General features: G+C 41.4%; 1 protein-coding gene across 2 annotated transcripts; it reads left to right on the top strand.

Moving 5' to 3' along the window:
- Nucleotides 1-29,744: 29,744 nt before the first annotated feature.
- On the top strand, nt 29,745-100,424 carry LRIG2 (leucine rich repeats and immunoglobulin like domains 2). 2 transcript variants are annotated; one of them, XM_061631980.1, is made up of 18 exons: nt 29,745-30,136; nt 56,612-56,677; nt 58,980-59,054; nt 62,297-62,431; nt 63,448-63,591; nt 66,914-67,057; nt 67,886-68,029; nt 68,246-68,389; nt 75,948-76,028; nt 77,480-77,551; nt 77,668-77,736; nt 83,327-83,490; nt 85,220-85,540; nt 86,473-86,754; nt 88,551-89,009; nt 92,773-92,922; nt 94,265-94,549; nt 95,182-100,424. In XM_061631980.1, exons 1-18 carry the CDS (start codon nt 29,892-29,894, stop codon nt 95,409-95,411), a joined length of 3,210 nt encoding a protein of 1,069 aa, XP_061487964.1. In that variant the 5' UTR covers nt 29,745-29,891; the 3' UTR covers nt 95,412-100,424. The 2 variants fall into 2 exon arrangements, with proteins under 2 accessions (XP_061487964.1, XP_061487965.1); XM_061631981.1 differs by lacking the exon at nt 29,745-30,136 and adding an exon at nt 57,901-58,000 and having other exon boundaries at nt 56,649-56,677.
- The last annotated feature ends 43,755 nt before the right edge of the window (nt 100,425-144,179 follow it).

The raw sequence follows: 144,179 nt of genomic DNA, 5'->3' as shown, positions 1-144,179 counted from the left end.
CGATCCCTTGTGTGTCATGTTTTTTACATTGTAAGCCTGTGGGCAGAGCTTGTCTTGTTTTAATTGATTGTATGTAAGTTGCTTGGGGAGCCTTTTTGGCTGATGAGAGGAATATAAATGCTCTAACTAAATAAATAGATGAAAATGAAATGAAATGGACTGCCTTCAAGTCAATTCCGACTTATAGCAACCATACGAATAGGGTTTCCATGGTAAGCGGTATTCAGAGGGGGTTTACCATTGCCTTCCTCTGAGGCTGAGAGGCAGTGACTGGCCCAAGGTCACCCAGTGAGCTTCATGGCTGTGTGGGGATTGGAATCCTGGTCTCCCAGGTTGTAGTCCAACACACTAACCACTACACCACACTGGCTCTCAATAAATAGATAGATGGACAGATATAACTGACAAGGCATTTTCCCCCCTTAGGATCTATTTTAATTTTTCTCCTTTGACGTGACACTGGCTGTTCTAAGTGTTCTGTTCAGCAGAAGGCACCAAAACGAAGAAAGCAAACAAACAGCTGTAACTTCAAGGTCCCTGAGCTAAAGATCACAGGTGCAGGCAGCATGCAAATGTGAAGGACGCTGTCAGTTTGCTATGAATGATCAGTCAGAAAGTAACTCATAGACCAGAGAAAGAAAGAAAAATGTTTTGCCAGCCCAAACTATGGCTGGGCTTGTGTCCATATCAGCAAGCAGCTTGCTAGGGCTGGACTATGACACTTGCCTTATTCTCAGCCTTGGAATTGCTGCAAATGATAGTACCCAAGGACAAAATACCAAATAATCCAAAGTCCATCCCCCATCATTGTTGTCTTAATGTAATTTCAGTAGTGTAGTGGCAAATTCAGAAGTGCGAGGTCCCTTCATGATGGTCACAGCCATGCCCCTTCACAGCCACACCCCTTTGTGAGGATATACAACCTTCTTAAATTACAGAATAATTTTACCCAGCTTGAATACTGCTTTCTCTATCACTGTCACCATTTGACTGTCCTTCCTCACCATCAGAGATATTGCTTGAATTATTGAATTCACTGTCTACATGTTTATCTACTTGCTGCTATAGTCTTCTCAGTGGCTGACTTACCTCCTTTCTCTCTGATTGGCTCTAATCAGCAGGAAAGGAAAAGGAAGCAAGTTAGAAGACTCTTCTCAGTGGTTAATACTCCCCTTTCATGCTGATTGGCTCACAGAAAGCTGGAGACAGAAGGTCCTGCTGGGACCTGGCTCCCAAAAAAGTAAGGGGAGTAGACCCCCTGAGACACCGGACGACTACACCGCTGTGAGAGATGGTGTGTTTTTCTTAACAGTAAAAGAGTTTGAGGCTAAGTCTACATGTATGGCTATACTGGAAACTAAACGAGCTGAAATCCTAATACACACACTTACTTGGGTAGTAAGTTCCATTGAAGTGGGATTTACTTCCAAATAAACATGCATAGGATCAAGCTTTGCATGTCAAGGTGTCAGAGGCAGCTGAGTTCAGCAGCAATATAGATGTACATGCTCAGCAATGAATCTGCTGTTGGCATCAGGAATAAAAGCAAGCTCTATGAGGCCATGATTTTTTCCACAGCCTACACTGCTCCCACAACTATTTGGGGAAGGGCTGTAGCTCAGTGGCAGAGCATCTCCGTTACATGTGAAAGATCTCGGATTCAGTCCCCAGCACCTCCTAGTAGAGCTGAGAAAGATTCCCTGTCTGAAACCCTGGAGAGCTGCTGCCAGTCAGTGTAGACAACATTTTGATAGATGGGACCAATAATCTGACTCTGTATAAGGCACATTCCTTTTAGGCTTTTATTTACTACTAGCCCTCACTGTTCACAGTCTTTTGCTTTTTAGACACAGTATGTGTATATAGACATTTGGATGATCTGGGCGTGCTTTTAAAAATTTAAATAACAGCTGCTGGAGGGATCAGAATCAGGACACAGTATACAGGAAGGAAGGGTAAATCTTTTTCTTAGTCCTAATGAAAATGCACCCTCCCAAGCTGTTTTTGCCCAGGAAGAAAGCTTCCATTGGATCAATAGAAGCTCCTCTATGGGGGCAGATAACAGTTGGGATGGGGTGATTTTCAGCATGGGAGGAAAGAGTTTAAAAACTCTCCCCACACAGCAAGGTCTGATTCCTAATTCCCTCCCCTCCCACAAGTAGTTGCTATTGAACTTTTAAAAACTCAGACATGAAATGCATTGTACAGTTGCTCTTAATGTAAACCACCTTGGCAAAGTTATAATCTTGAAAGGCAGTTTAGCAATATTTGAAAAAATACATAAATAAAACCTGCTGACTGAGGTTAACACTTCATCTGTCTGATAGTATGGACTCTAGTACTGTACATGAAAGCTTATGCCAGCCTTTCCCAACCAGTGTGCCTCCAGATGTTGTTGGACCACAGTTCCCATCTTTCCTGGCCACTGGCAATGCTGGCTGAGGCTGATAGGAGTTGTGGTCCAACAGCATCTGGAGGCACACTGGTTGGGAAAGGCTGGCTTATGTTATAACAGGTCTGTTAGATTTTCAGGTGCCACAAGACTCTTTGTCATTATTGCCAGACTAGATCAACATAGCTATCCCTCTGGAATATTATACAGCGTGTAGTTTGCCCCAGAGCTGGAGCAAAAACTGGAATGCTCATGCCATCTAGTGGAAGTTTAACCAAAGATCTGACATGAGACTTTAAAAAAGAATGTTTGCTTCCATAAAATGATCTAAGAACATACTGAGTTGCATATTTGTTGGGTATTGGCAATATTGGGTAGAAAGGATTTGCCAGCTATTATCAATACAAAGAGATTCAGAAATGAACTAGGCATCTCAAAGCATAAACTAGAATAGGTAAGACAGACCATTCTGGCAGTTGCCATTAAAATGAGAAAAATAAACCTGACATCTGTCTGGCACAGACAGAAGGATGCTATCTTCTAGATCATTCTGTGCTTTTGTCACATGGGACTGAAGTTAGGGAGCTCCTCCAGACAACCTGTTTATTGTGCATTCAATCCTGATTTACTTGCATAGTGCTTATGCAGTGGTTAGACTATGGACTATGGCTGATATTTGCATTCATTCTGATTTCTTTGTGGAGAGGTTATATCATTAGTATTTATACTGAATTCATCTTGATTTGCTTGTGTGGTATTTATGATTAATCACTGATTCATTCCACAGTTTTCAATGCATTTCCCTGTCACTTTCCTAACCACAAAAGTCTGAGGGTTTTTTTTTTTTAAAGTAGTTTTGTTGCACCAGGGGCTGGGCAACCCACTTCAATTGTGCAAACCCAAATTTACAGTATGCGTTTCAATCCCTCCCACAAAATATTGACAGTTTGGAGTCTGACTTCTAGGCAAGCAGTTCCTTTGTTGCCAAGATGTGGCAATGGAATGAGAAGGGAAGGGGAATCTCTGCAAAGGAGTATAAAATAGCTCCAACATTTTGTTTTCAGGAATAACAAGTACAGTCAGAACAGGCCAAGGGGTGACAGGAGTAGCAAAATTGCAATGGAATTGTGGGGTTTGATAAATGCAATACAAGCAAAATAGCTCATCCATGGAGTAAAATGTTAGATATTTCCTTCGATATGCACTCCTGAAAATAATCTTCCACTCTGCTATCATCAGCGAAAAGGCCATTTCTGCATATGTGAATGAGGACAATCTGCATACGTCAAGGCATTTGGAGGCCTTCTTTCTTACTCACACCAGTTATTTAGGGCTCCTCCAGACCTATTTATTGAGCAATCAACCTGATTTGTTTGCACAAAGCTTACACAGAGGTTAGATTGTATCCAGTCTGTATAGAGCATTCAACCTGACTTGTTTGCAGGGAGATAATACAACAATGAGCATTCATCTTGATTTGATTGCACAGTGTTTACATGTCTTCCCATTAATAATTTGTTCATGCCACACTTTGAAGTGCATTTCCCTGTACCTTTCCTAACCATAAAGAGTCTGCTTTGTTGTTTTTTTAAAGTGGATTTGTTGCACCAGGGCAACAGAGCACTTTAATTGTGCAAACTTAAATTTCTCTATTTGCATCCTTGCCACAAAATACTGTTTGGAGGTAACCTCACTTGCCTGCATTCATTTAGTGAAATCAACTGCATACCACAGGAGCTTTAATGAAATAAATGTGGTGCTGTGTAGTCCAGAGTGTGTTAAACTAGGAATAAACTAGAGTCCTCTTCAAGTATTAAGATGTCCGGGGAATTTGCCACATGAAAGGGTCAGTAGGGACATGTACGCTATCTCTGCCCACCCAAATCACTGTTTTAGTTGCCTTCCAACTTGTGGAAATGATTGCAGAGGCAGTTTGCTTCTGAATACCAGTTGCTGGAAACCGCAGGAGGCAAGAATGCTCTTGCACTCAGGAGCTGCTCGTGGGCTTCCCATAGGTATCCAGTTGGCCACTGTGAGAACAGGATACTGGACTAGATAGGCCACTGGCCTGATCCAGCAGGCTCTTCTTATGTGAAGCATAGAACCTTTGGCATCCATTAAGACTGTCTGTGGAAAATCAGGATTCTATAATTCTATAATGAAAAGGGGGACTCCATAAATTGGAAGTGACTGAAATGGCAATGGAGGGTCATAAGTATTTTGTGCTGCCTCCAACCTTCTTGGGTGCCCTATGCTGTGATAAGAGCCAAAGTTACCCCATATTTCTGAGACCATGTGATTGATAGACATAGGCTCGAGACTAGCAAGAGACGTACACACAGTTAAATCTGCCCAGTGACTTCAGGAGAAACAGAGCACCACATCATGTTCTTTCAGCTTATTTTATATAGCATCCTGTTATTAACCACAAAGTTTGTTCCAGTCTGTTTCAGCCTGCTTTGTCCTAGACAGAGTGCCTCTGTGGTTATGCAGAGTATATTTGCCATGCTTGTTTGTACCATATAGCCTGTGTGGTTAGCAAAGTGCTAAGTTCTTATCTATGCAAAGAACTGTTTCCATGGATACCATGTAACATGTCTATGATGCAGAAACTGCTATGAAAATGTATAAAAGTAACTTGTACCTTTTGTTCGGGGCTCCAGTCAAATTGCAACTGGGGTCTTGGCTCTGAGCTAATAAATCAATTCAAATTGCTGCTACTTTACACCTTGTCGAATGGCTGTTATTTGCAGTACCTAGAAAGGATCCCAAAGGGAATATTTTCTCTTACGTCAGTGCAAAGTGGGAAGGTTCTACAGGAGTGGTAAATTGTTTGCTGGCCTTAGGATCCTCGGGAGCTGCCCTCTGGACAAAAATGTTTTGTTGGTGGTATCGTTGTCTGCTCTGTTTTAAATCATCCTGAACAATTTATAGGGTTTTTTGTTTTGATTTTTACCATCTGACTACATTTTTTTTTCTTTTGGCCCAACCTCAATGCTTAGCAAAGGAACTTTAAGGATGCCAGACTTACCAGGGAGTAAAGCCCCTTTAATAATTTATTTCTGGGTAAATATGCTCTGGATTGTGCTGAATATTTGCATATGTTTAAGTCAGAGGTGGGGGATGTATGACTCCTCCAGATGTTGCTGGACAACAATTCCCATCATCCCTGACCGTTAGCCATGCTGCCTGGGTCTGATAGGAGTTGGAGTTAAACAACTGGAGGGCCATAGGTTCCCCATCCCTGGTTCAAATGAATACTTAGGATTCCCCCCTCTCTCTTTCAACTCTCAAGATACTGAGACAGGATATAACCATTGTGCCTTTAACTCCACTTATCCTGTTCACCCTCTTCTGTGCCTCTTTTGGGTATGGCTGGTGCGAGCTGTCACATAGCCCTCACCAACATGTCCTCTGGTGGGGTCCCTGACACCAGTGAGACCCTCCTGATGGACTTACTAGAAGTGATGGTGGTATTGCTATTATATGCAGCAGGTGGTTGTGAGCTGTCTGCCATTACCCACAATTCCCCATTAAAGTGGTGTTATGGGTAATTCAAAATGGTGGTTTCCCAGCCACCTACACCACTCAGTAAGCTCAGCCAGACCTTAGATGATGGGAGGAAAGAAGATGTTAGCACTACTGGGATGCTGAGGCCCCAGCAGTTACCCTCAGCTGTGTCTGGCTGAGGGAAGAAATTAAAACAAGTGGAGAATGAATGTGAGTATGATGAAGAAGCACAGCAACTGCAGCCTCATTGTCCACATCCAGGCAATAACCTGGCAAATCTATGGATGTATGTATCCAAATGGACAATTTAGACACAGGGATTAATTCCCTTGTCCAAGAAAAGGAGGCAATCGCTGTGTGCAGTTTTGGGCAGTTCCAGTCATAGGCAAGCCAACAGGACACTCTGAACAAATCATGAGACTGTGGCTTGTGGGCATTGCACTCACTAGATGGCAGTGTAGGTACAGGTATCTGTCACAGGTAGGCAACATCTAATTCCAACTGAATACTTCTCCATACTAAAAAGGTGTTATTCAGTACAGCTCAGCAATTCAGGTAGTCAGAACAAGGTGGATTCTCACCCTGATAGGATTTTCTTTTGTGAGGTCAGTAGCACTCTTATTAAGTCTGGATCTGAACAACAGGTGCATCCCCTGAGAAGCACCCTTTTGCAACTATTTCTTGGATTGCAAAAGATAATATCCCGTGCATATGACTTGCAATATTGGTCACATTGAGGTGACCAATTTAATTCCTCCAACTACTTTTTTCATCAGGTCTCAACTAGCCTCCTTCCAAAGTGAACTAACCAGAAGCCATTTTCAAAAACCATATAGGAAATACTGGGGTGGAGTGTCTCCCAGTCTGCCAAAAGTGCTGCATGTATGCAAGTATGCAAGTATCACGCTCTGGTAACTTCAAGATTGGATTACTGTAATGCGCTCTACGTAGGGCTGCCCTTGAAGACAGTTCGGAAGCTTCAGCTGGTGCAGAACGCAGCTGCCAGATTATTGACGAGGACCAGTTGGTCTTCGCATATAACACCTGTCCTGGCGCGTCTGCACTGGCTTCCTATTTGCTTCCGGGCGAGATTCAAGGTGCTGGTTTTGACCTATAAAGCCTTACATGGCGTGGGACCTCAATACCTTGTGGAACGCCTCTCTCGCTATGAACCTACCCGTTCACTTCGTTCAGAATCTAAGGCCCTCCTCCGGGTACCAACCCATCGGGAAGCCTGGAGGGTGGTTACGAGATCTAGGGCCTTTTCTGTGGTGGCCCCTGAGTTGTGGAACAGCCTCCCCGAAGAGGTACGCCTGGCGCCTACACTTCCATCTTTTCGGCGCCAGGTAAAGACCTTTTTATGCTCCCAGGCATTTTAATCTTCTTAACTTTTTAAATCTTTTAATCTGTATTTTAATTTTTGTAGTATTTATTTTGTTTTTGCTGTGCTTTTCGTTGTTTGTTTGTATATGTTTTTGTATTTTTATTATGATATATTGTATTTTATTTTGTTTGTTCACCGCCCTGAGAGCTATTTCGCTAAGGGCGGTATATAAATTGAAATAATAAATAAATAAAATAAATAAATATGTGTTTGGGTGGGTAGGTGCATGCTGTATGTGTGGCGTGTGCATGTGAGAAAGCATGTGAAATGGCCATATCCACTCTTGTTTTGGCCTTGCCCAATGCTGGCGTGACCAAAAGGAATGTGACCCTCAGACTAAAGAGCACCTGGAATGACCCAACCACATAAAAGCAACTTTATGGGGAAAACACATGCATTTGAACCCTGCCCATGTGGTTGGGTAATTTAAATGTGTGGGTATACAGAGGGTAAGTGAACACAATTGGCAAGAGTCTGCCTTCCTGGCAATGCCACACACACACACATGCCCATCACATGTTCAGTGAATGCTCGGAGCCCCAGCTACATTTCTGAAAGGGGTTCAAATGTCTCTTCTTTCTTGAAATTTTCATCATGTGGGGAGTAGCTCAACATCACCCTCTGATTCTAAGACTTCAGAAATTAGCCCACATTTTATGGCTGAGAAACACAGATACTTATTTAAAGAATTTATAAGCTATCCACCATTCAAAAATATTGTGGCGGTGTACAAAAAATGAAATAGATGCAAAATACAGTGTTGACACAATAAGCACATATTCAGTTCATCTGTAACAGAACCAACAGAAACAATATCCAGCATTGCTATCCTGAAAAAGCTTGGTTGAATGAACGAGTCTTAAGGAGGCACCTAAAAGAACAAACTTCTAGCACCATCTTAATTTCCAGGGGAAGCATGTTCCAAAGTGTGGTTGCCACTAAATGCAGGAGACAGAAACGTGAAGCTTGTGTCCTCCTTTCTCTTTTCTTCTCTGGTGGCTTCCTGAGAAACAGAGGACACTTCCAGATGACCTGTTTGTTGAGCTTTTATCCTGATTTGTTTTCGTAAAAGTTTGCACGGAGGTTATACAGTGTCCTCTGTTTATTGAGGAATATGCATCAAGTGATTGTTATCTTGTGCTTTCCAGCGCATTTCCTTGTCATTCTTACAGCAAGAAGTCTGATATTTATCTTTTGAAAGTGGGTTTGTTGCACAAAAATGCCAAACACACTGTAACTGTAAAAGCTAGATTTGTTTGTATATGATTGAATCCCACCTGCAAAATAGTGACAACCTGAAGCAGCCTTAGGCTGGAAGGAGGTGTTTGGTTTTTTTAAAAGGAGTTTTAACTGTTTTTAGAGGGTTGTTCTTAATAGTTTTTAGAAACTGTAATTGCATTGCTTTTGTATTGATACATTTGCTGCCCTGGGCTCCTTTGGAGGAAGGTGTGGGATATAAATTTAATAAAATAATAAAATCATCAGCAGCATCTTCCAAACCCCCTTTGTGCCAGAATGGGGGGGGGATGAGGGGATTTTGCTACCACATATCTCCCTGCACAACCTTCTGCACATGCTGGTGGGCAGAAGTGCCACAAGTGGGATCCCTTCTGGCAGCAGCCTGCATAAATGGAGTGTTCCAGAGGAGAGACTGAACCAGCCTGGAATCTGCTGGAATGCTGAGCTGGCTCCACTACCATCACTTAGTAGCACTGGGCCTGATTTGGACCTGATCACTGAGTCCAGCTCCAGGCAGGCACAGCAATTTGCCTGCCCCTGCCTTTAGGTCTAGCAGGCACAGTAGCAAGGCTGTGGATGTAGCAGTGGCCCCACCATTCCATTACACTGAGCCTGTTATTATGTATTGTATTTGGAGATGGGGGAGTGTCAATTCTTATTCCAGCAACAGATATTTTAGGTTAGGATTCTGTTCTGGTTCACTTTGTGACTCGCACACACGCACGCACACACACACACAAATCCCTACTACATTTGGATTCAGCTGCAGGATGACACAGGATGTGCAATGACTGAGTGTGGGAGCAGAAAGAAAGGAGACTGAACCCTGGCTATTGGCCATGTTTGCTGGGGCTAATAGGAGTTGTAGTTCAGCAGCATCTGGAGGGCCAAAGGTTACCCATCCCTGCTTTACAGACATTCCACTGAACACACAGCCATTGGGGACATGATGGCACTGGCAAGCAGGGGTGCAGTCATCCAGGGTCTTGTGGGGTCTTAGACCCTTTAGTTTTTTGGGAGCAGGGTCCCTATGTTTCCAGCATCCTACAAGTCAATCAGCATGAAAGGGGAGTATGCTGGTCACTGAGAAGAATCCTCTAAGATGCTTCCTTGTCGTTTCCTGCTGATTGGAGCTGATCAGAGTGAAAGGAGGTGTCAGCCACTGAGAAGATTCTTTTCAGTAGCTAACCCTCCCCCCTTTCATGCTGATTGGCTCCTAGGGACGTCTGCTGTTGTGGGAGAATGCTACAACTCAGCAGCCAAAAAGGGTGTGTGTGGCTGTGACTATCATGAAGGTACCCTGCAATTCTAAATTTGCTACTACACTACTGCTGGCAAGGCAAGCAGGCAGAGTTCTGCTCCGTATAGGCATGGAGGGATCTTCTGAAAAGCGATTTAGTCATGCATCAAGAGTGGTTTCCACTGCAACCGACACATCCTACAAGACACTGCACAACTAGGAATAGCCAAAATGGGGCCTTCTAGTTGTTGTAGACTACAGTTGCCATCAGCCCAGTAAGCATGGTCAGTGGCCATGAATGATGGGGAGTTGTAGCCCAACAAGTCTGGAGGCACCATGCTGGATACCCTTGCCGTACATTATCTCAGGACCAGCTCGTTTCTGGATTAACAGCAGGACAACAAAAGTGGGACTTGGTCTTGGTGAGCCCTTATGATGGACTTACACGTTGAGCCTGGAAGGATAAATACCCATTGTCTATTACACAATGAACTGAGGACCTTACTGCCCTGGCTACATTATAACACATTTCATGTAGATGTCAATTTGAAGTGGATACCTATTTGGACATCTGGAGGGCTTGTACTTGTATGCGTAACTCAAGATGCATGTAGGGATGGCTATTGTGTCTGTAATGTGAACTGCTGGTGTTAGAAGTATTCAAATATTCTTTTTCTTTTCTTTTTTGTATCTTTGATGTTTTTATTTCATTGTGACTTTTTCTTCCCACCTTTTCATTGTTAAATTTGCAAGTAAAATAAATAAATAAATAACCAACCAACCAACCAGCTGGTTTCTAAGTCATTGTGAAGTCACCACAGGGTTAGACTCCCCCTAAAGGGCCAGGTTCATAGTTTCAGGGTGCTCACTGATCTATCTTTGTCACTAGAAGCAAAAGTGGCTTCTGTGCCTGGGAGTGCCTTCTACCAATTTAGGTTGGTATGTCAGCTACTGGGCAGAGATAACCTGGCTACTACAACGTGTTGTACATAGGGCTGCTTTTGAAAATTGTTGAGAAGCTTCAGTTGGTACAGGCCATGGCCGAATGAAAGCTAACTGGAATTGGGCATTATGAACAAAGTATGACAGGACATTGTCATCTTCAGTGGCTCCCAATCCATTTCTGGGCCCAATTTAAAGTGCTGATTTTAAACTTTAAATTTAAAGCCCTTCACAATTTGGGATTTTAGTATTTAATATTCCCACATGACCTACCTGCGACTTAAGGTTATTGGCTGAAACCCTTCTCTGAGTGCTCTCACCAAATGAAATATAGTGGGTAGTCATGAAACAAGGGCTTGTCAATAGTAGCCCTTTGGGTATGGAACGCTCTGCCTCAACAGGCTAGCTTGGCACCTATCCTAATGTCTTTTTAGCACCAGGAAAAGACCTTCTTAGTTTTCCTAGGCCTTTAAAATCTTGAGTACGCTGGGGTTTAACATTACATTTGCTCTGTAATACGTTTTACTTCTCTGCTCTCTGTTTTAATCGTTGTCGTGCTGCAGTGTTTTTTCTTCTCTTGCTTTAAAATGACTTAATTTTACATCTGTGCTTTTGCTTGCATTGAAATTGTATTTTACGTAACTATGATGTTTAGCATTCTCATTGTGTTACCTTGTATACCACTTGGAGAACTATTGTTTTAGGGCACCACATGAACTAAACAAATAATTCAAACAATAACAGGTGATAAAATAAAGAGGACTAATGGCCAACCCACTAGTGTGTACTGCACCAAGGCTCTAATCCTATATACACACTCACCTGGGAGTGGGTCCCACTGAACTAAGTGGGAAGTACTTGAAACATGCCCTTACAGCCCCTGCTAGCGGTAAGCTGCAATCACTACCCACTTCGCAAGAACTGAGAGTGGAAGACTAATCTACGGCCATTGGATGAGAAAGGGGAAAGATGAGCTATCACACCAAGAGGGATTGCTGCTTATTTATTTATTATTACATTTATACCCAGCCTTTTTTTTCATGATACAAACCATAGGCGGCTTACATATGGCTCCCAGGCGGTCTCCCATCCAGGCATTGATCAGACCTGACCCTGCTTAGCTTCAGCAGAGAGCTGGCCTCATGTGCTTTCAGACCATAGCCTGGGACCTGCTTGAAATTTCCATTCCCTCGATACTGGTTGGAAGAGAAGAAATCCCAAGGCAGTGCTGGAAATGGAACGTTTGCTTCTGCATATCTGCATGCACATTGGGAGGAAGCAAGTTAGCAAGGGAACTGGTTGGACCATGTCCTTTTAGACAGCGATACAGGTACTCCAACATGCAATCACTCTTCATGACAACTGCCCCAAGATACGCTTCTTCTAAGATTATACAGCAAAAAGGATTTTTGTAACCGATACAGACATTTTGTTTTCAGTAGCAAGCCAGCTTTTTTCTCTCACCCTCCTTCCACCTTGCTTAACATCCAGCCTGATGGGGAGCTCTGATAAACCCAGTGGAGGCTGGTCCGTTAGGGTGAATGTGGTGGTGGCCCACCAACCTCAGCTGGCCCTCATCTTTCCTGCCTTCTTACTTGCATCCAGTCCAGGGGATGACCCTGCCTGTCAGCTTCATCCTCCTTAGTCTTGCAAAACTTACCAGTAAGGAAGATGGGGACAAAAGTAGGATTGTCTCTGCCTTTTAATGGCCGTGGCTCCACCTACTGTTGGTCTCCCTGCATTCTAGGTAGACTCAAAATCTTGCTCACTATTTTGTGGCATTTTGGCTGGGCATAATAAAGGGACTTTACAATTTGTCATAATAAAATTGGAAATTTAACCCTTAGCCATGCAGACTACTGAAACATACCTCTTCCTCTGCTTAGCTTTTTTTGGTGGGTAAAGCTTAATGATTCGGCATGCAGAGGATTGGTAAGTAGCACCCCCAGAGATTATCATTGTTCCTGCTGATAAGAGGTGGTGCTTCATTCCACTGAACCATTTCTGTCCCACTGAACCATTGCTATGATACACCAAAAAAGATAAAACAGGTTTATCACAGCCAGTAAGCACACCAACACCATACATACAACCCTCAAACAAACTTTCCACTTCATAGCCTGACAAACTGATGGACTATCTCTGGGGCAAGTCACTGACATCAAAATGATTCAGTAGACACACTGGATATTATGCACGAGTTCAGTGAAAAGTTTTAACTTAAATTCCACAATCAGGAGGTAGGCACACACTAGAACCACTAGTTAGAAACCACAGCCAGTGGGGCAAAGTGGTTAGTGATGGACTACCTAGGAGACCAGGGTTCAAAGCCCCACTTGGCCCTGAAGCTTACTGGGTGGTCTTGGGCCACTGCCTCTCAGCCTAACCTACTTCACAGGGTTGTTGCAAGGATAAAATGGAGAGGTGGAGAGAACCACCGAGCTTCTCGGTGGAAAGGTGGGCTATAAATGCAATAATAAATAAATATAAAACCATCCATTCTCAAAAAGACGTACAGTGGTAATGCATTTTGCTACCTCGGTGATTCAGGAACTAAAAGGTTTGAAGAAGTCTTTATCAGGGCTTGAAAAAAGATGCCTCACTGGGGGAGGATTATGATGGAAAACTGAGCTTGACCTCCTTCCCCAAAATAAGATATCAGGTGGAAGAAATGTATTTGTTCTACACAAAAAACTGTCATTGGAGCGAAGCATAATCATACTGGAGGCAGAGGATCAAACAGAGGGCGTTGTCACATCCTGGGTGGGTTGTCCGCACCCCTCGCAAGGACCTGAGGGGGGGTTTAGCCTTTTCCTGTGTTTTGGCAACACCTGTTTAGCTGGTCCTGCCAATAAACACTTGTAGGAAACAGAATGGAATGTTGCCTGGGCGGTTCTTGATAGGGCTTGAACAACAGGAAGTATCCTATAATGATGACTAACTCTTCCATTCTACCTGCAGGCAATAGGGAGTACTCATCAGCAAACCTCACTCACATAGGATACTTAACAGCTGCAACACCAGACTTTACTCTTTCATCTCCGCTTTGTTTGTCTTGCATAGGTCAAGTGGCCACCAAGATAGAACCTCCAGACTTTAGCATGCCCCTAAATCTTCACTTTTGGCAGACTGCCATTGGATCCAATCACAAATCAGCACAGCTAACAGTGTAGCTAGGTACTTCCTGTACAGCTCTTCATTTAACAGCAATGTATGTTCTACACATGTGACTGAATTACAAAAAAATGAAAGAGTTGTATAGCATTTGAAAGCATCTTAGCAACTGGAAGAGAAGAGAAGGACTGTAGCTTAGCGTTGAAGAATTTACTTTGCATGCAGAAGGTCCCAGTTTCAATCCCTGGCATCACATTTCCAGGGTAGGGCTGGAGACTGAAACCCTGGAGAGCTATTGCCAGTTCGGGTAGACAATACTGAGCTAGAGGTTTGACTCATTGTAAAGCAGTGTTTGATTTTCCTCTCTCTTAAATATATGAAGTTCTACTAGAATTTCATTGTGGAGAGAAGCAAGTTAAAAGATACACGATTAATTATCAGGTCCTGCTTTGGGGCTTCCCAGAGGCATCTGGTTGGGCATTGTGAGAACAGGATGCTGCACTAGATGGGCTATTGGCCTGATCCACAGGCTTTTTTATTTTCTTATGTTCTTAATTAGGAGCAAGATTTGGGGGAAATCTGCGCACTTAATTTTTTTTTTCTGTTTGCGAAGCCTAGTCTATGGCTTTCCCCCCTAAAATAAGGCAGGTGTCAACTCAAGTTGAGTTTTCGGTGCCTCCTTAAACCACATTTACTCACACAGGTTACTGAAATCAGACCTTGAGAGACTATCTGACTACTGTGATTATTGTTGTATTTTAGAATCATAGAATAGTAAAGTTGGAAGGGGCCCATAAGGCCATCAAGTCCAACCCCCTGTGCAATGCAGGAATCCAAATCAAAGCATTCCCCACAGATTGCTGTCCAGCTGCCTCTTGAATGCCTCCAGTGTCGGAGAGCCCACTACCTCTCTAGGTAATTGATTCCATTGTCGTATGGCTCTAACAGTTAGGAAGTTTCTTCTGATGTCCAGTCGAAATCTGGCTTCCTGCAACTTGAGCCCATTATTCCATGTCCTGCACTCTGGGACGATCGAGAAGAGATCCCATCCCTCCTCTATGTGACAACCTTTCATGTACTTGAAGAGTGCTATCATATCTCCCCTCAGTTTTCTCTTCTCCAGGCTAAACATGCCCAGTTCTTTAGTCTGTTTACTTATCATTATGCACTGTTACTTATCTTGTTTTAATGTATTGTTTTCATGAGTTGTTCTTTACTGTTGTGAGCATGCTTGTGATTTGTATGAAGGGCCATATAAAAATATTTTACATACAATAAATACGGGATTCTATTTGGAAATGTAGTAACTACTTTTTGCTATATACTATACTAACCTTTAAAGTAGATTTGTAGTATTGCCCCCAAGTTGCAAATGCATAACTGAGGCCAAGATATAGTGATCTGATAGTAAATTCATTCCAAGGCACAGTTTCAAACAGGGATTTTGTAGTTAACAATTTATCATTTTCTGCACAGCCATTCTTAGTTGGTGGCATAGTTGACCTGCCAAAAAGGTGGTTTATACTCTTTTGCCTTTCCTCAACTCTTGAGCAAATGCTTAGATCTACTAGCTTGGCCCCTCTGTAACTCCCACTGAGTTCAACAGGATTTACTCCCAAGCAAGTGTGCATACAATTGTAACCCTAAACATCTAAGTTAATTATTCCTATAGGTTTAGTAAGAAAGTATTCAAAAATAAGCAATGGGTGCATTTTAAGAAGGCTACTTTCCATATTATGCACCTCTTCATGCTGGCCTTTGACACTTGAGATAAACGTTTTTAGGACCCTCTCTAGTTGTTAATGTAATTTGTTTTCAATTGTCTTTACTATTATATTTGATATTGTTGTGACATACCCTGGGACCTTCTGGTGAAGGGCAGGTAATAAATGTAACAATATATTCTAAGCATATGTGGGTGTTCACATTAAGTTGTTCCTCTGTCTTTAAAATGTATAATGGAAAGAACACATGTAATTGGATCAGTGAAAGGCAGAAAATGGGTACTTTCACAGTGCCATGCCACATCTTTCTCTACCTAGTCAACTGCATCCATTCTAGGGAGGGACCCTGGCTCAGTCATCTGTATCCATTCTCTCCATGTACGGACTTTTAAGGCAGCAAAAAGGAAATGTTTGCAAGAGGTAGTAACACCAATACCTGTGCTCCCTTTCTTTTTGCAAGTTTGCTTTTTTGACTCAATATAGACATGGCCTTTGATTTCCTAACCATGGCAACCTCAAACACTTACTCTTTCCTCTGTGTCCTCTTCATTCCATGATTTGCTTGAGGTTAAGCATAACCCTGGTTTGCAAACTCTGGTTAAAGCTAACCACAGAAAGGAGGATGGAATTCTCAAGGGAGAGAGGAGGAAAGAGTGTGAAAATGTGCAGCATATGCTCTATCGCTTAACCATGGTTAAGAGATTTGGAACATTATGTCAGAGCTGAGCCCAAGTGATTAATGCAGCCTAACTTCAGGCAGCTATTTTTCACGTTATAGAATTCCCATTATTTGGTTGGTTCAGTGTTTTTGATTCTGTATTGAACATATATCGGATACCTGACACGAGCAATAACCAATTTCCAGATTAAATGATCCATTGCATTAATTATCAAGTCTCCGAGGGAAATGGATTATGATTCTCGTTCGGCTGTTGCTCTGAATTGCTTAATTGCAAATCACCCAGTTGTGAGGTATCTTGGTGAAAAAGCCATTCTTCTTTAATGTAAACTGACAGTAAACACCAAACATTCAGATTCAGGGCAGATGGCAAGCTTCTTCCATAAAAAAAAAAAAAAAAAGCTACAACATGCCTTGTATTCCTTTGTTAGCAAACAAGTCTCTTGCAGATTTAACACAGGAAATCACAATAGGCCCTCTTTGATTGTAATTAACTTGTAATACAATTAAGAAGTAAGGGGAGAAAAAACAGAAACTTGACTAATGTGTTTGTCATATGCGGTGAGAAATAGCTGGTATAGTTGCAATGTAACTGTTAAGGGGACCAAAGCTGCCAAAAAAACACTTGTCCAAACTGACAGCTATGTACCTGCTAACAATAATTTCCATACAAAGAGTAAAATGGAATGTATCATAGCTCAGTGGAAATATGAAGCCAAGAGCAGCTTCTGCTGAGAAGTAGAACAATCTTAACAGGGAGAATTTGCTATGACTGCAAAAAAAGAGCCCAGGTTTAAAAAACCCATACCACATGATATAACAGCAGCTCCTTCTATATCAATAATAGAGGGCATGATCTGCCCAAAGTTGAATACCTTCAGATTCCTAATTTCAATGAGAAGAATGTGTTTAATTTTACACCATTCAATAAGATGCAGAAGTGCTCAATTCTGACTGGATCATTATTGAGTTCTGCTCTGTTTTGCCGTGACCATCTTTTCTGGCAGGTACCCTGTGCCTTCCTTCAACAAGCACACCTCAAGCATACAACAACCGCACATCAGACATAAATTCAACAAAGTCATTTCAACCATGGAGATGCTGTGATTGAGACAGAAGGTCAATTGCTAAATTTGTAGCTCCCCTGCAAATACTTTAAGGTACATGAGCCCTGAGAGTCATAAGCACTGGTTGCATTTGACTTGTGGAAAACCTGAAGAGAGTAACCCCACTATCCCCATATCACTTAATTAATTTAATTTAATTTAATTTATTGGATTTCTTAGTCACCCATCTGGCTGGCCATCCAGCCACTCTGGGTGATGTACAAAATGAACAAAATAACACAAAATGACACACCAAACAATAACATTAAAATCTAAAAGCGATAATGGTAAAATCAAGCCCACCCCAAAGGCCTGCCTGAAGAGCCAGGTCTTCACGGCCAGGCGGAAACTCATTGTAGAGGGGGCCTGGTGGAGATCATTTGGAAGGGAGTTCCATAGGGTGGGGCCACAACTGAAAAAGCCCTCTCTCTGGTCCTCACCAGTCTAGCTGTTTTGACTGGTGGGATAGAGAGAAGATCTTTTGAGGCCGATCTTGTTAGGCGGCATAGCTGATGATGCTGGAGGCGCTCCTTCAGATAGACTGGGCCAAAACCTTGTAGGGATTTAAAGGTCAAAACCAACACCTTGAATTGGGCCCGGCAAGCAACTGGTAGCCAGTGCAACTCTTTGAGCACTGGAGTTATGTGATCTCGCCGGCGGCTGCCTTTAATCAGGCGCGCCGCTGCGTTCTGAACCAGTTGCAGCTTCCAGACCATTTTCAAGGGTAATCCAGATCCAGATATATCCTAAAGCCTACTTCCAGAGGGGCAGCTGTGTTGCAACAAAAGCAACGAAGAGAGACCTTAAAGACTAAAAAATATATTTTAAAAAACACAGATAAGCTCTTATGGTCTACAGTTCACTTCATCACTTGACCTGCTTACAATCCAGCACCATCACCATGTGCACAGCTTAGGATAACATTTTATGCATCTGATGAAAGCTCATTAAAGCTTATATTATAATAAACTTGTTAGTCTTTTAAGATGCCACAGACTCTTTATTGTTCATGTTGTGCTGTATTGCAGTGGCATCAAACCAAGATCAAACAGTTATCAGTTGTCCAAGTGTCTTAGTTCAGTTTGCCTTTATTATTGGAACAGGCATACGTGCACGCCACTGAACTTTTAAGAAGATCTCACCCTTCACGTAACTTTCACAAGCTGGTGTACTCCATCGCGATTTGGATCACTTCTTGTGGTTGAGGCTGATCCAACAGGTCCACTTGGCAACATTCTCTTTTCCTGATTCAGTGCCAAATATGTTATGCTGTCTGATGTTTCTGCCCTTTTAGTTTCTAGAACTAGTTACCATTTTAACTTGACACTTTCCCAAGACATCTCCTCTAACTTTGTAGCACCGTAAGATATTTTTTGCAGGGTTAATTGTCTTCACAGCCAAGACAAAAGTTGTTGGCCTTCTATATAAAGAAAAATGAAAAAATGTAAGTCGGTTTGAGTCTGACAGAACTCATGAAGCACATCCCTTTCTTAGAATTCCATCTCACTTGGGTCAAAAGGTGGACTGAGATGTCCCATAACATTTTGGTGCTAGAGGCAGAAAATCCAAATGGTGCTTTTGCTGTGGAAAAATATGACAATAAGCTCAATAATTGGAAAATTGATGCTTTTCAATGGCACCCAACCTGTACTGCCCAAGGCAAATCACCTCGCTCTGCCTAATGGTAAGAGCATGAAGGAAATAGTTTTTCCAAGAAGGCAGCCCTACTCAAGTTATTTTAGAGCTAGACCAATAAAGGAAAATGCACAGAAGTGGTGCTGGCTGGTGGTTGTCTCTGAGGGAGCTCTGCCTCAGAGGAAGCTTTTTTCAGGTTAAAAGTCAGCCAAGAGGAATCTTGGACTGGCTTAAATGTTCTCCAAGGTACAGGAGAACCGATCAGATCTTCCACAAGACTTCGTTGAGCTGTCGGCGGCTGGAATTGATCAGGAAATTCCTGAGATAAGAAGGCAAGCCGATCGGCTGAAGACGGAGTCAGGATTTTCACGCAAGCTGGACTGGAATGAAGCGAAGCGTTTTTTCTTTTCTTAAAAAAAAACGTTCTTAACCAGCGAGCCCACTTCTGCCTAAACCTTATCATTTGGCTTAAATTACTGCAATAAAAGGGATTTGTTTATGAATCAGCAATTGAGAAACCTGGGTGAGTCATACTTTTTCTCTTTTAAATATAATTAAGGAAGAAAGAAAATATAAACAACTTATTTACTTTTCTACGACAAAAAGCTGGCTTGAATTTGGACTTTTAAAGTTTAAAAACGGATGAGAGGTAATTATTATATTTTGGACTATTTTTCTCTTTGGACTATTTCTTGTTGGATGAATCCGCTGCTCGTATATGCTACTAATTGTTTAGTCTTGGCAACCAGAATTGTTTTGCATTCTTGGATGCAGATAAGGACTGTGTTGTGCTGGCTGGATTCCAATTACAGGCCTGGAATATTAACTCTTCTTTTTGGTGGAGGGAAAAAAAGAAGAAATAGACTGCCCTTAGGTTCTGAAACAGTGATTAATTTTAGAAATTAAAGGCCTCTTTTTGAAAATGACAACTAAAAAAACAACTAAGGCCCAGGGGCGAAGAGGTTCTATTGATACACAGGAAGAGGATATACCCCCAGAAATGTTTCAAAAAATAATGGAAGGGATTAATGCTATAAAACAGGAAATTAAACAGGAAATGAAAATTGAATTGACAGATATAAAAGACTATATTAAAACACAAGTGGATGAGATTAAAGGGACAATTGGGCAAATAAAGGAGGATGCAAAAAATACTAAAGAAAAGGTACAAACCTTGGAGAATAGAACAGATATACTAAATCTGGAACTAGAAAAAAATTTGGACTATTTAGCTATGACTGAAATGAGAAATAAAGAGCATTGTTTGAGATTCCGTGCAATCCCTGAGGAAACAGGTGAAGACATTAGAGACAAAATTGTTAATGCTTTAGTAAAATTTCTGGACTTGAATGAAGATAGGATGGAATTTGAAATAGACAAAGTTTATAGAATTAACTCCAGATATGCAACAATGAAAAAAATTCCAAGAGATGTGCTTGTTCACTTCGTAAAGAAAACGACCAGAGATATGGTTTTACAGCAACACTTTAAATATACCTTTAAAATTGACGGTAAGGAAATACTGGTGATGAAGGAAATTCCTATTAGACTTTTACGTAAGAGAAAAGAATATGCTTTCCTTACAGAAAAACTTAAGCAATGCAAAATTCAATTTAGGTGGGACGTTCCAGAAGGAGTGATTTTTACATTCAGACAACAGAAATATAGATTGAATACTGTTCAAAAAGCAAGGGACTTCTTGAGAAAAGCTTCAAAAGATATGGAAGAAGATAAACTCAAAGATATGGATACAGTTCCTGGGAAACAAAGTCAACAAGGATACGCAGAGGAGGGGAAGGAAGATGATGGATCAAAAGGAGCATCAGGCAAATTTTAAAATACACGCTTAACGATGGATTATAAATACCTAATTTGGAATATAAATGGAGCCAACACGGCGCAGAAGAGAAAGAAAGTGTTTCATTATTTGAAAAAATTAAAATTGGATATAATTTGTCTACAAGAAACTCATATTCAGAAGAAAGATTCTAAATATTTGATTTGTAAAAATTTGGGTGAAGAATTTATTTCAGCTAGACCAAAAAAAAAAAATGGAGTTGTTCTCTATATTAACCCACAATTGCTTCCTAAATTGGTATTATTGGACGATAGTGGTAGATTTGTGGGGGTTGAAATTACTTTACAAGGTACAAACATTTTGATAGTGGGTATTTATGCCCCCAATGAAGATAAAACAAGGTTTTATACAGGACTTATGGAAAAATTGTCAGAGTTTTCATATGAGCATTGGTGTGTCATGGGTGACTGGAATGGGGTAATCTCACCAAAAATTGATAGGCTTTCTGAAAAAAATATCAAAGAGACACAAGGTAAATTACCGAAGATTTGTTTTGAACTCATGGAACATCTAGAATTGGTGGATACCTGGAGATATATAAATGATAATGCAAAGGAATTTACTTATTTTTCAGAAAGACATAAAACATTTTCGAGGATTGATATGATTTGGATGTCAAAAATTTTAGCGAAGGATATTTTTAAAATGGATATATTACCAAAAACTTTTTCGGACCATAATCCTGTGATATTAACTTTAAAAAAAAAAAATCTTGGATTTAGATGGAGACTAAATGAATCTTTATTACAGAATGATAAAGTAGTATAAGAATGTAAGAAGAAATTAAAGGAGTTCTTTGAATATAATTTACATAAAGGAACAAGTGAAAATATTGTTTGGGATACAAGTAAGGCATTTATGAGGGGATACTTTATTAAATGTAATTCTGAATTAAAAAAAAAGAAACAACAGAAAATGCAATTAATTTTGGAAGAAATAAAACAAAAAGAGGAAGAATTGAAAAAGAATCCAGCTAAAGTTTCTATTGTAAATCAAATTAAAATGTTACAGAAGCAAGTATCAATGTTGACAGTTAGAGAAATTGAAAGGAAATTAAATTTTGCTAAACAAAGGACTTTTGAATTTGCAAATAAACCTGGGAAATGGTTAGCATATAAATTAAGAAAAGAACGTCAAAAAAATATTATTTTAAAGATACAAGAAGGAGATGAGACGCTGACAGACAATGTAAAAATTAAAAAGATTTTTCATCAATATTACTCAACATTGTATAAGTGTCAAGAAATTCCATCTGAAAAAATAGAAGAGTATTTATTTAAACAGAATTTGCCTAAAATTACAGATTTTCAGAGACAAGTTATTAATGGCCCTATTACGTCAAGAGAGATATCTGAAGCTATAAATAAAATTAAATTAGGAAAGGCACCAGGACCAGATGGGCTATCTGCAATGTATTATAAATGTTTGGAGGAAGAACTCCTGCTACCTTTACAGTCTACAATGAATTCTATTTTGCAAGAGGGAAAGATACCGGATAGTTGGAAAAATGCTAATATAACATTAATACCTAAAGAGGACCAAGATTTAACTAAAACAAAAAATTATCGGCCAATATCTCTACTGAACAATGACTATAAAATTTTTACAATGATTTTGGCTGAAAGATTGAAAATAATATTGCAACAATTTATTCAGGAAGATCAATCAGGGTTTTTACCTAAAAGACAATTACGTGACAACGTCAGGAATGTTTTGAATGTGTTGGAATATTTAGAACAACGAAATGATAAACAAGCAGCTCTGATTTTTTTAGATGCTGAAAAAGCATTTGATAATTTGAATTGGAAATTTATGTTCCAGGTTTTGGAGCAAATGGACTTTGGAGACAACTTTATAAAATGGATTAGATCGATTTATACATCACAGAAGGCCCAGATAATTGTTAATGGAGACTTAACGGACTCATGTGAAATACAAAAGGGTACAAGACAGGGATGTCCATTATCTCCCCTTTTATTTATTTTGGTTTTAGAAGTGTTGCTTAGAGATATAAGGCAAGATAAAAGGATTTCGGGATTAAAAATAAAAAAAGAAGAATATAAATTGAGAGCATTTGCTGATGATTTGATAATTGTACTAGAAAACCCTTTGGAAGGAATTCATATACTGATGGACAAATTAAAAGAATTTGGACCTTTAGCAGGATTTAAGATCAACAATCAAAAAACAAAGATGTTGGTGAAAAATTTAACTTTAAGGGAACAGAAAGAGTTAATGGACAAGACAGATTTTACAATAGAAAAAAAGTTGAAATATCTAGGCATCATCATGACAAATAAAAACTCAAAGTTGTTTCACAATAATTACGAAAAATTATGGACAGAGATTAAGAAAGACTTGCTAAGATGGGATAAACTACAACTGTCATTAATGGGTAGAATATCTGTGATAAAAATGAATGTATTACCGAGAATGATGTTTTTGTTTCAAACAATACCTGTAATATCCTCTGATTTACCTTTTAAACAATGGCAAAAAGATATTTCTAAATTTGTATGGCAAGGAAAAAAACCAAGAGTTAAATTTAAATTACTTCAAGACGCTAAAGAAAGAGGAGGACTGGGATTACCAAATTTGAGACTTTATTTTGCTGCCTGCTGTTTAGTCTGGATAAAGGAATGGATCTTATTGAGGAATAAAAGACTATTGGATTTGGAGGGCCACAATCTGAAGTGGGGATGGCATGGATATCTATGGTATGACAAAGTAAAAGTAAATGTAGACTTTAATAATCATTTTATAAGACGTCCTCTGTTGAAAATATGGAACAGATACAAACCAAGGTTTTATTCGAAAATACCATTATGTGTCTCAAGTCAAGAAGCTTTTTATAGAAGAGAAATGTCTGGAAAAGAGAAATGGTTAACTTATCAAGAACTATTAGAAAATGTACATGGAGAATACATAATGAAAGAGAGAGAACAATTGATAAAGGAAGGATATAGTTTTCATTGGTTTGCCTATTTACAATTGTTAGAAAGATATAAAATGGACAAGAAAATGTATGGGTTTGAAATAAATAAATCTGATTTTGAAATAGGTTTGTGTACAAATGATGAAAACATAATTGCAAAAATGTATAAACTTTTATTGAAAATGGATATGGAGGAAGAACAAGTAAAAGAGTGCATGGTAAAGTGGGCAAAAAATTTTGGTCATAACATACAAATGGATCAATGGGAAAATATGTGGAAAAAAGGCTTGAAATTTACATTATGTTATAATCTTAAAGAAAATTTTTATAAAATGATGTACCGTTGGTACATGACTCCAGAAAAGCTGTCAAAAATGTATAGTAATGTCTCTAATGTTTGTTGGAAATGTAAACAACAAGAAGGATCTTTTTATCATATGTGGTGGTCATGTAAAAAGGCGAAATTATTTTGGGCACAGATAGGTAGGAAGATGCAAAAAATTCTAAAGATAAATATTCGGTCAAAACCAGAATTTTTTTTTATTGGGTTTTATGGATAAACAAATAGAAAAGAAATATGGAAGAATAATATTATATATGATTACGGCAGCAAGATTATTATATGCACAAAAGTGGAAAATGGAATCAACACCAACAATGGAAGAATGGTTATTGAAATTAATGGACTTAGTAGAAATGGATAAATTGACATGTTTACTTAGAGAAAAATCGACAGATACATTTCTTAAGGAATGGAAACCTCTCTTAGACTTTTTGTTGAAAGATCAAAATAAAATGATGATACTGGGATTTGACGATTAATTAAGACAGCCTATGGAGAAAAGGGACTCTGTATGTATACATTAAGGGACAGGTTTGATGTATATTATATACTTATAGCTGATCTGCGACAAATCGGAAGTCAACTATTTTATTTTCATTTTTTTGTTGATGTATTGTTATGTCTTTTTGACTTTGTTTTGTTTGTTTTTGGAAAAATTTGAATAAAAATTATTAAAAAAAAAAAAAAAAAGAAATTTGGTAAGTTCTGTTATGAGAAGAAATATTAGCCTACTCTCCAGATTAAAATGGATTGTACAGTGGTGGCACCAAGGAACTGATGTGTCTGTGATTTTTATGGTATACTCCATGGCCACTGATTTCTGCAATTTAATGATAGTATCTAAGGGATGGGGGATCTGTGCAGAAATCTAGGTCCATAGTATTATGCAGGCTAATGCAACACAACCAGGGAGCATGGGGGGCTGCACATGGCAGCCCTGCTATCAAAGTCCTGTGGACGCTGACCTCACACACTCCACCTATAACATGGGAAAGTCTGAAGGGAGCATCTAAGTGTGTTTGGTTAAATGTGCTTATAAGCCTATTCATGAACAGGAAGACTGATAACACGGGTATTGTGGGGATTTCTAAGCATGTTCAACCAAGCACACTTAGAAAACCCCTTTTCTGATCTTCCCAATGGATGCAGTAAGGTTGGGGTGGAGCAGATTGGGATGGGCTATCATGTCCCCTACTTGTGTGGTGATACCCCATTCAGGCAAATACATCTAAAGAGTGCACGTTTCAGATATATGTTTTTGCAGCACAAGAAAGTGACAGAGCTATAATTTTGTGGATCAATCCTTGGAGAAGGATGTGAGCTCTGATTTGATGGTGGATTTGAAGAGGTTACATGCTCACGAGTAGGGGCTCTGCATGATTGAGGCACTCAATTGTCCCAGTTGTGTGGAGCCTCTACTCACAGACAGGAGCTTACACATTTGACTTTCTTCTCACACAACATGTGCAGCACATGGTAGCTGGGGGAAAAGAAATGCTCTGTCAGGGACAAGGCTAAAAGGGTGGCCCTGGTTCTCTCTGTACACTTATGCCCTACATACAAGTAACATGCAAAAAAGGACTGTCTCACCAATTTAAAAAATGGGAGTGGGGGGGAGGTGATAATTTGAATGCACAGAGTAGCTTTCCCAGCCTGGTGCTGGCTGATACAGGGGCCAATGGGAGTTGTGGTCCAAATCATCTGGAGGTCACCAGGTTGAAGAAAACTGGCATAGAGTGTAAAACCTTCCTTACACAAAAGGAGTCCAAGAAGCGTGGGAGTTTCTAAATAAGGAAATTTGAAAGGCACAATTACAGACAATTCCAACCAGGAAAAAAGGTGGAAGACAGGAGAAGAAGCCAACGTGGCTTTACAAAAAGCTTAGAGATGACTTGAAAACAAAACAGACAGGGAGCACAGAATTTAGTGTGCCAAGGCCTCTCTCTGTTGCTTCAGCAAAAAGTCACACTGACCTACAAGCAGCTTCTCTGCCTTCCTCAAGAATTTCATCATTCATTTTAGTCCATCACAGCTGTTTGCTGAATCCAGTGGTTCCTTAGAACTAGTGTCCAGTGCAACGTCTGCTGCAAATTCTTGGGAACGGTTTCAGTTGATGCAGCCTGATGACGTGGACAAGGTGCTTGCGATGATGCAGCCAGCAACGTGTCCTTTTGACCCTTGCCCTCCTTGGCTTATTAAAGCTTGCTGAGGGGGTTTGACCGAGTGGATCCAGAGTGTGGTCAATGAATCATTGTGGGAGGGAGTGGTTCCAGCCGCCTTGAAAGAGACGGTGATCCGACCACAACTGAAAAAGCCCACCCTGGACCCATTGGTTTGTGACAACTACCAACTGGTCGCAAACACCCCGTTTTTAGGAAAGGTGATTGATAGGGTTGTGGCACAGCAACTGCAAGTACTCTTGGATGAAACAGATTATCTTGACCCATCCCAGTCTGGGTTCAGGCCTGGTTCTGGGACTGAATTGGCCTTGGTTGCCCTGATGGATGACCTTTATTGGGAGAAGGACAGGGGGAGTGTGACCCTGTTATTCTTACTTGATCTCTCAGCGGCTTTTGATACCATTGACCATGGTATCCTTTTGGGCCGACTTGGAGAGATGGGTATTGGAGGAACTGTTTTACAGTGGTTCCAATACTATCTCCAGGGTCATTTTCAGAGAATAGCATTGGGTAATTGTCTTTCGGCCCCCTGGCAGTTGTGCTGTGGAGTGCCTCAGGGTACCATCTTATCCCCCATGCTGTTTAACATCTATATGAAGCCCTTGGGAGCGGTCATCAGGAGATTTGGGGAAGGTGTCAGCAGTGTGCTGATGATACCCAGCTCTATTTCTCTGTAACAACTGAATTGGGAGAGGCCGTGCAAGCCCTGGACTGGTGCCTGGACTTGGTGGTGGGCTGGGTGAGGGCCAATAAACTGAGTCTCAATCCTAGCAAGACAGAGGCACTGTGGGCTGGCCCAAGTTCGGATGATTGGTCAGTTGCCTGCTTTGGATGGGGTCATACTCCCTCTGAAAGAGCAGGTTCGAAGTCTGGGGGGGCTCCTGGATCCATCTTTGTCGCTAGAGGCCCAAGTGACCTCCGTGGCTAGGAGTGCCTTTTACCAGTTTCGGCTGGTAAGACATCTGTGGCCATTTCTGCACAGGATAGCCTGACCACTGTTGTCCATGCACTAGTAACCTCCAGGCTGGATTACTGTAATGTGCTCTATGTGGGGCTGCCCTTGAGGTTGGTCTGCAAGTTGCAGCTGGTGCAAAATGCAGCGGCCAGACTGCTCACTAGGGCAGGGTATCGTCAACATCTCATCCCGCTGCTGAAAGAATTGCACTGGCTGCCCATTTGCTACCGGGCCAAGTTCGAGGTTCTAGTTCTGGTGTACAAAGCCCTATACAGCTCGGGACCAGGATACCTGAAAGACCGTCTTACCCCTTATATACCCAGTCGATCACCACGCTCTGCAGGTGAGGGCCTCCTGCAGATACCATCTTATCAGCAGGTCCGTTCTGTACAACATAGGAAACGGACCTTTAATGTGGTGGCACCTACCCTGTGGAATTCCCTCCCCTTAAATAATAGGCAGGCGCCATCTATGTTATCTTTTCGGCGCCTATGGAAGACTTTCCTGTTTCAACAAGCCTTTTAAGTTAAGACCTATCCCAGTCTACGTCTGTGTTCGAATTGCTTTTAATATATATATTAAACAATATGTTTTTAAAGCCTATTTATTTAAGATGTTTTTAAAGCTTTTTTAAAGAATGTTTTTAAAGTTCTTTTGTTTTAATGTATTTTAAGGTCTGTTTTTATGAAGTTTTAAAGTGTTTTTACTACTTTTGTTCGCCGCCCTGGGCTCCTGCTGGGAGGAAGGGCAGGATATAAATTAAATAATAAATAAATAAAATAACAAATAGTGGGACTGGATTAATATAGAGAGATCTGTGATTTGATGGAGAGTTTGAAGAGATTTTATTTTGAGGATTCATGAGGATCCCTATCTCAGTTCTATGTTTTTGCACCATGGTGGCACTGCACCCCAAGATATTGATTCTGTTATTTTTGCTGTGTAATTCATAAACATGGATGTGAGATTTCATTTGGGGTGGGGTTGAAAAAACGATAACAATCCCTATGAATTCAACTCATATCTTTTCCCTGTCCTAAACAGTGGTGCAGCTACGTAATTTGATTTAGACCCTGGACTTAATAGTCTCATTGGGCTTTCCTTTAGAAGGCCATCTCTATCACTTCACTTGTGAAGAGTACAATGAACATTTCTCTTCTCTCCCTGCTCCCCATGCCATTCCACGCATGACAACTGTTGTTACATTCCTGATATGTTATAGCAAAAATAAACAGCAAAAACAAACAAAACTAAATACTCTGAGCATGTGCAGTTTTAGATTTTAAACTCACTTTAGTTATACGGCTATCATGAATGAAATTAAACACATTTACTTGGTACTAACCACCATTTGGTTGTAGAAAAGAATCATAATATTTTAAAGTAAAAATAACAAATGAGCATTAGAAGCCATACAAAAAACTTTTGTAAGAAGAGAAGAGAAAAAGGATGCTGCAGATGGTGACGAAAGGCTTGTTTGCCGCTGGCCTCATTATCCGTTACTTATTCTCTAGGTGATTATTTGGGGGTCCCTGGACTGCAACTGCAAGGCCCTACATTTTGGCACCAAAGACCAGCCCTAGTTGCCCCATTGCATAAACATATTTTCTCTGATTTGATGGCGTTAACTTTCAAGAAAGCATGTTTAGGATTGCAGGCTTATTTGAATTTCCAGATTCTGATTTAGTTATAATGTATATGTGAAAAGTGCCTTTCCACAGGGGTTGTCCAACAAATTAGAAGGGTGGTGCTAAAAATACTTAATTTATTGAAAAATCCCCATGAAATTTAAAATTTTAAGGAGTCAGTTTCAGTGACTATGAATGTGAGACTGATGGCTCATATTTACCACAAGCTTTGGGATTCTAGGCACAGTTAGAAGAAATAGGGTACAGGCTTCATGAATCTCATTATTAATCAGTTTGAAAAGTTTATTTATTTTATTTATTTATTATTTTTACCCCACCCTTTTTCCAAAACTGGAACTCACAGCAGCTTCCAGATAAAAGCACACATATAATTAAAAACATACAAAAGTCTAGATTAAAATCAAATTAAACAATTTACAGTATTAAAACCATTCCTACATACAGTTAAAATAATTCAAACTCCGTTAAATAAAATAATTAGGGGAGCCAGGTTTGAAGGGGCGTATGGGATTTTTATGTTAGCTAAAAGGGGAGATGAATTTTAAAAGGTTGAGAAACACTGGTGTAGATAGCATAAGTAAGGCTACAATCATATTCCCTGTTTCTCGGGAATAAGTTTCAATGAAAACAATTGAAACTTACTTCGAAATCCCTAGGCTCCAGCTATAAAAGCGCTCAATCGTCTTGCTTACCTGCTACTGACGGTGGGTCGGTGGATCGCTACCAATTTTTTCACATTAATTAAATTAATTTACCAAGCCTCGCCCTCCCCGTCCGCCGCCAACTTCCAAGCCCCTCCCGCTAGCTACTTGAGACGCTTCTTGCGATCCCGCCCTCCCCGAACACCCCTCGCGACGCCTCTCTCAGACCCGGGGCGCATGCGCAGAGTTTGCCTAGGCCGGATCCTCCCATCTGTACTTTCTGTGCGCACTGGCAGGGATGGGGGCGGGGTGTGTATGAGGCCGAGTATCGTAGCGGCGCGGCCTGGCTTGGCTGGGCCTCCGGGATGGTAGAGAAAGGGGGACGGAGAATGCAGTGGCGCTCAGGGCCTGACCGGGGGGCGCCAATGGCGCCGTTCACGGTAGTGGTGGTGCTGCTTCTTCTACAGGGGACTGCTGGGGAGCAGTGCGACGCTGCACCTTGTTATTGCCGGCGAGGTCTGTTGGATTGTAGCCGCCTCCGTTTGTCCAGTCGGAGCCTGGAACAGGGCCTGCTCTTACCTTTGCCTCGCAGCAGTAGCACCACCGCGCTGTGAGTATCGTTCTTGGCCTGCTGCATCTTTCTCCTCAGTTTCTGCAGCGGGGCTTTTACCTGGGTGGCCGTGTTGAGGTAGGAGGGTCTCCGCCCTGTCAAGACAGCAGACGCTTTCATCTCTCTCAGTAGCAGAGCAGAATTGTCATGAGCGCTTCGTTTATTCATGTCATGAGTATCCTGATTATAGGTCTTTAAAGTTGCCTTTTTAAGATCGTAAAGAGGAAATCTTGTCTCTGTTTTTAGCCTCTCTTCGCTTTGACGCGGGATAAAATTGACGGACAAGGTCATGTGTGTTGATATTGAAGTATAGGCAGATGGATGATCTCGTGGATCCTCTTGCTGCTGCAGGTGCGAGGTTAAGGTGTCTCAAAATAATGGAAGCTGTTACGGGGTTTCTCTTCTTTTCGCCTCTCCCTAAACTATTGATTTTTTTTTATTCGCCATATGGTGGGGTGATCACGTGCAACTCATTGATGTGAAGAGATCCGCTTTGGATGTTGCTGCAACAGCATAGTTTGTCTACTAGGTTTTCTTGTGTTGTCTCTGGAGCCTTTCAGACAATATTTTCCAGTTGTTCTGAACAAAAGTTGGGAAGAGGTAGTATTGATAGTGAACCTGGCCTTGGTGAATCAGTGGCATGTTCTGTTAACTTTTGCTGAATGAAGGGGAAAATAGAGAGCATCCGTTGTTTGGCAATATTGGCTGAGCATCCATAATCGGGGGAATGTATCAGTGTTACAGTACTTTAAGACGGGTGCAGAACCTGTGGCCATTCAGATGTTGATGGACTCCAACTCCCATCAACCATAGCCAGCATGACCAGGGGTCATAATGGGAATTGTAGCCCAATATGTGGAGGGCCATGGGTTCCCCTCTTTTAAGTTGATGAGTATTTCAGGATTACAGGAGTCTGTTTGCAATGTCATCAAAGTCTGTGCCCTAAGAAGTGTGTGTGTTTGAAGCCATATCTCTTTTGTGGTTTTCTCTATGAGTAGGCCCATACATCAGTAACCTGTTGAGATGTTACTGTTGCCTATTTCAAAAGAGTTAAGGTTGTCTATGCATAGTCTTAGTTTAAATGCAGTATACCGAAATTGTTTGTGTTTTCATCATAATTTTAGCTTGAGCAGATATCTAATAAACACTAGGGTATCCTAAAAAGGCATTCATGCCGTGCTATGCAGATCTTGTTTATATACTATAGCTGAAATAGTTTAGAAGTAGCTTAATCAAGATACCTTTCTGGGGGGGGAAACCAAAGCAGTTTGTGTACTTCTATCCTATGCATGCATATGTACAAGCATTTTTGAGTTAAGACTTTTTTTTCCTGTCAGACTTCTGTGGAATCCTATGCACATCCAAATAAAAACATAAGGTAGAATATATGTACACTTTGAAATCAGAGCAGGAGAAGGTAGAAATATTTCACACAGTATTTTTTTTTACTGTACTTGGGGTAACAGAAAAATAACATGCAGTCTGTGGGGGGAGGGGAATGCAAGCTGGGGGACTGTGTGGGAGGAAACTTTTAAGAACAATTTTAGGAAAGTTATTTTATTAAAAAGATATTTTATTGTTCAGGTTATATTGGTAAGAAATGCACAAGGAATCTTGCTCCATTCACAAGTATTGGCTATGCATATTTCAGTTCAACTAAAAAAATAATAATTCAGATTTACAAAAGTTACATGCTGAAACTATCTGCTTGAAAATCCCCCACTGAATTAAAACAAGATAGTTACCACCTGCTACAGTGGAATCCGGAATAAATGCAGAACATTGTAAGTACTGATTAAAATAGTAATAAAGCGGAGGGGGGGCTAGTGTAATAAGTACTTTATACATAGAGAATTTTAAAATTCCCTGGTCCATAATCAAAAACATGTTTCACAATGCAAAAAACACATGCAGCCTAATGTTGTTTAACATATACACACACACACACACACACTGCTGATGAATGCATTTTTACATTTTAGAACCATAAAAATTGCACAATAAGCAACACTGCATTTAAAAAGCAGCAAAAGGCACATCAGAAAAAGGATTTAATCAACACATGCTTTCACAAATGTACAGTCTGTGGGTTTATACATACATTTAAAAACATTTTTGTCAACATGCATTGCATGCAACAGCAATATTTTTTAATGAATAGGAACACCAGAACACCATGAGGGGGGTGCAATAAAAATTTTCCCCAGAATTAAAAAAACAAGAATCAAATTACCAATATAATAATCTCTGAAGGGACTTCAGGAAAAAAACTCCCCCCACACACACCCCTTTGCATAAAAAAACATGGGAAGTGTAACAGCTCACTGAATAAATGAATACATATAGATTTATGGGAGAAATTCCATCATTTAAAAATTTGCATACTTATATAAAAGATATATTGCATGAGGGAAGAGCCTGCTGGATCAGGCCAATGGCCCATCTAGTCCATCATTCTGTTCCCAGAGTGGCCATCCAGTTGCCCATGGGAAACCCACAAGTAGGACCTGAGTGCAAAGAGCACTCTTCCCTAATGCGATTTCCAGCAGCTGGTATTTGGAAGCGCACTGCCTCTGATTATGTAGACAGACCATACCCATCATGGCTAGTAGCCACTGATAGCCTTATCCTCCACTTAAACATATACGATGACATGCTTTGTGAAATCAAATACTTTTTAAAAGAATAAAAACTTATCGTTCCACAAATGATCCATTTTGTCTCTTCCTGTGTAAACAAAAAACATTATAAGATTGCAGGTAGGCTCCAAGGCTTCTGAATGTCCATTTTTAAAAAAAGTGAACTTTTTTTTCTTTCCCCTGAGTGGGTTGCACCATAAAACAATTTTGTGTGAAAGGTGGTTCTAGAAATTCCACATGCATGATTAGGAAAATGGGCTTCCCCATCCTCTGTAATATTGTCCCACTGCCTTCTGTGGCTGTTGCCAAGTCTCTTCTGAGCTGTAGCTGTGTGCATAGGAGGGGGATTGCATCTCAACACTGTATTAATTTAATATCAATATCAGTGTGTGCATTACAAAATCCCTGCCATGAAAGGTGCAAATGGATAGCAGGGATATAAGATTGCCAACATGCTCTAAGGCTATTGAATGAGCATTTTAAAATGCTCATTTTTTTCATATGAGGTTTGCTGAAAGGAATAGTTACAGAAGTTCTGTGTAGCTTTTCACAAACCTCTTCTTCCCACGTGTGTCATATAACCTGGGGTTGTGTGTGCTTGTTTCTGCATTGCTTGGCAGTGCTTTAACTGTAAGGGAATATTCATCATCGTAATAAAAGATGCCTTCAAGTATGTGTGAAGTTCTGCATTTTCCTCATATGAGTTACACAACCAAGCAATAGTGGTAAGTTAAGGGGCTGCTTCCAAGTAAACGCCAACCCCTAACACCTCCCTTTTTGGGAAAAACTGCCAGAAATTAAGCAGGGTGGTATTAGTTAACTGTTCTTGCTGTCCCTTCTGCTTCTGAAACAGCCATTTTATTTCTTTTAAAATGCACCCTTGCTGCTTTATGCAATGTGTAAGCCTCTTGGTCTACAAGTCAGGCTTTAACGTGGTTTCTGCTTACGGCCACCCCCACAAAATAAAGATAGCTGGGGAGGGATGAAATTGGTAGCTGAAAGCACACGCACCTCCCAGAGGGATCTCAGAACCGCCTAGATACAGCCTTGTTGAACATGCCACACACAGGGTGCTCTGGGGAGAGGGAAATCCATGGGGATCAAAAAGAGGGAGTGGGAGCTCAGAACAGCCTGGACTCAGCCATATATCATCATTGTGGAATTCTCCACTGAATTGACCAGTATATCATAAACCTGTTGAGATATTACTCTTGCCTATCAGATATCTCACTGAAAATGTTGGACAGATATCCCACATCTAATGTATTACTAGCTGATATCTTGGAGCAGGATATTGATCTATATTACAATCTCTTCTTTCCTTTTAAAAGATTTACTAAAGATTATTGAACATCAGTTACCATTTTTTCTCTGCTCCTGTTTCTGTGGTTCTAATTCACAATGCTGAAGCTGGTTCCTAGTTCCCAGTTCCTTAATTGCTTGAAAGTTCAAAACACTGAAAAAGAAGACAAGTTCACAGCTCCAGAAACTCCGAAGCAAAGCTTACATGTCCCTGAACTCCAGAAGTACATGTTGGGGTATCCCGTATCGTATCTTTGTGATATGGGGACTCTCTTCATCAAGCACAACAATAAATCAAAATTGAATCAAAATTATCAGGCTTTTGAAATGTTCGTAAATGCATGATGTCATAAAATCATAAAATAACTGAGGGTGCACACCCTAAAATTTGCTCTGGGCCAGGATAAATCATGCACCCCAGAAACAGAGAGGGTGTTCTCTACAAGAGGCCAGTTCTTCCTGCCTGGCCCAGAGGTTCTATCTATGCACAACCAATATACACAAAAATGTGTAGGAAAAAAAATAGGTAACTGGGGGTGTCCAACTGAAAATCTGCTTAGAGCCAGGACAATCTTACACCTGAGCAAAGTAGAGAGTCTCCTGTGTGACGCCACTGCATCTAGCCTGACCCAGAGCATCTTGTGGGCACAGCACACACATAACAGCATCTATGCACAACCAAAATAGACCAAGTGAGCAGGGGGGGGAAGTAACTAGGGGGTGCCCATCCCAAAATCTACTCTACACCAGGACAAATGATGATGCACCGAAGGAAAGTGGAGGCTGTCCTCTGCAAGATGCCCGTGCTTCCCACGTGACCCAGAACGTCTGCTGGACAAAAGGCACGGATCAATGCATCTGTGCACAACCAAAATAGACAAAATGCACAGGAAAAAAATAACTGGGGATGCCCACCCCAAAATCTGCTCTGGGACAGGAAAAATCATACACCTCAGGAAAGGGAAGGGTGGACTCTGAGATGCCAGTGCTTCCTGCCTGACCCAGAGCTTATGCTGGGCACTAGGCATGGATATGAGCATCTCTGCACAACCAAAACAGGCAAGACTTGCAAAACAAAAAATAATAGACAACCAGGACAAAATTTGCTCTGGGTCAGGACAAATCACAACACCTGCCTTTCCTCCCAAAACGAGGCATGGGTAGCAAACAGCAAGTGATAAAACACTAAAAACAAGTTAAAAACAAAACATTTAAAAAAAATCTTTAAAACAAGTTTGAAAGAATATTTAAAAATACCTTAAAAACAATTCCAACACAGATGCACCCTGAGATATGGTCTCTACTTACAAGGCTTGCTGACAGAGGAAGTGTATGAACTCTGGTGGCATGTTTTCATTTCTTGTTCTTTTATTGGTCTTCCCTGCACCCATCAGAAACTCTGTGCCAGATTTGAAGCACTGGCATCTTGTAGAGGACACCCCCTCCTTTCCTGGGGTATATGATTTGTCCTGGCCCAGGGCAGAATTTGGGGTGTCCAAATTTGGAGTGTCTTAGTTACTTATTTTTATGATTTTAGGACATCATCATGCATTTATGAGCATTTCAGAAGCCTGATAATTTTGATTTGATAAATACACTGTTGTGCTCAAGGGTGAGAGTCCTCCAATCACGAAGATATATGATATCGGGTACCCCAACATGTTTTGGGGGGTTTCAGGGTCATGTAACCTTTGTTTTGGGGTTGCTGGAGCTGTGAACTTTTCTTTTTCAGTGCTTCAAACTTTCAAGCAGATAAGGAACTGGGAACTAGTAACCAACTTCAGCGTTGTATCTAATTGCAACCCTTTCAAGAGCGTCCCCTTTGTGATTTTTGGTTAATGAAAGGCAGACATGGGATCTCATAACAATACATTGCCTCAGTATTCCTTTTAAAAGTGCTTTCCCACTCAGATACACAGGTTGGTAGTTTTTATATCAGTTTAACTGTCATAATTTTTAGCAACAAATTCTTGTGATTGTAGTAAGGTGCAGTTATTGGGAGTACTATAAGATCCCTAGGCCCTACAGTTCCCTATGAGGGTGGTGGGGCTGTGATTGTTAAGTTTAGGTCTATAGTCTTGTTATGCTTGGGAAAGATTCTGGGATGTGCATAGCAACTCCAAATAAAACACAAGTCAAGTAAAAAAGTAATATAGTGCAGATTTATGTATTGTATTGTTCTGTATTATAAAAATGTGAAATCTGTGTGCTGTTCATATAATGAAAAACACCTGAGAACTGGGATTCCTTTCTACAGGGTGGTTGTTTTTGTTTCTAATGAGACTCTTCTAATCATTAGACATAAGCACAGGGCTGTTTCTGACCTCACATAGTTGGCCTTAATGCCTAGTCTTTCAATTATAATACTGCCTACTTTGCTTCCTATTAGTGTTACTGCCCGTCTAAGGAAATCAGTTGCTAAGTAGGTGACTTGGAATATTTTGGGGATATTACAGTCAAGCCAGGAGAGTGTAACTTGTTTGATTTTTGTCATGCCTCTAAATCTGCTTGAGAAAGCAGAGTAAGCTAAAATTAAGTATTCACACAAGAAAAAGTCTTGTGGCATTTAGAATCCAGAACATGGATCCCATTGAAATCAACATGAAAAACTAGTCATGATTCAGTTCAGTCCCAACTAACTTGGGTAGCAAGGCAAACCTTGCTTACCTAGGAGTAAGTCCCATTGAATTAAATGGGACATACTTCAGAGTGGACATGGTTAAGATTGCAGCCCCAGATGTATTCTGGCATAAGCTTTTGTAGACGGGACCTCACTTAGTCAAGATGCATGAAGTTTTATCCTCAGTTGGCAGATTATATATATACACATATGGGTACAGACAGAAAATTGTAAACAATGGGGTCTGTGACCTTTCGGTGCAAAGCCCAAATGTAAACAAGCTCAGATGTATAGTCCATGCATAGAAATGTAAAGAAACTGTTGCATTTCATGGCTTGCTGGGCTCACTGTTCAGAATTTGCCCCCTCCGTGTCTGGATGTGTGTATACAAGACAGTTGTGTTTTCCTTCACAACATGTCTTTCTAAATAAAGGATTTGTAGCATCATCTTTTTTACAATACTGAATTTACTTTGGAAGAAATGGGTCATAAGTGCAAACCCCCCATTACTTTGGGATAATGCTAATGAAATGTATGCAATACTTTACGGTAGTCTGATCTTAAATCTAACATTTGTTGATGCTCTTGAATAGAGTATCTTATTTTATTTATTTTTCAATCCAAATTTATAGACCATCCTTCATCACATATAGTGCTCTCAGGGTGACTTTCAGTGTATCATAAAATAAACAGCTGTTACAAAAAGAATATACATTAGTTAAAACAGTCATTGCAAGGAATAAAAAAAAAGTAGAAGAGCTTGAAAGTACTTACACAGTAAGTGGCCTCATTAGTTTTCCGCAAACGCTTGGGAAAATAAGAATGTTTTTAGTGGTGGAAATCTGTCAGGGTCTCCTTCCTCTGAGCTGACAGGGGTAAGATATTCCACAGTGAGACCACAACAGAGAAAGCCCTCAAACACAGCATTGAAAGCTCTTGTACACATCACTGCCTAGTGGACCAGGCCTACTGTGGAATGACAACAAGATGTACTCCCAACTGTATGGCCCAGGATGGATGGTATGAGAGAAGATTTACCAATCTTACAGCCTTATCCTGTGCATATTCAGTGGAATATGCTCCTATGTAAGAGGGTAGGATTACATGCAGAAGTACATGAAATACTTTCAGCTACAATGCTTGATTAAGTCTGGTGAACAGCTGCTAGCTGCTCTTTACGTTTAATTGGAAAAATTGTTGTTGCTTTTAAAGGTTTAGGAAAGTGCCATCATTGCTTGCAGTTTCTACTTAGAATATTCTCTGCTACTAAGCGTGGCCTTTATTTAATCAAGATAAGAGAACCATGTCATATGGCATCTAGCTTTCCAAATTGTGTAATAAATGCGGGACTTTGTTCTGTTGTGTAAGACATACCAAACAGCCTATAGACGGAAACAAATGGAGCCCTGCAACAAAATGTTGCAGTGTGAAGTGCTTTTGTTCAGGATTCTAGTCTCCATTCCATCCCCCCCCTTCCCCCAGTTTTCATCCTCACTATCTCAACAGCTAGTTAGCATTCCATTCCCACTAGCATGCTCAGCCTTTATTAGGTGTTTACTTCCTTTTTTTATAGGAGATGGGCACACTAGTGCCCAATCCCAGCTACATTAAAATCTTGAATTTTATTTATTTCAATAATTTATATCCCGTTTTCCACCACAATATCTAAGTGGTGTACAATAGGGATAAAATCGGTTAAAACTAAACATAAATAAACTTGCTTAAAATGCCTGCTGACATAAAAAAGTATTCACCAACTGCCAGCATTTTGAACCATCCTCCCCTATCAGCCCTCATCACACCTTCAAAATCTGTTCCAGAGGGTTGGGGGACCCTCTGAAACAAATTTTGGAGGCCTGGTTGGGGAACAAGAGGACAGTGTAGGATTCCACTCTGTCTCTCTTCCTCTGTCTTCCTTTTCTAGATACTCCATTGCATTCCTGCTCCCACCTGGTTTTCAGGGTCCCCTTCCCTCCTGGTCACTCAGCATTCAGTGGTTATCATTAGATTATTGAGTAGTCATCACTCATTTGATGTTCTTGGGGGTTTCCATCCACTTTTAAAAAATAGATGTTTACTCCAAATCTGCTGATAACTCCAATGTGTCCATGGATAGTGCTGTTTTGCTATATAAACGTGAGAACATGAAGACGAATCAGAAATTGAAGGAAGGGTGAATGGTTTGAATCAATGTTTCTAGAAAAGATATAATATATGTAGCTTCATACTTGGAGAGATGGGGTGATCTTGCTGAACTAATCCCATTTATCACTTAAAAAAGAAATGGATAACATGACCCTCCAGATGTTGAAATAAAACTGGCATCAGCCCCAGATGGCATGTCCAATGGTAAGGAAGGGGAGTTGTAATCCAACAACATCTTAGAGTATCATGCTGGCCATTTCTGCTGTACTTCTTATGCATTCTTGGGGTAACCTCTTTTGAACAAAGTGGGGCTTGCTTCTGAATAAACATACATAGATTGGGCTGCAGGTGTTCCTAGTACCTACAAGGACATAGCTACTTTTATTTGGTTGGTGTTTTTTACCAGAATGCAAGCTGTGAAAAGTCACATGTATAGATTTTAAAAACCGTAGAAAGATTACATTTTGAATAACTGTAAGACCTCTTCAGGCAGCCTTCAACTCGTATGTTAAAATTAACACAAGCATGGGGATGAATGTACTAAGCTCTGCCCCCCGTCTTTCTCTACTAGTTGGAGGGCACACTTCTAAAGCAGGGAGCCCCTTTAGTTGTAGAGTTTCCATATACAATGTAGAATCCTGATCATCCAAGGTTCTATATCACATAGGGAGCCTCCAAAAATGCAGGAGGTTCCCTGCTTCAGAAGTTTGCCCTCCAACTTGGGTGGAGGTGGAAGCTTAGAATGCTTGTCCCTGCACAGGTGTATTTTTACACCCAAGTAGAATGCCTGAAAAGGGCTGTACTCCATTGAAATGGTATATAACAAGATAAAATCAGATTTATTTATTATTTATTTGTTACATTTATACCCTGCCTTTCTTTCACCATGGAACCCAAGACAGCATACATGTGGTTTCCAGGCAGTCTGCCATCCAGGCACTGACCAGACCTGCTTAGCTTCAGCAAGTTGGTGGCCTCATGTGCCTTCAGACCATAGCATGGGACCAGATAAAATATAAAACATACAAGTTAAAAAAGGATAAAACCATTTCTATAGATGTACCATTAATATTCCATAAATGACTGGATCACACCTCAGGGAAAGCCTTTTTAAACATGTTTTCCATAGGCGCCTAAACTTCTTGATGCTAGGCACCTATCTAATTTCAGGTAGTAACTGATTCCAGGGGGTTGAAGCTGCAACACTAGAAGTTCAGTTTCTAGGACAAACTAAGCACCACCTCTAACCAGTGTTCCATCTGAGAAGCACAGTTACCAAGCAGGGATATATGGGGCAAGGCAATCCCTTAGGTAACTTGATCCCAAATTGTTTGGACCTTTCAGTGCTAAAAGCAAAACATGCAAGTGTGCCCAGTAACATAATGGCAGCCAGTGTAGCTCCCTCAGCACAGGTGTTATATGGTGTTGACGGGACACCACAGTCAGCAACTTAACTGCTGCATTCTGCTTCAGCTGCAGGTTAAGTCCGAAGAAAGCCCCACATTGCAGTAATCCAGTCTTGAGATTACAAATGTGAAGACCACAGTCTTGGTCTAGCTATCTCTGTCCAGGAACAACCATACCTGTCTAAGACCACCTGTGCCTCAAGTGCCAAAGTACATACCTGTTCCTTCAGAGGGAGTTCAGCACCATTTAGAACCGGTCACTGACTAGAGCCACTCCCCCACCTGACCTCTGTCTTGCCAAGGTTTTTGGTCTTCATCCAGCCCACCACTGAGCCCAGACACTGGTCTGGTGCCTCCATGACCACTCCCGATTCAAATGTTACAGAGAAATAGAGCTGTGTGTCATCAGCTTACTGCAAAAATAAGTACAATATGCTCCTGTAAACGAATGCTGACTAGCTTGCTGATGCTTTTTGGATCAACTAGCCCCATGTAGAGTATATTGCAATAATCCAGTCTGGGACATGTGCAGTTGGTGTGCCACCCTAAGCAGGGCAAAAGTGAGGGACCCCCTGGTTAGTTAGGGGTCAGATTCATGATCTATCAAGCTATGATAATTAAACAGAACCTCCAGGTTCAGAGGCAGTATAAAACTTGCAAATCATATACTGGTGACATATAACGGGAGAACCGCTTGCCTTTGTGCCCTAGCCATTCTCTGAAACATATTACTGTTCTCGATGGGCCTTTGATCTTATCAAGCAGGGCTGTTGTACTCTTTCCAAATAAGTTTTTGCTAGTTCTCTGCATTGTAGTTACAGGGTTCATTAATAAAGCATTCAAATCTATATGTCCCAAATACTGAGACTGATCGATTTTGTACGGGATTTCAGCTATTTTGAGTTCTCTTGTAAGAAAAACTATGAGAATGTAAGTTTTTAAAATGAAATAAATGAGAAAAGCTTTGAACACAATATGTGCTTCAAAGTAAATGTGTATACAATTTGAATTGCATGTATGTTAACTTCCTCAGTATGTTAACTTCCTTCCTAACAAATGCCTGTCGCTGTTCTGCCTCTGGGGAGCTGCGGCCCCCGCTAACACCACCTCCTCTTTCTTGGCAGTGCTGATAATGTTATTTGTTATTTATTCTTATTTGTCATTATAATGTTATTTGTTAATTAATTTAATCTTTGTAAATTTTATTGCTTTTATTGTAGTTTTATTGTATTTTTATACTTGTGTTTATTTTTCCTTGTAATATGCCTTGAGGGCCTTTGGCCGAAAGGTGGGGTATAAATAAAATTAACTAACTAACTAACTCAGATTAATTTGAGGGAGTGGAGATGGGCAAGAATTCTCACAACCGATGAGCTGTTTGGTATTAAATTCGTTCACACCTTGAGAATAAATAGTTCTTACTATAGTAGCCACGTATTTATCTTGCCTATTAAGAGTTACATGAATAAAGCTTAATTACATTTTAAAATATTCCTAATGTCAGGTCTGACCATGAATTTTAGACGCTTTATGATTTGTGAGTTACTTAATCTGAAGCAAACGCAAGGATTGTTCAAATGTATTTTGCAGTCTAAAAGGATAGTGAATTTTAAACAGACCTTACCTACTTTTATACTGATGATTCTTACTGGGAGTCTTCCATTCACCTTTCAAGATGCTGACCTGCCAAGGAAAACTTTATTTAATATTGTATGGTGCTTTTCCAACACCAGGTTTTTGCTCAAAACAGCTCAACAACAACAAAGCATTACAAAATAATATATAAATAACATTTCTATCAATATAACAAGATTCTTATATCAAAAAACACAATAAGTAAATTTAAAAAGCAATTAAACCATGCAGTTCAATATGAACACATAATTCAAAATATTATTTTTTGGGGAAGGGTGGAATATAACTTTAATCAATCAATCAATAAAATATGATCAGAAATGGCTGAGTACTGAGCACCTGCCCAGTGCCAGCTGAGAAAAGGCTTCCTCGCCCAATGCAAGTAAACAAGGCAGCACTTTATTGGATTATCCCTTTAGCAGCATAAAAATATTAATTATTTATTTCATTATTTTGTTTATACCACGCCCTTCCTTCCAGCAGGACCCCAGGGCAGCAAACAGAAACACTAAAAACACTTTAAAACATCATAAAAAGACCTTAAAATACATTAAAACAAAACAACGTTAAAAACATTAAAAAAAAAAACTTTAAAAACATCTTTAAAACAAGGGTTAAAGATATTTATTTATTCTTCCAAAATATTTATTTATTATATTTATACCCTGCCTTTCTTTTCATGGTAGAAACCCAAGGCGACTTTCATATGGTTCCCAGGCAGTCTTATCCAGGCAGTGACCAGACCTGACCCTGCTTAGCTTCAGCAGGGTTCCGGCCTTATGTGCCTTCAGTCCATAACCTGGGACCATAATATCATCCAAAGACCACGACTGTCCAGGCAGCAGTTGCTTTTATAGCTTCAACTGCAAGGGAAGTGGGGCTGGTTCTGCTCAGCCCTAGATGAAAAGCTTAACTTGTTAATAAGTTCAGCAGGATAAAATATTTGAAACACTATTGAAGAAAGACTACATTGCTGGTATATTAACTTGTCCTTCCTAAACACAGTTGTAAACCTAGTAACATCAAGAATACCAACTTTAATAGGTGTGTTGCACAGCTTGATAACACCAGTGATATTCAGTTAAGTTGTTGTTTTTTGGGCTAGCCTTGGCAACTAAAAATGGTGTCCATACCCTGACAGCCATACTGTCATTGTTTGTGAGTTTGCCCTCTTTCTTCTATTTTGTGTGGGAGGGAAGAGGTAAGCATCAGCCATGGTGTTTTTCCATGTTTCTCCAACTGGAAGCACTGTTGCTGCTATTTCGCACTTGCTTTCTCCTGGCAGAAGAGAGTAAGCATCGTAAAATGGCAGCGACTGCAGATTTCCTTTGTGTATTGCAACCCAGGAAACATGACATAGGCTGGGTGAGTGTATGAGCATGCTAAAACTGGCAGCAGCCACAGTGGTTTGTTGTGTTTCCTTGCTTGGCACAGACCTACTCAGTTTACTGGCGGCTGCATGAACTTGCCTTCCTGGCAGGGAAAAAAAAGAGAATACAAAGCAGGTAACAGGAGAAAAGGGATCAGTGAGTGGAGGAAAGGATGGGTATTTTGTTTAAAGCTGACTTGTTCTTATACATGAGGCATAGAAAAGCTGCGCTGAGAAGCACATCTTTGTTTTTGTCTCATTCACTGGTCTCATGTTGAAATTCCTATTCATGCACTATTTATTTATTTATTAAATTTATATCCTGCTCTTCCTCCCAGATGGATCCCAGGGCAGCAAACAAAAACTCTAAAAGCACTCTAAAACATCTTTAAAAACAGAAGACTTTAAAATATATTAAAACAAATATCTTCAAAATATCTTTAAAAAAACTTTAAAAATATATTAAAAAGCAATTCCAGTACTGCTGCAGACTGGAATAAGGTCTCTACTTAAAAGGCTTGTCGAAAGAGGAAGGTTTTAGCAGGCGCTGAAAAGATAACAGAGATGGTGCCTGCAAATTTTTAAGGGGAAGAAATATTCCACTACAACAGTAAAGGTCCGCTTATATTATGCGGAACAGACCTCCTGATAAGTGCAGTGATCGACTGAGTATATAAGGAGTAATATGATCTTTCATATATCTTGGTCCCAAGCTGCATAGGGCTTTGTACACCAAAACCATAAACTTGGCCTGGTAGCCAATGGGCAGCCAGTGCAATTCTTTCACCAGCGGGGTAACATTTTGGCGATACCCTGCCCCAATGAGCAGTCATGCTGCTGCATTTTACACCAGCTGCAGCTTCCACACCATCCTCAAGGGCACCCTCACATAGAGCGCATTACAGTAATCCAGCCTAGAGATTACCAGTGCATGGACAACAGTGGTCAGGCTATCCTGTGCAGAAACGGCAGCTATCTTACCAGCCAAAGCTGGTAAAAGGCACTCCTAGCCACGGAGGTCACCTGGGCCTCTAGAGACAACAATGGAACCAGGAGCACCCCCAGACTATGAACCTGCTCTTTCAGAGGGAGTATGACCCCATCCAAAGCAGGCAACTGACCAATTATCCGAATACGGGAACCACCAACCCACAGCACCTCCATCTTGCTGGGATTCAGACTCAGTTTATTGGCCCTCATCTAGCCCACTACTGAGTCCAGGCACTGGTCAATGGCTTGCACAGCCTGCCCTGAGTCAGATGTTACAGAGAAATAGAGCTGGGTTTCATCAGTGTGCTGCTGACACCTTGTCCCAAATCTCCTGATAACTGCTCCCAAGGGCTTCATATAGATGTTAAACAGCATTGGGGATGAGGTGGTACCATGCAGCAACTCAAAGCATAACTGCCAAGGGGCCAAAAGATAATCACTCAATGCTATTCTCTGAAAACAACCCTGGAGATAGAATCAGAACCACTGTAAAACAATCCCTTCGATACCCATCCAGTCAAGTTGACTCAGGAGGATACCATGGTCAATGGTATCAAAAGCTGCTGTGAGATCAAGTAAGAATAACAGGGTTGCACTCTCCCTGCCCTCCCGATAAAGGTCATCCATCAGGATCCATTAGTTTCAAGCCCAGGTCTGAATCCAGATTGGAATGGGTCTAGATAATCAGTTTCTCCCAGGAATGCCTGCAGATGTTTTACCACAACCCTCTTGAGTATATTTTCCAAAAAGGGGTATTTGTGATCAGGTTCAGGGTGGATTCTTTCAGAAGTGGCCATACTGCCACCTCCTTCAAGGTGGCAAGCACCATGCCTTCATGCAAAGACCAGGATAGATAAAATCAGTGATTTTAAAAAATCAGATTAAAAAAAAATTACTACTAAGCAGATTGGCTAAGCCAGACACAATTAGGGATGGACAATTCGCAATTTACTAAGCAGATGGGCAAGAATTCAGCTGAATTTGGATTTAGCACTGATTTTTTTCAATGGTCTGTGTGTTCTCCATCTCTGCAGAACAGTGCTGTTTGCTTCTCACTTCAACTGCTTTTCCCCAACACCAGATTCCCCTCCTCGATATTCCCTTGAATATATTGTTCTTTTATTGGTTTTACGCACAGCACAGTACTTCTCTCCCAGTCTCTGCCACCACCCCCTCCACTCGAATAATCAAAGCTTCAGGTGGAAAGGAAGCAAGCCAAGCCTATAATAGCAGAGGAGGAGAAGCTGCTTTCATTTCAAAATATAGATATTCCATTTATCAATATTTCCTTTAAAATATTGATATTAATATTAATATTTTTGAGAGGGGAAAAATCAGACCAGTAAAAGCAATGGATAGCAGATAAAGAACAAACTTGAATTGATACTACCTGTTAAGTCAACAGGATGCTTTCAAAGTGGCACCAGCAACAGATCCCATCCCTAGTCACAATGCTGACCTGACAAAGGAGAATTTATCCTAATTGTTTTATAACTGTTTATCAACATCATAAATATGCCATTGTGGTATATTCACAAACGGTTCTCTGACAAAGACATGGATATATTATCATAATTAATTTCTAAGGACCTGAAAAACTATTCATGATTCAGAATCATCCTTGCAGTAAAAAAATGTGGGGATTTTAATGTAAAATAACTTTAAATTCGGTGTTTGACCTGCACTATAAATTCTTGGTATAAAATTTGTCCTTTCTTCCCACTCATAACATGCTAGCTCGGAAATGTTCTGCATGTGGTGCACTTACTTTGTGGTAAACAATAGAAAAACAATTAAAAGAAGCCCATGAAGCTGAGCATAGTATTACTTAGGTGCACTAGTAATGTTCTACTATTTAAGAATTTAAAACACTTAACAAACCTTTCATGTCTCTTCCAGAGTACATGTAAGCTTATGCCAAGAAAAAATGTTTCCTCTTCAAGAATAAGTGAGGTGTTTTGTCAGGAAAGCAAAAGAAAGAGTTTTTGTGAACTTGTGTAATGAGGGCAGGTTTTTAGCTTCTTGAAAGATTTCTAAGCAGGCAAAGGGTTGCATATACAGAATAGCTTAGCAGCAAAAGCAGTGGGAACCTGAGGTTCTCATGTTATGCAATCTTGTAAATGCTATAAGTAACATAGATAAATTCAAACAGCAAGTTAACAGTAAGTAAATTCTCTTACTGGTCACTTAAATTGTGCGTGCTATGTTTTCAAAGACAAAAATTAGTTGCCACATGTCCCACTTTATTATGATGTAGGGCATGAAGGTTTTGTTTGCCCTTGGCACATCTGCCCATTAGTTCCTAACTTGCAGAACAGAACCCCAGGGGATTTTGTTGGCAGTTTCAGTTGGCATAGTGTTGAAAGACACCGTAGGAATGAATTCTCAATCATTCATGGGAAAGAAAAATAGCAAGTTACATACCACCATGGGAGTAGCTGATGCAAGTGAACGGGCTTTGTGTTGGGGTATTCAAGATAGACAAAGTGATCACTATTTTCTTTACAATTTCTTACCAAATCTGTCACTGTTACTTTAGACTACTGCTTTTCAACAAGTGTTAAGTGAGGTCTTGCAATATCAGAATAAAAATGTGCTAATATGGAACAAATGTCTAAGTATAATCTGAAATGTTTTAGAGATTTTCTATATTAAACCTCCTAGGAATAATATTTTTCAAAATATTTTTGGTAATTTAGTGACGCTAGATGCATGGCAGGTAGTGATCTTGAGGAATTTCCCATGAAGCATACTTGCCTGTCCGTTGAAACCAACTTGCATTCCTGCAGTCACATACAAATCTCCAAGCGGATAAAAGCCATACCACACCAAGTTTCCTTTGACAAGCCCAAGAAAGCACAGCTAGTCACAGGAAGAATTTATGCAAGCATCTTGTAAACCAGGGGATCGCAAACAGTGGCGCCTGTGGATTTGTGGTTGAAGATGGGAGATTGCACATCTATCACATTAAATATTCATATAGATTTTTAATTATATTTTTATTGCTTCTTTTATTTCATATATTGTATTTTATTGTATCACTGTTTGAATTCTGTGGAATTACAATTGCTACAACTGGCAAAAAAAATTATTAATTGGCTATCCAAGGCCCTCTGCAATTTTCAAGTGGTCCATGGGGGAAATAAAGCTTGGGAACTACTGTTGTGAACAGTGAGGCCATGGTAAGGAATGCTGTGTAACAGGCTTTCTCAAACTTATTCATAGTGCAAACTGATGCTTAATAAGATTGTCTCAAAGTTCTGCCCCATTTGCAGTAAAATAATAACTACAGCAATTGCTGACTTGGAACAGTGTTGTTAGAAAGTCACTTCTGTTGAATCTGGAAATGATGATCTAATACTGTACATCCAGGAGGATACTTTGCTGACACTGACTTAATGTTAGAAAGCTATAGTGTCAGTTTGATCTTTTTGAAAAGGAATCTTTTGACATAAGGCAGCTGTACCCATTAATCTGGTTCTAGAGGCTGCTGACAGATGGAAATTGGCAAGGCAGTTTGAATTTCTCTATGGAAAATGGAAATGGACTGCCTTCAAGTCGATCCCGACTTATGGCGACCCTATGAATAGGGTTTTCATGGTAAGCGGTATTCAGAGGTGGTTTACCATTGCCTTCCTCTAAGGCTGAGAGGCAGTGACTGGCCGAAGGTCACCCAGTGAGCTTCATGGCTGTGTGGGGATTCGAACCCTCGTCTCCCAGGTCGTAGTCCAACACTCTACCGCTATACCACACTGGCTCTCACACTACACTGGCTCTCGGATTTCTCTATAGCTAAGACAATCCCTGATCCCATTTTGCACTGATATAGGTTGTGGTTTTTCGATGGGCACTGATTAATTATGAAAGGTTGCTTATACCTTTTTCTTTTTACTATTAGTGATGGTGGTGGGGAGAGATGTAATTAGCTTCTGTGAGAGTGCCTCCAATCTCCAGAAGTTGCTGGAGTCTGTTCTAGGTCTTTGACTTTGTTCTGCTTGTTCTGCTGCTTCCCTGCAAATCCATCTGCGCTCTCACAAGTATTACTTCTGATGCTAGGGAGATGATGTTCATTTTTCCTTCATTGCCATAGGGAGACATTCTAGTGTGCATTCTTTTCTTACTGTGAAGCATGCACCAGAAAGAAGGCACAGTTGCTGTGGCAATTTAATACTATAGAAGAAACACATAAAGTAGGGCCCCGCTCATACGGCGGGTTACGTTCTGGACCCCTGCTGAAAAGTGAAAACCACTGAAAAGTGGAACTCATTGAATAGAATGGCGCCCGAAAACCGCCATAAAAGCGGAACAAGTGCCTTATGAGTGGGACTTTAGTCTAATTGCGTCTAATTGAGACTGCCGCATTAGTGAAGCACTGTAAAGCAAAGCGCTGTAAAGCAAAGCTCTGTAAAGCGGGGCCCTACTGTATAGCATGTTGCAGCATAGATTTTGTGAAGGAGTCATTAACATGTAATTAGAATTCCAGGTGTTCTAATGTAATATTTGAAGATGAATGGATGTCTTTTATTTCTTTCCTTCTTTGACTGCTGAGGAAGGAAAAAATCATCCATGCTTCTCTGCTACTTCATAAATTTCAGGGCTAACTGCTTCAAAAACATGCTGTGATTCTTCATACCTTCCCTGAATTATTTACAGCATCATGGTACCGAAAAGCCGTATTAACAGCACCTCTGACTACATGATACTGCTGTTTTAATAATTCATTGGTTACTACAGCTCAATCCCTGTAGACTAGAATAAGTAGATACTCTGTTTATAACAGCAATTAAAAAATCCTCTTTCTCTGCTGTAGCCAGTGTTAATTTATTTTTCTTGTATATATTCTAATGATATTATGTATGACTAAGGGCTGCTACCCTTGCTGGCTTTGCTCACCAACCTTATCTACACCCCACCCTACAGAACCCCCAAGGCCTCCCCCACCACCATCTCTGTCAGGTGCCCCTAGCCATCCCCCCCACTCACCAACTCCACCCCAACCCCACCACACATGGGTCACCACAGCCCCCCCACACAGGTCACTGAAGCTTCTCCCCCCTCACCCCCTCCAAGGGTTGTCAAAGCTTATTTCCCATTCCCTACTTACCTTATGGCCTTGCTTGCCTGCTAGGACATGGCTAGGCCCTGCCTGGTAGGCCCCTTTGCTGCCCGTCTCTTCATTGTCGCTGCCTCTCCTCACTGAACCATGCCAGCAGTTTGCCTCTCCTTGCCCTCCTCACTTGTAAGCATTATTCTAACGGCACAGAAGCATTAACAGGTAGCGTGACTCCTACAAAAACAATGTAGTAAATTATTAGAAAGCTAAAGAGAAGAGCTCTGTTCATAGAATTTCATGCTAGTCTTAAAAGGAAATGTGATTAGGTAAGATAACGTAAAGAGGTTCAATGAAGAAAAATTCACTCTCCACCAGCCTCCTGTGCCTCTGAAGGATTTGGGAGCTCTCCTGAACAGTATTGTATCTGAGTAGGGGAACTGGGTGATTTCCAGCCTCCGCAGCAACCCATCCTACATTATTCAAGAGTGCCCCCCACACACTCTAGAGAGGCTTTCTGGAGGAGGAACAGGAGCGTTACTTATGTGAACTTCATGAAGTTCACTTACCATAAGGTGCAAGCCCTATACAAGTTATAAGAGAAGAGCATGCCTCAGACAGTTAGGTTGGGCCTAAGCATTTCTAGAAACCTAAATATAGTATATTACCTTTTTGTGTGCCAAGTACTGTCAATGACTTAAAACACCTGACATGAGCAATTTTACATTTCCATTAGACAGTAACAAAATTTGATTTCCTTCTGTGGTTTGTTTTCTATGTAATAAAACCTGTTTGTAACTGGAAAGAGTTTTTCTATTTAGATAAGAGATTTCCTAGTTGTCTTTTGTTTGTTTTGCAGCTGTCCACCTATTGTTGCTTATTGTTGAGAGATGTATCTAGACTTTAAGAAATGCAGTGGTACCCTATACAGGTTTAAGTGATATTTATTTTAGCACAAAGAGAAAACATTTGGTTGATGTTGTCAGTTCTTCATATCCCCCCTTCTCCCTCCCAACCCTCCCAGTGCACAAAGATAATGTGATGAATTGGCTATTGTTTGCCAGATTCATGTCACAAAATTGTAACTGGTTGTGGCTTAATCACAAAATAGATTGCTTGATTAAGAACATAAATACAGCCTCCTGGATCAGGCTAATGGCCCATCTAGTCCAGCATCCTGTTCTCATAGTGGCCAGTCAGATGCCTATGGGACTAAGTGCAATAGCACTCTGCTTGTGTTTCCCAGTAACTGGCATTCAGAGGCATAGCATGTCTGGCAGTTCAGCAGCAAAACTCTTGTCAGCTTTCTGTTTCCATGTGAGCTTATTATGAATTCATTTACTTGCCTTGACATGACTTTTGTAAGCTCTGACATGTTTGGAAAGTGAAGAAAAAACTCATCTGCTTGACTGTGGTTATCACTTTGTTTCTAATCACAGTTATTGAGAGCTTCATATAACAAGATGCTGTTATTTTTGCTGCTTAGGTAACAGTCATATTATTTTGTTCTCCATTTCCACCTTTCTCCACAAATGTCAGTGTGTTTAGGCCCACATTTTGTCATTTGGGTGAAGCAGTTTCCAAGAATATGTTTTTATTTGTCTACATTTAAAATTGAAGAAGAAAGAGGCCTGCAGGCAAATCCTAGTGCTTCCTTGCTTTTGCAACACAAACAGCAAAGCTAACTGGAAAATCTGCTTGATGTTATTTCTGTCCATTAAAATGTTGCTGGGAAATACTGCAGTGTCATGATGCTATGGCAGGTTTTTGGATTAGAGTATGATTCAAAACATGAAACTGGTTGTCGTAGCATTTGGTGGAGAAAAAGGGTAAATGATTTTGAGGGAATAATGAAATATTTAATAATGAAATAAGTAGAACATTTCTGTCAATGATATATGGATTGACTCTTAATTGTCCAGTGAGCCACTCTGTAGTAAAAGGATGTATCAGATTAAGTCATACTCAGAGTAGGCCTATTTAAATCGATGGATTTATGACTCATGACTAATTTAAGTCCGTTATTTCAATACGTCTACTCTAGACTTAGGCTGCAATCTAATACACACTTACCTGGGAGTAAGTCTCACTGAACCCATGGAGCCTACTTCTGAGTAGGCATGTATTGGATTGCAACATTAGTTTGATAAAAGCCAAAGGTTTTATTATATCTGAATGTTCATAGGAGCAAATTTGCATTTGTTCTTTTGAGACTGCTCAAACCATAAAATATATATTAAGAAATCTGAAATATGAGCATTTATATTTGGTTTTCCATCTGTCATTTTGGTGTAGTACTTTCATTTTAGCAAAAATAAATATTGCATCTTAAAAGAGAGATGCTATAAAATTCAGTAGCTGTTGCTGTTATCAGCTAAATTCTGGTAGTAGGGATAAAGCTGTTCCAAAAATCAGGGGAGAAATGGCTAATACTTCATCAATAGACAGGCATGACTGGCTAGCCGAGGCAGAACTTTCTGTTTTAATAGATACATTGTTCAAACATGCAAGCATCTATCAACAGTTTGCTAACTTTGACAAGATAAACTACTTGCCATCTCTGTTATCTGGACTGTTTCATAAACTTGTTCTAGGTGCCAACCCTGTTCTTTCACATATTGTGCTTCAGCTGTCAGCACAAGCAACCTGGATTTCATCTCCATTCTGGAGGAGAGCCAAAATATATTAAGAAGTTAAAATAGAAGCCTGCTTTGATTATTGTATGTTTGTAGTTGTTTTGGGAGCCTCAGTTTTAGGGCCAAAATCTCTTTGTTAAGAATGAACAGTGGCAGGGCAACTTGGAAAACAACATTAGTGTGTTTGTATAAACCACTAATACACTGTATGCCCAGTCTCAGCATGAATTCCTGACAATGACAGAAAGGACTTGCAGTGTGTTTCCGTGACAGTTCTTTGAATGTTTTCTTATGAGATATTTGAAATTGAGACTAAAAGCCTTTGCAAAAGAAAAGAAAAATAGTATAGTGGACTTTGCTTGGTATGTCACAAACATGTATGAATACATATATAGCCAGGCGTTTTATCCACTTAAATCATGTTGGTATTTTCACAAATAGACAATGAATAAAAAAAAGAATAAAAGATAAATTATTCTTGTGTCAAGAAACAGCAATTTGTTCTCCCTTCCAAGGTTAAAGTTGGACCCTTCCATAAAAACACACTGATTTTGATAGACTAGGAGGTTTCTTCTATCTTTTATTCAGGTTTTGGAGCAATAGGTTTCCACAGATACTGCTACAGGATAGCCAACGTGGTGCCATCCACATGTTGCTGTACTACAACTCCCATCATCCCTGACCATTGGACATACTAGCTGAGGGTGATGGAAGTTGCAGTTCAACATCTGGAGGGCGCCACATTGGCTACCTACATATTACTACAGTACTTTATTACAGTTATTTCTTACGTGAACATTGTCAACTCCAGGCAAATTTTGTGAATATTGAAAACTTTCAAGTATCTACCTAATTATAACTATCAGCATTTGTTGGTATATATCCAAGAAGGAGAAAATATGTAACAGATTTTGAGACAGTTAAAGATTCATCTGGGGTTGTTGGCATTCATGTGTAAACATAAACCTTCACAACATTTTAGGACACTTGCTGTAACACTCAAATAATGTTAGGTACTTTGGATGGTATTCAGTGCTAGGCCTTTTCAGAGTAGACCCATTGAAGTTTCTAGACATGACTAGCTTAGGTTCATTAATTTCAGTGGATCTACTGTATGGAACTAAGTATGACTTAGTGAATATAACTCATACGTTTTAGTAGAAATTTGTGGATGTTTTCTGAAAGTTTTCAATTAGCTAACAACGATTTTGATTTTTTCAGAATTAAAGTGGTTCATCAAGTGGTTTCTGCATTTTTGTAGCTTTGAGAGAGTTTATCATTTTAAATTTTCACATACAAATACCTGGTGTCCCATACCTCTCTAGTTTTCTGACTCTAGCCTACTTGATGGTATAAGGTTTACTGTACTCCCTTTTCATTACATTGTTGCTGTTCCCATTGTCATTCTCTTTTTTATAATAGAATGGGTAGTGTTTATGGAGTTTCCATGTGCTTCACTGTCTCTTCTTTGATTGCCAGTATCAATCAAGTTTGCATGTGAGCTATTTAAGAGGTCTGAATAGACAAGGTTGGTAACATTAGGACAGCAGCCTACCCTTGGTACTTTTAGCTGGTTAACACTACCTTCCCCCCTGCCGCCCAAGACACCTTCCTAGACTTCTGCGTGCAAAAGAGGCTCCTCTGTGTAGAGCACCTTCCTCCCCTGTTTTTTCCCACCACCCCATGACTGATCTTCTTAATGCCCTCCATGTTCATTCTCTACTACTTGTGACACTATCCCCCCCCACATTTCCCCTTTGGTACATGCCCATTAGCCCCCACCCATGATTTTGTATCCTTGATACACCTCACTTTCACTTCTCTCCTTCCTCGCCCCCTTCTGGTACACCTGCTTCCCACCCACCCCTATCAGGAATCCTCCTACTACATTGTTCTGGTGTAACGTAGTACACTCCCCCTTCCTCCCCTCTGAAGGAGCCTACTTCTGGTACACTCTCTCCCCTTAATTTTCTGTCGCTCTTTCTCATGCACCACATCTCCCTCCCTCCCTCCCAGATATATATGCATACATATGTATCTTCCCCTCCAGCCTCGCTCACTTGTGCATTACCCCCAGATACTGCTCTTCAGAAAAGCCGCTCCATGAAGCATAGGAATTGCCTGCAATAATAGTGAGCAAATAGATTTATTCCTGTTGTTTCTTCACCCTCCCCTTTAAAAAAGCCCCTTCAGCAGATGAAGGAAGCACCCATGGGCAGGAAACATAGCAGAGCAAATAGGGCTATCCCTGTTGCTCCTTCTGCCACCTGGAAAAAAAACTGCTCTGCATGGTGTAGGAAGCACCTGCACACTGTGCCCACTCCACATGGCTGGTGAGCAACACAGCTGAGCAAATGGGGCTCTCAGATATGTTTTTTCTAATTTAAATGTTGCTAAATAAAAATAGTCTGGTGTGTTTTTAATAGCTCCTGCCCACAAATATTATTTCAATAAACAATCAGTTGAGTCCATTGTTCAACAAAAATAACTTGGCGAGTCACCCTATTACTTTTGATAGACAATTATCAGTCAGTTTGTGCTATTTCCAGAACTTTGATTAGTCACTTCCCATTGCTGAGCCCATTCAATTTTTGCTGCAACCAATTCACTTTGGAGTAATATCACAGTTATAAGAAATATTTATGGTTTGTCCCAGATTTTGTCCTAACTATCCGGGCGAACTCCTGCTATTAAGGTTCTGTGCCACTCAAAACCAAGGCAGCTCCATCAAATTTGTTTCTCCACCTGTAGATTCTCCTCATTTTCTAACACTAAACATTATCTTTAAATATAAATGCTTCAATCTTTCAGGAATAAGTTATTCAAAAAGTACTTTATTGCCTCTCTGATGGAGGGTGATATTGAAAGATGTGAGAGATTCCACCCCTAAACTCAAATATGAAATATTTTTGTTTTAAATCATAATTCTACTGTAATTTTGAAAGTCAGCTGACTTAATTTTAAAATTATTTTATATATGTGAATATATTCATCTCTTTCTCCCCTCCCAGTGTGTTACAGGTGTTAATTCACCAAGTTTGCCCAATATGTTGACTGCATAATAATATTTAACCAAAAAAATTGCTAATCAAAACTTTTTCCAAGGAATAATTCTCTCATCCCTAACTAAATCTTGGCAAATTGTTTTTTTAAATAGGTTAATTATTCCCCAAAGCAAAAGTCGATATACTTTGATTTAGTTTGCTTCTGTATTTATCCCAAGACTCTAACAATTGATCTGGAACTGGCTTTTGTCTTAAATTTCACATTAAGTTTCTTCATCCCATGGTAAAGCTTCCATAAGGAATGCAGTAAATGCTCATTCAATTTGTTAGTAAACATGGGTTTCCTCTTAAGTAATTGCTGATTTAGTCTGGTGATGCGTGTGGACACAATGGCACCCTTGAGGTCTTCCCCATATGTCCATGAAGCGTCTAAGCCCTCCCCCTCAGTTCCCCCTTTGTCATGAGGGTGAGGATGACTACCTTTTTCTCTCTTGAAAACTCTAGAGCTGGAGGAGGATGTTGGAAGAATGATGCTCTTTCCCACTTACTTTTTTAGCTTTATGTGTGTTTTAAGGCTAAGATTAGTTTTGCTCGAACCAACTTTTACCCATGTCTCTTGAAAAGCAAATGTGTGCATGTTTTCTCTCTTTCTGTCTCTCAGGGAAGGGGGTAGAGAAATGGCCATAGGAGATAGCAACCCAAAATTGAAATATGTCCAAAGACCTAAAAAAGTTATTGTGCTGTTTTGTAGTACCAAATCAGATTGGGATATCACAAAGAATTTGGGTTGGCTTCTTGATAGAATCTAAAACATACTAGGGTAAGACAGTATTTTAAGTAGTCTCACCAGTCAGTGGTATAAAAAGAACTAAGGGTGCCATGCTCCACATTATCAGTGCAGATTAGTTTCTTCAGTTTGACATTTTTTAATGAAACTATCATATTTTCAATTGGAGTACATTGGAAGCTTGTTATAATACAGGGGGGGGGACAAAGGCTGTACCCACATTTTAGGGGTTCTGAGTTATAACGAAAACCGCTGTATACAGTATTGTACTTGGGGACATCATCATACCAATTTGTATTACTAATTTGAAGTACAGAATTGGTGGCAGTTACTCAGGACTGGATGATTTGGATGAGTTTTGGGTATGTGTAAAAGCTACAAAGGTGAAACTAGAAGATCCTATGTCGCTTTTGTGTCGTATTAAATTGTATGTGATCAATTTACAAATAGCTCTAGTGTCTAGAGCAGTGGTTCTTAACCTGGGGTGCATGCACCCCCGGGGGTGCAAGACACTTTTTCTAGGGGTGCAAGGCATTGTTCAGGAGATTTTAAAAATTCATTTATCTTAACTAAGTTAGGCTAAAACACACATTAAAATAAATTAAAATTAAAATAAAAAATGAACGGTATTTTTTCAGGGGGTGCGAGAGCATATTTTGGAAATCCAAGGGGTGCTGGCAGTGGAAAAGGTTAAGAACCACTGGTCTAGAGGAAGGCAATGGTAAACCACCTCTGAATACCGCTTACCATGAAAACCCTATTCATAGGGTTGCCATAAGTCGGGATTGACTTGAAGACAGTCCATGTCCATTTTTTTTCCTAGTGTCATTGGAACTAGTTGAATTTTATACTACCTGGTTATAATCTTGTAATTTTCTCTTTCATCCTCAGAGACTTCAGTCCTTTGTTACCTTCAAACTGGAGCATTAATTCATCAGGCCAAATATTACAAGAAGTGTAAGTTCTAATAGCTATCTATACTGTAATGCATAATGAGTTTATTTTGCTGGTGGGGTAAACAGCTGAACTGTCGTAATATTTCAGAGGGATAGAACAGGCTGAAATGTAGGAAGGGAGACGTAGAAAAAGCAGGGGACAAGCAGGGGGCCAGCCTGGTGCCCTCCAGTTGTTGGATTCACAACTCTCATCAGCTCCAGCCAGCATGGTCAATGGTGAGGGCCAATGGGAGTTGCAGTCCCAACAATATCTGAAGGGCATTACTTTGGCTACCCCTCTACTTTGAAAGTAGGATTGACAGAGGGAACAGTCCAGAGAGGGGATGCTGGGAAACTGACCAGAAGGAAGAGGTGAACATGGCAGGAATTATAGAAGGTTGTCATTTGAATACTGGTATGAATTCACCAGTATAATCTTTGGCTATAGGTTTCTAGTCATAAATTCTTTAGACTGGAGATGAGTAGTGTGGATTTCAGCACATATTATGTGTTTATTCAGAAGTAAGTTCCATTGTCTTTAATGGGCTTACTTCTAGGTACCTAGGATTGCAGCCTTGGAGTACAATGGTGAATTTATATATTGTTGACCCTAAATGTTGTGATTTACCTAGGGGTTCCCCAACACTGGAGGCATTCAAGAGGCATCTGTTGGGTATGCTTTAAGTTGGATTCCTGCATTGAGCATGAGGTTCAATGCGATGGCCATATAGGCCCCTTCCAACTCTGTTATTCTATGATCTTGTCAGATGCAGTTAGTTAATAGTGTGCACTCCTGTTGCACTTCCATTGCTTAATTTCTGGTTATTAAGATAGAGAAACAGCAGTGCCAGGGAGTTTGGAAATGATGCTCTGTTAATTTTGACTTTAAGGTTTAGCAATAAATGTTGACTCCCAAATGTTTGTATGCTCAAGTCTCTCCAGAGAGCAGGATTTAGTAACATTTGGAAATCATATTAATGTAGGGATTCTCCAATTTTTTTCAGCTTGAAGGTGTAATTCATAATTTGAGAAGCTGTCATGAGCACCACTACAAAATGTCTGCCATGTGGGGAGGGGAACTTCCCCAAGAAACTGAAAACAAGACAGAGATTGGTTATGACCCCCAAATATCAAATTACATAGTGTTCCCACAAAGCACACCACCACAAAGAAAATTATGAAAGCAAACTGATGAGGCTCAGAGACAATAACTTGCCAACAAAAGTAACGATAACTTGCCAACAGGTGTTCCAGGAAAATGAAGATGATGCTGGAAGTTGACATCTTACTTTTCAGTGCACTCATTTCTTTAAAAAACACCAGTGGAGGACAAGGAGCATTGCAGGTGCTGTAGGAGGTGTTAGCAGGTGCTGTGGTGCCCATGGGTGCCACATCATAGAAAGCAGATCTAACCATAATTCAAATAATAATCTTTTAGCTTCATGTCTACTCTTGCTAGCTGAATTTTCTATTTAACTAGGATTATTAAAATCCTTGCTAATTTAAATAAAGCATAATATATTATGAAGTTCATATTTGAGGAATATGCCAGTGGTGTGTCTTGCAGGTGTCATGAATAGAGATGTAAAATTTCCAGAAATTTTGAAGCCATGGGAGAAAACGGAAATTTTCAGAAAAATTGAAAAAATGCAATATTAGCACTTTTTACAGATTGAAAGTTACTTTGTTACTTCAGGAACATAAAATGTAATGATGCACAAGCTGGTTTGGCATAAAATTATCACATTTGGTATATTAAAAGTACATTTTATTCAAACAATTATTACAAATTGAATTTACTTTTTTAAATTTTTACTTTTTTGTAACAAATGTCACTACAAGCTCCTGAACTGTGAGGAACCTGTTTCGTTTTGCCAGTTTATGAGGAGCAGACAAAAAACAATTAAAAAAAAACAAGAAACCATCAACATTAATAACAAAGAAAATTATTTGTCTCCGCTAGTTCTCCACGGTGTCAAGCAGACATAAAGCATCCATTCCCATAGAAAGAACTGAGAAAAAGGAGGGACCAAGATTCAGTGAAACATTTTATTCATCATGCTAAAATAAAACATTCCATAATCCATTTTTTCTTCATTTTCTTCAATTTTTCAGAAAAAAAACCAAAAAAGGCTTTGGGGGAAAAAGGGGGGGGGGAACATTTTTTCCTGAATTTTTCTGTTTTTTCGCGGGCCTTCACATCTCTAGTCACTAGCCTGAAAGGGTTATAACAAGATTTCAATACACACAGTGCTTATGTTACTCTTCTGTCTTTATTGATCATCTCTTTTTTCAAAGTACTAATAAAGAAATGTCTCTTTCAGAAAAATGAATTACAATGAGCTAACTGAGATTCCATATTTTGGTGAATTGACTTCTAATATCACACAACTCTCACTGTAAGTAAATTATACAGCCAGCATGGATTTTTCGCATTCTGCAATGTTAAATGTTAAAATACCCCTCCCATGCCATTCTGCTGCTTTTCATAAGCACATTTCAAAACAAAACCTATAGTCCTGAACACTTACTTAACAACCCTCTAAGTTTTCATGGCAATACACAAAACACTCAGAGAGAATCAACAGTTCATAGTGTAAAACAAGAGAGAGAAAAATCCAGACCCCTGTTGGACTTTTTTCTGTCAGTGATCTCATAATTTGTTGAAATTAATTAAAAATTAGCCATGTTCACAGAGTACCTGTAATCCTATTACTGACCTTGTCCCATATTCTGACCGTCATTTTCTACAGTTTAAAAGTTAAAAAATGCCTGGCTGATTTTTAATTAATTTAAGCACGTTAGCATTGAAGTCTATTATAACTTCAGACATGCTCAGTAAGAACCAACTGTCAGTGTTCTAAAAGCCTGACTCACAGGTGTTTGGCTTGGCTAATCAAGCGGCCACACCCCTGACAGAGCTCCAGTGGCCAGAGTGGTTGAACAATCAGTCCCTATTTTGAGGATTGTAGCTCTGTGGGGGGAATAGGGTGTCCCCTAGCACCTCTCAGCACCCTTCACAAACTACACTTCCCAGGATTCTTTAGAGGAAGCCATGACTGTCTACAGTGAAATCAATGTCTGGCACGGGTGTGGTCAGGGACAGCTTTGGCTTAAATTTGGAAGGGAGAATGCATGTGCCTGCTGTAGAATTAAAAGTTGGGGGAATGATACTGTTCACAATGTTCTCCTTTTGGACAGGAAAGGAGCTTTCCCTCTGCCCAGTGCCTGCCCAATTTCCTCCCCTGCCTTTCCCCTCCCCTTCCTCCCCTCCCCCCTCTCCCCTCCCCCAAGTCAGTTTCACCAATCCTAAGTATGATTGTATAGGAGTAAATCCCATTGAATTTAGAAAGCATGCAATGATCAAACCTGCCCTCCTCCCTCCTATCCCCTCCCTTTTGCCTGTTCCCTCCCCCTTCCTTCCCCCCTCCTTCCTCTTCCAATCCCCTCCCCCTCCTCCATGGTCAGTTTTACCTATTCTAAGCATGATTGCACAGGAGTAAATCCCATTGGACTCAGTAAGCATGCAAATGATCAGACCTGCCTTTCCCCTCTCCTCCCCCTTCCTCTCCTCCCCTGCCCACTCCAGCCCTCCCTCCCCCTCCTCCTCCATGGTCATCTTCATCTATCCTAAGCATGACTGCATGGGAGTATATCCCACTGAACTCAATAGGCAGGCAAATGATCATTCCATTCTTAGCAAACTTGCACAGGATCCCATGTCTTACCTTCTGGATTAAAAAGCAGAGAAATTCACTAATAGGCAAGAAAAACCTTGCGGTTTTAGAACATACCTATAGCAAACAGATATTTCTATCAAACTTTGAAAAGTAGGGAAATTGGACAGCTCTAGTGAATGCACCAGGGGAGCAGGAGACCTGACCTCCTCTCTGAGATGTTGTACTGCCCTACAAATTTGTCAAAATGCACACACCATTTGGGTTGGTTTTTCACAGTCCAATCCACTTCCTGTGTAGCTTGAAAGAATTTGTTAACATGTGCCTCTGAGCATATGGTGAGTGGTGGCAACACCTACAATCAGCCCAAATAACAGAAACAAGACATGTGCTGTGCTGATCTTGTTTAACAGGAATGAAGCAACAATATTAAGACAGTTGATATAGTTCAGATAGTCACTTTAAATATGTTTATTTATTTATTTATTACATTTATATCCCACCTTTCTTTTCATGAAACCCAACATGGCTTACATATGGTTATCAGGCGGTCTCCTATCCAGGCACTGAATCATTCTCATTTGCTTCTGTTTCTATGAATATGTGAGGTACAGCAACACTTTGCAAAATGTACACTAAAAAATCTCCCAAAACAATTGTGCAGTAATGGCACTGAGTATTCTGCAGAACAGTCTCCAGTGGACATGAGGAGTGTCTCAGTTTGCACAAGATAAAACATTGGGAGGTGAATTACATTCTAGCAAATTTCTAGGCGTGCTCTATGTTTTTGATTGACCATGCCCACCTTTCCTTAAGTGGAGTGCTTTAAGCATAGCAGGCTGAATACATGCATCTTGGGCAGGCCAAGTTTATTTTTTCCAACAGCTAGAGTCATTGCTTAAGTAGCAACATATTGTAGTCAGTTTGATTTTACATCAAACTGCAATTTCACATTCAACTGTTAGTGTACCCAAAATAGAAATTGAACATAATCTCCAGTTTGAGATACAAAAGGCTATTTTCACCTTCATATGATATTGACCAATAAAAAGGCTTTGAAATTAATAAAAATAAATTTGACACAGATTTCTAAGGATGAATAATGAGAGAAATACAAATTTCTAGATTAGATTTTCTTTAGAAACATTAGTAACACAGGAAAGAAGCAAACTAAGAAGAACGCGAACAAACATACAAAAATGTAATCTCCATCTTTTGAGATGCCAGGTGTTGCCACCACTCACCATATGCTCAGAGGCACATGTTACCAAATTCTTCCAAGCTACACAGCAAGTGGATTGGACTGTGAAAGACCAACCCAAATTGTGTATGGATGGTAGTACAATATCTCAGACAGGAGGTCAAGTCTCCTGCTCCCCTGGTGCATTCACTATAGCTGCCCAATTTCCCTCCTTTTAAAAGTTTGATAGAAATATCTGTGGGCTATAGGTATGTTTATTTATTTATTGCATTTATATACCGCCCCATAGCTGAAGCTCTCTGGTGGTTTACAACAATTAAAAACATTAAAAACAAATATACAAATTTAATAACACATCTTTAAAAAGCAATTTAAAAACACATGCTAAAATGCCTGGGAGAAGAGAAAAGTCTTGACCTGGCGCTGAAAAGATAAGTGTTTCCCATCCAATTACTCTGGCCTGTTTTACATTATGCTGTTTGGACAGTTGGCCTTGTAGTCAGTTAAGTTATTTTGGAACCATAATTCCCAAAGAGAAATGTTCCTAGCCCTTGATAGTTTGGTGTAATTTCAACCTAGCACTAAGAGAGTGAGGTTTAGCTTTCAACTAGTTGTTTAAAACATATTACTCCAGCCATCAAAGTAACGTCTGTGTGTTGCAGTAGAGGTACATTAGACTAAAAAATTTAAGTTACAGTTCATTATACAGCTAAACTTCACTGATGGTCTAGTGATGGTTCCTATTGTATGTTTCTATTTTTAGAGTGCATAATGCAATCTCAGAAATTGTCCCTGAACAGCTACTGCATTACATTTCCTTGGAGAACCTCGACCTCAGTTCTAACCTAATCTCTGAAATCAAAGCCTCTTCATTCCCACAGATGCAGCTGAAGTACCTGTAAGTAGGAGAATAATATTGAAAGTGCATACTTTCATGTCTGTATATCCATCTTCAGGTTTTTCCCAAAAAGATGTGAGAAGTAGCATGAAGAGGTGTGCACCAGAGTAATTTTGTATTTCATCTTAACATAACTTCTTAACAATAGAATGGTTTTCAAAATAGGGTTATAAATCTGTTCTGATTTTTAATGTGGTTCTGATTTCTAATAGTTTCATAATCCAAGGTCTTGTAAGAGAGTCCTTCTAGACTGGAGGAACACACATTTCTGTTTGCTGGAGGTGGCAGGGCATTTTATAGAAGTTTATAAAATTATGCATAGTGTGAAAAAAATTCTCCTGCTCCCCTAATTCAAGAACAGTAGATCCCTCAATAAAATTGAGTCACACTAGATGCAGAACAAATATAAAGACATGGAAACTCCAAAGGTGGTATTTCTTTAAATAGCAGTTGTTGGAATGGTGCGAAGGCCAAGTAAGAAGGGCTATTACCTTTGCCTCTTGCTGCGGAAATAGGAAGCATCTGGCTGGGCATTGTTGGAAATTGGATGCTGGACTAAATAGACCTTTGGTCTAATCTAGCAGAATTGTGCTTGGGCTCTTAGTATGAATGGATGTTGTCACTGCAAACATGGCAAAAAGTTGGAAAGGAACTGCCTTTTCTTCCTTTCTCACCAAGGAACTGAACTATGATTTGGCTCTTCTTATACTATCACTCCAGCTATTTACAGTACGGTGATACCCCGTTGACAGTGGGGAATATCATCTGTTTAAGTGGTAGCATCTAGTAGGCTGTGGATATGAGGTTTGCTTATCTTACGTAGCTAATTTTGCCTGATTAGCTCTTAGCCATATCCTCTAAGGAACAATGAAATCACATGAGGTAAAATTTCTTTTTTTAAAACTGAACTTCCTTGAGGGAAGAGATAGAAACTCCTTTCAAATTCTTTTGTAATTTGTAAAGCAGGATTTAACATTCTCAAATTGTGTGTGTTTCTTTTAACTATGCTTTTACAGGAACCTGAGTAACAACAGAATAACTACTCTGGAACCAGGATGTTTTGATAACTTAACCAGCTTCTTAATAGTTTTGAAATTGAACAGAAACAGAATAAGCATGATTCCACTGAAGACCTTCAGGTTGCCTCATGTACAGTTCTTGTAAGTGATTATACCATGCAGGTTCAGAACCTTCATGCTGAATGTGTCAAGCACTGTCAGCAACAGTATGTGGGGGGTGAAGAGTGGCTATGCTGCACTCACTAGGATGGAACAAGGTCAGGGGGAGCTCCAGGTTGGTCATGGTGATCACCCTGCAGGTAAACACAGACCTGTAGGGTTGCCACCACTGCTACCAGTCAGATTTCCCCTGACCTTGCCATGCCCCATCCTGCTATCCGGGAGAGTTCTACTGCCATTCTGCCCTCCTCACATGCTACTGCTCAGCACTGTTCAAAAAAAAAATTATTTATTTATTATTTGATTTTTCTCCCGCCCTTCCTCCCAGCAGGAGCCCAGGGCAGCAAACAAAAACACTAAAAACACTTTAAAACATCATAAAACAAACTTTAAAATACATTAAAACAAAACATCTTTAAAAACGTTTTTAAAAGCTTTCAAGACATCTTAAAAAAAAGTTTAAAAACATATTAAAAAGCCATTCCAACACAGACACAGACTGGGATAAGGTCTCAACTTAAAAGGCTTGTAGAAAGATAAAGATATTCAATAGGAGCCGAAAAGATAACAGAGATGGTACCTGTCTAATATTTAAGGGGAGGGAATTCCACAGGATAGGTGCCAACACACTAAAGGTCTGTTTCCTATGCTGTGCAGAACGGACCTCCTGATAAGATGGTATCTGCAGGAGGCCCTCACCTGCAGAGAGCAGTGATCAACTGGGTACATGTTGGTGATACCCTGCCCCAGTGAGTAGTCTTGCCGTGGCATTTTGCACCGGCTGCAGCTTCCAGACCAACCTCAAGGGCAGCCCAACACAGAGCGCATTACAGTAATCAAGCCTAGAGGTTACCAGTGCATGGATAACAGTGGTCAGGCTATCCCGGTCCAGAAACGGCTGCAGCTGTTACCAGCCAAAGCTGGTAAAAGGCACTCCTAGCCACAGAGGTCACCTGGGCCTCTAGCAACAAAGATGGATCCAGAAGCACCCACACACTACGGACCTGCTCTTTCATAGGAAATACAACCCCATCCAAAGCAGGCAACTGACCAATTATCTGAACTCGGGAACCACCAACCCACAGCGCCTCCACCTTGCTAGGATTCAGACTCAGTTTATTGGCCCTCATCCAGCCCTCTACTGAGTCCAGGCAGCGGCCAAGGGCTTGCACGGCCTCTCCCAGTTCAGATGTTACAGAGAAATAGAGCTGGGTATCATCAGTGTACTGCCGACACCTCGCGCCAAATCTCCTCATGACTGCTCCCAAGGGCTTCATATAGATGTTAAACAGCATGGGGAACAAGGTGGTACCCTGCAGCACCCCACATCACAACTGCCAGGGTTCCGAAAGACAATCACCCAATGCTATTCTCTGAAAACGACCTTGTAGATAGGATCGGAACCACTGTAAAACAGTCCCTCCAATACCCATCTCACCATGTTGGCCCAGAAGGATACCATGGTCAATGGTATCAAAAGCTGCTGAGAGATCAAGTAAGAGTAACAGGGTTGCACTTCCCCTGTCCTTCTCCTGATAAAGCTCATCCATCAGGATGACCAAGGCCGATTCAGTCCCATAACCAAGCACAGAGCTTGGAAAAGTTACTTTTTTGAACTACAACTCCCATCAGCCCCAGCCAGCATGGCCACTGGATTGGACTGTTGGGAGTTGTAGTTCAAAAAGGTAACTTTTCCAAGCTCTGACCAGGCATGAACCCAGACTGGAATGGGTCAAGGTAATCTGTTTCATCCAAGAGTACTTGCAGTTGCTGCGCCACAACCCTCGCAATCGCTTTCCCTAAGAAGGCGGTATTTGCGACCGGTCAGTAATTGTCACAGACCAATGGGTCCAGGGTGGGCTTTTTCAGGAGCTGCCAGATCACTGCTTTCAGGGCGGCTGGAACCACTTCCTCACACAATGATGTGTTGACCACACCCTGCATCCACTTGGTCAAACCCCTTTGGCAAGCTTTAATAAGCCAAGAAGGACAAGGGTCGACAGGACATGTTGCTGGCCGCATCATTGCAAGCACCTTGTCTACGTCATCAGGCCACATCAACTGAAACCATTCCCAAGAAGTTGCAGCAGACGTTGCACTGGACACCTCATTGGGGACTACAGTAGATGCAGATGGGGCATCAAGACTGCTATGGAGGCGAGCAACTTTACCCTCAAAATGCAAACAATTCACAGTGGGCCTCCAAAGGGTCTAAAACTCCAATTCCTGGAGTTGATGTCAACAGAGACCCCTGACAATATGAAAAGCTCCACTGGATGGCTACTTGAGGATGCGATGGTGGCAGAGAAGTGGGCCTTCTTTGCCGCCCTCACCACCACACAGTAGGCACGGTTATGATATTTTACTCGTGCCTGATCAACCTCACTGCACGGCTTTCGCCACTTGTGCTCTAGCAGTCGTCCAGCCTGTTTTATTGCCCTTAACTCACTGGTGTATTAAGGTGCAAAGTGGGCTCCACAGTGCTGAAGAGAGCGCTTGGGGGCAACTGTGTCAAGAGCCTGACGCACCTCACTGTTCCACAGCGTGACAAGGGCTTCAACAGGGTCACCTGCTCTATCTACTGGGAAGTCCCCCAGGGCATTCAGGAATCCAGTGGTTTCCATTTGTCTCCGGGGGCGGACCATCTTAATCTGTCCACCACCCCTGCAGGGAAGGATTAACGCCATAAGTCTAAACTTCACTAGGAAGTGGTCTTACTATGACAATGCGGTGACATCCACCCACCCCCATCTCCAGACCTCCCCTTCCTCCATCTGGAGCAAAAACCAAGTTGAGGGTGTACCCTGCCCTAAGCGTAGGGCCAGTGATGACTTGAGACAGCCCCATGGTCATCATGGAGGCCATGAAGTCCCAAGCTGGAACACAAAAATATGTGATATTAAATATATATTTGCATTTAATGTGCTCATTAAAAAAAAGTAGCAGCCTAGAGCAGAGTAATTATTATTGGTACTGCAGCAGGTGGGGAGAGTGAGTTCAACCCATTCTTTTGTGCTTCAGTCCTAAGATGCATTACTGTTCCAGAGGTGCTGTTTGTATTGGTGGGAAAACTCATATTAGTCATCTGTGCATTTATGATGCAGCTTTCTGAACAAATTTCTAGCTCACTTGCATCTGAGCTTCTTTCATTTATGTAAACTGCCCTTTTGAATGGCTAAATGATATTTTCAGCATAGCTCAGAATCTTAAAAGGAATAGTATTTTTGTTAGAACAAGAAACATAGAGCTAATAAAAATTATACTTTGATTTCAACCAACTAATTTTTAAAATACCATTATTTAGGGAACTTAAAAGAAACCGAATTAAAATAATAGAGAGCCTTACCTTCCAAGGCTTGGACTCCTTAAAATCATTAAAAATGCAGCGGAATGGGATTAGCAAGCTAATGGATGGTGCCTTCTTTGGACTGGATAATATGGAAGAACTGTAAGTACATATTGTTGTGATCTCTTCATTAGAGGTACAGTAAATGATACATAGGATAATGATGCAGTACTTCAGATACTAATGAAATTGAGCTGCATGATTAATGTAGATATGGACACTTGTCCATTTAAATTTGAAGTTTTATATTGTACTTGTTAATCCAACGATCTTATATTTTCCTTTTCATGAGAGTTACTGGCATGTCTTCTGATTGAGTTTATTTATCCATTCATTCATTCATTTATTAGTCGCCCATCTGGCTGGTTGTCCAGCCACTCTGGGCGATGTACAGAATAAAAACATATAATTATATTAGAACATTAAAAATCTCAACAATAATAAAACCTTAATAAAAGTTGCTTGCTTCTTCTCAGTTGGCTTATTTCATAGGGCAAAACAGTGCTGTTAAAGTGGTCACTGGTATTTTAACTTTTTAGTAATCAAGGCAGAAATATTGTGAATGGCTCAGATTGTGACTGAGTAAGGGTTTGAACACAGGTGTCCCAGGGTTGGGTATTCTGGAACAAACTGGCTCACTAGTTTTGCTGGAGAGTGAAATTATCACATTTAAGTGTTTGTTCCCCATTGTGTAACTTCTAAATTTCCATACAATGGGAGCAGGCAATGTTCTCCTAAATCCCTTTTCCCGAGCTGCTTGCTGCTTAGTTAACCATTTTATTCCACTACCTTCTGACTTTGACTTCTGTGTTGAGGACTTGCATGAAGCTTAGTATTTGTAAATTACTCTGCATGCATCCTCAGTAAAGTGCTATAAAAGCGTGTAGTACTCACTGAAAATGTATATAACTTTACGTTTTGTTTCCTCAGAGAACTGGAACAGAATAACCTGACAGACATAAACAAGGGCTGGCTGTATGGTTTGAAGACATTACAGCAGCTTTATGTCAGCCAGAATGCAATTAACCGGATCAGTCCTGATGCGTGGGAGTTTTGCCAAAGGCTTTCTGAACTGTAAGAACTAGGGTTTGATTTGCTGGGGCTTTTTCCTCATGATAACTGGAGTAAAATCAGTAGCAAAAATTACCCTTCTTGAGCCTCTTCAGGGAATGCTGCTTAATTTCTCTGACAAAAAGATCTCATTCTTCTCAAGTAAAATTGATTTGTGATGTCATAGCACTTCTACATTTTTATATATTTAATTTTTTTCTTTATTGTATTTCATTTCAGAGATCTATCATACAACCAGCTAACACGCCTAGATGAGTCTGCTTTTGTTGGACTGAGTTTATTGGAGAGATTAAATTTGAGTGACAACAGAATCAGTCACATTGCTGATGGTGTCTTTAAGGGACTTTCAAATCTACAAACATTGTAAGTGTGCATAATTCAGATAAATATTTACCATTTATCAGTGAAGAAAGCTATCAGAAATGAAAACATGAACATCTTCCAGAGTAGAGTTGCCATTATGTCAATTGAGAACACAGAAGAGAAGCCTTTGTCCCATTATGTAGATTCAGCCTGTTTTTATTTAAAGCTACAAGTATGAGGGGCCAGCTCATTGTGAGAACTAGTTAGACACTATTACTGAGAATTACTATTGCTTTTCTTAAGTGATTAGTTTATAGTGCAACACATAGACAGTTACTCATTTTTGCACATCTTCTTTCAAGGAAGAGCTTTTTAGGATATTGCATTTTCCGGTGCTCAAACAGCAATATATACCGTATATTCCGGCGTATAAGACGACTTTTTAACCCTGGAAAATCTTCTCCAAAGTCGGGGGTCGTCTTATACGCCGGGTGTCGTCTTACTAGGGTTGCCATATTGCCCAGATAGCCGGGTTTTACCCGGATTCTAAGCATGCCACGCGGCGCCCGGCTAGCCCCTTAGGTGGCCCGGATTCTCAGCATTCATTTAAAAAAAAAATAAAGTTTCTAGGTGGTGCGGTTCTCGAGATATATATAAAAACGTCAGGCACCCCCCCCCCCGGTTAAATATTTTTTTAAACTACTGTATAGCACTTCGTAGCTTTAACCCCGTCCGTTCAGGATTTCAGCCAATCAGTGAAGTGTTTGTTTGGTGGCAGTGTCTGCAAAACTTCATTGCGAGGCCAGAAAATGGTGGTTTCCCCTCCTGTTTATCTGAAAATCTCATAAATTGGGTAGGTATATACATTTCAGTTTTTCCCCCTGTTGTGTGTAGGAGTCAGATCCTGGGCAGTGTTTTGAAAACCTTCCCAATAGTTGCTTTTGGGGGTAAAAACAGTGCTAATCCCATATGTCCAGAGTAAATCCTATTGAATTCAGTAGGAATTACTTTTGAGTAGACATGATTATGAATGTGCTGAAAATCAATGGGACTTTGGAGTGAATGTAAAAAAGAATTGTGTTTGTGTTCTCTTTCTGCCCCCCCCCCCCAGTCCTATTTTAAAGCAAGTAGGCAGGGCTTACTTAGGTATTGCAGTTTTTATTCTGTAGGAAACTAATACTGATTTTTAAAAAACTAATACTGATTTTTCTGCAATGACCAATTGCTTTGACAATAAACTATTATATGGGCTGTATGTATTTATACATCTGCAGTGTGTGCGTGTGTGTGTATGGAGTCTTTCCAACACCCCTGTGAGGTAGGGTTGGAAACCAAGGCAGCTCACAACAAGAAATAAAGCCATTTAAAATCCAATAACCATAAAAACAAGTATAAACAGTTGCAAAACAGTGTAAAGTGGCATGATTCGGAATTTTGGGTTGTGTGAATGAAGTTGCTTATCACTTGAGGTTGCATTTCTGTCCCTGTTTGAGTAAGCCCCATTGAATACGCTGGGACTTGCTTCTGAATAAATAAATTTAGGATTGCACTATAAATATCTTTATAGTGTGTGTAAATAATAAATATATTTGATAGTTATGCTTATATAAATATTTCTTCATTTATCATATTTTTGGTTTTTGGTTAGGAATCCTGACTGGTTGTGAGATGCTTAGTTTTTTGCCTTACAGGAATCTTGTTGTGGTTGGTATGGTATTACACTTAGGAAAGTGTTACTGCCTTTTGTGTTGTTTTTTTCCAATTTGCATTTCACTTATCTTTAACCTCACTCCGTTACAGCCATAGAAGCAACAGCAGCATATGCAAGATAATTAACTCCCATTAGTGATAAGAACAAGAATTTATAATTATTATTTCAATTAAAACAAGAGGCTTATCAATACTTTGAAGAGGACCAGATATTTATTTTCTTTCTGAGCCCAGGACTGGGTCTTTCATGATACCCGGTGTGTGTGGGGGGGGGGGGAGCAGGAGAGTAGTCGATAAGACAGACATCCTGGCATTGATAATCAAATTAGCAAGGTATGTGTGGGGTTGTTGTACACTTCCAGGCTCAGTTTCATTTTGAGTATGGAGGTGGAACCTGTGTAGATGTGGTTATCAAAGGGAGAAGAAATTTTGAGTTAAGCAAAGCTCTGCTTTTATAAAACCTAAGAAACATACAGTACTTTGAATGTCTGAGTGCCTGCACCAGTGGAATACTGGAGGAACTTGTAAAACTTGCTGCAACAGTATTTAGAACTGAGCATGTGATGTGAAAGACTCCTTTTCCTAACATTTTGGCTTGTTTTTCTCTGATTGTGTATTTTTATTGTTTTTACTATATTTGTAAGCTGTGCTGAGCTCTGTTTTTAACAGCAAAAGGGCAGGATATAAGTTCTCTTAATCAATCAATAAATACTCCATAGTGTTGGAAACTAGGCATTTAAGGCTGAAAATGTTGCTTAAAAAAAAAGATTTCTCACATCTTTCCCCAGTTTTTGGTGGTAATTCCTAGGCACAAAAACAAAACAACTGGACAATCCAAATATTAATATTTATAAGTTTATAAGTGACAGTTTTCCTGCTAAGTACCTGCATGTCATAAGCAGGGGTAGTCTTATACGGCGAGTATATCCCAAACTCTATATTTTAACTGGAAAAGTTGGGGGTCGTCTTATACGCCCAGTCGTCTTATACGCTGGAATATACGGTATATATTTCTAAGTATTTTGAGTTACTAAGAAATGCTCTCTCGCTCTCCCCCTCTCTCCCCCTCTCTCCCCCTCTCTCCCCCTCTCTCCCCCTCTCTCCCCCTCTCTCCCCCTCTCTCCCCCTCTCTCCCCCCTCTCTCCCCCTCTCTCCCCCCCTCTCCCCCTCCCCTGGTACATCAGTTCATTTAGCACTTGACCAAATAGGCACAGCTTTCAGAAAGTCTTATACAAGCAGTTGCATTCTCTTAACCTTAATACAAATTTTTAACAAACATGAAAAAGGGCAGCAGATTCATTAGTGGGTTTTGTAAGAGGCATCAAGTCAACTGACAGTCAGGCTTTGCGGTTCACGATCACTGGGTGTTCACATACAATGTGGTGAAAGTGTTTAACAGGGCACTAAGCATTCGTGCCAGAACAACAAACTCCACTGGCCCATACAATAAGAGTGTACTTTGAGATTTCTGAGTTGTTCATAAGGACTTGCTCTGCTTCTAAGAGACATGGGAATGTGAGAACTTCCAACAGCCAGAAAAAAATTCATAAAATTGTTTTCTACTTTTATTATTTTATCATTTTACCACCTGGTTTCAGGCAGAAAAGTGGGGTTTGGAAGATTTGTCCTGTAGTCCGTACCTTAACTTCTCTTTGCAATTCAGTGAAATTGCATTTGTAAGGTATAATTCAGTGCCAGGAGACCTATTAGCTGTGATAACACATAACTCTAAGCCAGTTTAGTACAGAAATAATGTGGTACCCTCCAGATTTTGTGGACTGCAACCACCATTTCATCATCTCTGACTAATTTGTCATCTCCAGCCATTGGCTATACTGGCTGAAGGCACCACATTGGCTATCCCTGGTTAAGCACAATTGTAATAAGCCACAGTGAGCCTCAGGCTCATGTGATTCCCCCTCCCTTTTCCTCTTCCCACATGGCCAGCAAAGGAGTTCAGCAGTCTCTACTTTTGCTTCTGGACCAACAAACCGTGATTTCAAGGTGCCTTGCTGCAAACAAACTAAAGTTAGCATTAACTGCAGTTTAACCACTGTTGATTGATTTGGGCAGAACGAAAGCCACCGTGATGCAGAAGCCACACAGGAGAAGATGAGAAGATGTGTATAAGCCTGAAGCTTGCTTCGGCTCATTCTGAATCTTGCACATTTTGCTAAGCTATGGTGTAGCTGCTAAACTACTGTGAGATGCGAATGCAGCCATTGAGATAAATCTTTTTAGTTATGAAACCAGCCAGAAGCCAGCAGTACTTCTGCTGGGCTTCACGGACATTTACACAGTTAATGCTATGATGCTTCAAGCACTACAAATCTTCTTAAGTGTTCTCTCACTCTATAATATTAATAAAAGAAATAGAACATAAGAACATAAGAAGAGCCTGCTGGATCAGGCCAGTGGCCCATCTAGTCCAGCATCCTGTTCTCACAGTGGCCAACCAGGTGCCTGGGGGAAGCCCGCAAGCAGGACCCGAGTGCAAGAACACTCTCCCCTCCTGAGGCTTCCAGCAACTGGTTTTCAGAAGCATGCTGCCTCTGACTAGGGTGGCAGAGCACAGCCATCACGGCTAGTAGCCATTGATAGCCCTGTCCTCCATGAATTTGTCTAATCTTCTTTTAAAGCCATCCAAGCTGGTGGCCATTACTGCATCTTGTGGGAGCAAATTCCATAGTTTAACTATGCGCTGAGTAAAGAAGTACTTCCTTTTGTCTGTCCTGAATCTTCCAACATTCAGCTTCTTTGAATGTCCACGAGTTCTAGTATTATGAGAGAGGGAGAAGAACTTTTCTCTATCCACTTTCTCAATGCCATGCATAATTTTATACACTTCTATCATGTCTCCTCTGACCCGCCTTTTCTCTAAACTAAAAAGCCCCAAATGCTGCAACCTTTCCTCGTAAGGGAGTCGCTCCATCCCCTTGATCATTCTGGTTGCCCTCTTCTGAACCTTTTCCAACTCTATAATATCCTTTTTGAGATGAGGCGACCAGAACTGTACACAGTATTCCAAATGTGGCCGCACCATAGATTTATACAACGGCATTATGATATCGGCTGTTTTATTTTCAATAGGTTTCCTAATTATCGGTAGCATGGAATTTGCCTTTTTCACAGCTGCCGCACACTGGGTCGACATTTTCATCGTGCTGTCCACTACAACCCCGAGGTCTCTCTCCTGGTCGGTCACCGCCAGTTCAGACCCCATGAGCGTATATGTGAAATTCAGATTTTTTGCTCCAATATGCATAATTTTACACTTGTTCATATTGAATTGCATTTGCCATTTTTCTGCCCATTCACTCAGTTTGGAGAGGTCTTTTTGGAGCTCTTCACAATCCCTTTTTGTTTTAACAACCCTGAACAATTTAGTGTCGTCAGCAAACTTGGCCACTTCACTGCTCACTCCTAATTCTAGGTCATTAATGAACAAGTTGAAAAGTACAGGTCCCAATACCGATCCTTGAGGGACTCCACTTTCTACAGCCCTCCATTGGGAGAACTGTCTGTTTATTCCTACTCTCTGCTTTCTGCTTCTTAACCAATTCCTTATCCACAAGAGGACCTCTCCTCTTATTCCATGACTGCTAAGCTTCCTCAGAAGCCTTTGGTGAGGTACCTTGTCAAACGCTTTTTGAAAGTCTAAGTACACTATGTCCACTGGATCACCCCTTTCTATATGCTTGTTGACACTCTCAAAGAATTCTAATAGGTTACTGAGACAGGACTTTCCCTTGCAGAAGCCATGCTGGCTCTGCTTCAGCAAGGCTTGTTCTTCTATGTGCTTAGTTAATCTAGCTTTAATTATACTTTCTACCAGTTTTCCAGGGACAGAAGTTAAGCTAACTGGCCTGTAATTTCCGGGATCCCCTCTGGATCCCTTTTTGAAGAGTGGCGTTACATTTGCCACTTTCCAGTCCTCAGGCACGGAGGAGGACCCAAGGGACAAGTTACATATTTTAGTTAGCAGATCAGCAATTTCACCTTTGAGTTCTTTGAGAACTCTCGGGTGAATGCCATCCGGGCCCGGTGATTTGTCTGTTTTTATATTGTCCATTAAGCTTAGAACTTCCTCTCTCGTTACCACTATTTGTCTCAGTTCCTCAGAATCCCTTCCTGCAAATGTTAGTTCAGGTTCAGGGATCTGCCCTATATCTTCCACTGTGAAGACAGATGCAAAGAATTCATTTAGCTTCTCTGCAATCTCTTTATCGTTCTTTAGTACACCTTTGACTCCCTTATCATCCAAGGGTCCAATCGTCTCCCTAGATGGTCTCCTGCTTTGAATGTATTTATAGAATTTTTTGTTGTTGGTTTTTATGTTCTTAGCAATGTGCTCCTCAAATTCTTTTTTAGCATCCCTTATTGTCTTCTTGCATTTCTTTTGCCAGAGTTTGTGTTCTTTTTTATTTTCTTCATTCGGACAAGACTTCCATTTTTTGAAGGAAGACTTTTTGCCTCTAAGAGCTTCCTTGACTTTGCTCGTTAACCATGTTGGCATCTTCTTGGCCCTGGCGGTACCTTTTCTGATCTGCGGTATGCACTCCAGTTGAGCTTCTAATATAGTGTTTTTAAACAACTTCCAAGCATTTTTGAGTGATGTGACCCTCTGGACTTTGTTTTTCAGCTTTCTTTTTACCAATCCCCTCATTTTTGTGAAGTTTCCTCTTTTGAAGCCAAATGTGACCATGTTGGATTTTCTTGGCAATTGGCCAGTTACATGTATGTTTAATTTAATAGCACTGTGGTCACTGCTCCCAATCGATTCAACAACACTTACATCTTGCACCAGGTCCCGGTCCCCACTGAGGATTAAGTCCAGGGTTGCCGTCCCTCTGGTCGGTTCCATGACCAACTGGTCTAGGGAATAGTCATTTAGAATATCTAATATTTAATTAAAAATATTTAATGCTGTGATGTATGCCAATGGATTGTATCAAATAGCAAAATTCTATTTTTAAAATGCTGTATTGATTGTTTCATGTGCATTCTCCTTGATAAAATGCTGGTTAAGCTCTAAATTCCTGCATTCACTGAGCTAAAGTGAGAATTGTTGCTCTGATATATTTATGAGCTGTTTTGTGAAGGAAATGCCCCGCTGAATCTGTTAGACCTTAATGAAGCATAGTTCCCCTCCCCAGCAAGAGTTTGCTGAATTGGTTTTAACAAGAGCCTTCCCTTCTGTGCTGTGGATAGAAGTGCAGTGTAAGGGTCAGACAGAAATCCCATTAGCCTATAATAGGATTTGTGAGCCGAACCACCCACATTCTCTCTGAAAATCTACGCTTTCATGCTCAGCTATTCTTCACCTGACCTGTACATAATCTCTTAAAATGCTAGCGTCGTTATAAACGTCTCACTCCAGAAGGTTAAGCAATGTACTAGCAGCATTAATTCCATTCCTGAAACACTTAGGAAGGCTCCTCCAGCTCATGGTCAATGGCATATTGTATTCTGTAGATTAACAGATGTCGCTGTGCTGGGGAAACACAGCGCTGCAAGGCATCCAAGTACCAAGCATGCTAGTGACTTTACTGACTGAGCGGTTGTCTTTCACTTTTTCTATTTGTTCCATGGGGCATCTTCACATATGCCAAAAATGCTGTCACATGAAGATGTCTCTCCATAATGGGGCAGCATATGCACTGTGAATAAATGTTGTAGTCTCTGTGAAGAGTGCTGCCATTTTGAACCATTTTTTGGCAGGTTTGGATTATAACTTGAATTAGGCCTTAGCTTCCCAGTCCGGTTAAAACAGTAGTGCAGCCTCTTTGCAAGGATGAGATTTTACATTTCGAAATGCAGCCAGCCAGCAAAGGGAAAGGAGAATGTCTGGTGTTGGAGTTGGAGTTAAAGGTCTCAAGTGTGTTCTCTGGTGCATGTGTTTCTTTAGAGACTTGCGAAATAACGAGATCTCCTGGGCCATAGAAGACTCAAATGAAGCATTTATAGGACTTGACAGACTCAATAAACTGTAAGTTTTACAAGTTATGGTATTGGCATGTCTACCAAAATAGAAGTGAAGCCCACAACATACTGTATGTGTTTAGATAGTAAAAGCTTCAAAAATTGATGCAACAGTAGTCCTAATCAGGGATTCTCTCATGTGACAGTAATCATGCAGGGGTACGGTGGCAAGTCCATTGCCCTTTGGCATGTTAACCTGCCCATCTTTACAGTTCTCTATGAGTTGAAAGACATTCTTCTGAAGCAAGAAGCTTCTTCTGTTCATGGAAGCTCCTACTACCCAAGTTTGATTATGCTCACGGAATGATCACCTGAAGATATGCATTCTGAATTGAAAAATCTTTTTAGTGACACTTTAAATCACTAGTTCAGGGCTTCCCAAACTGTGGTCCATGGGCTGATCACCAGTGGTCTGTGCGCTTCATTTAGGTGGTCATGTCAACATTAAATATCCATGATGATTTTAATTATAATTTTATTTTTCCTTTCATTTCCTTTTATTTCTTAGACCGTATTTTATTGTATTGCAATATTCTTGGAATGCAAATTGTAATACAATAAAAGAAGCAACAATACAACTAAAAATCCTACAGCATCTAGCACAGCACATTATAATTGCAACAACAAGCAGAAATATCATTAACTGGTCCACCAAGATCCTCAGCAATTTTCAAGTGGTCTGTGGGGGGAAAAAGATTGGGGAACCACAGCACTAGTTCTTCAAGAAGTGTTTTGGCTTGGGCATCACAAATTTGAGCTAATTCTTTCTCCCCAGGTAATGGATCTCTTAAAAAATATTCTTACTGACATTTTTGTGATTGATGTACAAAACCATACCTGTTCTCATCAAAGCCAGGAAAGGGTTAATTCTTAATCTTCTGATTGTGGGTTTTGTAGATTACACAGTTAAGTGTTTTTTGTTCCACCTGCCCCAAGATCACATAAAGGTTTCTTACTCTCACAGTTTGAGGGGAAAGCCTCTGCACCACCATGGGGTGGGGCGCAATTACTTTTGATCTCCAAATAGTTATCTCCCTGGAAAAGAGCATGCTCTTCTAGCTTATTGGCCAACAAGTTGCTGCCCAGGAGAGCTCCCAGCCAGCAAAGGATCCCTAACTTGCAATCTTTATATTTTTTTTCAAATTCTACACATGCAATTTGCAACCATGCAACCACCAGACTGCGTATGTCTGCCTGTAGTATTCATACATGCTGGCTTTCTTCTGGCTCTTAATCCTTTGCTTTGGTAGCTGTGCATACACTTGGTCCCCTCCCCCTTTCTGATGGTAAGGCCAGAAAAATAGGAAGGGCACCTGAAACCATTATAGTGGCAAAGCATTCTGTACTATAGTTGGGTGTGTGTGTTAAATACTCATTTGCCAAGATACTTGATTATATCATAGCAGTGAACATTTGTTGACTTACTTCATTAAGATTTTCTTTTGGGGCACACTTTAGGATTCTACAAGGAAACCAGATTAAGTCAGTCACAAAGAGAGCATTTTCTAGTCTTCGGGCTCTTGAATATCTGTAAGTATATCTTTCAGCCTTTTCTCTGTCAGCTAAGTTTTCTTTTAAAATATGTATGCATCCCATTATTCAAAGATTCAGAACACAGCAGGCATGATTCTTATTTAATTTTGCAGAGATTTGAACAACAATGCAATAATGTCTATTCAAGAAAGTGCTTTTTCCCAGCCAATTCTTAAAGAACTGTAAGTATCTAGTCCTTCATTCTTGCTTTCAATAGAAATGTTTCAGTCAGTATAAGTATTCCACTTGCAAAATACTGATGATCAATAAAAATACCTTGGAACTCAATTTATTTTTTCTCCTTTTATAGCAACCTATAATTAAGGTCTTTATCTTAATTTTCCTTGAACATTGATTATAGTAAATGTTTACAACTCCACTGGACTAAAAAGAACCACAAATTGTGCTAATCTGTACTGTTCTGGAGTAGTTTTCCTGTTTTAAGCCCTGGTTTAGTTGAATAAGCTATACTTGGTGGTTGTGTCCACAGAGGCCTGATTGGCACATCACATTAAGCTATAGTTTAAAACAAACAAGCATGCTGGTGCTCACAGTTCAAAAGTTCCTGGAGCACTCCTCCCCTGCTGCTGCTGGTGCTCCATAGATAAAACAAGCAAAAAATTGATTTGTGTCCGATCCCATGCTTCTGGTTTGTTTGTTCCAAACAAATAATGAGTGGTAACCAAAGTTTGTTCTTGGCTTACTGCTCATGATTTGTTTGGGAGAAACAAACCACAAGCTGAGGTTTGGATGGCAGCATAAGATAGGCTCTTGTTTCATCTGCAGCATGGCAGGGGTTGGGGAGGAACTTTTGAGCAGCGTGCACCAGAATGCGGCCTGTTCACATTAAACCATAGCTTGTTTTAAACTATTGTGTAATGTGACATGCAGACTGGGACAAAAAATTTAGTGGCTTTGGTAATTCATCTGACAACTTCAGTTAATGCGAGTAATATTAGTTTGCAGTATACCAAAGGCTGTATTGAAGTTCATTTCTGCTGTAGATGATATAAAATACTCTAAAAACATAGTTACACCATACGTTAAACATTTAACCCAACAGCATGAGTTCAAGATTGGGGGTGGGGGAAATAAATCTGCTCTTGAAAATACTTGTGGTTTTTCATATTCCTTCTTAAATAGGGCATATGTCCATTGTGGCCTCTCAGATGAAATACAAAGCTGTTTTCTTACAAAAGAAACTGCAAGATGCAAATAGGATAGACCTGAAGATGGAAGCTAAATGTCATAATAGTTTATCAGAATAACACAGAACATTTCCTCATCTCAAGGTTCTAAACACCTCATACAACGCGTTTGCCCACAACAATAACTTCTAGACAGCAACCTTCTGTTGAAGCCTGCAGACATATGAATAGGTTCACTTCATACTCAGCAAGCCTTATTTTTATAGTATAATGTAGCAGTGGGTCAGTAAGGCATCTGGTAAACCATTCACAAGAATGAGTTCTAAAAACTAACATATGATGAGCGCTTGAGAGAAGCACTGGTGGGAAAATGGACAATGAGGCTTAGGAGAGAAAGCTAAGTGAAAACTTCCAGCATTGTAAGTTAATGAGGCAGCTTTGTGTACTTTAAAAGGGCAGAGATTACAATCCTTCCTGCATAATAGGAAAAAGATGAAGAATGCTGTTAGATGCAGCGCTAATATCCACAAGAAAATAATGCATTATTTTTCTTTACCATGTGACTGGCTGATGGCCATTAAGCATAAGGCATTTTCTTACAGAACCGTGGTTACTCTTAACTTCACAAGCAGCATCATATAGACACTCTCTGTATGAATATTTATATGAAGTATATGAATATCCACGTTTCTTAAACAGTTATTTCGGTACTGGATCCTTGCCCCTCTTGGCTAATAAAATCTAGCAGGAATGGAACAGCTGGTTGGGCCAAGGAAGTGATAAATGCCTCCTTATGAGAGGGAGTGGTTCCTAGCTGTCTAAAAGAGGCAGTGGTGAGACCACTTCTGAAAGAGCCCTCCTTGGACCCAGAAAATTTTAACAGCTATAGGCCAGTGGCGAATGTCCCATTCCTGGGCAAGATCCTGGAATGAGTGGTTGCTGACCAGCTCCAGGCGTTATTGGATGAAACCGATTATCTAGATCCATTTCAGTCGGGTTTAAGGCCCGGTTTTGGTACTGAGACAGCCTTGGTCGCCCTGTATGATGACCTATGTCGGGAGAGAGACAGAGGGAGTGTGACTCTGTTGATTCTCCTTGATCTCTCAGCGGCTTTTGATACCATCGACCATGGTATCCTTCTGGGGAGGCTCGCGGAGTTGGGAGTCGGAGGTACTGCTTGGCAGTGGTTTCGCTCCTACTTGGCGGACCGTCTCCAGAGGGTAGTGCTTGGGGAACATTGCTCGACACCGTGGGTCCTCCAATATGGAGTCCCGCAGGGATCAGTCTTGTCCCCCATGCTTTTTAATATCTACATGAAGCCGTTGGGTGAGGTCATCAGAAGTTTTGGAGTGCGTTGTCATCAGTATGCTGATGACACACAGCTCTACTTCTCCTTTTCATCTTCTTCAGGTGAGGCTGTCGATGCCCTGAACCGATGCCTGGCTGCAACAATGGACTGGATGAGGGTTAACAAGCTGAAGCTCAGTCCAGACAAGACTGAGATGCTGTTGGTGGATGGTTTCTCTGATTGGATGGTGGATATATACCCTGTCCTGGATGGGGTTACACTCCCCCCAAAGGAGCGGGTTCGTAGTCTGGGAGTCCTTTTTGACTCTTCCCTCTCACTTGAGGCTCAAGTAGCCTCGGTGGCAAGGAATGCGTTCTACCAACTATTTGAGTAAAGAGGACCTTACATCAGTGGTACATGCTCTAGTAACCTCACGCTTAGACTACTGCAATGCACTCTACGTAGGGCTACCTTTGAAGACTGTTCGGAAGCTACAGCTAGTGCAAAATGCGGCAGCCAGACTGCTAACAAGGACCAAGCGGTCCGAGTACATAACACCTGTTCTGGCTTGCTTGCACTGGCTGCCAATAAGCTTCCGGGCTAGATTCAAAGTGTTGGTATTAACCTATAAAGCCTTATATGGCGCAGGGCCACGATACCTGTTGGAACGCCTCTCCCGATATGAACCGGCCCGTACACTACGTTCCACACCGAAGGCCCTCCTCCGGGCCCCGACTCATAGGGAGGCCTGGAGGGTGGTGACAAGATCTAGGGCCTTCTCGGTGGTGGCCCCCGAATTGTGGAACAGTCTCCCCGTGGAGGTGTGCTTGGCGCCGACGCTGTTTTCTTTTCGGCGCCAAGTGAAAACCTTTCTTTTCACCGAAGCATTTTAATTTAGTTTAACTTAAATTTATACAAATTGTTGTAATTGATTTTTGATTGTTTTTATGTCCTGTGGTATTGTATTATGATTTTACTGTACTTTGTTCACCGCCCAGAGAGCTATTGCTAGTCGGGCGGTTTATAAGCTTAATTAATAAATAAATAAATAATAAATAATATTCAGCTAATTAATTCTTGCTTTTCCCTAAAAGGGTTACAGAAGTCAAAGTTTGCTTTGTACATTAGCAATTTAGGACTTCTTCCATCATTTCCTGTGTGTTTTCAACAAGATGCATTATCCAGGAATTCAAGAAGAATTCTGAAATGGGCTGATGCATTATTCTGACGTTTTACCAGTTACTCTCAGACCTGTTCTTAAAAAAGGAAGGCATAAGCAGAATTTCAGTGTTTACCCAAGTAATTATTATCTTGAGCTAATACGAATTCAGTATACAGCCAATAAGAGACATGTGCATAATGCACTGCTGGGAATTGGTGTGGTCCCACAGGTATTCTGCTCAGCATTATCTAAAGTTGAGCAGAGGTCAAATTACAGTGTCATGTTTTGTTTCACTGCAAACTGTTGAGAAACCTGAGATTTCTGTTTGGACAGGAATCTTAGGTTTAACCTTGGGACATGATTGTGGTGCATCTATAACTCGTAACAGTATGAATCTGGTATGGATTCTTGTGCCACATATTCAAATTTTGTTATATTTAAGGCTATGATTTCCTGAACATCTGTCTAAAATGGATAGGGAATCTGTGGGTCTCTAGATACTGATGGACTACAACTCCAGTCATCCCTAACCATTGGTTGAGGCTGCTAGAAGTTGGAAGTCCAACAGCAAATAGAGGGCCACAGGTTCTCTATTCAAACAGAGCTAACACTGTCCTTATATCCTCTTGACTTGATGATTGTAGTGCTCCTTTCCTATGAAAGATGGTTTTAAAAAATTATTTAGGAAGGTGTGTGTGCACACAGAGAAATGTGTATACATACATACACACTCACAGTAATATGAATTGGTTTACATGGGTGTGTCACATTGTCAGGATAAAACCCCCACTGTTGAAGGATCATTGGTCAGGCTGCAGATCTGAAGGAAAATGAAGACCAAAGAGCATTCTGCAGAAGTGAGAAAGAATGTAATACAAATGCATAGATTAGGAAAAGGGTACAAAACAATACCCAAGTGTTTGGATATCCCAGTGAGCACGGTTGGATCAATAATCAGGAAGTGGGAGCTGCATCACACCACCCAGGCACTGCCAATAAAAGGCCGTCCCTCAAAACTCAGCGCTCAGACAAGAAGGAGACTTGTGAGAGAAGCCACAGAGAGGCCAACCATCACTTGGAAGGAGCTACAGAGTTCAGTGGCTGGGAGTGGAGTAATAGTGCACCAGTCAACCATATCAAGAGCTCTGCATAGCACTGGCCTGTATGTAAGGAAGAAGCCATTACTCAAAAAGGACCATCTGAAAGCACGTCTGGAGTTTGCCAGAAAGCATGAGAGCGCCCCAGCTACAATGTAGGAAAGGGTTTTGTGGTCAGATGAGGCCAGGATAGAGCTTTTTGGCCCAAACTCAAAGCACTATGTGTGGTGCAAACCTAACGCTGCCCATGCCTTAAGACACACCATCCCTACATTGAAGTATGGTGGTGGCAGCATCATGTTGTGGGGATGCTTCTCATCAGCAGGGACTGGGCATCTTGTTAAAATTGAAGGAAGAATGGATGGAGAAAAATACAGGGAAATACTGCAAGAGAACCTGCTTCAATCCACTAAAAAAACTTGCCACCCTGGGCTCCTGCTGGGAGAAAGGGCGGGATATAAATAAAATAATAAAATAAAATAAAAAACTGAAGCTTGGGAGGAAATTCACTTTTCAGCAGGACAGTGATCCCAAGCACAAAACCAAAGAAACATTGGAGTGACTCAGTTACCAAAAGATGAATGTCCTACAGTGGCCCGGTCAAAGTCCTGATGTCAATCCCATTGAGAATCTGTGGTGCTCTTTGAAAATTGTGGTTCACAAGCAACATCCAAAAAATCCCTCTGACACTGTATCAGTACATACCTACCCCAAAAGCCTTAAAGCTGTTGTTGCAGTGAAAGGTGGCTCTCCCAAATATTAATGTGGGGGGATTGAATACTTATGCAAGCAACATGTTTCAGTATTTTATGTTTCTTTCAAACATTTCCCAACATAAAACCAATGTCACCTTACAATAATTGATTGTGAGTTTCAGTGTTTCAAAATAAAATATACAGAACGAAATTACAATGTACCATTTGTAATTCAGTAATATGAGAGCATTTTGCAAGGCACTGTACATTACAGATACTGTAGCAGTTACTTGTAGAAAAAATGTGCTTGGTCACTGCAAGTGAGATGTCATTTACTTATCTATAAACTTGCAGCATTTTCCTTTTGTCTTTATATTTTCAGGATATTGAACACCAGCAGCTTACTGTGTGACTGCCAGTTGAAATGGCTGCTTCAGTGGCTTACCCACAGCCATTTACAGGATGCTGTCAGTGTCGTTTGCGCTCACCCTGAATGGCTGGCTGGACAAAGTATCCTCAGTGTGAATCCTGAAGACTTTGTCTGTGGTTTGTGCTCTTAATGTCTTTATTTGGTGTATTTCTACCCTGCCTTCCAAGTCACATTGTTCTTATGGGTTCTGCCCTGGAAAATGATCATGTATGTGAGTTGAGGAGAAAAGAGACATCCAGTGGACAAGTCAGTGATGCTATATTTGCTCACAAAGTAATCCTCTACATGTCTATTTGGAAGTAAGCCTCATTGAGTTCAATAGGATTTACTTCAGATAATTGTGTATTGGATTGCAAACTTAATTAGATTTTCAAAGATATTGCCCTGCAGTGTTATAAGCAACATTTATGCTGTCCATTTATGTATATTAGAAACTTTTGCATGCAGATTCCAGAGATTAACTGGAGCACTTCCACTGGTTCGTTTAGAAATACTTCTAGATCAATATCTGTTTCTAGGACCATAGAATATTTTCCTCAGTGAGACCATTAGAATGAGTGAGTGTAGATCAGGGGTGGGGAACCTGTGGTCCTCCAGGTTTTGTTAGACTCTATCTCCCATCACACCCAGCTAGCATGACCAGAGGTCAGGGATAATGGGAGTTGTAGTGTAGCAATATCTGAAGAGCTACAGGTTCTCCACCCCTGCTCTGGATCCTATGGAAAATCTATTGTGGAGGGAAACGTAGTGGCAAAGGGTGTGTAAGAAGCCTTTGTTTTGAGACTAGTGAGATCACTCTTTGCTGGATCTTTCAAAGTTCTTCCACTCCGAAGACTTAAGCTAGGGGCCACCAACCTTTTTGGGCCCATGGGCACATTTCAAAATTTGAGAAACTGTTGGCACCACCCACCCCACACTACAACCACCTTACACTGTCTCACTCACCCACTCCAGCAATTAGGCTGCCAAAAGCTGTTTTGGCTTTTTTTCAAGCCCAATGACCTCTCCAAAACAGTTAGGAATGAAAAAAGTATTGTATCTGAGCCTCTAGAAGGCTTTTCTAAAGCCTAATTGAAGCAAGAAAGGGGCAATTTCACAGGTTGCAATTAAGGAGGAAAGGGTTAACCCACCTTTCCCTAGTTGTGGCCTCCCCTCTGAAAATACCCCTCCCTTGCTATAATTAGGCTTGAAAGAACCTAATTTTCAAACCTAATTGCAAAGTAGGAGACATTTTATTCAGGTAACTCCCCTGTCCAGCTGTGATGTTCCTGAAATCATCCCTCCCCTGTTGCAATTACTGTAGTCAATAGAAGACTTCTTTCAAGCCTAATTTTCTAGTGTGTGGAGGGGTCACAGTTGTGCCCACCTCCACAGTCATCCAGTTTGTGCAGTAGGCCTTGGAAACAAAGCCTTCTGTTGGCTATAATAAATTGCTTTTTTCAAGCCTAATTGCAGCAGGGGAATGAGGATACACTCACAGGTGCCAGGGAAGGTAGGGAAATTCACATACTTTAATCTAAGCAATACTGCTGCCTCTTCCGATATTTTTGTTTAGTATTACTATTACTGCATAGGCTTTAATTTGATATTTTTAAGCAATTGTATAGATTTTAATTATGGTTTGAAAATTCTTGAAGACAGTGAATCTCCTTTAGGCAGGCAGAATCGGAGAGTCAAGGGATTTTATCTCCCTTCCTTCTAGTAGCTTAAACAATTACCTTAAACGACATATGCATTGTCAAAATTGTCAAAAGAGCAAGAGCAGTTGTCATCTCCAACACAAACTGTGTTACAATTTGCATCAGTATTTGTTAGTTATGTGCTAAAAAAATCTGTTTTTCACAGATGACTTTCCCAAGCCACAGATCAGAGCACATCCTGAGACTACCATTGCATTAAGAGGCACCAATGTCACCCTGACTTGCAAAGCAGTGAGCAGCAGTGATTCACCCATGTCCACCACCTGGAGAAAGGACAGTGAAGTATTGTATGATGCAGACATTGAGAATTTTGTCAGGTACCAACAGCAAGATGGGGAAGTTCTGGAGTACACTACTCTCCTGCACCTTTTCAATGTAAACTTCACTGATGAAGGAAAATACCAGTGTATCATCTCCAATCACTTTGGGTCTAATTATTCCAACAAGGCCAAGTTGACCATTAATGGTATGCAGTAGTGTTTTGTTTTTCATTTTAAAAAGATTTGGAAAATTTGAATAGTTTGTTTCCTAATGGAAAGGTATCCCCAGCAATCTTCCCTTTTTAAAAATAATCCACTGTTCTGGAGAGGAGTTGAAGAAACTGGGATAGCTTTAGATGCAGAAAAGCATTGGTTGCACAAGTCCTCAGAGGTGCCTTCCCACCAGACTTAAAGAGCTGGCTGAACAGCAGCATTTTCCCCCAGAGCATTTTCCAGTTTGGAAATGAAAAATATTTGTACCAACTGTGCACAGGTTCATTGAACCAAGACTGCCTCTTGCAGACATCTTTAGGACTAGACCATGTCTAAGAAGCAGCTTCAACTCTTTATTATGTTATGTACATTGAGATTCTCTTATGTTTTGCTAAAGATGCACTGTTTCAAATTATTCCCTTGTGTCCTTGCCTTACTAAATAACATCAACCAAATGGGGTTGTCTATGCCAGGGTAGGTTTTTACTTACCTTTGGCTGAATGAAGATAACTCATATAATGAACATTAAAGGATGTTAGAGGGATAGAAAGAGAGCTCTTTAGGGGTGCCATATTCCAAAAAGACAGAAAAAACATTTGCCTTTCTTCTCTGAAGAATTGTTAAACTTCTGGAAGCAACCTCAGAAAAAAGGCCAAATATAATGAGGACTCGCAAGTTTTCTGTACCCCAGTAATTTAAAAAAGGTTACATGGAACATTCTTTTTTCTCTTGAGACACAAATTACTATTTAGGGTGACTTTTAAGAGCAGTATACTGGAATTCTAATAGCTTCAAATAAAGAGCTTGAAAAACTTACTAAAAAAAACAGCTTATGCCCATTCCTAACAAAGGGAGAGTTAGGGATTCTGTGACTGGTGATATTAGGAAATCTTACTTGGTTATTCTAATGTGTGCCTTCATTCAGAGCTGCCTTCTTTTGTGAAAACTCCTATGGATCTAACTATCAGGACTAGAGCCGTAGCTAAATTGGAGTGTGCTGCAGAAGGGCACCCCCCACCTCAGATTTCCTGGCAGAAAGATGGAGGTACAGACTTCCCTGCAGCTCGTGAAAGGCGCATGCATGTGATGCCGGAAGATGATGTCTTTTTCATAGCAAATGTGAAAATAGAAGATATGGGTATCTACAGCTGTATGGCACAGAATGTGGCAGGGAGTCTATCAGCTAATGCCACATTGACAGTGTTAGGTAAGCAAATTACTAAAGGCTACATGGGTTATTTGATTAAACTTTCATGCTTGGAATTAGTGGTATATATGGGCCTTCCTGGATGCCTTGACTCTGCAGTGAGATCAAGAGCAGGAATCAAGTTCACACACTGCATCCCTAGCTCCATTCACCATGTGTTGAAAGTAACACAGTTTCAAGATCCCATGCAGCTGAAAATGGATTTACTCCTATCCCAAATACTGAAGCTGCTGAAGGACAGTTTAAATGTCTGGGATAATGGAAAGTCTGAGATTCAGATAAGTACATGATCTCTCAGTTTATTTTCCCTCCCATTCTGATGAGAAAGTGAAGGAAGCACACAAGGCTGAGATCTGCTCTCCTTCTCATTTGGGGTGAGAAGAAACTTGGAGAAATGTTAATTTACTGGTTCAGATTTGCTAAAGTTATGTGGTATTTTCCAAAAGTAGTTTTGAGCTCATGTCAGTGGGCAAGACTGCAGTATACAAAGGAAAATGGCAAGTTTTTTTCTTTTTTAACTTGATGTACAATCTAGGAGGATGCTGGTCTGGTATTTCCCCCAAAATGTATTATATTCCTAAGGAAAATCCTTCTGGAGCATCTGTTTTGAGTATGGTTGCCTGCTGCTGACCTACTTAATTTTGGATAATTTGAAAATATTTGGTTTAATTTGCTCTCACTGCTGTGGTCTCCCTGTGCTGCCTTGTGTTGAACAGCAAAGCTGTAGCTCTCACCTCTCATGAGGCAAAGGCCAGGGTAAAGAGGTGTGTCTTCAGCATTTGCCAAAAACTATATAGCGAAGGTGCCAGACATACCTCTGTAGGGAAGGAATTCCACACTTAAGGGCTGCCACAGAGGAAGCTGTCTCACAGACCACCATAGTCCAAACTTCTGATGGTGGCGGAACTACCAAGAAGGGCCCCTCTGCTGATCTTAACACCCCAGAAGATCTGTATGGAAGGAGACGGTCTGTGAGATATTTGGGGCATAAGTCATTTAGGGCTTTAAACAATAACGTGATTACCTTGAATTGGGCCCAGAAACTAGCTGGCAACCAATGCAACCATTTTACAACAGGGGTTATATGAGTGCTGAATAGGGGTTATATGAATGCTAAACAGAGCCCCAGCCAGTAATCTGACCACTTCATTTTGGACCAGTTGAAGTTTCTGAGTCATCTTCAAGAGAAGCCACACATAGAGTGCATTACAATAATCCAATCTGGAAGTTACCAGAGCATGAAGTACTGTTGGCAAGTCCTCTCTGTCCAAAAGGGCCATAGCTGAAGGTGACTGTTCTCATAGTCCCATGTGTCTGGCTTTGGCTCATGAACTGGATAGAGCCTGGAATTAAATAGAATATCCCCAAACACTTGGAGCTGGGGTGGTTAACCTGTGGCTCTCCAGTCTGGCTGTTGGGAATTCCAGTCCAACAACAGTTCAAAGGCCGCAGGTAGCCACTTTTGACTTCTTTCCCTGTCAGACAGAGTAAATCCTAAAACAGTGTTCTTCAACCTTGGGTCTACAGGTGTTGTTGGACTACAACTCCCATCATCCCTGACATTGGCTAAGCTGACCGGAGCTGATGGGAGTTGTAGTCCAACAACATGTGGGGACCCAAGATTGAAAAACGCTTTCCTTAAACACAGTCATTCCACATTTATTTTGTCCATGACCTACATTGCTGTAAAATGAGTCTTCAGAATCACAATCTGCATATATGTAGCAATGTACCTTTGCAGGTGTCATTGTACTGCTATATTTCAGTACATTTAAACTGGTCTTTTTTGTGTTCAGAAACACCTTCATTTGTCAGACCCCTGGAAGACAGGACTGTGGCCCAAGGTGAAACAGCAGTGTTGCAGTGCATTGCTAGTGGGAGCCCTGCCCCTCGCCTTAACTGGACCAAAGATGATGGGCCTCTGACAGTAACAGAACGACATTTCTTTGCTGCTGCCAATCAACTCCTCATCATTGTGGATGCTGGATTAGAGGATGCTGGGAAATATACTTGCATAATGTCCAATACACTCGGTACTGTACGTGGCCATATCTACCTAAACGTCATATCCTCGCCAAACTGTGACTCTTCCCAAACATCTCAAACTGGCATTGGGATTGAAGAAGATGGCTGGATGACAGTTGGCATTGTGATAATTGTTGTAGTCTGCTGTGTTGTAGGCACCTCTCTGGTATGGGTTATTGTTATCTATCATATGAGAAGGAAGAGTGAAGACTACAGCATCACTAGCACAGGTGGGGAGCCTGCAAATATAATTTTGTCCAGTACTTTAGTCAGCATATGTGTTTTGATAAGGAATTGAAGTTACTCATCCTAGCATGGCCAGAAAGAAATCCTCTGTTTTCCCAAGGTAGCATACCATCAGGCAGGTAGTAGTGATGCGTAGTGTCTTTTGCTTCTGTTTATGCAGTCAGAGCATGTTCATTATGTTTGGCGACCACTGCTGGCTTTGCCTTCCATGTATTTGCTTCTTGGACCTAGCCAAGCTACTGGCTCCTTCCCTGCATTTCTGCACGGTATCCAAATGACAGTAGTAAGGATACCCAAGTTGTTGGCTGTCTCTGTGTATAACAGGGTAACCTCAAGACAATGGTACAGGTTATGCAGCAACTCCTTGGACCTGTGGGTTCCATGAAGTTGTAATGTTCTTATTCTTCTGCCAGGAACTTCCTAAGGCATTCCTATTCATTTCGGAGGGCAATAGTCTCTAAGATGGCCAGTAGGCCATGTTTGCTGGAAACAATACGTTGGCGTTTCCTCCACGACAGCATCCCCAGAGTGTCTGGCCATGCTGCTTTCAGGGTCCTCCTTGCATCCAGTGCATCTAGCCATGCTGCTTTCAAGGTCCTCCTTGCATCCTAGTCAGGCAAAATCAATTATTGTAAGGTGACATTGGTTTTATGTTTGGAAATGTTTGTAAGAAACATAAAAAATTGAAACATATTGCTTGCATAAGTATTCAACCCCCACACATTGATACTAAGAGTACTCTGTTGATGCGTCTCACCCTGGCCCACGTATCCCTACACCCCTTCAGGGCAGAGCATCTCACCAACAACACTGGAGTGAAAGTAGTCCAGGTTACCAGATAACAAGTGGGGCCATGGGAGTGCAACTCCCTTACAAGGTTTGTAGGTCCAGCTTTCCCTACTTTTTCACTGGTTGTACCAAGGTGGAAGCAGTCAACACTGTTCTGTCAGTCTGCTGTGCACCTGGCCTCCTTTACTCCTGACTGAATTCCCATCTTGTACTGACCTCATGGACCATGGTGTTTGTACTGACCTCACCATGGTGTTTTGTTCTCGTGAGTCTGTCTGTCATGGAGTCATGTGGGTTGCCAACAAGGCCAGCTCTTCTGTCCCAGGCAACCTCCCGGGGTCCCGCAGTCAAGCCGTTGTGGGTTCTCTTTCAGGATAGTCGTCACTATGATCCTGTTCTCCAGGATCCAGATCTACCAGAGTTCATAGGTCATGCCTTCCAAGTGGTGTCCTTCTCAGGGGGTACGTTCTTCCTGATTTGAATATGGGGCTGAAGCCTACACTCTGCGTGGGGAGATTTCAGCATCTCTTACGTGTTGTCTCCAAGACAACCTTCACTAAGAGGGCTGTTTTTTGTCTCAATTTATTTCATTCCTATCTGGCTCATCTTGTAGAGATGGCTGGACCGTTAGTTGTTCGAGGGGCCCTCTAGGTTACTTCATCTATACCCGGGTCATCCGCTGGCCTGAGTCTCCATACTTCTATCTGGCATAAGAGTTACCGGGGCCTCGTATCATGTTTCTTTCACAAGGCCAGTCTTGGCATGGATAACTGTACCTAAACTGCAGTGTGTTCTGTTGCACTTGCTCTCCTTCAAGGTGCTCTTCTTCCTGGCAATCTCCTCTTTCCACAGAGTTTTTGATCAGGGAGCCTGATGCTCACCTGTCAGGACTCTGTTGTACTACGTACAGATCGGGCTTCTTCTCCTAAGGTGTTCTCCACCTTCCATGATAGTCAGGACATGGTCCTACCCACCTTCTGTCCTCATTCAAGCCACCTTCTTGAGAAAGCCTGACATTCTCCAGATGTTCGTCCAACCCTTAAGGTCTACCTAGCCAGGACTAGAGACATTTCCATGACAGAATCTTTACTTGTATCCTTCCTTCAAGGACATTGGGCCCATCACCCTAGTTTATGAGTTCCTTAATGTTCCAGTGCGCTAAAGCATCACAGCTTATTCAGCTAGGTCAGCAGGCTCTATGACTGCCTTTGCAGCCAGTGCTCCAATTACAGAAATCTATAGAGCTGCGTCTTTGTCTACTCAAAGCTCTTTCATTGGGCATTATAAAGTGAATCGTTATGCTTCTGATTGCAGCAGGTGCTGCCCTCTTAGGAGGGTATTGGATCTAGCAGCTTTGTCCATTACTCGTCATCTCTGCGTCTTCCACAAGGACTCTGTGATGTGGTGTTCAGCTTCTACCTTTTGACCTAACGCTTCTTCTGTCCTTCATTGTATTCAGGCTATAGTCTTTCTTTTGCCCTCAGCCAATCCATCCCCTGAGAAGTCCTGGTATTCCGTGGACGTACATGACACCCTGCCCAGGACCCAGGAAATGCTTTTATCTGACACTTTTTGTCTCATTTCATCCGAGGACATTGGGGAAGAAAGTCACCAGTTCAACACTCTCTCTTTGGCTGTGGGCTTGCACCATGGCCTATGAGTCTCTGCAGCTACCAGTGTCTCAGAATGTCACAGCCTTTGCAATTAATGCACCCATTGCATTAATTCCTTTATTAGCCACTATAAGGTAGATCGTTACACTTTGACAGACACCTCATCGGGTAGGCGAGTTCTACAACAGGTATTATCATCATTTTAGGCAGCTTGGGCCCACCCTATTGGGACTGCTTTGGTGCATCCCACCTGATGGTATGCTACGTGGGGAAAATGGACCATTGGTCTCACCTGAAGGGTGGTTTTCCCAGGTATCATACCATTGGGGCCCTCCCTGTTGAGAGGGAGCTGTCTAGCTTTTCTAGAGATAATTTTCGCCATTGTTTTATAACTCTTCAATTTAAGACAGGTTGTTTATATTACTTTGCAGGTACTGCTAAGGCTGTTCTTACTGGTCTTATTGGTCTTACGGTTTACTGTTTGTGTATATTTACTGTTCGGAGCCAAGCTCTGTTATATTTGCTGCTCCCTATATTATTATCTGGCTCCTTATATTAATGTTTGGCTGAGAGTCTTCTGTCTCAGGAGAGATATCCGGATCTGGTGTACAGTTAGTCAGGAATGGAATGGGGTCAAGCCAGAGGGAGCAGCCGATGTCTTGACTCTCATGCATTCCTGCCTTTGGACACTAGGCGGCGCTACTACTCACCTGATTATATGATACCTGGGAAAACCACCCTTCAAGTGAGACCAGTGTTCCGTTCTGCTCAGAATCCTTGGTATATGATCCAGTTGTCAGGATGTTCTTCATTTGGAACATTGCCTGACATCTGATGGAGAAGGTAGTGCCAAAGCCTCTGAATATGATAGGAATTTTAGTATAGACAATCCCCAAGGCTTTACTATGCAAACAGTCAAATGAGCAAGGGGATGGACAGAAGAGTATTACAAACCAGTGAATGATCATAGGGAAAATAGGCTACTTGTAATAATCTTGTAGCTTTTAAATGAGGTCATAGAATTTGAGGGAGGAATTGCCACCATAACTAGCAATTGTTCAGAATATTGGTTTATTATGCCTTGTCAAAGGGGTGTTGAATTGCAGTGTGGAATTGTAGTCATTTTTGCAGTTGTGAAAGATGACAGTAAATCAGCATTAGCAAAGAATAAAAGGAAAAATATTCTTCAGAGCTGTATTCTAACCATACAAGGTAAGCTTTCTTTACTTGTGTTATGTGAGATCTACGTGAGTGTCATCATCTTTACAGACATCGTTTTGCTGGATGGTTTTGTTGCCATGACAAAATTATAGTATCGTATTGCTATTGGTTTTTTCTCTTTCAGAGGAGGTAAATTTGCCTGCTGATATTCCCAGTTACTTATCCTCCCAAGGGACTCTGTCAGAGCCGCAGGAAGGCTATAGTAATTCCGAGGCAGGAAGCAACCAGCAACTTATGCCTCCCTGCAACGGTTATGTGCACAAAGGCACAGATGGTAAGCCCTGAGTCTCTTGATCAGAGGTGGACAGAAGGTAAATCGTGTCCATTGGCCAATTTCTAGTGGCCTACCAAGTGCCTGCTGTTTGCTGGAATTCTTGCATAGAATGCTGGACTTTGATATAATAATGGAAAAAACTTTTTGCGTTCTTAAGCAAGAGTGCATACTCAAGGCATAACTTATCTGTGTTAACTGATCCCAGCATGGAACTTCACTACATTACTGAAAGTCTCATCTACCTACCTCTCTTGTCAGCTTTCCATAGTTAGCTTCAAGGGAACAAGCATCTTCCCAAATATCCAGGCACTCATTGTACCAAATACCCATCCACAACTTCTGTCCAGAAGCCAAATTGTGTCTGAAATGAACACACACCCCTCCCTGCTTACCATCTAGCTTCATAACTATTTTTGTCTTTTGAGACTTAGTTTTAATTTTTTTTTATTAAGTGCTACCAGGTGTGTTTTCCTGGTGAGACGCATTGGGATGCATTACGTTTTCTGCAGGCAGCCCCTTCCTGGCCCCCTCCAATCTGCCACCCCACCACCACGGAGGAGGAGGCAGGAGAGAAGCCCCCCATTACAGTGGAGGCACCTGCAACAACGTCTCCAAGCAGGGCCAGACTGCAGAGGAGGAACAGGAAGAGGAGGCAACACACCACGAGCAAGAGGCAGGCTGGGGCTGGTGAAAAATCCTCTTAATTCTGATGATGAGCAACAGAATACAGCCTACAGCCTGTCCCTTGCTTTGTGGTGTGGCGCTCCTCTTCCTGTTCCTCCACGGTCTGGCGCTGCCGGGGAGGCTGTTGCAGAGGCCTCCACTCTGTCATTCAGCCTTGGACTGGGGGAGCTCCTTTCCTGCATCCTTCTGTGTGGGTGTGGGTGATGGATTGGCACCAGTGAATCTGCAGTGTGTGTGTGAGAGAGAGGAGGCTGCCAGGGGTCCCTGTGCTTCTAAATCTGCCGCTACACTGAGTGCTACTAGGTTGACTGCCTTCTTTTTAAACTTTCTGTCATGAAGGGAAAGGTTCCTTCCTTCCTTGGCTTTCTCTCTCTGTTGGCAAATGTGTATAGGTGCCTAACACTTAACCTTTTTCTTGACACTTTGTCATTGGGACTGTGACACTTGCTGATAGGATTTTCTCATGCTTTCAGAGTTGTTTCCCAAACGTACCTGCACAGCAGCTAGTTCAAGCCAACTGACTCAAAGGGCTGTCATCTCTGCAAGCCATCATTCTATTGCCAAGACTAGGGTTTATGCTTCTGCAGCCTTGTAAGGTCTTATAGTGATTATCCTGTAGTCACAATATCCTAACTTGCCACTATTCTACTTCCATTAGGTGGCGCGGGATCATTGGTGATCTGCTCAGATTGCTATGACAATGCCAACATTTACTCCAGAACCAGAGAGTATTGTCCTTATACATACATCACTGAAGATGATCCACTTGATCAAACACTTTCCAGCCTAATGGTACAGATGTCCAAAGAGCCCTATCCAGTGTGCCCCCAGCATGAAGCCATCACTCTTGATAGCCTCTCAGGTGACAGAGACATGTCTGTTTTTCTTAATAATCAAGAAAGAATACATGAGAGGAAGCCCTGCTCTCAACCATGCAACAATGGTAAGTGCTGTATTTTATATCCTGATTTTAAAATTATTCAGTATTTATATGAATGAGTTATGCTGCATATCACAGAAAAGCTGATAGTCAAATAATAGATGGCTGCATTCTGAAATAAATTCAAGATGATATGGTATAGAGTAAAGAGGAACAGTTGTTTCTGTATACCAATATTTTACCCATATTAATTGACATATCCAAGAGTGTGTTTGCACAAAGCCCACTAACTAGCTCTGTTACCCTTTCAGACTTGCATCCATCTCTGTAACTTTGGAGTAAGGAGTGTTCTACAAACAGACTCCAGAAATTTCAGCTTATGTTTTTCCTTAATGAGTATTCTTCACACTTACTTCAGACCGCTTAGAAATCTGTTCTGGTTTTTGTAGGTTCAGCTGAACATGTTTGTGCTGTTGTTTTTGTAGGGAGTCACTTGTAATGCCTATGGAATAACTCTTGGGCTTGTGTGTTAGTTATAGTAATAATTTTGCTTTATTACAAATACCTCCCAAAAAGTAAGAACCAATTTGACTTAAGAATGTGCCTCTTGCTGCCAGAATTGCAAAGAAGATGGAGAACCTTCATGTTGAGAGCTTTTGTCACAAATTCAGTCGTCTTTCATTTTCCTTCCACAGATCCTTTTCAGCTGTCTTTATGGGGCATCAATAAAGATGTGGGATTATTACATCCTCATTTCTCACTTCAGCCAAAGACCCATGAGGTTCCTCAAGCTCTGCAAGGTGAAAGCATAACAGAGAGTGAACATGAGCAAGCTATTTCGCCCAGACCTTGCCACAGGTTACATGAACATAACTTTGACTTTAACAGGACTCAGAACATACAGGAACATCATGAAGCTACATAAAACACATCAAAATAAGAAGCCTTAGCAGAAGGCTTTGAGTCAACAATACCTTTGCTACCTCAGGTTTGGCCCCATGGCCAAAAATATTCCATGCTTGCAACAGAAGCTTACAGGGCAATCTTACGCATCTCTGTCTAGAAGTGAGTATCTTTGAGTTGAATGGGGCTTACTCCAAGATGTGTGTAGGATTGCAGCATCAAAGGACCAGACCAGTGACTATATGCTATAAGCAAAGAGAGAGCGAGGAATGATAGAGACCTCTCCTCCACTTACAGTGCACATCTTAAGACTCAGCAGTCTGATGAACTGAATGGTGGACAGGAAAAAAGAAATAGTACAGTGGGGGATATGATAAAGGGAAGGCGTCTGCCTGGAAGCAGTCCCCCAAAAGCTTCACAAACATTGTTTTCTGCTGAAGAAATATACTTTCAAGAGCCCCCTCAAGATCTCTCAGTAATCGTAAGCAGGAAGCTCTTGATTGACTTATTTGGTCCTTCTGATGACTAGCAGGGATTCATATCAGTGTGTCCAATCACAAACGTATGTTACCCTTTCTATGGCTTAAAGACTTCAGTTGTAAATATATTTGCATAATATACATATTTTGTATACACTGCTAAACATTTGGACTGAAATGTAAATTTTTATTATGCCAAAAATTACATATGGTCCTATCATCTGGACATCTGCTGATCAGAGACTAAAGATAGATCATCTTTATCTAGAATTGAACGCTTACGAGGCTAGTTCATATAATCTTGTTTTGCACACACAATGGTTATAGCTATCACATGATATCCTGTTTAGTAGAAGTTTTCATTATGTGATAGCTGTTCCCATATTCTAGTTTTTGTGTGGGTAGTAGCTGTTAATGGAAGGAAAGATCATGCATGATGGGGTTTTCATGTGAATTGGTCCATCCCCGGGCACATCCAAAGCAATTTTGCTACCTGAGGTGAAGGACAACGTTCCCTCCCCCCATTTTGTGTACAGAAGTCAGCTGGACTGGTAATTAAACACTGGCAATGGGACAGCATCCCCACCACACCTAAGGGCAACAGGCTAGTCTAATGGGTGCAGGGTAGGCCGTAGGACACTCACAGCTCTGTCTTCCAACATTGCATCACTGCTCTTCATTCCCTAGCATCTGCTACCTGAGGCAACCATCTCACTCTGCCTAATTGTAGGGCTGGCCTGCATAGGAGCTAGAGCACGGTTAGGTATATGTATTTTGTGGGCACACTTAAAGTATCTCAGGTGTTTTCCTGTGTAGTCTACAAGTTATTGTTGGAATTCTCAGGCTGTGAGCTGTTAAATTATGTCATTTTCCAAAATGTATGGTTACTAAGAAAGATTTAACAATGTGACAGTGTGGTGTTCTCAAGGTTAGAAAGACTTCTATATATGGATGCACGGATCTTCAGATTTAATGAGATGAATATCTGGGTAGCCATAGAGGAATGCTTGGTCATTTCAGCTAGCACAGCAGGCATGGAAGGAATTTGTCACACTTCTAACATGCTGTTGCACCCCAAATTGTCTCTCATGGTACATGACTAAAGCTAAGGTGCTCTTGGGAGAAGCTGCAAGTAAAGAAATATTAACTCAGGGTAATGAAGAACACATTATTTGCTCTTACTAATCTTACATGTGTTAACATTTTGGGTTCTCGACAGCAGCTTGAAGATACCTTGTTAAGGGTAAACATGGCATCATAAGAACATAAGAAGACCCGGCTGGATCAGGCCAGTGGCCCATCTAGTCCAGCATCCTGTTCTCACAGTGGCCAACCAGGTGCCTGGGGGAAGCCCGCAAGCAGGACCTGAGTGCAAGAACACTCTCCCCTTCTGAGGCTTCCGGCAACTGGTTTTCAGAAGCATGCTGCCTCTGACTAGGGTGGCAGAGCACAGCCATCATGGCTAGTAGCCACTGATAGCCCTGTCCTCCATGAATTTGTCTAATCTTCTTTTAAAGCCATCCAAGCTGGTGGCCATTACTGCATCTTGTGGGAGCAAATTCCATAGTTTAACTATGCGCTGAGTAAAGAAGTACTTCCTTTTGTCTGTCCTGAATCTTCCAACATTCAGCTTCTTTGAATGTCCACGAGTTCTAGTATTATGAGAAAAGGGAGAAAAACTTTTCTCTATCCACTTTCTCAATGCCATGCATAATTTTATACACTTCTATCATGTCTCCTCTGACCCGCCTTTTCTCTAAACTAAAAAGCCCCAAATGCTGCAACCTTTCCTCATAAGGGAGTCGCTCCATCCCCTTGATCATTCTGGTTGCCCTCTTCTGAACCTTCTCCAACTCTATAATATCCTTTTTGAGATGAAGCGACCAGAACTGTGCACAGTATTCCAAATGTGGCAGCACCATAGATTTATACAACGGCATTATGATATCGGCTGTTTTATTTTCAATACCTTTCCTAATTATCCCTAGCATGGAATTTGCCTTTTTCACAGCTGCCGCACACTGGGTTGACATTTTCATCGTGCTGTCCACTACAACCCCGAGGTCTCTCTCCTGGTCGGTCACCGCCAGTTCAGACCCCATGAGCGTATATGTGAAATTCAGATTGTTTGCTCCAATATGCATAATTTTACACTTGTTTATATTGAATTGCATTTGCCATTTTTCTGCCCATTCACTCAGTTTGGAGAGGTCCTTTTGGAGCTCTTCACAATCCCTTTTTATTTTAACAACCCTGAACAATTTAGTGTCATCAGCAAACTTGGCCACTTCACTGCTTACTCCCAATTCTAGGCCATTAATGAACAAGTTGAAAAGTACAGGTCCCAATACTGATCCTTGAGGGACTCCACTTTCTACAGCCCTCCATTGGGAGAACTGTCCATTTATTCCTACTCTCTGCTTTCTGCTTCTTAACCAATTCCTTATCCACAAGAGGACCTCTCCTCTTATTCCATGACTGCTAAGCTTCCTCAGAAGTCTTTGGTGAGGTAATCATAGGTAATTATATTAGACATGGTCTGGCATTTCCTATAGTCAGAACAAAACACATGAAAAACTGTAGCTATGTGTGCAAGTTAGCCACAGCCAGATTTCTGTTCTCCAAATAGGCTCATTAATCTTTCTGTGCAGTCCAGTAAAAAATATTACCCTGAACTGTTTGGGTGTCATTTTATAATAAGATGATGTGGGTATAAAAGGCCTGCCAGGACAATTGAGCTCTCAGTTAATTTAATTAATTTTCATTATGAATTAGACTGGATCTGGGTAATTGCAGGCTTCCTTTTAGTAGCTGGAATTCTGATGTTCCCTTATGGCTTTGTGTATCCTGTTACATGAAGGTTCTAGCTGTGAATAATTGTACTTTTTACTTAAGAATCCCCAGTGGTCTTATCTCAGTTAAGTGAGTGCACAGCCAGGCACCTAAGCTATACAAGTGTAAACTTCTTATCCGGTGGTTCCTTGCCAATTTTATTGGCAGTAGTGGATAGTGCCACTCTCATGCTGCTTATTCCAGCTTAATATTGTGTCCAAAATTGTACAGGGCTCTACACCAGAGACCTTCAAGAATGTCTTAAAAGTCTAAAGCCAAGTCAGCTTGTCGTATACAAGAAGCCTAATTCCTCTTTTCTAGGCAGAGAAGTGTAGTCTTCTGTATCTCTGTCAGGTGTTTGCTGTATAGCACTCAATGCCGCCTCCTTGCTGCCTTATTGTTTGTGACAGCCTATATCTGATCTGTAGCAGCTAAAGTGAAATTACTAGATATGCAATATTTGGTTAGGAGGGGTCAGGGAGGAGGAAGAGGGCCATTCCATCATTCACAGAACATAAGCACTTTATTTTAGTCTCGAATGTCAGAGGATTTGGTCTTCAGCCAAGAGTTGTACAAGAGAAATGTCTTTCATTTAGACAGCCCATTGTAAAATACTAGGTCCTTTTAAGGGTAAGAGTTATGCAGCAACTGAAGCTGAACTGGTCTGCTTCACTTCTTTTGAGGAAAGGGCAACTGTGGCATGAATCACTCTTTGTAATCTTACTCAGAAATGTGTCATGATGTTACTCTGTGGTTAAAATCGTTTGGTAACGGAAGACTGTTCTGCAGTGGTATCTCATTTTGTTGATTCTGCATGTACAATAGTGCATGCCTCCTGGACAGTTAAAACATTCTTCTCTTACCCAATATAAAGTTATTCCAGTATATGAGCACTTGAGGCTTTTTTTCTCCATCAAGTTAGGAGAGCTTGAATCTACCCATGGAAAATCTATTATGCATAATGCAGATTTTAGGACAGAGACTGGCAAAGCATGCACTGGCAGTATTTCATCCTGCATCTGCATACTTTCCCTGGAGTGAGCTGCGCCAGGATGCAAGTGACCCGTTGCATAATACTATTTGAGTGCTTACACTGGACACTCAAAGGCATAAATACAGAGAGAAATTTTTCAGTCCAAACTTCATTGCTTACTCAACTTCAGTGCTGTCCCATAATAGCAAGATTGTTGTGTAAAGTCATTCACACAGGTTTGAGAGATAGGATTCAGCAACAGAGTTGGATCTTTGGGCTGAGTGAATGATTGAGAATATTCCTGTGCACAAGGAGCTGCAGAGGAAAAGATCTAAGAATTGTGAAGTATCTCATCTGTGTGGTATAAATTGTAAAGGGGAAAAATTCCTTGACTTGGATGAATTCTTCCACCCATTCTAATATCAAAGGCTCTATAAATTTTTGTTTAGGATTGGAGCAGGGGCACTTAATTTTGAAACATACTTCAGTCATCTCTTCTCCAAGGTATCTGTGTTAAAATTGTTGGGAGGGAAAAGTACTTCTACCAATACTTCAGCTTTTGCCAATGCCGAAGTAATTGTAGCTGGACATTTCTAAGGCACCGCAAACCACTGCCTCTTGGCTTGCAGGTGTCCTTTCCTTGTATCTATTTATATTTTTCTCACTTATCAGAATGTATATTTTGTATAGCATGTGTAATATGTTTGTCTATTGTAATATATCTCCATCCAATAAAGAAAGACAGAGTGAACTTCCCTTGGTTTGTCATGATAAGCATAGAAGAAGAGGAAAGTCTTACAAAGAACAAGTTTATAGTTCCACCATTAGTTGTGTCCAATGTGAATATACTTAATGCTTGTACTGAAGAAAGTAGTTCCTGTTGAATGCTGTTCCAGTTCCTTTGAATGCTGACAACTTGTGACTGTCCTAAATTTGCTGAATGAACTTTGAGGATTTTTTATCCATTGCCAAGCCTTAATTTCCAGTGTTGTCATAGTAAGTTACCACCATGCAAAAAAAGACTTTGGCCTTGAACTTACGTTTGGAATATATAGGTAGTTCACGCATCTGTTAAAGCAGCTGACATGCTGAGAAAAATTGTCTGCAAATGATATGAACACGTTGTAAGGCTATGAGCACTGTGGATCCTGCTGTAAATAAGTTGATACCCCATAATTATTTTCTGGGCTTATAATCAGCATAATGGAAGAAGCTAGGCTCAAAATTTCCATCGGTATCCTTCAACTCAGAGCGTCAGTGAGAAAGAGAGCAAGTATGTCAGAAGCTTCTATCTGCTGTAATGTTGACATGTGAACCCTACCAAATGGGAGAGTTCTAAAGGATTTGCTGGCTTGGAGCACCCAGATATCTGGATACTATGAAACTATGCAGCTCCTTGCTTTCACTTTCGATCAAGAAAGCAGCTCATGCTATAGATGTAATTGGGCAAGGTGATATTGTATCCAGAATTATCCAATCAAGTTAAAATATATGGAGAAAAAAGTTTAGAATGTAACCAAAATTGGCTTGTTGTGCGGGATGAGCTGTGCACAGACTTTGCTCTGTGTTCACTTTGGCAGCTGGTATTGAAGGCCTCATTAAAAAGAAATCATTCCCCAAATTTACCCAGTGATTGGTTACATGCTTAACACATGTCAGAATGTTGGTCTAGAAGTGGGTTCATGTGAATGTACTAATTGTTTTACCATATTAATCTTAAAAGCATCTTAAATGCACCACTGTTCTTTGAGGAAAAATACTGAATCTGATTATCCTCTGGGAGAGATCCTTAGTGGTGTGGAAAAAGGATATGAGAAGGTGTATTTCAGCCTTCCCCACTCTGGTGCTGTCCAGTACAGCTGTTGTAAGAGTTGTGGTCCAAAACACTGCATTGTGTTGACATCCATCCTTCCTTCCAACATTCTCAGTATCAGAGCTGCACATGGGGAAAATAATAAAAAGAGAACTCAATAAAATATGTTTTAAAAAGATTGCCAGCTTGCATTTGGATGTTTCAAAATTGGCCATCCCATATTTGAGAATTTACACTTAACTGCTTGCATGTGCCAATGGTAGGCATTCAGGATTTTGTAATTAAGTATTATCTATCACTGCTTTGTTCCAGTCTTCTCCTTTCTCGCTGAATAGCAAATTGTTTTCTGCCCAATTCAAGCTATACACCTGTTGGGTTGCTCAGTTCCAAAATGTGCTTATGCCAAGGGAAATTAAAGGTTTTGTGCCTCCTCATCTTGTGACATCAAGAGCATTTATCTGTACAGGGAGTTAAAAGTTCTCAGGCTAACAAATGTAGGCCATGCAGCCATTATGCAATCTTGAGTAAAATACACATTTGAGTGCAATCTCATGCTCAGAGATTTTTGAGGTGATTATGTGAATGGAATATGCAACAGAACTGTCCACATGTTCACTAAGAACTTGGTTGGGCTTCAAGTATCAATTTAAGGACTTTCAGTTACAACATCCACTTCAAGGATCCTCTCAGTTCAGAAGAAATACTGTTTCCAGATGATAACCCATATTGCACTGTGCCAGGACTGTAGGCAAGACACTGGAAATGTCCACCTGTTTTGGTAAGTCTAGCCCACTTGAGAATTTGAGAATCTATTAGACTGCATGCTGCCAGTCTTGGTGCTATTGGTTGACAAATGTAAGAACCATATATACAATCGGAGTGTGAAAGTATCTTCCATACTGGATTATATAAATATATACCTCATTCCCTACAGACCCTTTCAGGTGTTCAGATTCGTAGAGGGAGCCCTTTTAGTTGTTCCACCACCTTCAGAGGTTCAGGGGGTTGCAACCCTGGAGAAGGCATTCTCTGTGGCAGCCTCTAACATGCCTCTCCACAGAGATGTCTGACATCCACATTGTACAGGTTTCATCATATGCTCAGGATGCACCTCTTTACTCTGGCCTTTGAAACTTTAAGACCCACCCTATTATTTTGATCATAAATAATTTAAACTGATTTTAATATTGTGTCTTTGCTGTGACCCATCCTGGGACCTTGTGGTGAAGGGTGGGTAAGAAATCTAATATCATTATCATCTTCATTCAAGCATGTGATGGGTTAAGGCAAGACTACCTCTACCCATTTTTTTAAAAGTAAATACCAAAATCCTATGCAAAACTAACTTACGCACACAGATACAGGGTAAATGTGAGCTGTTTTTATATTGGATACCATGCAAACATTATTATTATTATGTTGGTTTTTTGTAGGATATTGCCCTAAGTCCTAAGGAGAATTAGATTATTTTTTTTAAAAAAAAATCACTCGCATGGTAATCTTGTAAACCAAATTGTCAGCTTGTAAAACTATCTACTAAAATCAAGGAATATAAATGCTTTAAAAATGGCATTCTAAGATGACATATCAGCTGGTGTAGCATAGTGGCTAAGAATGTGTGATTTTGTGAGTCACAAAGTTCAGATTTCATCTTAGCCATGTTGTTGAGAAGACATTAGACATGCTGCTATTCTCTCAGTCTCCCATCTGCAGTATGGGGAAGACAATAACCTGACTTGCAGGGTTAAGGTTTGATGAGATAATGTATGTGATATACTTTTAAATGCTTCATAAAATGCTAAGTATTAGTGTTAAATCCAGACAGTTCCCAGTATTTTTCTACCATCTACTGAATACCAGCTTACAAGAATGCACTGGTTTAGAATTCTTATTTATATTTTTTTCTGATGATGAATGCTCTTCCCTTTCCCCTTTGCCATTTTACTGACTTGATGCTCCAAGACTTTGACTTGCTCGAGCTTAGTATAGTAAAATCCCATCTTTACTGCCTTCAAAACCAACAATCTATACCTGCATGAGCCTTGGAAATATGTGCACAGGGCATCCCAGCTGCAAGGAGAGATGGCTGGCTCATGGGTTTATAGCCAAGTCACTCAACTGGCCTGGTGCCGCTTCTAGGAGGAGGTAGGCATGTGTACAGCAAACTTTAGCCCTGTTTTTCTCAGCTATTCCTGCTGTAGCAGAGCTGAATACAGTCACCCACATGACAGTTTCTCACTGCCTGGACCCAAACTGTGCTTTTCTAGAAGGGCACAGACTCCAGCTTTGCTGCCAGATGTTGAAACAGCTTCTGTTCACTAAGAGCTGGCTGCAGCCTTGCTTACTCAGAGCTTTTGCCAGAAGGGTAGTATTTGCCTCTTTCACAGGCAGCCTTACAATCTAAATATGCCTTGTCAAGGCAAGGAGTCTAGTTCCAAACTGATACTTGTCTGTGAATCAGAACCATACATATAGCTGAGCCATTGTGGCAATCAATGGGCCATATCCAATGCTACAAATCTGCTGACGCAATGGACATCCATTCATACAGTGGAGCTGCTTTTCCCTCTTGTCCTCTCCAGCCCTCCCATGTGCCTCCAACATCAGCACTGGAGAGTTGGACGGCACTCCAGAGCAGATTTTGGGGGTAGAACAGAACACAAGTCCAGCTGCATGAACAGAATGCCACTGGTCTGAGTACAACCCATTTTAATTATAAACTAATTATTACAGAATCTTGCAACAAGGCTACCTGAGGTTGCTATTAGAAAGACCTGCTTTGGCATGGAAGCAGAATGAAAATAAAAATGCCCCTTTTCACTAACTTCCTATTTTGCACTGTGTCCTGTTTTTTCCCCCCTCCAGTGCTAACTGCAAATATGCCCTGGTAAAAGAGCTCTTGGCATTGCCAGTGTGAAGTTCAACATTCTGAATTCATTAGTGTCATGTGACTACAAAAATAAGGCATTTGTGCTTCATAAGAATGGGACAGGTCCAAAATCATGTATGAATATGAATGTAATCACTCTCCACTTTAAAAAGAGCAGACAACTTGTAATCACAAATAAATGATACAACTAAATTACTGGTGGTGGTGAGGTGTAGAGAACCCAGACTTATTGAATCATGAATACTTAATAACCTCAGTTCACCAAACATATTTAAAAATGAACTCTGTAGACCTGTGCCAAGATAAAAGATCTGGGCCTTTAGAGAGGTGGACAGTGCTATCGAAAGCAATTGCTTCCTCCCTGGACTTTCCCTAATAACCTACCTTATTCTAGTGGCTTTGTGTTTATATGATTCTTGGCTTAATCCTTTGGTGGCTTAAAGATAATTGGATACTGCGTTAAAACCATTTCTCTTGTCCTTAATTTCTGGCTGCTGGAGTTCAGTGTTGCCTCCCTAAACAGTGTGTGGCCTCTTTGCAAACTTCACCGAACACCAAGGCTCAAGTATTAATGAGCCTCTACAGGTGATGCGGGGGGTGGGGGAGGATTCTGTTTTTCAGCGACAGGCTCCTTTACCTCCTCTTGAGGGATCAATTGTAAAACCTAATTTTAAGGTCCTTGGAGAATGCCCATTCCTTTCAAAAGGTTCTGTGTGCAGTACAGCCCCTAGATGGCACACTTGCACTGTCGATATAACTGTGAAAAGGCCAGATGAATTCTGATGGGCATACTTATGTAACAGCTTGCATCCATCTTTGGCAAGTGCAGCATGGTGGTAAAACAACAGGAGAACAAAAATACATTTAACACCCAGCAGGCCATTTCCAGAGGATAGGAATGATTGCCAGTACTGATGAAATCTTGGTTGAGATCAGTATTACTCACTTTAAGTCTGGTAACTACACACATTTTACAGCAGCTTTGTGGTCCTCAACTTTATCCATGCTTGTTGCCAGCTTCTGAGTGTCTGTGCAATAACCATAGGGCTGGTTTGATTGATCTCATTCAGCTAATGCAGAAGTGACTCTGCTGTGCTCACTCCAGTGTTGCTGGACTAAAACTCCCATGATCTCTGACAATTGGCTGTTTTGTCTGGGGTGATGTGAGTTGGAGGCTAACAACATCTGGAGACCCATAGGTTAGCCACCCCTGAGCTAATGAGTGCATCCACCACCTGTCTGAAGAATGTAACACTTTCACTTTTCCTTAGCGCTACAGGACTTTTCAATCAATGGGTTTCTTGGTAAAATAAGTGTGCAATTACTGTTGCAGAGAATGTAGGCATCTTCTCAAGGCAGCACATTTTTTGCAAAGAGATTGCAAACATAACACTCAAGAGAAATTAATTTCTGCAACTGCCTCAGCCACCTATTGGATATGGCTGGACTCTGAAGAGAAAAATAGATGTTTTCAGAAAACTGGAAAAGTAGAACTGAAATGAAATTTTTGAACAATTCTAAAACTTGGGTTTGGGGAATCAAAACTTGATCTGATAAATCAACATTTGGATTTCAGACTGAAAAAAATAATTTGTTATTTGTTTAAGGGAATATTGACTGAACAAAGTACTGAACCTAACACAAAACTTGCTAAATCCTATCTCAATCATCAAATACTGTTAAATATTAATAGGAGTTGGAAACTATTGGTGTCAAAATGCTGATTATTATTATTATTATTATTATTATTATTATTATTATGTAAGCCATTTCTATACCACTTCTTTAAACCTCTTTTGCTGTCCGCCGATGTTCTGTTTTCCATCCTTAAGTTGGGAGTAAAGTAGCTGCTTTGGAAGACGGTGATTAGGCATTCGAACAACATGGCCAGTCCAGCGAAGTTGATGTTGAAGGATCATTGTTTTAACACTGGTAGTCTTTGCTTCTTCCAAAACGCTAACATTAGTCTGTCTGTCTTCCCAAGTAATTTGCAGAATTTTCCAGAGGCAGCATCGGTGGAATCTTTCAAGAAGCTGGGAGTGGCGTTTATAAATGGTCCATGTTTCACAGGCATACAGTAAGGTCAGTAGTACAATGGCTTTGTAAATAAGCATTTTGGTCTCCCTGCAAATATCCCAATCCTCGAACACTCTACGCTTCATTCGGGAGAATGTGGCACTCACAGAGCTCAGACGATGTTGAATTTCAGCATCGATGTCAGCTTTTACAGAGAGATGGCTGCCAAGATAGGGGAAGTGATCAACGTTCTCCAATGTCACACCATTAAGCTGGATCGATGGTGCTGCAGAGGGACTAGTTTGCACCTGTTGATGAAGCACTTTGGTTTTTTTAATATTAAGTGAGAGCCCAAGCTTTCCATATGCTTCTGCAAAGACATTTAGGATAGTTTGAAGATCTTTCTCTGAATGTGCAGAGACTACATTATCATCGGCATATTGAAGTTCTACAACAGAAGTTGATACAGCTGGGCAGCGCTGTATCAACTCCATCTGATATGGAGGCTACACCCCTACCTTCCCAATCATCTGATCCCATCGGTGGTACATGCCCTGGTCTCCTCTCACCTAGACTACTATAATGCGCTCTACGTGGGGCTACCCTTGAAAACGGTCTGGAAGCTGCAACTGGTACAGAACGTGGTGGCGCACCTGATTAAAGGCAGCCACCAGCAAGATCATATCACTCCAGTGCTAAAAGAGTTGCACTGGTTACCAGTTGCTTTCAGACCCAATTCAAGGCATTGGTTTTGACCTTTAAATCCCTATACAGTTTTGGCCCACTCTATCTAAAGGAGTGCCTCCAGCATCATCAGCTATGCCGCCCAACAAGATCAGCCTCCCATCAGTCAAAACAGCCAAACTGGTGAGGACTAGAGAGAGGGCTTTTTCAATTGTGGCCCCCACCCTGTGGAACTCCCTCCCAAATGATCTCCGCCATGCCCCTTCTATGATGAGCTTCTGTCGGGCCTTGAAGACCTGGCTCTTCAGGCAGGCTTTTGGGGTGGGTTAGATTTTATCTTCATTGTTTTTGGATTTTTAATGCCTACATATTGTATGCCTATGTTGTACATCGCCCAGAGTGGCTGGACAGCCAGCCAGATGGGAGACTAATAAATTCAATAAATAAATAAATTACTTTTTGCTTTCAGCCTACTGAGATTAGAAAGCTTTCCATCTGTTCGATATATGATTTCCACACTAGTTGGAAGTTTCCCCTCAATAAGGTGTAGAATCATAGCAATGAAGATAGCAAATAAGGTAGGAGCAATGACGCATCCGTGTTTTACACCTGCTCTGCCTCTGAATGGATCACTCTGAAAGCCATTGTTGTCCAAAATTGTTCCTGTCATGTTGTCATGAAGGAGTTGCAAAATATTCACAGATTTATCAGGGCATCCAGTTTGCAGAAGGATGGTCCAGAGAGCAGTTCGATTCACAGTGTCAAAGGCCTTAGTCAGATCAATAAACACCATATATAAAGGTTGATTCTGCTCCGGACATTTTTCTTGAAGCTGTTGTGCAGTGACTTCCTAAATGGAGGTCGGCTATTATCAAAGGTGCTGTGGACTTTGAAGAAGCATGAATACAGGGAGAAAGGGACAAACGAGCTAAGGGGAAGGCACATCAAACAAATCCTCATCACGACCATCTTCCACCTGGAAACCTATGTCCTCACTGTGGGAGGCTGTGTGGATCCAGAACTGGCCTCCACAGTCACTTAAGGACCCACTGTTAAAGACCTTATCTTGGAAGACAATCTTACTTGGCCACGAGTGATCACCAATGAATGGAATGACTACTGAATTACAAACGGCACATTCTGTATGATATTTTCTTTTGAAATGCTGAAACTCAGGGTCAGTTGTTGTGGAGTGACATTGGTTTTGTGTTGGGAAATGTTTCCGGTTTTTATATTTCTTACAAACATGTTGCTTTCATAAGTGTTCAACCCCTGTGCTGTGGAAGCCCCCAGTTTACACAGATGAAAGAAATTGCTCCATCAAGGACACAAATACCATTGGCTCCACCTGTGCACCATTAAAGTTGCTGTCACATTGTCAGGATAAAAACTCCACTGTTGAAGGCTCATTGGTCAGGCTGTGGATCTGAAGGAAAATGAAGACCAAAGAGCATTCTACAGAAGTGATACTGCTTAATATATATAAAAATCTCTAAGCGGTGTACAGAAGATAAAACAGAAAATATTATAAAAACATACAATACAATAAAACCACAATACAAATGTATACATAATACAACTTAACAAGTAAACATTAAACAATTGCCTTGCACTTCTCCACTCAACATCTCTCAGCCTCCTGGCTCCCACCCAGGACTCCACACATCCACCCTGGCTCTCATATCAAAATAAAAAATATCCCCAGAGAATATGTGCCATTCAAATACTTTGGAGATAATTATTTGAAGCAAACTAAATTAATCTCTTCAAAAAGGCTATCTTCCCCCTTCTCCCCATCTTTCTGTTCTATTGCCTCTGCTGTGTTCTCCCATTTTATGCTATTTCAGAAGTGTCGCTCTTTTGAAAATGCAAAAGCAACAGTTATCTGGCTCCTTTCACAATTGTTTTCCAAGATCTAAGAACTAGGAGTTGCTCTTCATGATAAATGAGTGCATTTAACACTACAAAAACAAAAGTGAAATACCATAGCAAGTAAAACATTTATTTTTATTTTTGTTTTCTTTTGCATTATTTGTTCTCCTACTAGTGAAGGGAAGACTATTAGATTATATTTAATACTTATACACTGCTTTTCTATTAAAATAATACTAAAAGTAGTTTACAATACAAAACCTTACAATATAAAATACTGAACACAATATTAAATATAAAATACCATATAAGATACTAAGAGTGCAATCTAACCTGCATTCTCGCCAGGCTGAGGGGAGTTGGATATGGCAGATCTCTAGCTGAGCCAGCTGGCTCCCAGCTCCGTCAGGCTGTACAGCATAAGTCTCTCAGCACAGCTCAGCCAAGACCAGCAAGACGCAGACCAGAGTCCTGAAAAAGGGGCATTCTGAGGGCATGTCAGGGGAAGGGGCTGAGGTGAGGGGACTTAGGCCGCATTCAACGCTGGGTTCAGAGCACTCGTGAAGGTCCCCATTCAGGCAAACGTTACACAAGGAAAATGGTCAGTCTAAGAAAATAAATACAATAGAAGTCAATGGAGAGGGCTTAATCCCTGGTAGGGGTATTTGGGGAGCAGGCTTTTACTTTCTGGGCCCTGCGTCCAGCTCCTGGCTGAGCCGAAGTTCAACCAACCCAGAGGCTCCGGAATGGCAATTGGTTGCAGCAGACCTTTACGCTGGCTACTCTTGCTCCTGCACCTCTTACACTGGCTTCCCCTAAGTTGGATTGCTCTGCCCAATTAAATATTCAATACAAAAATATTAAGAACAATATACTTCAGCGGCTGCTCCTCCTGTTATCCTCAGCAGAGTAGAGGCTCCAAGACTCTGACCCAAATCTCCCACAAGACCATCAAAATGCTGTCCTCCCCTGGTATCCACACAAAAGCGCCTGTCCAAGGCACTACCCTTGTTTTTCAACAAGCCTTTTACGTAGAACCTATCCCACTCTATTTTGCTTTTAAGATGTTTTAATGTGGTGTTAGTGTTTTGTCTTTTGCCATCCTGAGCTCCTTTGGGGATGAATGTCGGGATAGAAGATAATGATAATAATGTCCCTGGGGCAGCTCCAGCCATTGCCTGGCTGTCAGGATGTGGAGGCGGAAGAGAAAACAGTCTTCCCCAGACAAACAGCCCCCGGCAGTGAAGCCCTACTATAAAGTTACTGGAAACCTGTGCTCTTATTTCCCTTGCTCACCTTGGAAATATTACTCACACTTTCAAGGTTCTTTTTCTCAGCTTCTGTTCTAAAAGCTTGCTTCTTCCTGAAATCTTTCCAGTTCTTTTGTTTTCTGCCCATCACCATATTACCCCTTTTTTGGAATCTGCACATGGAGATTAAATAAACACAACCTCTGGGATTACAAAATGCAAGGTTTGTGTTTTTCATCAGGCATAACATTCTACTCCTGGAAAGTGGGAAAACATTTTTAGGCTCCCTCTCACACTGGGATTATTTGTTTATTTATTTATTTAAAGTTTTTATACCCCGCCCTATTTTCCAAAGAACTCAGGGCGGCTTACATTAAAAAACACAGAGACAGTTAAAAACATCACAGTATTCAAATTGAACAGATTAAATAAATTAAATAATGTAAGTTAAAATAACTACTGTAGTTAAACGCCCGTCTGAATAAAACAGTCTTCACCTGTGCACGAAAGGCCAATAATGAAGGGGCCAGCCGAACCTCGCTAGGAAGAGAGTTCCACAGATTAGGGGAAGCGATCGAAAAAGCCCTATTCTGTGTCTCTGTAAAAGAGACTTGCGAAAAAGGAGGAGTGGAAAGAAGGATCTCGCTGGAAGATCTTAAAGTCCGGACTGGTTCATAGGGGGAGAGACGCTCCGACAGATAGCCTGGACCTAAGCCATATAGGGCTTTATAGGTCAAAACCAGCACCTTGAATTGTGTCCGGAAACAAATGGGCAACCAGTGGAGCTGATACAGCATAGGGGTTGTATGATCTCTATAACCCGCCCCAGTCAACGTTCTAGCTGCAGCTCTCTGTACCAGTTTCAGTTTCCGAGCGGTCTTCAAGGGCAGCCCCACGTAGAGTGTGTTACAGTAGTCTAATCAGGATGTAACTAAGGCATGTGTCACTGTGGTCAAGTCTGACAGATCGAGAAACGGGCGCAGTTGGCGCACCAATCTTAATTGAGTGAAAGCACTCCCGGCCACAGCAGAGACCTGCGCCTCCAGGTTCAAAGCCGAGTCCAGGAGCACTCCCAAACTGCGATTAATACAGTTCGCACAGGACTTTAGGATGCCTGATGCAATATGCTGCACTAAAGCAATGCATACTTGTCCTAGTGGTGTCCTACACTAGCCTTCCCCAAACTGGTGCCCTTCAGATGTTTTCAACTGCTGCTCCCATCAGCCCCACCCAACACACAGGGGCTGATGGGAATTGTAGTCCAAAACTTCTGGAAGGCACCAGGTTGGGGAAGGTTGTCCTTGACATATTAGTTCATACTATCCAGATTATATTGCATCAGAAATTCAGAGCAGAAATTATGATGTAGCTTTTTAGTAATATTTATAGGGTAAATTTAGTAAAGCACTTCAGACATTGCTGCTATAGTACACCCTAGTTGCTTTTGTTCAGTTCTTGCCCAAATGTGCACGATTAGGAGCTCTGGGTTAGGGCACTGAACAGGTGACATGTGGGCCTTAAACTTTATTCCACTGGGAGAAGTGGAGGGGTGGACAAGATGGAACAGGAGCAACTTGATGTTCAGAACTATTCCCTGTAAGGTTGTCAGGTCAGAAGCATCCCAAACCCTGAGATTTATGAGATGGATCCTAGTGATGTCATAGGGGGCATGCCCTGGTGATGTCATAGGGGGTGGGACCTAGAGATGTCATTAAGCATAATACATTAAGCATCAACCACACTTGCTTGGAACATACCACTCAAAAAAATTTCTCTGATTGCAAATTAAGATAGAAATCTTAGCTAAATGAAGGTGTTCCCAGGTCCAGCTGAAATGGTGAGATTATTCCTTTTTACCTGCTTAGAGATCCTGGGTAAGGAACATTTAATATAGCCTACTTGCTTCTGGCAAGAAGGGTTTAAGTGCCCCTCAGGCCAGGCCAGTCACAAGAGAGCTATTGTAGAAAGAAAGGAGCCTGGTTGCTGATTTGCTACCAGGCCAAGTTCAAGTTGTGCTTTCCATGTTACAGGTTCCACATAGTACTTGCTCTGCTATTGTAAGAAATTGATCCTTTAGCATGGCAGTACCTACACTTTGGAACTCCCTGCCTATTTACATTATGCAGGCACCTTCATTGTATTCTTTTGGGCACCTGCTAAAAACAATTTTGTTTAGGCAAGCATTCCCAGGCATTAGAAGCTACTTTGTTTTTTTTCTATTTTTAACATTGTTTTTATTATTTTGAATGTTTTTAAATGCCTGTCTTTAAACTGTTTTTGCCAATCATTTTGTTTTAATTCCTTCTATAAAGCTTTGAGTTGTTGTTTATACAGTAAAGCAGTATATATACGTTGGAAATAAAATACATAAATAAATTTTGGAGTCACTGTGACCCTTGGGTGTCTTTCCTCTTTTAGGCACCAAGGAATCTGCTTTATACCAAGTCAGGCCATTTGATACCATCTACCTCAGCACTGATGACATGGACTAGCATTGGCTCTCCAGGATTCCCAGGCAATAGTCTATTCCAGAGATTGAATTTTAGACCTTTGCATGCCGAACATGTGCCCTACCACTGAGCTACAGCCCTATTTTTAAAAGTATCTTTTAAAATTGTTCTTTTCACTAATGGATGCACAGCATACTAGGGCAGATCCACATAATACATTTAAAGAACATGAATCCTACATGTAGTTTGTTAAGGGTGGTGGGAACTATAACTGTAAGGGGGAAACTACACTTCCCAGGATTCTTTGGGGGGAGTCATGTGCTTTATATGTGGGTTGGATATGTTTTAAATGTATTGTGTGGATCAGCGTTACTTCATAAACTTTCCCTGCATATAGATCATTTTAATTAAAATTTAAAATGGAAATAAGATACAAAGTTTTCTGGGTGACCATAGGCTGTGCACCATCACTCAGCCTAATCTGCCCCTCAGGGTGAAAATTACAGAGGGATACCATGACCACCCCATGGTGCAATCCTATGCATGTTTACTCAGAAATGATTTGGATTCCTGCATTGCGCAGGGGGTTGGACTTGATGGCCTTATAGGCCCCTTCCAACTCTACTATTCTATGATAAGTCCCAATGTAGTCAATGGGGCTTACTCAGACAGGGAAGCACGCACAGGACTGCAGTTCAGTGATAAGGAACTTCACTCACCCAATCCAAAATTCAGAATCATGACACATTAAGCTGTTTTGCAGCTGTTTTGTACTTGTTTTATGGTTATTGGATTTTAAATGGCTTTATTTCTTGTTGTGAGCTGCCTTAGTTTCCAACCCTACCTCACAGGGTTGTTGGAAAGACTCCATATACACACACACTGGAGATGTAAAAATACATACACTACATATAATAGTTTATTGTCAAAACCAGTTGGCCATTGCAGAACATTTTTTTAAAAGTATTAGTTTCTTGCCAAATAAAAGCAGTGACACCTAAGTAAGCCTTGCCTAACTGCTTCCAAAAAAAAAAGGATCAGAGGGGGAGAGAAAGATTTACAACACAATCCATTTCTGTGTTCACTTAAAAGTCCCATTGATTTTCTGCACAATCCTAACCATGTCTACTCAAAAGTAAGTCCTACTGTATTCAGTGGGGTTAGCTCGCAGGTATGGTGCATTAGCACTGCAGCTTTACTCCCAGAAAAGTTTCATATTGGGAACGTTTTCCAAACAGGTTATGAATAAGACAAATAAACTGCGCTCTTCCAGTAAAATTTAAACTTGTATAACACTGCAGCGGCGTCACTAGCGGGAGTGCGGGGGGTGCGGACCTCCGGTGTGCGCCCTCCCAGGGGCATGGACGAGGTGGCTAGGCTTGCGTGTGCATGTGCACTCGAGCCCAGCCACCCCATCCATGCCCCTGGGAGGGTGCACGCCGGAGGGGCACCCAGGTGGAGAAGGCCTGGGAACGCCAGTGCACCTCCCTCGCCCCACCGACACTGCTCCCGGTCTCGCCTGCCCGCCGGCCTCCGAGGAGTTGGAGCAGCCTTGCCGGGCAACAGCGCAGGGCGGGGCGGCTCTGGGTGTCACCCCCCTCATGGTGACACCTGGGTGCAGGCCGCACCCTCTGCACCCCGGTAGTGACGCCCCTTTAACACTGCAGTATGTACTTTTTAAAACTTCTGTTCAAAAATTATTTGAAAAATATGCCATTTATGCAAGTAATTTAAAAAAAACCCTGCATGTACACTTTTATGCCTACCAAGATCCTGCTGTGATCTTTTGTTGTAGTGCAATCCTATGCATGTTTACTCAGAAGCAAGTCCCAATCCTGTCCTGAGATAGCACTCCTTATACTGCTGAAAGCTATATATTTACTGAATTCCTGATGTGAGACAAGCAGGAAAAGGAATCTGTCTTAGAACGTGAAATGGGATTTAGATATTACCGGGGGGGGGAGTCAACAAATCTTGTCAATCACAACCCTGACTTCACTTATTGGCTAAAAACCTGAAAGGGCAGGGATTAGAGCAACTGGTAGTAACAGAAATTGTGGGGAGGGGGGCTGACATTTTGGTTTATATCTTTTGAACTAGACCACCTAGAAACATAATTTTTTTAAAATGGAAGCGAAGAGTCCGGTGATTAAGGTGACTCACCTGGAGACCCAGAGAGGACCCACAAAAGCCGGAGTCTCTGGGTGAAAACCAGAGACCTGGCAACCCTACTGGCACAGATGCATTCCCACTCTTGCTCAGGTTTCAGGATTGCCTTCAAGAAAAGCCCACATAAAGTGTATTACAGTAATCCCAGTCCCAGGCTATGGTCTGAAGGCACATGAGGCCAGCACCAGGTCTGGTCAGTGCCTAGATGGGAGACTGCCTGGGAACCATATTTTTTGAACCAGACCACCTAGAAACTTACTTTTTTAAAAAAATTAAAGCTAAGAGTCTGGAGATTAAGGTGAGTCACCCAGACAGGACCCCCCAAATACTGGAGTCTCTGGGCAAAAACCAAACACCTGGCAACCCTAATTCCCTGTGAGCCTAGTTCTCGTTCTGCCATTATAAAACAGTCCTATCATATTAACACTAGTGCTACACTAAGCCACGTCTTTCACTCCATTGTTGTGATGTCAGTGTCTTGTACAAAAGCACTAAGAAGCGGTGTTTCCTAAATTTGACCTTTCCTCTACCGCTTTATAACTCAGGAGTGGGGTACCTTTTTTTAGATGGAGGGCCACATTACTTCAGTGATGTTGGGGGGTCACATTTTAGTAGTTAGAAGTGCCAGATCCACACACAGAGCTATTTCACATGGAGACAAAGGCATATATTTTCATTCTTGGCAACTCCACTCAAGTTTCATTTGCCATTTTCATCAAAAAGAAGTTTGTCTTTTTTAAAGAAAAAAGAAAAAGGGTTGCCAGTAGCCTTTATCGGTAGGATACCTTTAACTTGGGAAATTATTACTATTGCCTTAGGTCAGTGGTGGAGCAGATACTTTGCCTGCAAAAAATTCAAGGTTTACTCCCCAGCATCCCCAGTCAGGGCTGGAAGATCCTTCCTGCTTGAAAACCTGGAGAACTGCTGCTAGTCAGTGTCAATACAGGGATGGATAATACAGGATGTGATTCAGTATAAGGCAGCCTCCTCTATGTCCTGACTGTACAAAAAGCAAATAGAATTCAGCAATCCCAGTGGAAGAATGCAAATATGATCAGTGCACAGCTATATTACAAGTCCTGCCTTACAGCTATTTAAAGCCTCAAACCTTAAAATGCAATTGCATCCTGAAAACTGAATGCCTGCAGTTGCAAAATCTTGCAATGTCTTGCATATCTGAGGAACAAAAATCTGCTGAGACATTTTCCCTTCTGTTTTTTATTGTCTTGCAAAAAATCTTCTTGCAGAGGAAGATGCCACAATTTGCACATTATGCATAACATCAGACACCATTTCCCTCCCTGCTGAAGAACTGATGGTGGGTTGGGATTGTAGAAGGCATAATGAAATCTGGCTGCAGGCCTAGGCTGGGAGTTGCTCCCCATCCTCAGAACCATGATTTAGAAAACTTATCTAAACCCTATTTTATGAGTAGAGGTCACTGCTGCCTTCAGACACTTTCTCCATAGTGAAGAAAACCTGTTCAGGAGACAAAAGAGTTGGTGCTTGTTGGTGCAACTCTCATATAATTGCATTGCTGTAGTTCCATTTATCAGAATGTGAATAAACCACAGTCCTCTATTGGTGGCTCAATTACCCTCTAAGGCCATCTGTAAGGCAGGATAGATGAGGCTTGTACAAAGCTGTGAAGCTGAAGCTCAGATTCATGTATTGCTTCTGTTTCATAAAAATGCTGAAAATATTTTAGTTTGTATCTTTAACAGTTTTCAAAGAAATAACCCCCAAAATGCATTTTATTATTTACTTTATTAACTTTAGTTAATATGTGTACACCAATACAATTTAAAATGTGCATATATTTTTCATTCTCATTTCCCAATTCTTTCTCTTCAGCATAGCACAATTAAGACTCTGGATTTGTGGTTATTTTACACACCTAACCATCCCATTCAAATTTCTGTGCACACAACAGATAGTCAATAAGCAGGAAAAAAAATTAAAAATCCACCAGATGATTCTTAGCAAAGCATTGTTTTGTATGGGTTATACTCCACTTATCTTCATATTTCTCTTCCATGCCTAAATTTTTATCCACTACTTTCTCCTTAGCAGCTGTTGAGAACCAGTGTGGTTAGAACTGGAAAGCACCCATGTCCAAATTCTCACTCAGCCATGAAGTTCAGTGGGTAAATCAAACCATGGTCTAGTGAGACACTGCAAATGTGCAGGCTTCAAGTGAGAGTCTAGTGCCACGTTGTTCCTCCCTGCTCATTTTTACTGCTGTGCTGAACTAAGACAATGTGAAGTTTTGCTTAGCATGTCATCCAAACCAAGACTTGTGGTTACGCTTTCTCATTAACCATGAGCAGCAACCAAAGTGGCTGTGAGTTCCGCTCTGGTAGGATTGTCATATTGCCCAGTTAGCTGGGTTTTACCTGGATTCTAGCCATGCTAGCCAGTGCCCACTTAGCCCATTAGGTCAGCCGGATTCCCAGCTCTTTCTTTTTTAAAAAGGCAAGTTTCTAGCCTTTGTGGAACCAGAGATACAAGGCAAAATGTGGAGGCAGTTTTCTGCCCTTTTTGTGAGAAATCAACCTATTTCCACCTTTCATTGTTCTTAGACAATGAGGGACACCACAGCTGTCCTGGGAAAATCAAGAATTTTAGTCTGCCTGCCTGCTGCATATTTATTTATTTATTTATTGTTTGATTTATATCCCGCCCTTCCTCCCAGTAGGGGCCCAGGGCGGCAAACAGAAAGGCTAAAAACACTTTAAAACATCATAAAAACAGGCCTTAAAATACATTAAAACAAAAGAACATTAAAAACATTTTTAAAAGCTTTAAAAACATATTTTAAAAAGGGCTAAAACACATTATTAAAAATAATATTAACCAGCAATTCTAACACAGATGCAGACTGGGATAGGTCTCAACTTAAAAGGCTTGTTGAAAGAAGAAAGTCTTCAAAATGCGCCGAATAGATAGCAGAGATGGTGCCTGCCTAATATTCAAGGGGAGGGAATTCCACCAGGTAGGGGCTGCCACACTAAAGGTCCGTTTCCTATATTGTGCAGAACGAACCTCCTGATAAGATGGTATCTGCAGGAGGCCCTCACCTGCAGAGCACAGTGATCGACTGGGTATATAAGGGTATATAAGGAGTAAGACAGTCTTTCAGGTATCCTGGTCCCAAGCGGTATAGGGCTTTGTACACCAAAACTAGAACCTTGAACTTGGCCCGGTAGCAAATGGGCAGCGAGTGCAATTCTTTCAGCAGCAGGGCGACATGTTGAAGATACCCTGCCCCAGTGAGCACTCTCGCCGCTGCATTTTGCACCAGCTGCAACTTGCAGACCAACCTCAAGGGCAGCCCCACATAGAGCACATTACAGTAATCCAGCCTGGAGGTTACCAGTGCATGGACAACAGTGGTCAGGTGATCCCGGTCCAGAAACGGCTGCAGCTGTCTTACCAGCCAAAGCTGGTAAAAGGCACTCCTAGCCATGGAGGTCACCTGGGCCTCTAGCGACAAAGATAGATTCAGGAACACCCCCAGACTATGGACCTGCTCTTTCAGAGGGAGTACAACCCCATCCAAAGTAGGCAACTGACCAATCATCCGAACTTGGAAACCACCAACCCACAGTGCCTCCATCTTGCTGGTATTCAGACTCAGTTTATTGGCCCTCATCTAGCCCACCACTGAGTCCAGGCAGCAGTCCACGGCTTGCACGGCCTCTCCTGATTCAGATGTTACAGAGAAATAGAGCTGGGTATCATCAGCATACTGCTGACACCTCGCCCCAAATCTCCTGATGACTGTTCCCAAGGGCTTCATATAGATGTTAAACAGCATGGGGGACAAGATGGTACCCTGCAGCACCCCACATCACAACTGCCAGGGGGCCGAAAGACAGTCACCCAATGTTATTCTCTGAGAGCGACCCTGGAGATAGGATCGGAGCCACTGTAAAACAGTGCCTCCAGTACCCATCTTACCAAGTCGGCCCAGAAGGATACCATTGTCAATGGTATCAAAAGCCGCTGAGAGATCAAGTAAGAATAACAGGGTCACACTCCCCCTGTCCTCCCGATAAAGGTCATCCATCAGGGAGACCAAGGCCGATTCAGTCCCATAACCAGGCCTGAACCTGCAGAATCTAGCAGTTTAGAAAGTTGCACACTACTCACTTGATCAGCACATGCAGCTCCACACCTTATCCATAGACTTTCTGGTTGAGCCAGCAAGGAGAAGCAGTCTTCATCTCAATTGCCTCTGTGTCTCAGGGTATGTGTCTTAAGTGGTGAATGTAATGGGAGGGTCTGCTTGCCATCATGGAAAATGGAATCAAGGGGTATGAATCCTCCAAACACTCCCTCCCCTGAACAAATACAAAATATAAAAGCAAACCTCTCTGTAGATAATGCTGTGTTATTGGCATTTTCATTTTTTGGCCCTGCCCCTACCCTGTTAAATGGTGCTTACTCCCAAGTAAAGTTGCATTGGAATGCAGCCTCACTCACCCTGTTGCATGACAGTGTTTCTGTTCAGCAATTCAGAAAAGGCTAAAAAGTATTTTTTTTATACATATTCTTCTTCAAAATGACTGGCAGGCATCTCCCCACCATTCAGTTCCTCCCCAGGGATGAATGGGTGTATGTGTGTTCATGTGTGACATATATATACACACGCACATATATACTGTACCTACACACAGAGAGACTTGTGTCTGTGTGTGTGTGTGTGTGTGTTTATTTCAAAGCAGTGTGTGTGTGTGTGTGTGTGTGTGTAAACATTTCTCCCCTTAAGACCAATAGGAATGGAACAGTTGCCCTCTCTAATGCTAGCACAGCTTGCCAGGACTCTAGAATTTACAGTATTTTTTATTTTTTAAAAAAGAGGTGCCAGCACTCAAGCCTCCATTAAGTTCCGGCCTTTATCATAGAAGGCTGCATTTCCTCTCTCCCTGATCTGGTATGTGAGAATCAGTGTACTAAAGACACTTCTCACATACTCAGACACTACTCTTTTTAGATAAGATGATTGACTGAACTGATAATATTGAAATCTTTGTTTGCATCTGTGTTACAAGTTGTAGTGGTATGTTCATTTCACATTTCCTAATTGTTGGTACAGACATCCTCTCAAATTAAAACCTATTGATTTTAATCAATGCTTTGCTGGCATTTTGTTTTATGCTGGATTTTTATACTGCTGCATTGACTTGTTTTATATTTGTTTCTATTTTATGTTTTATTATGTTTTAATATTGATTGTGTATTTTTATTGTTTTATTATGTTTGTAAGCTGCCCTGAGCTCTGTTTTTAACACTGGAAGGGCAGGATAGAAATCCTCTTAAATAAATGTTGCACAGTATTGGAAACTAGAGTGTAGACATTTAAGGCTGTAAATGTATGTGTGTGTGTTTTTTTTTAAATCCTCACATCCTGCCCCAGTTGTTGATGATAATTACTAGGCACAAAAACAAAACAACTGGACAATGCTACCATTATTGTATTTAATTTGCATAATTAGCAAATAATTTGCCGCCCTGGGCTCCTGCTGGGAGGAAGGGCAGGATATAAATCAAATAATAAATAAATATGCAAATTAGCCTGTCTGGATTTATGGAACTGGAATATGGCAACCCTCCTCTCTGGGAGCCCAAACTTAAGGGCACTAAACCATAGTTTGGCTTACTATATTGTGTGAACCAGTCTGCTGTCTCTAAGGCTAACCCATCTCATAAGATGATTGAGATAATAAAATGGGGAGAAGCCACACATGCCACCTTGAGCTCCTTGGAGGAGTCCACTAACCATGGTCGGACCACGATATATTGCTATCTGAAGTGAAAAACAAAATGGTGATCTCACCCCATTTCTCACACAGAAGCTGACTGGACTGGCAGTTGACTTGAACGTCAGCACTGCTGACAGGAAAACGTCCTGTATTGCATCTGAGGGCAGCAAGCTAATTTAGGGGGGTGCTAGGCAGCTGATGTGGTATGTAAACCTTTGTCCTCCAGTGCTTCACCATCAGCTCCACCTGAGGATGCTGCCTCACTCTGCCTAATAGTAGGGCTGGCCTTGTGACATTAGCTCTATAATACAAGCATTGCTGGTTTAGTTTTGTCATTACATTTTTGTATTGCCTGACTTTGAACAACCAACGCTGCTCTTTTGACTCAGTTCAAAAATGAAAATGTGAACATGTTATATAAATTTAACTTTTCAGCAGCCTCTTTTCACCCACCTAGAAGTACAGCTTGCTATCAATCTGGCTGAAAACAGCTTGAAAGTTTACAGCTTTGGAAAAATATCAAATTTAACTACATTTCCTAAAAAGGCAACAGATATTTTGAAGAACTTTTTTAAAAAAAATAGTACAATCATCCTATTGTATAGGCCAGTATATTTATGTGACTGATATAGGCTGGCTTGTACTGGTGCAACTTTGGCAACACCTTAGATGAGGAAACAGAAAAGATCCTGTCAGCTGAAATCCCAGTAAAGACAGTTTTTGGCTCCTTATGGATGAAGGAGAATATAAGCCCGTTCCCACAACCATATTTCAGATGAAAGAGTTAGTTACCTCAAGGTAACATTTCCTCTTCTTCTTTGTATGATATAATTGTCTTATGATTCTATAATATCCATAGTTTTAACCTCAAAAATTGTTTGACACAGCCCACCCATATTACATCCTTGCTCTACCCGTATTTCAACTGTCTTCATGCCTCTGGTTCAAATTAGAGCATGAGAGCCTCACTGAAACCTGAGAAAGGTAAGCTGAAATTTCACAGGAGATGGCAGCCTTCATTAGGCTAATATCATTAGCTAAGCTTGCTGAATAGTATTGACCCATCTTTCTCTGAAGCTCAAATTCTTGCGTATCAGATTAGACTGTGTGCATCTTTTCCCATTCTCTGTCACTGTAACCCTTGCCTTTTCTCTGGACTGCAAGTCTAGTATGTGTGCAGCAAATATGATTTATTTTATGAGGGGGAATGGTCGTTTAAGCATGTGATTCCCCACCTACAGTCTTGAATGGTACAGTCCATCAACATACTCATCTCGTGTGTGTGTGTGTGTGTGTGTTCAGCTAAGCAAAGTTACTACTTATCACTAAAGTCATTGTAACAGTCAGTAGTTTTGGATATTCTCTATGCTTGGATTGAACAAAGAATTGTAATTGCTAACTGTATATGTACTAAATAACAAATTTCCTCCTCAAAGCCTGCCTTTTCCCACAAAACCCTTGGCTTAATCCTCTAGTGGTTCTCCCCCCCCCCCCGTGACTAAGCATGTGAGGCTGTGTAGCAGATACTCCAACTTACCTATTTTCTAACACTAAATAACTTGGCTGTCTAAACTATTCCTATCCCTCAACTCATTAAGATCAATGATGATCATATAAGGAACATTATTTTAAAAAGCTAGGCAAATGCAGGGCCAGGGTTCCTGAAATTATAGCATGTTTCATTTCATTCTTCCCAGAGGCCCTGTTGCTTTGTTCCAATTCTGGAATTTGTAGCCGTGGGGGGAAGGCAATGCTATTAGAGCTACTGTTTATCTCATTTTCTTTCTGACGAGTCGCTATTGATTTGCTCCGTTAAAGGGACATGTGTTGATTAAACCATAAATGTATATTGATGGGCCCTGTGAAAGGGCAGTGCAGGCAGCTCCATACTCCTGCTCATCTCCATTCCCCACCATGTTCTTGCTGCCACAGGGATCCTGAATCACAGCTGCTGGAAGGCTGTTCCTCGTCTCTGCCAATAACATTTCACACTGTGCTTTATCTCACTGGCTGACAGCCACTTTGTCCTGCACTGGGGAGAAGTGTGTGTGTGGGGGGGGAGGAATACAATCCCTCTGACAATAAACAGGGCCTCTTGATTTTGCCATCTGGAGGAAGCTAAGGTGCTGACGGGGTAGATCTCTATATATCCCAGTGGGGAAAGCTTTAGATAGCCTTCCTCATTCATAAGAATGAAGGACTATTTTCCTCCACTGCACCAGAGGATCCTTTTGCAGCCATATAGTAACATGTAGGGCCTGGACATGTAGTAGGGCTGTGTGAGTTTTGTAGACATAACTAGCGTGGGTGAGAGCTAAGATCAGTCAGCTCTGTAGAAGTCTTTCTTCCTCCACTGCCTGGAGAGGATCATCACAGCTGTTGGGCTGGAGCAATCTTTGTAGCAATTTAGCTCCCCCCCTCCTTCACAATCCTGGCATCAGGCCTAATAATGTGAGATGGGTAAAAAGCAGCTGCCCTGATAATGGTTCTCGTAGCAATTACTTTCATGTAGGCAAAATGAAAGGGGGTTGCTACCTTTTAATTAATCAAACAAAAATAACAGGTTACTGAAAATGAAAGAGCCGGAGCTTTTTAAAAACAGCAAGGTGCCAACATATTTCAAGGTCGGGTGGGGGAGGGAGAGGATGTACGCATGTCCCATATCCTGATCCAGCCTGTATCCAGTGCAAGTAGATTGTGCCCAATGTTTTCATGGCAAGTGGTCAGCTAGGAGGCAAATGACTTTAATTGCCTCCTGGCAATTAAACTAAGAGCACCAGGTCCTTTTCTAGAGTGGACTTCTGTAAATTTTAGCACAAATGCATTTAGGGAGTGTTGGTAGGAGCAGTCCATTTTGTATTTCAGACCATCTGTGACTGTTTTTTTTCTCCAGAACACCTATGTCTCTTACCATTCATATTTTTAAATATGGATTAACGCTGCTATCAAAGCTTTTCTCTATCTCTGATTATTGTGAAGTCTTAAAAAGCAATAAAAAGCAATTCCAGCAGATGCTTTTGAAATACACAGTATTTCGGCAATTTAATCTTGATTATATGCACAAACTGGTCTTTGAACCTTGCTCTGAATTCTTTTCCCTCCTCAGAACAAAAAACATTTGCTCCCTTCCCCACTGAACCCCCAAATAGTACCTCTGCATTCAAGCAGATGAAATTCTAAGAAGTTTACCTTTTCCTGTATCCCTGAAACACTTTGAGTGAAGTTTCACCTGCTGAAATTCTCCCTTCTATCATATTCCTAGAATATACCATAGTCCTCAGGGTCTGGGTCTCCCACTTTTATTCAAAATCATAATTTCCTTGCCTATTCTTTGGCCAGGGGTGGATTTACCTCAGGCTTACAGGATCTATTGTGGGTTATTTTTAACCACAATGCTGAGATCCGCCAACCAGAGCCAGATGCAACATAATAAGTGGGGGTGAAACCAGGCACAAAATAATGGCTCAGAGAACAGAACCAAATATCTACAATCACGCCATGCCCTATACACCAGAATAACCTACATAACCAAGTACAAATCTACATTAGGGTGGCCATGTGCTTCTCTATGTAGAGGACAATCCTGTCTTTGAAGGAGTGTCTGGACCAAGTCCAGTTTAAAGACAGGGAAGAGAAGGGGTCTTGGAAGTTAACCATCAAGAGTTAGCACTTGGGCAGCAAGCTGAGAAGGCACAAGATCACCTGGTCACAGTCTTTCCTGGTAAGATGAGATCTACATAAATAGAATTCTTTGAATTATAGTTAATAAATTTGTACCTATACATGTTGATTAGCACATACAAATGTTAATGTAAATCTGCATTCTATCAAAAGTTCCCAGTCTGTCTGCCCCTTTATCATGTGCCCCTTAGCAGTCCATCTACCTGGCTTCTGAATGTCTTGTCTGTTGTGACCCAAACCTTCCCAAGTTGTATAGAACCTCAGTGCACTCCATTTGTTTCTGCCTCAGCCTTCCCTCCTCTTAACTTGACATAGCTGTTGTCAACATTCCCCCCACTCCCTTGGGAAGGTTCCTTTGCCACAAACAGTCATATGCATAATTCAGCAACTGAAAGTTTTCCTGTCACTTACGTGCTTGGGGAAGTTTCACTTGCTAAATAATGTTGGCTCACTTTGGAGTTGTAGGATCCAGAAATGAGATTATGATAGAAGAAAGTTTAGTACTGACTAAATTGAGACAGTGTGCATGGGGGTGTGGAAGGGAGGGGTTGAGGCCTTAAAAAGTGTGACATAATTTCTGGGTGGTTTCTGTTAAGAGGCCCAGGAACCCTGCCAGGGGAAAATAAAAATGTTGACAACACTATTCCCAGCACTGGGGTTTGCACATCCTAAGGGCGGGGGATAGCTCCTATTACAAATATTCCCCCTCAAGCCGTGAGTAGTTTTAAAGATTGAATAATGTGTAGATGTTGTTGTTTTTCGTTTAGTATCTCTTAGACCAGGGCAAGCCTATGAGCCTTTAGGTTACACTCAGTTTTTAACACTGTCAAGATTTTCTCCAAAACTCAGGAGCACTAGAGATTTTACTTTGGGTTTTGAAGTGACAGTTGAGTTTCTTGAGTCTAGCAGCAATAATCTAAACAGCAGGAGACTTTGCAATTGTATATATAGTATGAAAAAACATGTGAGGACTATCTACAGTGAGAACACGTTTGCTCTGCAGGGTTCTTAAATGTCTGCTTACTTTATCACAAGCTTTGCATGTTGGTCTGATGTCCTTTTGCTTCTTTAAAGACAATTTTGAGATTTGGAGTATACCTTGTTTTAAGGAAGTGATTCAGAAACCATGTGCCAGGGCACATGAGTGCCATTTGAATGAAATGTGAGAGATAAATTACGTAAGAACATAAAAGCTTGGCTGGATGATCAGACCCAAGGCCCATCTGGTCCTGCATCCTGTTTCCCACAGTGGCCAATTAGATGCTTCTGGGAAATCCACAAGCAAGACTTGAGAGCAATAGCCCTTTGCTGCAGTTTTCCCCCAGCAATTGGTAACTCAGAGGCGAAATGCTTCTGAACCTGGAGGTAGTGCAATAGCCATAATGACTTGCAGCCATTGATACGACTTATCCTTCATTTGTCTAATCCCCTTTTAAGGAAGTCTAAACTAGTGGCCATCACTGCACCTTTTGGCAGTGATGTAGTTTAATTAAATAATTAAACATCAGAAGCTTCTGGGCATGCCTCCTTCCAGTCAGCTTCCAATGAGGGCAGGTAACTCTGTCATGAGTAGTTTACAGCTGGATCCTAAGCATGTTTTCTTGGAACTAAGTCCCACTGAGCTTCAGTGCTCTGAACATGCCTCCTTTTCAGCCTTCCCAGGATTAATGCCCTTCGCAGCAATGTCCCCAAGGGAAGCATTCTCTATTGCCCCATAGAATGTAATAGTTGCCTTTTGTTCCTATGGAAAAAGTAAAGTGCTGTACTCTGGGGCACTTACTGCAATGAAGGCAAAATTTGCTTTGCTTTGATACGAGTGGCCCATGACATTTCTTTTTCTTTCCTTCTTTAAGAGACATTCATGTCCTGCTTCTCTTCATCATAGAATTTAAGGTGACATATCTAAGTTTTGTTTTAGTAATCTGACCATTTTGAGGTTAAACCTAGAACATCATATTATGGGGTATAGCAGGACTCCACACTTCTTTCTGTATTTTCAGTTCTGTCCTGAATTATTCCAGCAATTAATAGCTTGTTTTGCTGGCTAGCAAATAAGGTAGTGGTGCTGCTTTTCTATAGGAAGCTGTTCCTGCACAATACGCTTCCTTGGTGGTATCTCTGAGTTTCTGCTCCAGCTGCTTTACCAGCTACAGCCATTCCTGGACAAGGATAGCCTAGCTATATTGTTCTTGTTATAATCATAATCATAATCATAATAATAATCATAATAATAAAATTTTATTTATGAGTCGCCTATCTGGCCGAATTAACGGCCACTCTAGGCGACGTACATTGATACAATAAAATACAATATAAAACCAGTAAAAACTACAGTCAATAATTGAACTAACACCACTCTTCCAGTTAATCAACAGCATTAAAACTAACCCACCCCAGAGATCCCGTAGGCCTGTCTGAACAGCCAGGTCTTCAAGGCTCGGCGGAAACTTATCAAGGAGGGGGCATGGCGAAGGTCGAAAGGAAGAGAATTCCAGAGGGTGGGGGCCACAATCGAAAATGCCCTCTGTCTGGTCTGCACCAGCCTAGCTGTTTTAACTGGTGGGATTGAGAGAAGGTCTTGTGTGGCTGATCTTGTAATTGGTGATGCTGGAGGCGCTCTTTCAGATAAACTGGGCCAAAACCGTATAGGGCTTTAAAGGTCAACACCAGCACCTTCAATTGGGCCCGGTAAACAACTGGTAACCAGTGTAGATCTACTAACACCGGGGTGATATGGTCACAGCGACGGCTGTTCTTAATCAAACATGCCACCGCATTCTGTATCAGCTGTAATTTCCAGACCGTTTTCAAGGGCAAACCCATGTAGAGCGCATTACAGTAGTCTAAGCGGGAGGAGACCAGGGCATGTATCACCCATGGGAGCAGATGAATAGGAAGGTAGGGCTGCAGCCTCCGTATCAGATGAAGTTGATACCATGCTGCCCGGCTCACTGCCAAAACCTGAGCCTCCATGGACAGCTGGGAGTCAAGAATGACCCCAAGGCTGCGGACCTGGTCTTTCAGTGGTAATCTTACCCCATTAAGCACCAGGTCCATATTTCCCTACCTTCTCCAGTCTCCCACGAGCAACACCTCGGTCTTGTCGGGGTTTAGTTTCAGCCTGTTCCTTCCCATCCATCCACTTACGGATTCCAGGCACTTGGACATGGTATTCACAGCCAACTCTGGTGAGGACTTAAATGAGAGATAGAGCTGAGTGTCATCCGCATATTGGTGACACTGCAACCCAAATCTCCTGATGATGGCCCCCAGCGGCCTTACATAGATGTTGAATAGCATGGGGGAGAGGATAGAACCCTGTGGCACTCCACAATTGAGAGGCCAAGGGTCTGAAACCTCATCCCCCAATGCCACCCGTTGGTGCCTGTCTGAGAGATAGGAGCAGAGCCACCGTAAAACGGTGCCCCCAATTCCTAATCCCACCAGGCGATCTAGAAGGATACCGTGGTCGACGGTATCGAAAGCCGCTGAGAGATCTAGGAGGACGAGGAAGGTATACTCTCCCCTATCCAGCGGCCTCCTCATATCATCCACCAGGGCGACCAAGGCTGTTTCAGTTCCATGTCCAGTCCTGAAGCCCGATTGGAATGGATCTAAATAATCTGCTTCATCCAAGTGTGTCTGTAACTGTTTGGCCACCACTCGTTCAATCACCTTGCCCAGGAATGGCAAATTAGAGACTGGGCGGAAGTTATTTAACTCTTGGGGATCCAAGGAAGACTTTTTCAAGATGGGCTTTATTACTGCTTCCTTGAGGGCTGATGGCATTGCACCCTCTTCCAAGGATGCATTTACCACTGCCTTGATCCCTTCGCTCAGCCTTTCTTTGCAGCTCATAATGAGCCATGAAGGGCAAGGATCCAACAGACAAGTGGTTGGCTTCACAGTAGAGAGCACCTTGCCCACTTCCTCAGAGAGAAGAGGCTGAAACTGGTCCCACCGGACCGGAATGCAACTGGCCGACTCTAGCTCGCTTCCTGTATCCACGGCGTACGGAATCGCACTCTTCAGGCGCTCAATTTTATCGGCAAAGTGTTTAGCAAATATGTCACAGAAGGCTTTGGAGTGCTCCATGGGTTCCTGAGCAACTGGACCGACCCGGCTTCGGACCACTTGGAACAACCTCCTGGGACAACACTCTGCGGACGCAATAGAAGCAGCAAAGAATTTACTCTTTGTTGCCTTTATTGCCATCTGGTAGGCAGCTATTGCTGCTCTAACCTGTGTCCAATCATCAGAATTTATTACCCATCCCTCCCCCAAAAGTTCCAGGGTGGGTTACAATAATTTAAAAATATATAATTAAAAATAGTTAAAAACAACTCTGTACTCTGGTAGAGGGGTAGAAGCTCTGACCCCTGGGTCCTGGTCAATCATGGCTCCCCAACGGGTCCAATTTGGCCCCAATACCATTTCCCCAAAACCCAGAGCTAAGCAGGATTGCCCCCTCCTATTGGCTGATGCGTAGAGAGCACAATCCAAGCAAGTGCTGTTTGAACAGTCTCCCACCCCCTTTTAAAGTGTCAGGGGAGACTGCCTCAAACAGCACTGCAAAACAAGTGCAGTCCCTGCCAGAGCTGATGTCAAGAAGAAGGCTTTGGCTTTGGCTTTGGCAGGGACTGCTCCATCGTATACTAATGAAGAAAAAAAAACCCATATCTGCTTGCTGTGGAAAGCCTGACCTGTGCTGATCCTTTTCAGAGTTTGAAGGGTTCAGGCAGGGTAGGCTTTTTAAGCTTGCCACACGCACACCCCCTGTGCTTCTCCTTTCAAGCTCTTAGTGTGGTGCTTGAAAGGAGGAGCACAGGGCAGGCTTTCCAAGTGCAAGGGATTTTGACAGGGGGGTGGGACAACTCATCTGTCAATCATGTGATGCCACAGTGATGCCATGTGATTGACAGTTGTATTGGCACATCCACCTGCCACGTTTGGCCCACAAGGGAAGGCCAGATAAAGAGCCAAAAAGATTGCCTACCCTTGCTCTAGTAACTTCATACCTAGATTATTATTATTATTTATTATATTTATACCCCGCCTTTCTTTTCATGATAAAAATCCAAGGCAGCTTACATATCGTTCCCAGGCGATCTCCCATCCAGGCACTGACCAAACCTGACCCTGCTTAGCTTCAGCAGGGAGCTGGCCTCATGTGCCTTCAGACCATAGCCTGGGACTGGGATTACTGTAATACACTTTTTGTGGGCTTTTCTTGAAGACAATCCTGAAACCTGAGCAAGATTGGAGATGCATCTGTGCAAAGTCACATATAATTGGTTTTAATTTTAGTTTTAAGTGTATTGTTTTATGATGAAAAATATACCTCTTGGGTATGCTTTAAGTTGGATCCCTGTACAGAGCAGGGGGTTGGACTTGATGGCCTAATAGGCACCTTCCAACTCTACTATTCTGTGAAACCATCCTGTGATTACTATGTAATGAAGCGTGGTCTAAAAGATTTTTTAAATAAATAAAATGTGCTGTCCATGTGGAGTAGGGTTGCCAGGTCTCTGGTTTTTGCCCAGAGACTCTGGTTTTTGTGGGTCCTCTCTGGGTCTCCAGGTGAGTCACCTTAATCACTGGACTCTTAGCTTCCATTTAAAAAAAATATGTTTCTAGGTGGTCTAGTTCAAAAGATATAAACCAAAATGTCAGCCCCCCCCATAATTTCTGCTAGTACTAGCTGCTCTAATCCCTACCCTTTCAGGTTTTTAGCCAATAAGTTAAATCAGGGTTGTGACTGACAGGATTAGTTCACATCCAGCAATACCTAAACCCCATTTCAAGTTCTAAAAACAGATTCCTTTTCCTGCTTATCCCACATAAAGAATTCAGTAAATTTATAGATTTCAACAGCATAAAGAGTGCTTTCTCTGTACAGGATTGGGACTTGCATCTGCATAAACATGCATAGGATTGCACTACAATGGAAGATCACAGCAGAATCTTGGTAGGCGTAAAAGGGTATGTGCAGGGTTTTTTTAAAATACTTGCAAAAATGGCATATGCATTTTATCTTTCAAAATAATTTTTGAAGAGGAGTTTTAAGAAGTGTACATGCTACAGTACAGGTGGAGAAAGGGGACTATCTCTTTGGCTACGTAATTAGGGTTGCCAGGTTCCTGGCCCAAGACTGATCCTGTATCTTTAGGAGAAGAGAAAGTCACCCAAGTGCAGGTGTTCTTGCAACACTGTAATGGGAAAAACCACAAGGTGGAATTCTCCCTTCCCCCTGCACAACTTTTAAAGATACAAACGACCTCTTGGAGGCTGGGTCTGGCAACCAAGAGGTCTTCTGTATCTTTAAAAGTTGTGCAGGGGGGAGGGAGAATTTCACCTGGTGGTTTTTCCTATTACAGTGTTGCAAGAACACCAGCACTTGGCTGACTTTCTCTTCTCCTAAAGATACATGATCAGTCTCAGGCCATGAACCTGGCAACCCTATATAATGTTATTTGGACTCCAGCAGTCTGGAAGCCAAGTTACTGTCCTCCTTTAAACTGGAATAGCAATAATTAAGTACTGCTAAATAATCCATGTCTAGAAGTATCCTCAGTTACATTATTACACTGTAGCCATAGTTCTCAGAATATCTTTTAGGAGGGGCAGATGGGAGGGGAGAGAATGCAAGTTCCTCCCTCATTCACCCCTCCTGGATGTGTTGTGTATTTTGACTAGGTTGGGTGGTGGAACCTTAATCCTTAAATGCCATCTTCAGACAAAAGAAGCTGCATTGTGTTCCACACAACGTCTGTTGACAGGGTCTTCCACAATATTTGGCAGCTCTTTGCTAAATCCAGGCCACTTTTTCTGGGGCCTAAAACCTATTTATCAGGAATAGTTTCTATTAAAAACATCGTTCCTATTTTACCTTTTGGGGAATTAAGACGGAATAGAAGGAAAACTAGTTGGAAAAATCATAATGGAATACTAGGACACTCTTCTAAAAGAGTGTACAGCTGCTGGCTCACTTTCAGCAAAATAAAAGGTGGATATTTCAGGCTGTCCTTTTATACTTCAATAGCATTTCAAGGCCTCATCCATCAATGTGTATATTACAGCTGTCTGCTTTGTGAATGAGACCCAAATATATTCTTGCCAGTTCTGAGGTCTCAGAAACACTGTGAAACAGTGATGATTTGGCTGAAGAAACATGCTCTAGAGCAGAGTCACAGCAGTGTGCTCTTTCTACTATCAGGTTAATTGTTCAGATGCCTTGTCCCGTCAGCAGCAGCTCCTGATTGGTAGCACAGGTGAAGTAACATTTCCATAATGTCCTTTGAAGCAAGGTTCATGTGGCAGCACCAATGCAAACTCTGGCAAAAGCCTCAAGAACTGTGCAAAGGCTTGCTGATGAGTCAGGTTTTTGCCAACTGTTCAGTAAATATGCTAAGCATGAGGTAGCCTTCCCTAAGGAGGCTGCAAGCAACTCCCTCCACTTGCCCTTAGTACTTGATTTTTAAAGTGAGAGATTCTGGTCCAGCAGAGCCTGAGGATACAGAAAGAGTAACACTAAGATAAGATGATTAATTTTCCTCTTTTTGAGAAAACTTAACTAGAATTATAGATATTTAGGTCTGTCCTGCTTACTTTGACCCTAAAATAGTATTTTTTTACTTTGCTCTGTTCAGCAACATGTCCTACAGGAATGTGGATTCAAATTAATTACCAATCGTATGTTGTGGGTATCACTTCTTTGGAAACAATGAAGTATTTGTCAAATGCAAATCTGGACTGTAGCCCATGAACAATATCTTATTCCACAATTTTTAGGGAGCAATCCTAACTTTCCCTCCCCCAGCCTGGCAGGGCTTTATGGAGTAATGGGGCCACTGCTGCATCTGCAACTCTGCCACACCCAGTGACCAGGACAGAAGGTGGGGACAGTCAGATCTTGGAACTAGCAATCAGGCCTGATGCTGTCATCCATTTGGTCAAAATTGACCTTACTCCAAGTAAACCTGCTTAGACCCATACTATCTAGTGACTCTAGGTAGTGTACTGCCTTCAAGTCGATTCCGACTTATGGCGACCCTATGAATAGGATTTTCATGAGGCTGAGAGGCAGTGACTGACCCAAGGTCACACAGTGAGCTTCATGGCTATGTGGGGATTCGAACGCTGGTCTCCCAGGTCATAGTCCAACACCTTAACCACTACACACTGGTAGTCTTTAGAAAATGGGCATCCCTGGTGTCTGGTGGCAACGCATTTTAGAGATATGGCACTGCCAGCAAAAAAAAGAACAGAGGTATGAGACTGAAAATGTAGCTCTTGGTGTAGAAAGGTTTAAAAAAAGGCATACCACTAAAACAAAGAGACAAAAGATGTGCAGAATAAATGGATGTGTGCGGGTGGGGGAGATTTATCTGGAGCAAGAGCATATTGGGATTTGCAAACAAAATGAAGGATTGAAATAAAAGCAAGAAGGAAGCCAATGGAGCGAAAATAGTAATAGAGACTTGTGAGAAAAACAACAAGCAGAAACACATGTTGGATGGCAGAATTCAAAATAGGCAAATGATGAGAAATGGGCACGCCAGTAAGAACAGCATTCCAATGATCAAGTAAAGAAAAGGGAGTGAGCCAGTATTTTAGCTGTTTTGATGGAAAGAAATGAAAATATTTTTGAAATAGTAAGAAGAAGCTGAAATCAGCAAGATTTAGCAGTGGACTGTAATAAATGGAAGAAAATTAAAAGTCAAACACAAGTCCCAGGTTATAGACCTAGGGAAAAGAAGAAATAAGAATTGTGTTTGAAAATGGAAATGGACTGCCTTCAAGTCAATTCCGACTTATGGCGACCCTATGAATAGGATTTTCATGGTAAGCGGTATTCAGAGGTGATTTACCATTTCCTTCCTCTGAGGCTGAGAGGCAGTGACTGGCCCAAGGTCACCCAGTGAGCTTCATGGCTGTGTGGGGATTCGAACCCTGGTCTCCCAGGTTGTAGCCCAATACTCTAACCAAGAAAAACTAGAAGCAGAAAGAAGGGAGGAGGTGCAAACCATAAGGTGATATCCAATGTTACTCATGTCAGGTCCATATTAAGCTGCCATATTGATTTTTAACTGATTTTTATTGCTTCTTTTCCTTCTTGTGTTGCATTGCAATTTTCAGCTCCTGAGTTTTTCAGCTTTCAGAGTTTCAGCTTCTCATGAAACATTATTATTCCTAACACTCACAAAAAAAGAGATCTCAAGAGATCTCTGCGGGCAATTCTATGCAGAGCTGGGCATGCTTAAGCCTCTGCATAGGATCAGGCTATAGATTTTCCAGTATCCTAAATGGTTATGTGAATCTCTTGGTTATATGAACATTGTATTCTTTATGTAGCCTTATGTCTGCATAATCTGCATAATGTATGAGTGGTTGGTTGATATGTTTGAGGTAGTGAATGATGGTAGTAGTTGCATGGAGTAGATGGTGAATGGTTGTATTGTGCTATGTTGGTTGTTATTTATATTATACTGCTTGTAATACTCTGACTTTTATATTGTGTTTATGTATGTATATATTGTTCATGTATTTTGCTTTGTAAATTAATTTGATATGGTTTTATTGTACCTTGTGTATTCTATTGTAAACCGCTTTGAGATCTTTCAGATAGTGAGTGGTCTATAAATGGAAATATCCTATCATCATCATGTCAGAGTAGACCCATTGGTTTCAGTGGTTCTACTCTGTGTATGGTTAATAATGGATATCTCCCACAATTGTAAAAAAGATCATGCTTTAGACAGTGGGAGGATGAAGCAACCAAGAGACAGTAAGAAATGTTAGCAAGAGAAGTGGCAGATAGACCAGGGGATGAAAAATAATGTTGAAAATAATCCTCAGAAATGTGATAATTGATATTAAAAGAATGAATTAATAGACCCAAGAAGAAGACAGAGAGTAAAGAGAAATGGACCAAGGACAGAGTCTTGAAGAACGGGGTTAGCAACAGAGGCTGGCATTGTTGGACACTGGTCAAGGCCCACATCCCTGCAAGGGGCCCACTGTCTATCCCCAGAACCTCCAGCCTCTGTTGTTTCTCCTCCTTTCTGTGCTGTCATTACATTTTTGCCTGTCCTTACTGAGCATGTGAGCAGCAACCAGTGTGAAGAAATGGAACAGCATCCTCCACAGGCCTTGCACTCTCCTCCTGGGCAGCTGTATGGATCGTGCCCAGAAGGAAACAGCTAGTAGATAGTCAGTAGGGACTTCAGTGAGGAGACTGATCCACTCAGAGAAAGGACCCCTATTGAGGGCATTTGGGCCATGGGCTCACCAAAAACTGGAACCAACACTGCAGAGGACCACACATGAAAAGGGGAAGAAGGGAAAATATCCTTGAACAGAAATGGAAAAGAATGGCTAGAGATTTAAGGCTGAACCCGAGGAAGAACATGCCCACAAAATAATACCTGAACCATTGAAATACATGGGAATAATAGAATTACTGACAAAAAATATCAAGTATGAGAAGGGCAGAAAAGTAACTACAAAATTTGGCCAATATAAGATCACAACTGGGGAGGGGCACAAGGAATTGTGAGGGAAGGGAGATGTGGAAATGCCCTTATAGTGCAATGGTACTAAACTCCTCAGGAGCTTGTCACAAACCTGAACAATATAACACTCTCCCTCCCTTTGTTTTACATGAGGTCTTAGCTGAAATATGAGTTGAGGGATACGTGCCTGATGGTCATGCAGCTTGACCCTAATTTCCCTTCTCTGGGATCCTTTAAGTTCATGGGAGGTCTGCCTCCCTCATAACTTCATTTGTCCTTTGGGAATCTTACTGACAGGCACAGGGTCACCCACTTTGTTATTAGAAGGAATGATTAGTGATAGAATGAAATGAACCCAAACCAGACTGATAGGGAACAAGCAAACAATCAGAAGAAAAAAGTTAAGATAATTTGTCAGATCGAGATGTTCAAGACATTTAAAAGCAAAAGGAAAGAGAGAGAGGGGATGATAACTAGTTGGAGGAGAAAGATCCAATGCCAGTCTTTTCAAAATAGGGGAGATGAGAGCAGACTTGAAACTAATAGAGGAAAAGCCAAAAGAGGGGTAAAATGTTGTTGTTAAATTTATTACTCACCCTTCACCAAAAGGTCTCAGGTCAGGTTACAACAACTTTTTAAAACAAATTACATTCACAACTAGACAGGGTCCTAAAATATACAATTGTGTATTTATTTATTTAATTAATTTATATCCCGCCCTTCCTCCCAGAAGGTGCCCAGGGCGGCAAACAAAAACACTAAAAGCACTCTAAAACATTAAAACAAAATATCTCTAAAAACATATTAAAATATCTTTTAAAACATATTAAAACAAAATGTCTTTAAAAACATCTTTGGGGGGAAAAACAGCTTTAAAAACATTTTAAAAAGCAAATCCAAAACACATATATATTTCAAGTGTCAAAGGCCTGGGTGAAAAGATGTTGTCCATTATTCTATCATTATATTATTACTACGGGCTTCCGCCTCTGTGCACTTTGTGCATCAACCCCAGTACCTAACCCCAGGAACGGGACCCAAGGACCCCCCACTCCCTTAACAACCCCCCGTACCTCCAGTCGTCATTGTGCAGCAGCTGCAATCAGCCCGCTCAAGCTCTTCAGGCACTTGCCTAGTGTCACCTGCCTGACTCACCTGTTCCTTTGTATCTCACCCAGGCCAGCGCAGCTTGCCCAGGCTACTTCCTCACCTAGTCCAGCCCCTCCACCTAGCCAGCCCACCACCTCACTTAGCCCAGTGTCACACACCCCACCCATGCTGCCTCACCTAGCCTGGCTGCCTGCCTTCCCTCCTTGCTGGCCTACACCTCTCTCTTGCCTCCTTGCTGGCCTGCCACCACCATTGCTGTCATGACTCTGCAGCATTTAGAAGACTGTCATCACGTGATTACAGCATGACAGCAGCCAAGAAAAATATATGTATGGAAATAATGGAATAATGGAAGGCACAATGTTTCTCAAAAGTGGAGGGGGGGGAAGGTATATGGGTTTCTCCTAAATTATCACTTTTATCTGGAAATTGCCATCCTCTGTTATTGTGGAACAATTAAGGGAAGAATATCTTCCACCTCTGGAAAAGTGGGATTTTCCCACTAATGTTTTCAAATCTGTGTGGACACATCTTGAGAAAACAGCCATCTGGATTAAATGTAAAAAACAAAAAAAGTATGGGTTGTCATTTTGATTAAGATGATGTGGTGTGGACTCTGAAAAACATGTGCATGAGCAGCACTGGCTCTACAGTAAGCTCCCATCTGGAAGCACCCTTATTCCTCTTGCTTTAGCCTCAGTCTCGAAACATTTCACAGTGGACTCCACTGGAGCTGCCATCAAAACTTGTATTTCTGGTCTCACCACATGAGTTCAGGGGATTGTGTAATGGTCACCTCAGAGAAGCAGGTGAGCATTAGAGCCCTGAATTTTCCCTCTTTAAGCCCCCTCCCCCCCAATCCAACACCTTGCCTCTCACTCACCCCCTAATTCCTCCCCACCGTCAGCACCACTCCCTTAAACCATATTTGTTGCCAGGCTTGCTAGATGTTTCATTCAATACACACACATACACAGACTTCTTACTTTAATGTTTTTCTGCCTTTTCTTCTAAACGAGGGAGAAAACTGCAGTAGTGAAGACACAAAGCTGGTTGTTAAGATGTTTGAGTGGTTAACAGCCTTTTTACATCTCTAAAGGACAAACCCATTCCAACTTGTTATTCCCTGGTACAATATATTTTTCTCTATTATTAACATGCAATAAGAATCTGAACAAAAGACAATTTATTAACTTGCCTGTAACTTGCACACAATACAAGCCTGCTAAACTGGCTTGTTCATCAGTTTTAAGGAGTGGTTTCACATTCTGGTTAATGTCTCTTTTGGAGGCGTTAAGTGTAATTCATCCTAGTATTTAGAGAGAGAGAGAGAAATCACTTAGGATCCTGCTGAGATTCATTGTCCGTAATGTCTGGCTTAGAACATTGCAGGGCCCCCAAATGTATATTGAATGCAAGAGGATGACTGACAATTCTGCATCTATGGGAATGCTGGAAACGTCAAAGAAATGTACTTATTTTTGACCAAAAATAAAAGGGATCTCTGAAAAGTACTGAAGGAAGGTGGGGTGGAAATAAGAAAAGAAGGCTAAAAGAGAGGGTGAAGCAAGCCAGGTCCCTCCATTATAAAGCTTTTAATTTAAAAATAATGCCTGGGAAGCAGAAGCCCAATTGCAACACCCTCTCCAATTATAAGCTTTGTTGGCATGAATGACCTGCTGATAACTCAGCACACACCTCCATTTGCATTTAAATTAAAAAGGATATTTTAGAAATAAAGGCCTGTTTGTCTCACAAGAAGCATGAACCATTAATCCATAGATTTCAGGTTGTATTCAACATAGCACTAAGGTGAATGTTCCATTAGAGCAAGGAGTTTTCCTTGCACAATGGAATATGCTTTCCTCTTCCCCCCTGCACCCTTTAAATCTGTTCTGGGTAGGGTTGTCAGGTCAGAAGTATCCCAAACCCTCAGATTTCAGGAGTGGGCCCTGGTGATGTCATGGGGCAGGGCCCTAGTGATGTCATTAAGCATGATATGTTAAGCATCAATCACAGTTGCTTGGAGCATACCATTCAAACAAAAAAAATTGTCTAACTGGAAATTAAGATAGAAATCTTAGCTAAATGAGGGTGTTCCCAGGTCCAGCTGAAGTGACGGAATCATTCCTTCTCACCTGTTTAGAGAGCCTGGGTAAGGAAAATTTAATCTAGCCTACTTTGCTTCTGGCAAGAAGGCTTTAAGGCCCTCAGGCCAGGCCAGTCACCAGAAGGCCACTGTAGGAAGAAAGGAGCCTCGTGTTGTGGAGATGTTAGATGGGAGCACACAGGAGTAAAGATGGATGCCCCTGAAGAATGCAATTCTAAACATACTCACTAAGGAACTAAGCCCTATAGAACTCACCAGGACTTACTTCTGAGTAGATATGGTTAGGATTGTGCCGTTGGTAAGGCTTGACTAGAGATCCTCTGCAAAGATATTGATATCAAAGCAAGGTTGGCAACCGCCTGCCTATAATGCCCTGCTTGCCTTTTAATGTGGCTGCTCCAGACTTCTTTACAGACTTGAACCTTCACTGCAGAGAGAGGTTTGAGAAATGAGTAAGGGTTAAGAAGATTCCCTACCCTTTCCTGCCTATCCTGTGGGCTGCTATAAACTCACTTTGACAGCCAACCCAATTCCAGTGAGTAATAATTGACAAAGTATACATGGTTTAGTCTACCTTCACAGTCAGTAGATTGGGAACAACAGCAACTGAAGCCACACTTCCCATATGTGAATTTTCCTTTACCACCATTGGTCAAGAAACAAATCATCATGCAAACAACGAGGTGCATCATCAGTGGGTTTAAAGGGATTGAGCTGAGTTCATGGAACCACTGTTATTGCTTTTATGGATGTGGGGGAGTGAGGTCAGAGGTAAATGAAATGCAAATAGAAAAGAAAAACAAAAGACAGTGATGATTCCCTAAATGCAATACTATACCAACCACAACAAGATTCCTATGAGTAAGGCGGAAATCTCAGCATCCCACAACCAGTCAGGGTTCCTAACCAAATACCAAAACTTAAAAAACCTGGCAGCTAGTCAGCCAAGGTCACAGAAATTCCTATGCAGCACAACTTGACCTGGAGGCTGCAGTTAGTGCAGAATGATCCGGCATGATTGCTGACATGAGTGAGACCCTGGCAGCACATAATATCTCTGCTCTGAAATCTGAAATGGTTGTCGATTTGCTACCAGGCCAAGTTCAAGGTGTACTTTCCATGTTATGGGTGCCACATAGTACTTGCTCTGTTCTTGTAAGAAATCGATCCTTTAGTGTGGCAGCACCTACACTTTGGAATTCTCTGCCTATTGACATTAGGCAGCCACCTTCTTCGTACTCATTTTGGCACCTGCTAAAAACATTTTTTGTTTAGGCAAGCCTACCCAGGCATGTAGAAGCTATTATGCTTTTTATCTGTTTTTAACTCATTGTTTTTAACTGTCTTTAACTGTTTTTGCCAATAATTTTACTGCTGTAAACTGCTTTGAGGTTTTTCACTATAAAGTGGTATATAAATGTTGTAAGTAAAATACAAAAATAAATTTCAGAGTCAGTGTGGCCCTTGGGTCTCTTTCCTCTTTTAGGAGCAAAGGAATCTGCCATATACCGACTCAAGCCATTTGGTACTATCTAGTTCAATACTGATGACATGGACTGGCATTGGCTCTCCAAGATTCCAGGCAATAGTCTTTTCCAGTGATTGGATTTTGGACTTTTGCCTGCAAAGCATGTGTCCTACCACTGAGCTACAGCCCTTCCCCTGTTTAAAAAAATATTTTAAAATTGCTTTTTTCAGTTCACTTATGAATGCACAACATACCTAGGGCAGATCCACACTATGTATTTAAAGAATATTCAACACACATTTGAAACAGATGAATCCCACCGCAGAATCATGGCAAATGTAGTTTGTTATGGGTAGTGGGAACTGAGAGGAGGAAAGTACACTTCTCAGGATTCTTTAGAGGAAGTCATACGCTTTAAATGCGAGTTGGACATGCTTTAAATGTATTATGTGGTTCTGCATTACTTCATAATCTTTACCTGTGTATAAATCATTTTAATTATTTTTTTTAATGGATATGAGCTATAAAGTTTACTGGGTGACCATGGCTACTCACCATCTCTCAGCCTAATCTGGTCCTCAGGGTGAAAACAACAGAGAGGGACCACCTGACCACCCCAAGGAAGAAGGGCACACTTAAAATAATAATGTGCAACCATACTGTGAAATCAGATACATATTGAGACATGGTATAAAGAAATATTTATATACGCACAAATGTCAAAGATGTTTATTATTTACACAACCTGTAAAGCTATTTTTAATAGAATCCTATGCATGTTTACTCAGAAGCAAGTCCCAATATATTCAGTGGGGCTTACTCAGACAGGGCAGTATGCACAGGACTGCAATTCAGTGATAAGGAACTTCACTCACCCAATCCAAAAGTCAGAATCATGCCACTTTAAGCTGTTTTGCAACTGTTTTATGGTTATTGGATTTTAAATGAATTTATTTCTTGTTGTAAGCTGCCTTGGTTTCCAACTCTACCTCACAGGGTTGTTGGAAAGATTTCATATACACACACACTGGATATAGAAAAATGCATACACCCTATATAATAGTTTATTGTCAAAACCAGTTGGTCATTGCAGATTTTTAAATAAAAATCAGTATTAGTCTCCTACCAAATAAAATCATTGACCTTTGGGTGAAGGGCTGGTAATAAATTCTAATTCTAATAATAATTCTAAGTAAGCCCTGACTAGTTGCTTAAAAATGATTGAAGAGGGAGAGAAGGATTTACAACACAATCCTTTGTTAGGTTCACTCAAAAGTCCCACTGATTTACAGCACAATCCTAACCATGTCTACTCAAAAGGTAAGCCCTACTGAATTCAGTGGGGTTTACTCCCAGGTATGTGGGATTAGCATTGCAGCTTTTCTCACAGAAAAGTGGATAATGGATTAAAAATTCATATTGGGAAGGTTTTCAAAACAGGCTATGAATTAGACAAATAAACTGCCCTCTTCAACAGCCCAGTAAATTTTAAACTTGTTTGACTCCTTATAATTAGAAAAGTATAACGTATTATACACTCACTCAACTTCTGATGTACAGACAAAATGAGGAAAAGGAAACTGTTTTCAAGATTTGCAATGGCTTCTAGCTATTGCCTGAAGGTCAGCAAATCTCTGATCAATCACAACCCTTACTTCACTTATTGGAAATTGCGGGGTGGTGGTGATGTTTTAGTATATATCTCTTGAACCAGACCAACTAGAAACTTAAGTTTTTTAAAAAAATTAAAGCTAAGAGTCTGGAGATTAAGGTGACTCACTAGAGACCCAGAGAGCCCCCCCCCCAAGACTAGAGTCTCTGGGTGAAAACTGGAGACATGCCAACTCTAGTTATGGAGGTTCTCCCAACCCTCTGGAACAGATTTTGGGAGTGGTATAGGGTGTGCATAATGTGAGGCAAGGAGAGGGGAGAAATCCCATTGTACTAGCACTAATCCTTATGCTATTGCAACTATTTTATTGAATATCGCCCTCTGTTTCAAATAGTGGAGGTGGTCCATTAGGGAGAATGGGGCACTGCCCACCAACCTTAGCATGCCCTCAGCCAGCCCCTCCATTTGCCTGTCTTCTTACTTACAACTGGTCAAGGAGGTGACACTTGCTGTCATTTTCCTCCTCCTCAGACTCGGTGTTACCTTTGCAGAACTCATCAGGGAAGACAATGGAGATAAAACTAGAATTAGTTGACTCTGCCTGTCATTGGCTTTGGCATGACCTAGTGGTGGGCTTCTTCCTGCCTTCTGCCCTACTAGTCTCAATGGGTACAAGCTGCCACTGATTTCAAAGACTATCTTCAGATTTGGGGGTGAAGTCTCAGACAATCTAGGTTTTGCCCATTCTTTTTTCTGGAGCTCATTTGGAATGACAGAAAGACCTAATGTATTGTTGTGTGCCACCCCAATCTCCGAGCAGTGAGTTTCCAGGGGTCCCTGCGCTCGCTCAGGGTTTGGTTTCCTTGGAAAGAAGGTCAGTGGAGACTATGGAGTCTTTATGAAATATGGTTTGTTTATTTACACACATTCCAACCTGAGCTTAGGATGGAGGGTTTCAAGGCATCAGCAGTCCAATATCCAACTTTTCCATCAGGGTTACAGGAGGCACCCCAAAGCCATGGTGCAGAGAGCCAGTCTCTCTACCTGCCTCCAGTTCCCAGCCATTCTCAGACACAACTAAAAACACAATAATAATAATAATAATAATAAAATTTTATTTCTAGGCCGCCTATCTGGCCGAATTAACGGCCACTCTAGGCGGCGTACATAGACTAAAATATAACATAGAGTAAAATATAACATATAATACAAAACAACAATAAGTATACTCAATCCAAACCTACCCCCATCATACAAAAATTTAAACTAAATTAGACAGAGGTCTCGAATGCCTGCGTAAAAAACCATGTTTTCAGTTCTCGGCGGAAGCCTGTCAGGGAGGGGGCATGGCGGAGATCATAAGGCAGAGAGTTCCAGAGGGTGGGGGCCACAATTGAAAATGCCCTCTCTCTGGTCCGCACCAGCTTAGCTGTTTTGACTGGTGGGACCGAGAGAAGGTCTTGGGAGGCTGATCTCGTTTGGCGGCCTATCTGGTGATGCTGAAGGCGTTCCTTTAGATAAACTGGACCAAAACTGTGTAGGGCTTTAAAGGTTAAAACCAACACCTTGAATTGGGCCCGGTAAACAACTGGTAGCCAGTGCAGATCTTTAAGTACTGGAGTGATATGGTCTCGGCGGCGGCTGTTCTTGATCAGACGTGCCACCGCGTTCTGTACCAGCTGTAATTTCCGGACCGTCTTCAAGGGTAGCCCCACGTAGAGCGCATTACAATAGTCTAAGCGAGAGGAGACCAGGGCATGTACCACCCATGGGAGCAGATGGGCAGGGAGGTAGGGTCGCAGCCTTTGTATCAAATGTAATTGATACCAAGCTGCCCGGCTCACTGCCATGACCTGAGCCTCCATGGACAGCTGGGAATCAAGAACAACACCGAGGCTGCGAACCTGGTCCTTCAGGGGCAATCTTACCCCATTCAACACCAGGTCAAAATCACCCAACTTCCTCCTATCTCCCACAAGCAGTACCTCGGTCTTGTCAGGGTTCAGCTTCAGCCTGTTTCCTCCCATCCATTCACTTACGGCCTCCAGGCACTTGGAAATGGTAACCACAGCCATCTGTGGTGAGGACTTAAATGAGAGACAGAGCTGAGTGTCATCCGCATATTGGTGGCACTGCAGCCCAAATCTCCTGATGATGCCCCCCAGCGGCTTTATATAGATGTTGAATAGCATGGGAGAGAGGATAGAACCCTGTGGCACACCACAATTGAGAGGCCAAGGGTCTGAAGCCTCATCTCCCAATGCCACCCGCTGTTGCCTATCAGAGAGATAGGAATGGAACCACTGTAAAACAGTGCCTCCTATTCCCATTCCCCTCAGGCGATCCAGGAGGATACCGTGGTCAACGGTATCAAAAGCCGCTGAGAGGTCCAGGAGGACGAGGAATGTGTGTTCACCTCTGTCCAACGCCCTCCTCAAATCATCCACCAGAGCGACCAAGGCTGTTTCAGTTCCATGTCCAGTCCTGAAGCCCGACTGGAATGGATCCAAATAATCCGCTTCATCCAAGTGTGTCTGTAACTGAGTAGCCACCACTCGCTCGATCACCTTGCCCAAGAATGGTAAATTGGAAATTGGGCGAAAGTTGTTCAACTCTTGGGGATCCAAGGAGGACTTTTTCAGAATGGGCTTTATTATTGCCTCCTTGAGGGCTAATGGCATTGCACCCTCTTCCAAGGAAGCATTCACCACTGCCTTGATCCCTTCGCTCAATTTCTCTTTACAGCTCACAATGAGCCATGTAGGGCAAGGGTCAAGCAAGCACGTGGTTGGCCTCACATTAGAGAGCACCTTGTCCACTTCCTCAGAGGGAAGGGGCTGAAACCGATCCCACCGGACTGGAATGCAATTGCCCAGCTCTGGCCCACTACCTGTGTCCACGGCGTATGGAATCGTGCTCTGCAGGCGCTCGATTTTATCAGCAAAGTGCTTGGCAAATTTGTCACAGGAGGCTTTAGAATGTTCCAAGGGTTCCTGTGCAACCGGACCGACCAGGCTTCGGACCACTTGGAACAACCTCCTGGGACAACACTCTGCAGATGCAATGGAGGCAGCAAAGAATTCTCTCTTCGTTGCCTTC

This window comes from Rhineura floridana, chromosome 6, assembly GCF_030035675.1.
Source record: "Rhineura floridana isolate rRhiFlo1 chromosome 6, rRhiFlo1.hap2, whole genome shotgun sequence".
Classification (NCBI taxonomy): Eukaryota; Metazoa; Chordata; class Lepidosauria; order Squamata; family Rhineuridae; genus Rhineura; species Rhineura floridana.
This window is presented reverse-complemented; position numbering and strand designations above follow the sequence as displayed.

Excerpts from the sequence above, each read along its gene's own strand:
- LRIG2 (XM_061631980.1), top strand. The coding sequence starts at position 29,892 with ATGGTAGAGAAAGGGGGACGGAGAATGCAGTGGCGCTCAGGGCCTGAC. Across the intron at positions 68,030-68,245 it reads TGCCAAAGGCTTTCTGAACT|AGATCTATCATACAACCAGC; the intron begins GTAAGAACTAGG and ends ATTTCATTTCAG. Across the intron at positions 85,541-86,472 it reads GGCCAAGTTGACCATTAATG|AGCTGCCTTCTTTTGTGAAA; the intron begins GTATGCAGTAGT and ends GCCTTCATTCAG.